The sequence below is a fragment of the Cynocephalus volans genome, chromosome 15 (genome assembly GCF_027409185.1).
Source record: "Cynocephalus volans isolate mCynVol1 chromosome 15, mCynVol1.pri, whole genome shotgun sequence".
In the NCBI taxonomy this organism is placed as follows: Eukaryota; Metazoa; Chordata; class Mammalia; order Dermoptera; family Cynocephalidae; genus Cynocephalus; species Cynocephalus volans.
The window spans coordinates 25,748,034-25,892,212 of record NC_084474.1 but is presented as its reverse complement, the minus strand read 5'-3'; positions in this window follow the sequence as shown (position 1 = coordinate 25,892,212).

The window sequence follows — 144,179 nt, the reverse complement described above, 5'->3', positions numbered from 1 at the left end:
TATAATTTCATATCTATGAGATCTTGGGAAAATGTGGCATGTGTGGTAAATTCCAACTTCTGACAATCAGGTCCAAACCTCACACCTCACTGCTTGTGCATAGTAGAAAGAATGAGGGAAGAGTGGGACAGGGGTGTGTGGGGGGGGGGGAGCCACTGTCCTACAGCATCAATAAAGAGAATATTTTACTCACTAATCAACTAAGTACAACATTGGGCAAGCTTAAAAGTAATCAAACTATATTTCCAATCTAGCTAAGTAGACACTTCATCTAAGTGATTCCCGAGTCATCACAGTCTTTAACTTTTGGGTCAAGTTTGCTACAGGAACTGTTTTCTTAGAAATATTGCTTTCCTTTTGCTTTGCTTTTTTCCTCAGTACTGTCCCAATTTCAGGATCCCCTTTTCGTCATGTTGCCTCGGTTTCTCAGACTCTTCCAATTGTGAAGGACCCGAGCAAAACTAATCTCTTAGGCTCCAAACTTACCGATCCCTTTCTGTCATAAAAACCTACCTGTTATGATCCAGTCCCTCAAACTCTGGCTTCTTCTCTATCAACTTAATCTGATGACTGATTCTGTCTTGATATTGGCTACTGATAATGGCCTAATTCTTATCCCTTTTCCATTGTATGTGCTATTTAACAGTGACTCAGTGCCTAAATACAGATTTGCAAATAAGTAGTAACTGTATGGCTCTTGGCACGTTCTATGAAAGACAGTTTGGGCACTGGGAAATATGAGTTTTAGTCCTGCCCTGTCTATGTTACCTAGGACAAATCACAAGATCTTTTGGAACCTCTGTATACTTATGTAAAACTAAGTAAGTACTACTTACTTAACAGAAGGGTTAGCAAGTACAAGGTGAAAAGTCTCAGGAAATGTGAAATTCAGAGACCATTAGTATATGAAGTGCTAAATAATTAAAAAGTGCTATACAAACATGTGACATCATGACTACTATCATTCTAGTTAATTTTACATGTCTCCCCAAGTAGACAAAACTCTTCAGAAGGAAAATATACTAAAAATATAACTTTTAGTAACTCCTAGATAGTTTAGGAAAACTTTCCCTACAGGAGTCCTTCTCTTAATTTTTCTTCTACTTCAAGTAAGAAATGATGACCAGATGTATAAAGCTTTATATATGAGCTAGTTAAGACTGAACAACAAATAAAATAAATACAAATTTTACAAGTGAAAAAGAAGTCAGTGAGATATTGAATATCAAATGTCTGTCTTATCTTTTCATCTTTCCTTTATGTTCATACATTTATTTAATATTCAAAAAACAAAATAAAATAGGAATTGGGAAATTCAGAATTCATAAATCATTGGTATTGCCTTTGTTAATCGTTGATCTAAAAAATTATGTATTATACTTATGAAGCTAAAAGGTCATAGTCAATACCTGCTGCTTGGTATTTTCGTAAGATTTTCTTTTGTCGGTTCATTTTTGATATATGGATTTACTTGACAAATCCAGCTTTAATCTGCACAGGCTGTATATATGCTAAGAGGCATTCCAGAACATAGAAAGAAGAGGGAGAAAGGGAAATTCCAGAAGAATGACTTGCTTATTTGGGAGAGGATAAAAATCTAAATTGAAATGTTGCCTTTACCCCACTTAAATATTCACAAAATATTCCGGAAATATCCCAAGCACAGGTTAAGCCAAAACTTTTGGAAAAGAAGTTTCCAAAAGTCTGTTATCCACCTATTAATATACAATACCCAACATGGAAAGTTAGCAAATAGAGACAGCATGTGTTAAAACTACTCTAAACGGTTTTTAACATTTTGTGGCATGCTTATATTTTTGCAGGATATGACTCAAAATTTGCTTTGAAGTATTTTGTGTTTCCTACAATAATAAAGAAAAAAGTTGTTTTGTTCCAATTTTCCTCTAATATTTTAAAGTCACAATTTTCTTCTTGATTTACTAAAATTACTATCCCAAGAAATATTACAGAAATGTGTTTTAGGGAATTTGTATCTAAAATATCATTATTCTAACATAATTAACTTTTAATCCATACTTACCTCTTACATAAAGCAGATACTATCTAGAAATTTCCTGTTTTGGGTCTTGATATTCATATTTATCCACATACTGCTTTTATTTCACCTATTTCCAATGAAGTTTAAATGGGTAATTTCACATTAAATGGAACTGCAGAATTTTCAAGAATTCAAAATCTAATGAAGGATAAATGAAAACAAACAAAATTCACCTACAACAGATTTTGGCACTGAGAAAGCACTGTGTCATCCCTGTGGAAAGAAAGCAAAAATATCTAAGAGACAGCTTGAAATCACACAGAAAAATTTGATCAAGTCTTTCTTTTTATTCTTTGGGTCACTAGGTATTATTAAGCAAGCCAGATTCTACGGACAGGATATATCTTAATTTTAGAAAATGATTACAAAAAGAATCTAATGGTATCTCTTCAGGCATGAAGGAGAATTATGGACTTGGGTGGATTCACAGCTGATAAAACAAACCTTTGCAGAAAGTGATGAATGACAAGTTATCACAACTTGAACGACATGCTTTTATCGCCATGAGATTATGGAGACATACTGAAGTTTATAAATGGCAGAACATTTCTTTAAAAAAAATAAAGTTATTGCAACCCTAGGTTATAATTCAAAAATAAAGTTTGTTCTAAGCACATTGTAGTCTCTGATATGGAACTTTATTTTGGCACCCTGGATTTAGCTGTGGCATAACTCACACTTTACAGGGGACATGGCAAGTAAGAATACATTCAGAGAAAGCATCAGAGGTTCTGAAATCTGTGGAAACTGCACAATGTAAGAACTGTTTGGAAGAACGAACAGTGTTTTTGGTCTGAAAAATGTATGTCTTAGATGGGACATGCTGATGGCTTCTACTATCTGAAGATCAGTTAAGTGGAAGAAAGAATTGATTTAATGCGATCACTCCAGGAGTAGAACCAGGACTTTTGAATCATGAAGCTACAAGAGGTTATGAAGAATGAAAGAAAATAATGAACAAATAGGAATAAACTCTTTCTAAAAGAAGTGACAAAGCACTAGAAATATCAAGAATGCACAGTAAACGAGAAATTGACTGGTGCTCGATTCCTGACCTCACTGCTCTGTTAGCTTTGAGACCTCTGTCCAGTTACTGAACTTCTCTGAGTTTCTATTTCCTCATCTATAAAATGAATGAATATCCCTGCATTCGACGGAGGAATAACAGCAGCTCAGAATGCCGAGGTAAGGGACAGGAAATCCTGAACTAGATGGTCTCCATAGTTGTATTTCTAAAGTTCTACCATTTTATAACAAGGGAAAATACTAGTATAATAATTTTTATCTGGTGGTGAGGAATTATTGGTAAACTATGTCATTCATTCAACATTTATGAATATGTATTATGGGCCTACTTAGTGTACGTACTCTTCTACAGATGCAAAAGTGAAAAAATGGACAAAAATTCTTGCCCACACAGCCCTTATATTATAGTGGAAGGAGACAGACAAATAAAACAAATAATAAATTACATAGCGTAGTAGAGGTAGTAAGTATTGTATAGAAAAATAAAAATGGGAAATGCAAAATTTTAAATAGTGTCAGGGAAACTGCAATGTGAAAGTATCTTATGAGCAAAGATACATTAATCTCATCAGTAACTTTTTAAATTAATTTCATTATAAAGTCTATTGGAAGACATGTACCCTTACCCAAATTCTATGATCCAAATAGTGTTTCAAATCATGTAATTTCATCACAGAGTATTACGGGCTGAATTGTGTCTCCCTAAAATTCGTATGTTGAAGTCCTAACCCCAGTACATCAGAATGTGTTTGGAGATAGGGTTTTTAAAGATGTAATTAAGTAAGTGAGGTTATTAGGATAGGGCCTAATCCAATATCACTGGTGACAAGAAGAGATTAGGACACAGATATGTATAAAGGGAAGAGGACGTGAAGACACAGGGGGAAGACAGTCGTATAAAACCAACCCTGCCAGCATTTTGATCTCAGACTTCTGCTTCCAGAATTGTGAGAAAATAAATTTTTGTTGTTTAGGTTACCCAGTCTGTGGTACTTTGTTATGGCAGACCTAGCAAACTAAAACAGAATATAGAAGTATATGAACCCAGATACTATGTTGAAGATAATGCAAGATTGTATTAGTCATTTTTATAGCAACTCAGAATCTTTTACAAACTTTAGATTTAGAATTTATATAGATATTTCAGGGTGGGGTGTTTTTTTTGTATTTATTCTTTTTACCTTAAATTGCATTAAAAATCTTAAACCTAATGATCTTCTTCCAATACACTCTATTGAAAAAATACAGTTTAACAAAAATAGCACAAGGACTTCACAACTAAAAATGGTATGCTTAAGTAATATGTAATTTTCAGGATATGCAAAATATTTATTTTTCTATCAAGATATGTATAGTTAAGCTTACTGAAGTTTAAGACGGCAGCTCATAATCTTTTAGCATGTTCGTGTGCACAAGCAAGTAGCTAGGAATAACAGAACTTAACTTTTTCCATCATTAAGTCTTCTTCATCAGTTGCTGAAAGAGCTTATGGTACAGCCTTGCTGTAAACCTGTAAGAAAGCTGGCACCGCTAATGCAAGTACTGTGTGCCTATGTGGGGAATGCTGTACGCACATTTAAAAATATTCTATAATTTATAGAATGCTGTTTTCTATTTCATTTCTGTTTTCCTATTAGCAATAAACATTAGTTTTAGAGATCAAAAAAATAAGTAAATGAATATACTTACAGGTCCTGTTAACTTAGATGCTTTCTCAAATTCTTCACCATCTTCCATCAGTACTTCCTCGGTCCCAGGTAAAGAATCTATTTTAATTTTTAAAAACGGATAAATTATAGTCACATATTGCTTATTAATTCTTTGATATAGGAGGGTACTCCAAAACGTTTGTGGAAAAATAGAATCAAAGGATGATATGGACCTTTCCATGAACTTTTTGAAGTACCCTCGAAGGATATTATTTGAAGGACATTAAAGTGACTGAACTGGTTGTTGAAAAATCATAGTGTTTATGAGTGAAAATAGAGTACACAATGATAGTAATTTAGCTAAAAGACAACTTATAAAAAATAAATACTTCAAAAAGTTCGTGGAAAAATAGAATTGAAAGATAATATGGATCTTTCCATGAACTTTTTGAAGTACCCTCGTATTTCTCATTTAGAAGGTCATGATGATGTCAGGAATGTGGAGAGCTGCAGTTATCTTCATCATGCAAATAAAGCTACATTTCTTTTGGCATATTCAGCTAATTGTTGGCACATATTTATATTTAATGTGCTTTTTCTGCCTCATCCTTTTGTGTTTGTTTTATCCACCAACTACCTTCTCTTGGGGCTCCACAATTTAAGTGCCATTTTTTCTGCTTTGAACGGGATGAAAAATTCTGAAAGGAGTTCAGAGAAGGGTGTATATTATTAAACAGTGGTAAGGTTTCCATGTCAATGTATCAAGCAAGAAGTTGCAATTAATTAGCCTGAAACTATTGAAGGGAGGTTGAGTAGTGACTTTCAGATATGTAAATCAAATGATGAAAACTTTTTATATGTCTACTGAGTTAAATTAATTATAAGAACAAGGATTTCTACAGGTTATAAAGCATTCTTCGATAGGGACAGACATATGAAGCGACTGGCAATAATCTATACTAGAGACTGGCAACTTTCATTAGTTGAGTTTGAACTCCTATTCAAATTAAAAAATAAGTCAAGAGGAAGGCATTTTAAACCACTGGGTTTTAAAATCAATTTCTTATGTTTATTAATATTTGAGAGAATCATATGAATCACTGAAGATTTTCCTTTAGATTCATACGCGTAAGAAGACAGATTTTTCTGTTGCATAAAATGTGTATTTTGGGAATAAAATCAGAGCATTAAACTTTTCAAACTCTTAATGACCACCAAAGACCACAGAAACAATGAAAAGCACAGCAAAAATCCCTAATTATAGCTTTTGAATCAAGGAGCTCTCTCTATCTCTGATAATTGAGAATTTTACATTAAAGAAGAAAAGTCACTAAATCCCATGGGAACATAGTTTATCTAGCTGTAAATGTAGATTTTGTTTTAGAACATGGAATGACTGCCACCATAAAACTGACTTTTTCCTCTTCTTTAAATATAGTTTTATTCACATATATTTTCCTAAAGAGCATGTTATTTAGATTTGTCTGCTTTGAGCTTTATAAAAATGATTTGCTTTTGTTCAATCAACATTATGCTTTTAAGTCTCGTTCAGTGGTAAGCTACAATCTGCTCATACCAGACTGGGAGAACCAATCACTATTTCAGGTGGGTTGCTTGAAATCAGCTACAGTGAGAGTTTTTACACCCTAGAAATCATCAGTCTCTACAAATCAGGGCTTTCTTTTTTCAGGGGAAGAGTTGTTAAACATTTACCAGCACACCACTGATTTTATACATTCTGTGTGTGTTTTTGAAATGCATTGTTTCCTACAGTGCACCAATTCCACAATTTATCCATTTCCCTGCCCATGAACAAACTAACAATGACTTCACATTTCATGGTACATGAGACATGTTTCTCTAAGATATTTACCTAGATATGAAGTTTCTAGGTTTTAGGTTACATAAGTGCTCAAGATTTTAAGATAATGGAAAACTGTTTTCCAAAATTGTTTTTACCCTACCTGTAGTGTATGAGTTTGCTTTCATCTATGTCTTTACCAGCACTTGGTTTTGCCAGGTTTCTTAATGAATGCCAAACAAAGGGTTCTAAAACAGTATCTCACTACGGTCTGATTTGCTTTTCCCTGATTACTGGGGAGGTTAAGCATTTTTCATATACTCATTGGCCTCTTCTGTGAAATGTCTATTCCTATATGTTGCTTATTTTTCTATTGGTTTGTCAATATTTTCTTTATCAAATTATAAGTGTTCTTCATATTCATCTCTGGTCATGACAAATACATTGCAAATATATTGTCCCATTTTATGGCTTTTTACTGGCATCTTTGATGAACAGGAGTTCTTAATTTTACATAGTTGAATTTTTTAATTATTTCTTTTATCTCTAGGAAATTTTGTGTTCTGTTTAAGATGTTCTTCTCTACCCTGGTGTAAGGAAGATATTTTCCTATTGTTTTTCTTCTATCTCTGCTTAATGTATCGGCTGCATCCTGCTAGAACACTGACTGACAAATAAGTGATGTGCCTTAGATGTCACTGGAGTGGCATGACATGTACTTATTTGGAAAACATTTTGAAGTGGTTTGACATTAACTTTGTATGCAAGTTAAGAAGTCTGAATTGTGTACTATAGAAAATGGGAATGGAATAAGCACCTTTATTTTTAGAAAGACAAAGTAAAGAGTGGTGAGATCGTGCAAGGAAGGCAGAGAAACCAGATGGAGAAAGAGGAGGAAAACATAGCACAGGCACTATCAGGGAAAATAAAGAGGAGACTGATGTGGACAGGAAATTCTGAAGTGACATTGACATGATCCAACACCAATTTCACATGTGGCTGAGAGAGAGGACATGTGATATTGTCAGGTATGATATCGACATTTCTGCCCAAGAAGGCTGAATGGATTAAAGCTGTGAGAATGGGAGTAGGAGATATAGCAAGTTTCAAGGGGCAGATAATGAATTCCGTTTTCTGAAGAGCCAGCAGACACAGAGTTCTAAAACCAAGTTGGAATCAGTAATGTAATTTTGAGAGTAGCCAGTATACCGTTGATCTGTTTGGACCTTAAACAGGACAGGCATTAAGAGGCTGCATGCACGGCAGAATCCACACTTCTTGCCTCCTTTCCTCCTTTGCCCTTAACACACACAACCCGAAGGAGTTTGCTGGTGGGAAATGTGAGACCTGCAGCTATGGTGATTTGGTGCAGGGGAAGATGGTTGGTTTAATTTCTTTCTTTCTTTCTTTTTTTCTTTGAGTGCCACATGATCTACGATATATACTGTCAGATTTAAAACTTACCCAAAGAATTTGGGATTATTTCATCTGGAGAGTGAAGTGTTTGTAACATCTCTTCTGTCCTTTCTGCCAGGTTGTCTCCTTGAAGCCTAAATAATTAAAAATAGTCATTGAAACCTTGAATAATGTTAAATTGTGAAATATAAACTCCCTACTATGAGGGACATGACTGTGAAGTTCTAGACTCTAAAGTCAGACATGCTTCTTCAAAGGAGAAATAAAAGTTTACTAAAGCCATTTAAATATAGGGTTTTTGCTTTTCTAACGTTTAAGGAAAAGTCTTCTATCTTTCCTCTTATATACATGGCAAGATTGGTCTAGGTAGAATCTGCTCTTTCTCAGCCTGATCAGAAAAAGGTTTATAAGCAAATGTCTTCACTGAAACTATGAAGGAAAATTGAGTGGAATGAAAAGAAGAGTCCAACCCAGAGTGCTCACTAACCTTTCAGGTCCTGGAGGCATGAAAAGATTTTCATGATTTCATGGAGGTTTTTCAAATACAGTTCTCCAAATCAACCAACCCAAGCTTAAAGGCTTGTGTGTCAAAGTAAGTCTCAACAGTGGAAGCAAAGATTTCTAACATGTGTGTGTCACTGCCCAGAATTGTCACAGACATTGGGCCTTCTTCAGGAGAGGAAAATTGTGTAGGTATTTTTAAGACAATACACTTCTGAGCTTCCATATCCTCATCTCTATAGTGAAAAAAGTGGACTAAAAATACCCAGTTTAACTCTGGGTTTATGTTAGATGCTGAAACAACATTATCAAAGTGGGTAGAGCTCAGCAATGCATTTTGGAACTCTGTCCTAACAACAACAGAATAAATATGATTCTGCTAATGTTGGAAGATAGTATATCAAACAATCAAGAGATTGAAAGTTTCTACCAATGTCCTTACTTTTTCCTTGTACTTAGCTAATGACAAATGCCCTCATAGGAGAGTATTAATAATTGCATACATGTGACTATTTTTTTTTAAATACAAGTACAACTTATAACTATAGTGGGCTCAAATGTTATAATTCTTAGCCCTTTATATCTTTGCTTTTATATATTTGACTTTTTCAAGCATATATACATCTCTCTCTCGTTATCTTCTGTAGAATTATAAATATTGTAAAATATACTTGCATTTTTATTTTTATAATCATATTCTACACATCTCTGTATACATTATACATTTATAACTGCATACTCATATTACCTTTTATGTATAAACCCATATTGGTCATATTGTATAAACTATTAAAGAATTCTCAAGCAGAATTTCCTGATACTTGCAACACTTTTTTGTAAGGTATGTATGGTTTTATACTTTTAACCAATTTTAAAAAATTTTGCTTTGAAAAAAAATCACATTTATTTATTATTTTTATTTATTTATTTATTTATATTTACTTATTTATTTATATTTATTTATTTATTTATATTTATTTATTTATGGTTGTTGGCCAGTATGGGGATCCAATCCTTTGACCTTGGTGTTACAACACCGTGATCTAACTAACTAAGCTAACTGGCCAGCCCCCTAAAACACCACTTTTAAATAAATTAATTAGCTATATATTTCTCACATCTTCCCTACTATTTTTTCTTTATCTTACTAAGTTCCAATAATTAGGAGAGCTACTTCAATAATTAGCAATACCAAATATTCTTTTTTGAGCTCTCTTTGACCAGGACCATTCTCTCAAAATCATCAACGTAAGGAAGTATATAGATTCATGAGATATTGAAATATGTAAGTAAATATTATTAAAAATTCACAATTAACTCTAACACATTTGGGTATCTAACATTAGGTTAAAAACCTAAAAGAGGAGCAGGCACCCAGGTGAGCACTGGTCCCACATGCTGACCCCAATACAGCCTCAGGACCAACAACACCTGCCAGAGCCCCAAAGGGGCCCATCCAGTGACTGAGCAGGAACCCAGGGGAGCACTATCTCATACACCAACACCGACACAGCCATCGGCCCACACCTGAGCCCTTGAGAGGCCCACACACCAACTGAACAGGAACTGAGGCAGCCCACTGCACATTCAACTGCACTTATGCAAGTAGAGTCACCAGCAGAGTCATCTTATCTAAAAGTAGAGAAGGAAATCTTACACCTCATAGCCCACTCAAAAATAATAGAAGAAACAAGTGTCTTACCAGATGACTAAACATCAAAAAAAAAAACAAAAACTACAACTACAAATAAACAAGAAGATATGACACCACTGAAGGAATATGGTAATTCTCAAGTACAAGTCCCCACAGAGAAAGAAACCCTTGAGATCTCCAAAAAAGAATTCCAAGCACTGAAATTAGGAAAACTAAAAGAGATAAGGGAAGAATCAATTAGAGAACACAATGAAACAAGAAAAAATATCCAGGATATGAAGGAGGAAATTTACAAAGAAACTAATACCTTAAAAAAGAATGTAACAGAACTCCTAGAACTGAAGGATTCACTCAGTGAAATACAAAACAGAACAGAAAGCTTGAGCAGCAGGCTAGAGAAAGCAGAAGAAAGAATTTAAGACCTCAATGATGGTGTTTTTGAAATAACCCAAGCAGACAAAAAAAAGGAAAAAACAATTTTTTAAAAAAGAAGAAAATCTAAGAGAGCTAGCAGACAACCTGAAGATCACAAACATCCAAATCATGAGTATTCTAGAAGTGGAGGAAAAAGGAAAAGGCATTGAAAGCCTATTCAAGGAAATAATGACAAAAAACTTCCCAGGTACAGGGAAGAGCTAGAGGCCTTCAGATCCAGGAAGCTCAAAGATCCCCAAACAGATTCAATCTAAAAAGATCCTCTCCAAGATACATTATAGTCAAACTGGCAAAACTCAAAGACAAAGAGAGAATTCTCAAAGCAGCAAGAGAAAAACATCAAGTCACCTATAAGGGAGTCCCCATCAGACTAACAGCAGAGTTCTCAACTGAAACTTTACAGGCCAGAAGAAAATGGGATGATATACTCAAAAGACTAAAAGAAAAAAATTGCCAGCCAAGAATTCTATAGGCACCAAGGTTTTTGTCAGAAATGTGGAAGAAATAGTGTATTTCCCAGACAAACAAAAATTATGGGAGCTCATTACCACATGACGAGCCCTGCAAGAAATTCTCAAAAGTTTCTTGCATCTGGAATCTGAAAAATGATAACACCTATCACAGATTTATAAGAAAGAGCAAAACCCACCATTAAAACCAAAATGCAAATGAGAAAGAAAAAAAAGCTAAATCAAGTCATCTCAAAAATCCAACTAACATTGAAGATGACAAATAAAAGAGGAAGAAAGGGCAAATGATATTTAAAACATCTAAACAAAAAGCAATATAATGATAGGAGTAAAGCAATACTTGTCAATAACAACCCTAAATGTAAATGGATTAAATTCCCTATTCAAAGACACAGACTGATTAATTGTATTAAAAAGTGAGACCTAACTATATGCTGTCATCAAGAGACCCACCTCACCTGTAGAGATGCACACAGTCTAAAAATGAAAATATGGAAAAAGATATACCATGTAAATTGAAACCAAAATGAGCAGTAGTAGCTATTTTTATATCAGATAAAATAGATTTCAAACCAAAAACCATAATAACAGACAAAGATGGCCATTATATAATAATAAAGGGATAGATCCAGTGAGAAGTCATAACAATCATAAATATGTATGCACCCAACACTGGAGCACCCAGAAAGGTAAAGAAAATACTCTTAGACCTAAAAAAAATGATAGACCCTAATATGATAATAGAAAGTGACCTGAATGCTTCTCTGTTAGCAGTGGACAGATCTTCCAGACAACAAATCAGAAAAGAAACACATGACTTAAACTGAACCTTAGACCAGTTGGACCTGGCAGACATCTACACAACATTTCATCCAACAAGTACAGAATACACATTCTTCTCATCAGCATATGCAACATTCTCCAGGATAGAGCACATGTTAGGTCACAAACCAAGTCTCAGCAAATTTTAAAAAACTGAAATCATTCCAAGTATCTTTTCAACCATAATGAATTAAAACTGGAAATCAATGACAAGCAAAATTCTGGAAAGCACTCAAGTGCATGGAAACTAAACAACAGACTCCTGAATGACCCATGGACCCAAGAAAAAATCAAACAGGAAATCAAAAAATTTCTTGAAACTAATAAAAATAAAGATACATCATACTAAAACCTGTGGGATAATGCAAAAGCAGTATTAAAAGGGAAATTTATTGCAACAAATGCTTACATCAAAAGAATGGAAAGACTTCAAATAAACAACCTAACAATAAACTGAAAGCACTAGACAAACAACAATCCAATCCTAAAAGTAGTAGACAGAAAGAAATAATTAAGATTAGGGCAGAACTAAATGGAATAGAGAACTAAATGGAAAGTTGGGTTTTTTTGGAAAAGATAAATGAAATAGAAAAACCATTAGCTGAATTAACAAAAAAGAGAGAAAACCCAAATAACAAAAATCAGAAATGAAAAGGGAGACATTACAACCATTACCACAGAAATACAAAGGATCATTAGAGATTGTAATAAACAACTGTACACCAACAAATATGAAGACTTGGAGAAAATGGATAAATTTCTGGACACATACAAACCACCAAAACTGAACCAAGAAGAAATACAAAACCTGAACAGACCAATAACTAGCAAAGATATTGAACCAGTAATCAGCAATCTCCCAACAAAGAAAAGCCAAGGACCAGATGGCTTTAGAGCTGAATTCTATCAAACATTTAAAGAACAGTTAATACCACTTCTCTTCAAACTTTTCAAAAAAATTGAGACAGAAGCCATTCTCCCAAACTCATTCTATGAGGCCAGCATCACCCTGACACCAAAACCAGATAAAGAAACAACAAAAAAGAAAATTACAGACCAATATCCTTGATAACATAGATGTAAAAATCCTCAACAAAATATTAGAAATCAGAACACAGCAACACAACAACAAATTATAGACCATGATTGAGTGGGATTCATTCCAGGGATAAAAGGATGTTTCAACATATGCAAGTCAATAAATATGATACATCACATCAACAAAACAAAGGACAAAAACCATATGATTATCTCAATAGATGTGGGAAAAGCATTTGACAAAATTCAACATCACTTCATGATAAAGACTCTCAGCAAATTAGATGTAGAAGGAAATTATCTCAACACAATAAAAGCCATTTACAGCAAACCAATCACCAATATCATCCTGAACGGGGAAAAACCGAAAGCTTTTCCCTTAAGAACAGGAGCAAGACAAGGACACCCACTCCCACCACTCCTATTTAGCATAGTATTGGAAGTACTAGCCAAAGCAATCAAGCAAGAGAAAGAAATAAAGGGAAACTAGATTGGAAAGGATGAAGTCAAAGTGTCCTTGTTTGCAGATGACATGATTTCATATGTAGAAAAACCTATAGACTCTACCAAAAAACTCTTAGAGCTGATTAACAATTTCAGTAATGTTGCAGAATACAAAATCAACACCCCCAAATCAGTAGTATTTTTATATTCCAGCAATGAACTAACAGAAAAGGAAATCAAGAAAGCAAGCCCACTTACAATAGTCACCAAAAAAAGAAAAAAAAGGAAAATCTAGGAATCAGTTTAACAAAGGAGGTAAAAGAGCTCTACAATGAGAACTACAAAACACTACTGAAGGACATTACAGAGGACAATAAATGGTGGGAAGACATATCATGCTCTTGGATGGGAAGAATTAACATCGTGAAAATGTCCACTCTACCAAAACAGTCTACAAATTCAATGCAATCCCCATTACAATACCAATGAATTTCTTCACTGAAATAGAAAAAGAAATACTAATTCATATGGAACAACAAAAGACCCTGAATAACGAAAGTAATCTTGAGGAAAAAAAAAAAAAGTAAAGCCAGAGGTATAACACTAACTAACTTCAAATTATATTGCAAAGCTATTGTAACCCAAACAGCATGGTACAGGCATAAAAACAGACACTCAGAACAATGGAACAGAATAAAAAACCTGGGAATCAACCCACATTATTACAGTCAACTGATCTTTGACAAAGGCAACAAGAGTATACCTTGGGGAAAAGACCGCCTCTTCAATAAATGATGCTGGGAAAATTGGACATCCATATGCAGAAGAATGAAACTGGACCTGCACCTTTCACCACATACCAAAATCAACTCAAAATGGATTAAAGACTTAAATATAAGACCCAAAACCATAAAATTACTAAAGGAAAACATAGAAGACACATTCCAGGAAGCAGGACTGGGCAAAGACTTTATGAATAAGTCTTCCAAACCACAAGCAACAAAGCAAAAAATAAATAAGTGGTATTACATCAAACTAAAAAACTTTTGCACAGCAAAGGAAACAATCAACAGGACAGGAAGACCACCTATGGAACAGGAGAAAATATTTGCAAAGTATACATCTGATGAAGGATTAATATCTCAAAGAACTCAAGAAACTATACAGTAGAAAAACCAAATAATCCAATTAAAAAATGGGCAAAGGAGATCAATAGACATTTTTCAAAGGAAGAAATACAAATGGCCAATGAAAAAATGCTCAGCATCACTAGTTATCAGAGAAATGCAAATCAAAATCACATTGAGATATCACCTCACCCCAATTAGACTGACCATCATTAAAAAGACTGAAAATAACAAATGCTGGTGAGGATACAGGGAAACGGGAACTCTTCTGCACTGTTGGTGGGACTGTAAATGAATGCAGCCATTGTGGAAAAATGTATGGAGGTTCCTCAAACAACTACAGATAGAAGTATTATATGATTTGTAATCCCACTACTGAGTATATACCTAAAAGAATGGAAATCATCACATTGAAGGGACACCTGCACTCCCATGTTCATTAAAGCTCTGTTTACAATAGCCAAAATATGGAACCAACCTAAGTGTCCATCAACGGATGACTGGATGAGGAAAATGTGGTATATATATATACAATGTAATAATACTCAGCCATAAAAAAAGAGGAATGAACTTCTGCCATTTGCAGCAACATAGATGTGTTGGAGAAAATTATGTTAAGTGAAATAAGCCAGACAATTACAGAGAAATGAAAGGAAGATAAAGAGAGAAAGGAAGGAAGGGAGGGAGGGAGGGAGGGAGGGAGGGAGGGAGGAAGGAAGGAAGGAAGGAAGGAAGGAAGGAAGGAAGGAAGGAAGGAAGGAAGGAAGGAAGGAAGGAAGGAAGGAAGGAAGGAAGGAAGGAAGGAAGGAAGGAAGGGAGACCACAATACATTGAACTTTCAGAAGAGAGAACAAACCTAAGGACATTAGAGATGGCTGGGGAGGGGTTTGGGGAGTGATGTCAGGTAAAGGGCATAAAGAAAAATCATGATGTGTAATAATATGCTAATAATAAATAATATTTTTTTTAGAGAAAAGCCGACTGGTATATTAGTGCTCTCAACCACAGGGCAAGTTTTGCCAGCCCTTGCTACAGACAATGAAGCCTTCCCCCAAAGCTTAAAAAAAAAACAAAAAAGAAAACCTAAAAGGAAAATAAATCTCCAAGACAGAAAGAAGCAAGACATAAGAACTATGCTGTAGTATGTTTTGACAATTGCATGCATCAATAAAACAAAATATTTATTTAGCATTTATTAATATGCTCAGTCATAAGCTAAATGTTGTAGAGATGCAAAGAAATTATAACTGTTCTTGATTTCAGAGAGTTTTCAATCTAGCTGAGTTGAAAAGATAAATGGCCATGAATAAAAACCCAAGAAATTAGGTGGCCTTAAAGCTGGCTCATCTTTGTTCTAACACCGCCCTCCAGATACCTTAAGAGTTGAGTTCACCGTGACTTGGCACTGATTCTATTGTGGAATGCTTCAGAGCCCTGCTATCCTTGAGTGCTTTGTCAATGTTCCCCAAGCTATAACCCACACAGCACTACTTCTGTAAGAGGTTAGTAGGTGCTATGCAAACAAGGGTTGTGTGGGCAAGTCTGGGAAATATAGTCTTAATAAAAGTTAACTTGTTTTTGCTTTTTTTACCACAGAGTTTTACTCATACTCCCAAACATTTTCTCTTTGCTTTCTAAAACCCCTCTTCCATATTAAACAAACTCCCTTATATTTTCAGTCCCTAAACAGAATGTTCTCTGCTCCTCTTTGTCATAACTGAAACTCTTTTCTCTTCTAAGATATTACATTCTTTTCTCAAGAATGTTACAGTATCCCCCCTCCAACAGAGGTTGACTTCTTGACCTCAGATAACAGGATTATGTATATTAATCTTTCTTCTCTGTGCCTGTAAAGACTTTGCTCAAGCCCAGAGTTTTCCTCTTCAAGTGTCACTGTTATCCTGAGTGATTTCAGTGTTCATGTCAAAGTCTCTAGACCTCATCAGATCTGAAGATCTTCCCTTCCACTTCACCTTCCTTAACCCAAAGAGAGTCAACTCAGAACTGATCTCTGTTGGAAATCTATAAATCCTATGTTCTGTCCTTTTATAACATACTCGCCTCCTTTGGGCTCTTTCACAATCTCACTCTCCTCAGCACTTTCTCTTCAACCAAATATGCACCTCCATTGCCCTCTATTTCCTCCCAGGTATCTGGCTCCTTCTGATCCCCTTCCTTCCCTACTTAGTGGGGGCTCACCATCTCCTCAGCTCCTTTGCACCCCTGTCCTGTCACTTCTGCTCAATCAGACCCCAACACTGTATCAATCTGCCATTTTCCTGTCTATGTGCTGCTGAACAATTCTGGAGAAAATCATGACCTTCTAGGACTGGTGAGTACAAATCAGTGGTCTCCAACTTTAAACATGTGCTTCTTAGTTGTCTTCCTTTCTTCTATCCCTTTCAAAGTCTTTTAAAAAATATTTCCTCTCTTCTATATCACCTAGAAAAATTATGTAATCAGGAATAAAGACTTTCAACTCCCCCTCACAGAGTTCTCTTCATGCTGGCCCATATTCTGTGGAGGATACTAACATTAATAAAGCAAATGTATTTCACAGAGACTAGATTCTAAGGCCCTGTAGTTTCAGGTATAGCCTAACTTTTAAAAATTACACATAGAAATGTTAAGCTTGTGAAAGACAGGAAAATTTCCCCAGGCTAAAGTCTTTGTTGTAGATAAAGAATTGTAACATTGCAAAATTGCTGGTTCTAAAGGCAGATGTCCTTGGTGCAGCCAAACCTAATGATTATTGCCATGACAATTATCTTACTGTTCTTTTGTAACCACCTATGTTCCTTTTCTGTAACTTTCTGGCCTGGAGAATAAATACTGAGAGAAGACTCCAGTTCAGTGTCAATTTTCTGAGAAATGCCTCTCTCTTGAGGGTTTGTGGGAAATTAACCCCTTTGGAGCTTCTCACTGCTCAGAAGCAATGGGCTTCGAGTAATCCTTTGTGTCTCCATCACCCTGTGGGAGAGGTGACAGTATTCACTGCCTTTGCAGTTCACAGAATGTGAGAGGCCCTATCTCCTGTGTGAGGCTTAGACCATCCACTAGGCTTGGGATTTGTATTCCATTGTCTCATCTCTCTCAGACCTCAGTCTATTCTATTTACCACCACCCCACTGCCACAATCCATTCTGTTTATCTCCACTATCATTTCCCACATCATATAAACAACCTCACTTCTCTTTCAGCCTCATATATAAAATCCCTCCTATACTTATCTCAAACATCTAGGTTGCAGAAGACAAGCAATGACAGCCTCAAGAATGAGCAGGTGTTTATTTAAAAAATCAAATAGAGACAAGGTCTGAAAAGTTTCTGTTGTATATGGTGATTAGAAGATCAGGCAGTCTTATTATAAGCAGCTTTCTCAGAGCAGTAGAGGCACAAACCAAAATAAAACAGGTTTAGTAGTGAATGAAAACTGCAAACTATACATCCAACATGGGATTAATATCCAGAATATACAAGGAACTCAAACAATAGTAAATAAAAAAATCCAATTATAAATGGGCAAAGAAGCTGAATAGACATTTCCCCAAAGAAGACATACAAATGGCCAAGAACTATATGAAAAAATGCTCAACATCACTAATCATCAGGGAAATGCAAATTAAAACCACATCGAGATATCATTTCAACCCAGTTAGACTGGATATTATAAAAAAAAAAAAAAAGACAGGGAATAAGAAGTACTGGCAAGGATGTGGAGAAAAGGGAACTCTCCTACACCACTGGTGGGACTGTAAATTAGTGCATATATTATGGAAAACAGTATGGAAGTTACTCAAACAATTATAAATAGAACTACCATATGTCCTAGCCATCCCACTGCTGGGTATATAACCAAAGGAATGGAAATCATCATGTCAAAGGGATACCTGCACTCCCATGTTTATCACAGCTCTGTTTATAGTAGCCAAGATATGGAATCAACCTAAATGCCCATCAACAGATGACTGGATAAGGAAAATATGGTATATATACACAATGGAATACTACTCAGCCATGAAAGAATGAAATCCTGCTATTTACAGCTACATGGATGAGCTTGGAGAAAATTACGTTAAGTGAAACAAGCCAGGCACAGAAAGAGAAATACCACATATCCTCACTCATAAGTGAGAGTGAAAGAGAGAAAGGAAGGAAGGAAAGAAGGAAAGAAGGACAGTCACAATAATGCATTGAACTTTCAGAAGAGGAGAACAGACCTATGGTTACTAGAGCTGGGAAAGGGGGAGGGGGAAAGGGTCTAGAGAGAAATTGGTTAATGGACACGAGAAATGATTATGTTTTGTATTGATGAATATGCTAATTATTCTGATTTGATCATCTTACATTGCACACAGGCATTGATATTGAAATCTATATCCCAGAAATATGTTTAATCAATTACAAAAAAAAAATTGCAGAAGGAAAAGCATTGAATGATGAATATTTTTGAAGTTTGGCTCAAAGAAAAATGAGCAAGAAAAGGCAACATGTCCAAAAGCAAAGTCATCTTCATTACCACCCCACCTCTCACTACACATGGCTAACCAATCCCAGATCAAATCCCTTGCCGATTTTACTTCCTACAGAGATTTTTTTGCATCCATCACTTCTTTATACTATTGCTGTAATATTACCGTTCATCTGGATTTGCCTGGAACGTTGTTTAATTTCCTCACAGATACCCACAGTCAGAACCAGCCTTCCAAAAATCCATTTTCCATATGGCTACCAGAATGTTCAAAACACAAATCTAACCATATTACTCTAATGCTTTAAATATTTTAGTGCAAGATTTTAACATGAGTATTCTTCGTGTATCCATGGACAAGCTTTAGGGGAATCACAATAATTCACAATAAATGAAATGAAGAGTTTTGGGTGGATGTGATCTTTTCTGAAGAGATAATAATTTTAACGAGTTTCTCAAAATAATCCTTGTACTGGCTTCTCTCCTTTCATGTTTGACTTCCATGATCCTCATTCCTCCCTCCTGGATCATACAAGGATGAGTTGTTGAGTCAGCCCCTGTATAGGTGGCTGCTGCTCCATCCTTCAAGAACTTCTGAGGAGTCCAAAGATGTCCACTTGAAGGATAAAAGGATAAAGCATCTATCCATAGGCTCCTGGTCAAGGTTGGCCCATGAGCATTAATATCCCTGAACGTTTGAGTTGCACATACATTAGTATTGAATGATTCCCACTAACTTTCCCAGGGCAGGAACTAAGATCTAAAAGGTACCAGCATGAGGTGAGATGCTGAAGGTTGCACCTGCAAAAGCTGGTTGCCACAGCTTAAAGCATGTGCAGAAATAGTAGTCAAGAAGAGGTGAGGCAGAGAGTATTTGAAGTAGGGTACAAGTGGGGTTGATAAAGGGAGTAAATGCATTTGAGTTTAAAATGAATGAATCAGATTTAATTTTATACTAGCCAGTGAGACGTGACTAGACAAAATGCTGTTATAAATATTAGCAAATTCTATCTTAAAGTTTGTGAGTCATTAATCACCCTCCATCAATTCCATCTTATTAGTGAATAAGCCAATGAAAGATTGCCTCTGCAGAGATTATTGTGCCTGTCACAAAGCTAATCATAGTACCTGGCACATGTTCACGATCAATAAATATTTGTTAAATAAATGTTGCAGAAAAGTTCCTGAATCGTACAAAATAGACTTAAGGAAAGATGAACCACTCAATAGAAAAGAAGTCAGGGCTAATTCAGGGGATTGGTAGCCATAGCAGTAGTTAAAACTGTGCTTTCTTGGTGATGTTTTGAGATCCAACTGATCCTGATGTTTCATTATGTTAAAAAAAAAAAAAAAAAAAGCAAAGAATATGAACATAAGGCCAAGTAGCAGCCACGTACTGGTCCAAAAAGATCAATAAAAGCACTCTATCAACAGCCATATTTATTCTAAGGAGAGAGTTTTGAATACCATAAGCAGTGGGAGAATAGTGAAGGTGATTTGTGCTGTTTGTTTTTATATTTTTTAAAAAAAATCCAAAACAGAGAGAAGATTCAAATAAGCGAATTTTAAATTTTTTCATGTTGGACTAGAAGACACTCAGATTCCAGATTCATGAGCAGTCATCTTTCTGTATTTTATGATGAAAGAATATATATACATATATAAAATATATTTTTAATCTTTCCTGAATACTTCTTTCTGGAATAAAACAGTATCTAACTACAGAGTAGACATTCATCAGATGTTTTTCTGAATGAAATTGAATACAGTATGGTATATGCGAAATTAAATACCAAACTAACAGTTCTAACTTATATGGAAATTTGCAAGAGATGATTTAAAAATTTTGAATTAATTGGATAAACTTTAATGGAGTAGGTAGTACTTGAACTAGACTTTAAAATAATCCTAAAATTTGATTTGGTGGTAAAAAAGTGAATGGGCGTTCCAGGGAAAGAGCAGCAAAATAATACACTACACTCAGGATGGAAAAAGAAACCTCCCTGGGGAAAATGTAATAAAAGAAAAAGAAAAAAAAAGGAAAAGAAAAGAAAGAGAATACCAAGCCTATCAAAAACTGATAACTTCAGTGAAAGAAGTATGTTGAGAGCAGCCAGCAAGATATCTAAGATGATAAATTCATATGGGATCTTGCAAACCAGACAAGAGTATTTAGACAATGTAGCAGGAAGCTTTGATAGTTTTGGATTACATGCCAATATGATAAAAAAAAAAAAAAAAAGCTCTGCTAAAAAATAATATTCATCTTTGGGTTGGTGGGATCTAGAAGGCAATTGGGGGACCTTTTGCAATAATCCAGAAATAAAAGAGCAAGAACACAGAGTAAGCAAGGGTCTGTGGAGAGGTGCTGTTCCAGGTGCTGGGTAGAGAGAGCAGTGAATAAATCTGACCAAATTCCCAGCCTCACAGAGCTCACATCACACTGATGGAGATAAAGAAGCAAGCAAAATACATAGAATCAGTTGCTGATAAGAAATCTAGTCAAAATTAAAGGAAGAAAAAGTAAAGCATAGAAGGCATATAGGAAGGGTCTGGCAAAGAGGTAGTAGGCGACTTTATATAGTATGTCCAGGCAAGGACTTCCTTGAAGGTAACCTTTGAGCCAAAACTGGGAGAAGTGGAGAAGTCAGTGATCTAGATCCCTAGGAAAGAGCATTACAGGAAGAGGGAATAGCAAATAAAAATATCTGAGGCCAACGAGTGGAGTACATTGAAAGGGGATGAATCAGAGGATATGTTGTCAGAGAGGTTGCTGGTGCTGGATCAAGTAGGACATGCTACAACATCGTCTATGTAGTTGATGATGAAACATCTAGTCTTCTTCGCTGATGAAAATGGGAAACCACTGGAGAGTTTTGAAACAGAGGAGTGACAGCATCAGACTTTTGCTTTAAAAAAGATCAGGCTACCTGCTATGTTGAGGAAAGACAATAGAGGGGTAAGCACAAAAGCTGGGAGACACTTTAGGAGGTTGTTGGACCGATCTCGGTAGGACGTGAGTGTGGCTTGTACAGAGTAGCCGTGATGGAGGTGGTGGAAAGTAGACCAATGCTGGATAAATTCTGGAGCTGAAGCCAACAGTATGTCTGATAAATTAGAATTGGAGTATCTGAGAAAGAGAAAGGAAAAATGTCAACAACATTTTTGGCCAGAGCAACTGAATTGATCATGTTGCCATTTGCCAAGATAAGGAAAACTGAGAGAAAACGGGTGGGTATTAAGTAGAATTTAGTTTGAGACATGATACATTTAAAATGCATTTTAGACGTGTAGGTAGAGATGTAGAGAGGCAGGTGGATACCCGTGTGGAGATGTTTGAAGTTCTGGGAGAAGTTTGCTGTTTTGGGGTTCCGAAATCTCTACAAAGAACTTCATAATATAATATACTACTATTTAATTCAGCTATTTAGAATAGTATAATATTCTGTTTCACTGCAAAATAAATAGTATATCCTGATAAATTAGGTCAGGGGAACCACATTAAACAGTTTAGGTTTTAACAAATTTTGAACCATTTTCTTCATCAGGTTGCAAAATTAACTTATCTTTCTCCTCAAAGTCTGCTTTTAATTCACAAAGCCTCTTTCATAACAACAGGCATCAAGTTACTTCTAAGTCCCTTTTTCATGTTAATTTTCCATTTTAGGATTTCGGTATGTTTCTTCAGATTTACTTTTTGAGGGAAATTCTAACAACTCAATTTTTAAGTCTTAAAAAGCTCAAAATTGTCATTAATATAAAAAATTTATTGGGAACCTATGAAGGCAAAACCCGACCTTGAGCCCGGCACATACCATAATCCGGCATGTAGACCTGTGTGTATTTGCATGATCTCCCCAATTATTCTGCAAGCTTCCCGAAGTCAGAGTCCAGGTCTGATGTTCTCCACACCATCAGGACTTGCATATTAATTTACATGTGTGGTCTCCAGAATAACTATCTAATTCATATGATGTCTATCTGAATTCACTCAGCATTTTAATGGTTTTTTTCCTATCTTAGAAAAAAAGTCACTGTTGCCCTGTGAATTGCCTCCTGCCTCTCCAAGTCCCAGTTCTTCAAGAAATTACCTGGATGCTCTTCCTCCCACTAATTTCCAAACCCACTTACTCCCTCTCGCTGTTCTCTTTTATCCTTGACCATTCCAGTTTGACCCTTTGGTGAATGTCTGCTTACTTTGATTCTGGCTCTTTGACAGATCCCCTCTCAGATCCCCTGGGCAGCATTCCCTGCACCCCAGACACAGCTCTATCCCCCAGGACCTCCTTTGCCAAGAAACAATTTCCAACAGTACCTAGATTTTCTTTCCTGTTTTAGTGTATTCCTTTAACAATCTTCCTTCTGGCATTCATCTGTAGGCACCATTGGCGTTGCTTGATTCTTGCTCTTGACGTTACAGGAGGTTAAGTAACCACACATCAAGATGAAGCACCTTTTTACTGAGAGCAGAATGCAATAGAATAACATCCTCCCCAACAGAGAGCTTTCTTTAAATTCTGCTTATTAAATTCACTCCCTCATTCACAAGAAACCCTGAACATTAACCTCTAGAATAATAATGATTGATGGTGGTATAGAGATAAAAAACCATGCTCTTTCCTGTTAAATTTTCCTTTTAACTTGCTTTCTCCCACAAGTGAGATATGGGACTGCAAAATAGCTGTAACTCTCTAATCAAATTTATAGTCCTCTCATATATACATGATGGCAGACATGCAGTTGCCATAGGTGGCCTCTTATCTGGGCTGCTAATTACCTTCCTGGCAGAGGCTTAAGAATTTTAAAACCAAGTCTAGGGCAAGTACACACGGAGAATAGATATGTCTTGTTTTTGTCTCTTCTGTTTTAGCTCAATTCAAATGTAAAAATGTCAACCCCAAATGAGGTGGAGAGGGTGAGGCATTGGAGTGGGATGGATTCTCAGCATACTTGGGAACTACAAAGCAAGATTTCCCAGCCAGATATGACCAAGAATGTGGGCCACTGACTCATACACTTTAGCCAGATTATCACACTCACAAGGGCAACCCTAGAGACATTCCAACCTTCTTGAAATCTGAGGCAGCTACTAGAAGGAATTAGGCTTCAATTGCCAGACTGCTCTGGACCTAAGGAAACGCCAGAAGAAAGCAGCCAAACATGAAATATCTGAGCTGGAGGCAGCTCTGGGCACTGGAATCAGCACAGTTCCTCAGAACAATTGTGCATGCTCAGTTTTGACCAGATTTCATGTCTATAAAAGGATCTGGTGAAGTGCGGGTGTACTTTCATCCTACCATCATCCCTAGAGTAGACCCTTCTAACTGGAAAATAGGCAGTTAAGGTCTTTCTTTGACACTGTAGACAAGTGTTTCTCAAAGTTTAGTGTGCCTTGGGATCTCCTAGAGGGTTTCTTAAAACCTAGATTGCTGGGCCTCACCTATAGAATTTCTGATTCAGAAAGGCTGGGGTAGAGCCTGAGAATTTGTGTTTCTAACAAGCTTCCAGATGATGCTGGTACTGCTAGGGAACCACCGTCTGCAGTGCCTGCTTTTTATAGCTGGGGAAGGACATAAACTTCATCTTCCCTCCTCACCATGGTGGTACTACTACACCCCGTGCAGAATGTCAAAAACAGAGAATACCAGGGGATGTTGGTGTTTTTCTTTCTCTAAATTGCAGGGTATTGACTCTTAGCTGAATGCTAAATTTTATTCCCAAATATGTTATGACTCAGTCTTACTGAGGTTTAATGTCTCAGAGTTCAGGATGCTGCATACTTACCTAACACAGAGGAGAGGTTTGTCAGCAGACACCAAGTTCAGAGCAGCTGTGAGGAGTCTTCTGAAGTGCTGATTTCTAGCAGGTTGAAAATTGGATCGTGTGGGGAGCCAAAACACCCTATTGAAAAATTGCCAAAACTTTTGTTCTTTCCTTCGTTCATTCCTTCCTTTAATCAGAGACCCTCTTGTTCATGGTATGAAACTGAGGGCTGCTTCACATATGTACGCAATGGAAGACCACCCCCTCTTTTGAGACCCTTGGAAGCATCTGTCGGATAGCTGACTTCTCCAGTGTGCAGGCCATCTCTCTCCCTCTCTCTGGTGGTTAAAGGCAAACTCAACACTTTCAGAATTTTCCACACTGATAGCACTGGATATGATAATATGTTGTGCTGCCTTAGTTAAATAGTTTAAGTTCCTTTCTTGCTTTTTTCCATTTCACAGGATTTACAGTAATTGATACTAAATTATCATAACTAGTAGAATTAGGTAGTATACAGAAATTTCCAAACTCCCAGTAATATTACTTTGTACCAGAGAAAGGTGAGATTTTAGTGGGGTTCTACCTGCCCACAGATGACAATTGAGAGAATATTACAGTGACATGGAATATCACAAACTGAAAAATTGCTACTAGGTATAGAACCAGCATGAAGAAATGAATCAGGGGCAGCCTCAAAGCAGTCCTCCTTCAGTAAGTTGTCCATTGCTGGGGAGAGTAAATAGAAGTCTCAGAAAACCCCACCAAGTCCCTTTGATTAAGAAGGCTGGAGGATAGACAGGAAAAATCTGAGAAGATTCCCTTAGAATGCCTGAAACAGCTGTGTTGTGAGGTTGCAGCCTAATACCCAGTGTGGGACAAAAACCTATCTACCGACTAAAAGAGACATATCCAACATAGAGTTATAACAAAAGTTAAAAGTCAAAGGATGGAGACAATATGTCATGAAAATGCAAAGGAAAATTTAGCCATAGTGTAATACTAATATTAAGAAAAACAGAATTTTTTAAAAAGCATTCGCTGGGGTAGAGATATTTATTGATGAGGAGGGTAATGAACTGTGCACTTGGGAATCCCCTCCCCCATCTTCACCTGGTCAGTCCCACCCATCTTTTTAACCTATTTGTCATTTCATCTCTAGTCTAGGTCAGCACATTATCACAATGGTATTTACATAATTCAGGTAGAGAGTAATGATTCCTTTTTTTGTCTATTTTCCCACAGAATGCAATCTTTAAAAGGGCAGCAATTATACCTGGTCCATAATTGCTTTTCACACCCTACAGTTTGAATTAATTATTCAATTGATTAATAGTAATGGATTTCTATTAACTGAATTGTATAGCACTAAAATATACAATAAGCAAATTATAACTACGGGAAATTTGATAAAAAGTAAATGACATAAAACTTTTTCACCTACCAGCTTGGTAAAGATTTAAAAATATGATTTGGAGACAAATGAGAACTTGTGAAATGATGATGGAAGAGAACATGTGCCACAATCCTAAAGGGTAATTTGTCTACAACTACAGAAATAAATTTACATGTAAATAGATATTACTTTATTAGATTTTATATCTTTTTTGAATCATGAAGTCCTTAAGAAAAGTACATCTTTACAAGATAATTTAGCAAAGTCAGAAAGATGTTCATTACTGTGTTGTTTAAAAAACTAAATATAAAGAGTAAGGGACTAGTTAAAAAAATAATGGAGGTATACACGTAATAGTGTCTTAAACAATGAGAAAATACAATGCAGATAAATATGCCAGACAGGTCACATCAAGTTAAATGAAAAGGCAAGTGGCAAAAGAGCATATACAAGCATGTATGATCTCGCTTTTACAGAATAGAAATAGAAATAGATAGAAAAAATACAGAAGAACTTATACTGGATTCAATGCAAAATATTTCTCCCAAACTCATGAAAAATATAATAATTCTGATCCCAGACAACATGGCAGCAATATGTACCTATTTTCCAAATGCTCAGTTCTATATGACACTCCCCATATTCTAACTGACCAGAGTAGAATGTCAGAAATTTATGCATACAGTCATAATTTAGTCTTCTTTTCCACCATGCTTTATTGTAGCACTGATGTACCCATAATAGGCAACAAATAGTTGCTAATTAAGTTTTACTTTAGCACTATCGTCCAGCTTGATGTACTTTTTGGTTTTAATTCTGTTGTAGGGCAGGAAGCTTGGCTTGTCTAAGTTTGAATTTAACACAACCCTGAGTAACAAATGCAAACTTAGATAATAGTTTTTAAGTGACTCAATATTAAATTGCCTTGTTTGTTAGTATTTGGACAGCATACTGAAATTTGCTGATAAGCAAGTTGGTGATCTGGAAAACAAGACGGGTTTAGAAAATGTTAAGTATGTGGAGTCCCTTGAGGAGGTTATAACGACAAAGATAAACACTTTCTTTTATTCTATTAACAGTGCTTTTAAAATTCTTAAGAGGACAACACTGAATACAAATGTCTGCATAATTGCAAAAGCCAATCAGGCAGAGACATATTAGGATGATTCATCTTTTGGCATAATATTCTAGAGGAAGAAATATATACACTGACTTACCAGGGAACAAAAATACTGCTTTGCTAAATTTTAATTACCTTAGCCGAGACTTTTTTTTTTTTTTTTTTTTTTGATGTGTACATCAATTGGTCTCCTGAAAATAATCACAGAATTTGTTTACAATGAAACTTTTTTCTCTCTGCCTTCTACTTTGGGAAAAATGTTTTACACCAGTAACCAGACACAGCCCATAATTCAAAGTTTTCCAATGGGTTTTAAATATTTCTGAATTTTATTTATTTTTATATAATTATCATATCTCAACTCATAACTTATTATTTCCCAAATTTCATCTATTTTTCTGACTTACATATGGCATAATTTAGGTGTTATAGAACTTCTGATTTTAAGTGAGATAATAATTATATTTAAAATTCTGAAAAAAATTATTAATAAAAGATAAGCTCCAATGACCTCCCCTGAAAATACAGAGCTATTGAAACATAATGTGTGATGACATTGATATCAAAGTTATTTGCTTTTCTTTTTTGGTATTTCATACTCCATTTTAAGCACTAATTTTTGTGATTGAAAATAAGTACATACTCTGACAATTCTGGTTATCATTCTGAAATACAATAAGAAAATTCAAAATTTAATGACATAATATTCTTTAATACTAATAATATCTCCAGCCTGGTTTGATTATAAAATATTTCTTTATACTAGTAAGGCTAATTATTTACCAATTATGATTGTATCAGGCAAGACAGGATGTCTACTTTTGATACAATCTTGGTTAATCATTAAGGCCTAACTATAATGGTAAAACAAAGTTAGTTCTATAGTTTATACGTGAGTATGGGGAGGTTACTATGTTTACATTAATAGAAAACATACATACAGAAATAAATAAAATATTTTGTTTGATAGAGCTTATGAAGGCAATTTAGGGGCTGTGAGTCAATTATAAAGGTAATAACCCAAAGAAGTAATTGAAAGTAATTTAATTTCAATTTTACTACAAAGCGTACCCGGGAAATCCAGAAAGTAAAGCAAGTGAATAAATAAGAAAACTCTAGATGTGTGTTAAGTAGTAAAATATTATCTTTCACAATTTGCTCCTATTTCTCACATAATATATCCAGTCTTATGCCAGTAGGAAAATTAAAATGGAAAAAAAAAAAAAGTCATTTAAATCAATATTCTCATATTATGACAATAAAATAAAGTCCAATAGTAATATTACCATTACATTGTTACAAAGATTTTTAAGCAAGAAAAGAGCACTTTAAGAAATTTATTTAAGAAATTAGAACACTTTCAAAAATTATTTTTACATCATGATTGATATTCTTGATATTATATATAAATATGCACAAAACTAAGGAACTCACACTTTTCTGTCATGGCGACTTCTATGATTATTTTATCCATAGAAATAGCATATAAAGCAAAAATCCTTTCTCAACCAAATTGTCGTCATTTCCCAAGTCAGTTAAACAACATGTGTTTATTGTTTCAGTGTCATTCTGTCAAACACTTTATTTTAATATTCCCAAAGGGAAAAAAAATGCCAAATGCATTTAAAGCCTATTGTTTTCATTTCCCCAAGATTTTTTAAAGGCAGCCTGTATTTCTGGATAATTCATTCACTTAGAGACCAATCACCCTCCTATTTCTAAAAGTATAGCTCTTAGAAAATATTTAAATATTATTTATTTAAGCATAGCTTTAGAAAATATTTCAATACAGAGGTATAGAGAAAAGGGCTTATAAAAGTTAAATTTTCAGGGGCATCTAAGCTGAAAATAAGTAGATATTTGGGAATATACCTTGTATTGATGGAGATTATTCATTTTAAAAAAAAATAAAAACAGCAGCTGGTACATTGCAGCATTCGTCCACTCTTTCTTGTGGTACTTCTTCCCTGTTTACACCTCCTTCTTCAGTTATTATTGAAAGTCATCCACAACAGATGGAGCTGCGACATGTCCAGTGCTTACTTTGTACCAGGCAGTGGGAGAGTAAACAACCTGCCCAAGGACCTTGGCCACAACGTGGCAGGATGAGGACACTGTCAGACACTGAAACTCAAGTGCTCAACCATCCTGCTGTAACTGTTTACACAGGCTCAAATGGTGAAACGAAAACATTCTGCTGGATCTATTATCAAGTCATAGTACTTCAATATGAAAATAAGTTGCAGTTATCAAACCAGTGCCTGCATATTTATTTTCAGTCCTCAGCATGATTAAATTCTCTGTGCATGACACTGTTTGCCCTTTTCCTACTCCAGGAAAGCCTTTTGCTCTTATTCTTTCTGATACTCTTCTGTCACACGTGCAATGAACTTTCATATCTACCTATTTCACTTAATCCTCACAAGAATCATTCTCAGATTTAAAAAAAAAAACAAACAAACTGAGATTAAGAGCAGTCAAGAGATTATCCCAATGTTGCATAGAGAGTAAGCAGTAAATCAGAATGCAAATATATGTCTTTTGACTTTAGGTCTACCAAATCCTTTTATTGTATCACCTCTGCTGGGACCTACCAACAAAATTCTCCCAGGTATTGTCTCTTAGTCGCTTTCCACTGTGACCACCCAAGTCACCACAACAACAGTACCCTTGATGCTGAGGTCCACCGCTTTCCCTAATAGCCTGATGCTTCTTCAAAACAGCAGGCACTTAGTCATTTACAGATCAAGATTTCATAGTCAGAAATTTAGAAAGGACAATTCATACATTTTTGGAAAATCTGGGACTACAAGAAATGGAAAAATAATCACAATCTCCATACTATTATTATTATCATTCTCTTTGACTTGGGGAAGTTGAGCTCATTTATTTAGGTAAGGTTTTTAGGTAAGGTATTTATATAGGATTCCTCCTTATCTCTTTCTGGGTGCCTGACTCAGTTCAACTTCTAGTTTGAAGCTATTTGTTATTATTATATTATAAAGCATGGTAGAATATGCCACCCCAAAATATGCCACTTTGGTATATAGATTATTTTGAGCTAAAGACACCTAAGAAAACAGCAGGTGCAGAATGTTCTGACCCCTTTCCTCTTCTTCCTGAAAGCAGAGGCTAAAACTCTCATATGGAAGATGTCCTTCCTATACTAAAAGGAAATTATACTCTTATGATCAATAATGGGAACGTGAGACAGAGAATTCTGCACAAGCAGATCTAATTAAGCTAATTAGTATCTTCCTTTAGCCTCCCCACATAGTTTAGTTATTTTTCCATAATTGCCTCTATTTTTCCAACCTAATACAAAAGCATTTAGGTTTTCTAACTTCTTTGAGTCTCTTCTGCCAGAAGGAGTCGTCTATGGGGAAAGGGGCCCTCACCAGAAATGAATCTGGGGTGCCTTGATCTTGGGCTTCCCAGCCTCTAGAACTGTGAGAAATAAATTTCTGTTGTTCAGGTACATGAAAAAATGCTCAACATCACTAGTCATCAGAGAAGTGCAAATTAAAACCACATTGAGATATCACCTCGCCTCAGTTAGACTGTCTATAATCAAAAAGACGATGAATAACAAATGCTGGTGAGGGTGTGGAGAGAAGGGAATGCTCCTACACTGTTGGTGGGACTGTAAATTAGTACAACCACTATGGAAAATGGTATGGAGGTTTCTCAAACAACTACAGATAGATCTTCCATATGATCCAGCAATCCCACTTCTGAGTATATACCCAGAGAAATGGAAATCATCATGTCAAAGGGATACCTGCACTCCTATGATTATTGCAGCTCTGTTTACAATAGCCAAGATATGGAACCAACCTAAATGTCCATTTATAGATGACTGGATAAGGAAAGTGTAGTATATACACACCATGGAATACTACTCTGCCATAAAAAAGAATGAAATACTCCCATTTGCAACAACATGGATGAGCCTGGAGAAACTTATGTTGAGTGAAATAAGCAAAGCACAGAGGGATAAATACTGCATGTGTTCACTCATAAGTGGGAGCTAAGAGAGAAAGAAGGAAGGAAAGACCACAGTGTTGTGTTGGACTTGCAGAGGGAGAGAGCATACCTAGGGATACAAAGTGGAGTGGGTGGGAAAGGAGGAGGGGGAGGGAGGCTGGGGCTAATTGGGTGGGGGACATGGGGTACAAATGCTATTTGTGGTAATGAGTATGCTGCCAGCATGAATCTGGCTTTCACATCTTGGGCCCGAGGGGTGACGATCAGCTTTGTATATCATGAATATTCATAAACAATAAAATAAATAAATAAATAAATTTCTTATTTATTTGTTAATGAATTATCCAGTCTAAGTTATTTTGTTACAGCAGCCCAAATGAACCAAGAAACATGTAAAACTTACATTAAATAAAGTTTTATACTTTTCTCCTACTAATCTCTCTTCTGTCAGTTTAATTCTCAGGTCTAGCTGGAAAATCCTAAGAGGACAGAGGTAAATAGAATTTTGCCTCCCACAATAGCTTTCCAATTTCTAGTGTATTATCTAGACTATAAAACACATACCAAGACAGAATAAGAACTATAAAAACAGAATAATTATTTCATCCCAATAACATAAATAATGCATTTGTTTGCTTCATCTGAACTTTTATAGCCTGACACATGTTTTTAATTTCTTATAAATAACAGGCCTGGCCTCACCATATTAGCCCTTTATCCCAAAAATGGTTTAGGCATTACAATAAGTGATTTGGAAAACGTGTCAAATTCTAAAATAAGACCAGCAATCTGACTGCTTTAAACTAGGAGGGAGCATTGCACAGTAGCAAGAATTGGGGCTTTGAAGTCAGACAAAGTAGCGTTCAAATTCCACCTATGGAAATTCATACCTCAATTCCAATTTCAGCACTTTGCAGACATATGATTTTTGAGTCTTTGTTGTTCAATAAATGTTGATTCGGGCTCTGAATTTCTGCATCATTTTTCTCCCCCTCTCCATTTTTTTTTTTTTTTTTATCATTTCACTTTGAGAATTTAAAAGGCTATTGAATTTAATCTACTTTTTATGTCTCTGAATGCTATGGTTAACTCTGATGAAAGTGGAAGAGGAACTCTGACTGTCAAAACAGAATAAATGATAGAGAAAGAGGTAAGTTTCAGCCAACAACAGGTTCAAGCCTTAAACATATATCGAACTCACCCTGAGTTCCTTCATCACTTCCATCATCATAGATCACTTTTTACTTCCAGAGAAGCATTTACTTTGTTGCTTATATCAGTGCCTTAGTTTGAAAGTGTTATAATGATAAAATGATTGTTGCAAATACCTCTTTTCTTGAAATTTACTAAAACAGAATATTTGAAATTTGCATAATTATTTATGTAAAGATTATATTCTCATTTTATCAGTTGTATATTAATAAAATATAATTAATATAATAAAATAAAACAGTAATTATTCTAAATTCTTATCACTTATATCACTAAATTCAACACTCACTCTGTTTCTTTTACCAAACAAAATTCTTAACGTTATTTTTTTTTATAAGTAGTCCATCATCTTTCTTTTTTCTTTAATTCTTCTAGAAAGCTATGCTGGGGCTCAGAGGCTGTTACCCCAAAACATAGTGCTTTGACATGCTGGATAAAAGAAGCCGCCTGAAGGTCTCTCTGACCTTCCTCCCCATCTCCTGTCTCTCAATTCTCGGTCACTCTCCAAAGCACAGGATGAAAATATTCCCCTCTCTTCCTGAAGTCCGGACCCACCAAAGAAGAAAACGATTACTTTTGATTCTTCCCTAAGGTTTCATTAACTTAACTCATACCACAGGAAGAAAAACTGAAGTTTGTCAGCACACCTATAAACTTCTGTCATGGACCATTGTCTTCTATTTTGGTCACATTCAGTATTTTGAAGAGAATCATTTACCAGTCATTGCTGCTCTGTTGGCCAAACAGACTTTGTTTCAGGCCATTGTATGTTCTCCAGGCCCATTGGGTCCTCCTAAAAATCATTTACTTCTATACCTCCCATCTCCATTTTGCCTATAAAGAGGGGTAAATAAACATCTGTATCCCTTTGGGATGTTGGGCAGTCATTGTGCAATTCCCCCATGCTATGCATATTAAAATAAAATTTGTTATGCTTTTTCTTCATAAAAGTCTGAACTTGTCAATTTTTATTAAAGAACCTTCGGGGTGAAGAGTAAGTTTTCCCTTGGCCCCTAAGTTATATGGAACTACATGAGCATCTTAAAGAAGCAAACATGTTTATTACATGTTTATTAGCGTGATTCCTATTACTATTGGTTATAAAATATTAAAGGCTAAATATTACTCTAATTTTTAAGTTATTCTCAGAAATCACGCACAAAATGTCAGAAATTAAAGTCAGGCAATTAATCAATCAGAATCAGTTATACATTGTCAAGCCTTTGTTAGGAAAATTTAGAAAGATGTAATGACAATTAGGGACTTTGGAGAAAAGAGAATGGTTAGCTATCTAAATGGCTTAATTGCCATAGAGCAATCTGTTCACTCCAGAATTTATGAATATTCCTTACAACTGGAATTTGTTGTGATCTCAACGTTTACCCAAGCTGGATCCTAAACCCTAAAATCTGATGCTTGTTAAAGATTTTCTTTCTGTGATGTGGAGCCATCTTATGTAGAAGGCACTTATGTACTGTCCAGTTTTCTTTCTCTTCTGGATTGGGGATCTTGTGTATTACTTTTTCCCTGAAGCAGACATATCCCAGGCCTATAGTGACACACACTGCGTCTCACAAAATGCCCCAGCACACTCTGTATTTTTGTAAGTACACTAAACATCTTAAAATAAACAGGGTCACATGGGGTTTCATTCAAATGGTGAAGAAAAGGGAAGTAGAAAAAATGAAATACAGTAGATGAAAGAAAGACAAAAAGAAATAAGCAAACTTGACCTCCTTTGGATGTTACATATAATACCTATTATTTTTATGGGTTTTTCATTTTAAAACATTAGCCAGTCTTCAGGATGGTTTTGAAGGCAAGCACAATGGAGCCCCTTGTTTGCTGTCACCATCTGGGAGTTACACTTAATGCAAACAGTCAGCTGGTTGCTGGCTTGTGCAAGTGGGGTCTGCCTGCTTCTGACTCTTACGACTATTTTCCTAGTTTGAATGCAAAAACTATCCCCCAAAGCCAGATATCAAAAAATAATAAATGTAACATTTTTTATTGTTTAGCTACCACCTATTTTTTTCATATTATTGTTGGAAAGACTATGAATAGATTTTGATATCTCACTATAATGAATGCTTAAAAGCTATTGAGAAATGTTTTTCTTTTTGAAACCTAGACCTCTTTTCAGACTGATCAAGTTTGTCATTTTCATTCTACCCATGTTTTAAACTTGTATATATCACAGTTATTTCTTTATTTATTTTCTGTTTGGTATCAAGAGGATCAAAGCAAAACAAAACAGACGACATCCCCCACCAGCCCTTCATGCCACTCTTTCTCTGAGCACTTGAGAAATAGGTAGTTGTTAGAGAAACAGATCAATACTTCCTGCTAAGTCAAAATGGGAGGTCTCTGTTTCTCTTAATGTGAATCGATTTTAAGTTCCTTACAACTAGTAGAGCCTGATTACTAGTTCCATGTCTAAAGCTTTAACAGCGAGTAAGACTGATACTCTTAAATCAATTCTAAGCCATAATTTTGTCTGAATCTTATAAATATCCTTTTAAACTAAATCCGAGTTCCCAAAATGATATTCTACATGGCTTAAGTAAAATAATTTGACAACAGTCAATGAAATGAGCCTTAGGGTCCTGAGTTCTCACCGCTCTCATTATTCTCAGATTCAACTATAAATCATCTCATTTCTTTCTATCCAATATTACTGAATTAAAACATGTACTCAGATCCAAAAATCAGTGTTAAATGTCAACAGTCACACTTGGCAGTCAGTCAGCCTTCCTGGCACTTGGCTACAATGAGTCTGTAAGATGTAGCATCTCCAGAAGTGTCCTTCCAAGTACAGCTGCACAAAGCTTCTTTCCCCGCTAAAAACTCAATGAAAATGTAATAGTTTGCCTTCCAGTTTGGAAAGCATAAATAAGATTTGAAATTTCATGAAGCTACTGTAAAATTTCTTTATTCAGAAAGTACTGTGGATATTTCTATGGTCTAAAACCTAATTTTTTAAATTTCCAAATTAACACCTAGGTGCAAATTGATTTAATTCAACAACTGCTATGGATTAGAGACCAGAATATATCACCCTGAAATATGACTGCAGGAGACCAGAATATGCCACCCCCAAAATATACCTTTTTAGCATAAGGTTTATTTTGAGAAACTGTAGACACAAGTGAAGCTCTGAAAACAGAGTAGAAGCTGCCCTTTTATAAGAGAAATTTTCATCTATAAAGGAAAAAAAAAAGATACCAACTTAGATCTGCATAAAAAATCTTACCCTGTTTACTGTGCTTTTCCTGGTGACCTTCCAGTAACCAGCCTTACCCATACCCTTCTTTCTTTCCTTCAACAGAAGATGGTATTTAAGACTAAATTTAAAGCCATATCTTTGTGATTTACTCATTTCTTTCGGCATTTCCCATATGCAATATACATATACATATACATATATATGTATGTGTGTGTGTGTGTGTGTATATATATATATATATGATGTACATGTTAATAAATTTGTTTTTCTTTATTCTGTTGTTAATCTGTCTTTTGTTACAGAGGGTCCCTGCTAAGAACCCAGAAAGGAAAGAGAGAACATAATTTTTTCAATAAATGACAATGACATACTGCATCTAGCACAGTGATTCTGTCTACTGAATGCACTAATCTAACTAGTGGAATCTCAAACCTCATTAAACCATTTTAAAAAGAAAATAATGCTCCAGAAGCCCAGTATTAACTTAAATTACTTTTAATGTTTAATAAGAAATAAACCGTATTGTTATAAATAAATTCCTTAGACCACTCTTACCCAATTATAAAACTTAATTTCAAATTAAATAAAATCAACATTATAAAATTAGAAAAATTTAAATTTTGAGCAATAATATAGCACTGTAGATGTGGGTTTGGCTGAAACTAAACTGTTAAGGTATATGTGGTGCTAACAATTACAGTGTGGGCACTTCTGGACTCCACATTGTAGAGGGCTAAAATCTTGATTCTCGTTTGATTTTTAGTAGATTGTTTTTAGGTAATGCATGTGTGGGACAAAAGCCCTTGGTTAAGGGGCAACAGCCCACAGCTAGCAGGCAATGGCCCCTCTAATCAACTCTAATCACTGTTTAAGTATGGGATTGTGTACTTTAACGATTTTAGAGCTAACAGGTGGTTGACATAACGATCCTGTTAAGAGATTTTAAAGAATTGCTGTAGGGAAAAATGTGAAAAAATATTTGCTATCAGCAAGCTGTCTGTTGGTAGAAACTTTGGAGACACTTACATTTTGATTTAATCATAAGAATGTAACTCTTGCTTCAATCATTTAAGGAGAGGTTATATTTTAGATTAGATAATGATCACAGTTTGATCAACTTAGCTCTTCACAAATTGTACTTTGGAACGTCACATTGTTAATTTAAATGATGTTGCTAGTTTCCACTGTTTAAGCTATACTTAGCCATAGGTAACTTTTGTCACATTGCCCATGTCTTTGTGTCCTTTTGAAATGATTGAATCAACTATTTTTCTTCGGAAAATTCCTTGTCTTTACAATAAAAAACAGCAGCTAACTTTGAATCGGGGCTGTACCCAGTTTTCTCCTCCTAACAGAGGAGTTGCTGAGGTGCAGTCCCTTCGGGCTTCGCATTCATGTTGCTTTGAGTCATCCTTTTTTGCGACTCCATTACACAGTGAGAAGTGTAACATGCATGACTATGCTATCATGTGTGTTCTTACATGTCCTTCCATTTTTCTTCATTTGAACTATTGACTCAGTTCTTAGGATAAACCAAGACTTTGGGTGGCCTTTACTTAGCTCCCACATGTCATTGAAGTATTGGATATAGCCAATTTTCTTCTCAATGACTTGCAACTAAGTGGCACCAGCACAACTATAATGTGGGCACTGAAATCAAGTAATAGCTTTCAGTGGCCATATGGGCATCCATATAATCCAGAATATGCTCATAGTTTTTAGTTCACCTTCAAAGTGAAAATACAGATTTTTTTTAATTTCTAGAGAAAATGTGTGATTTCAAAAAGTAAAATTTAGGGCCGGCCCCATGGCTCACTCAGGAGAGTGCAGTGCTGGCAGCGCTGTGGCTGCAGGTTTGGATCCTATATAGGGATGGCCAGTGCGCTCACTGGCTGAGTGTGGTGCAGACAACACTGTACCGAGGGTTGAAATCCCCTTACCGGTCAGGAAAAAAAAAAAAAGGTAAAATTTAGTTTGAAAAATACTGGATTAATCCATGAAATCTCAATGGCTGTCATATTTTCCTCCTTAACTCATTACTTCTCATGATTTTAGAGGTGGAACCAACTGTGACCTTAGAATGGTAATTCAACTTTGGAAAGAGGCAGTGCAATTATCTGGTTAGTTATTTAAAACATTGAGCGCATGGTATGTGCATTATGGTTGTGCTAGATATGGAGGATATGAGAGATTTGGTCTAATTTTTACATGGATTCATTCTCCAAAAAGAGGAGAAAAAACAGATAACTAAATCACACAATTGCAATTTTTATAAGAGCTATAAGAAGCCTTAGTGCCAAGTCACCTAATATAACTGGGGGTCCTAACCGAGTCAGGAAATTGTGAAGACAAGGCAGAAAGGAGAGCTGCTGACCAGGGAGGAGAGCAGCACGAGTCCATGTAGAAGCTCCATCATCATGAATGGAGCCAAGGAACTGAGCTCAAACCCTGTGTCGGGGAAGCCTGACTGCTGAGTGAACACACAGGTTATTAAGCTAATATCACCGTCCTCAACAATGAAAAGCATCTTTCTCAATTCTTTAGGAAACCAGAAACTCATTCCAGAGTTGGAAAAGGACAGTGCTTTGAGATAAAAATCCACCTTGATTTAAAGCTCCAACACTCCAACTGGCTGTTGAATCTCTTCCTGAGAACTCTAAAAGATCCTGTTGCTAACACTAAGGAATCCAACTGGTTGGATTGGAAGAACCAGACCAGCAAATGATAGATGTATGAATGCACCTGTCAGTTCAGAGCTTTATTCATAGCCCAGAAAGGTGCATGGAATAGTAATGTGAGCATTAAAATAACTTAGTTTCTGAAGCAGCTAGCATCAAGCCCAACATTTTAGTTTTCCTAAGAATTTCCCATGTGTTCACCTCATGAAATTTTTACACTGCAAGAAAATAACATTCCTGTGAGCCATCTCACCTTTTTGGAATAGAGTAGGGTGTAAAGAAGAAATTGAGTACATAAAAATATGTGAATATGTAGTGACTAATAGCAAGTTAGACCTCATTCTTGCTTAACCATTTTTGTTCTTATTAAGGAATATAACTTTTTTAATACTTTATTATTTTTAGAGCAGCTTTAGGCTCATAGCAAAATTGAGAGGAAGGTACAGAGATTTCCCATACACCTTCTTCTCTCCCCCTCCCCCCCGAATGCATTTCCTCTTCCACATCCCCTGCCAGAGTGGTACATTTGTCATAATTAATGAGCCTTCATTGCCATCATCATCACTTAAAGCAGGATAGAATTTTTAAATTTTAATGTTTACGTGGATATTTCAGGTAAGGTATTTTATTAGTTTTCTAAAATTACCACAAATTTGATGGCTTCAAACAACACTAATTTATTATCTCATTGCTCTGTAAGTGAAAACTGCAGGAGAACTCAGTTAGGTTCTCTTCTCAAGGTCTCACAAGGCCAAAAATCAAGGTGCTGGCTGGGCTGGGGTCTTACCTGGAGGATTTGATGAAGAATCTCCTTCCAAGCTCAATGAAGTTATTGGATGAATCCAGTTCCTGCTGTTTAGAGGTCTGAGGGCCCCTTCACTTGCTGGCTGTCAGCCAAGAGCTGCTTACTGTTCCCAGAAACTGCCTGCATGCCTTCTCACAGGCCCCTCTTCATCTCCAAATCCAGCAATGGTGCATCAAGCACTTCTCTGCCTTCCTCTTCTGCCATAAACAGGAGAAAGTTCTGTGCTTTTAAGCCTCATGGATTAAGTCTGGCTCATCAGAATACTCTATCTTACTATCATCTTACTAGCATATTTTGGGGAAACCCTTTGAAAAGTTCTGACCACCAGGTCATCTTGTCCAATTTCTTACTCAACACACTCTCCATCAGAGAGTTACTTATCATCTGATTGAACACTTCAAATAATAGAGTGCTCACAGAGTTTCTGGGACTTGTCGCTTTCCATTTTTTTACCGTGTCAGCCCACTGTCTTTTCTTATGTTGAAGTAAGGCCTGTGTATCCTTTACTTCAATGCCAGTACTGCTTTTTGGAGCAACAAAAATAAGTACATTTTTTCTTTCATGGGATTGCCCTTCAAATATGCACAGCTCCATTTATTCTTTCCCAGTATAAACTCCCAAAATCTTCCTATTTTCTTGAACCATTGAGCTAAGGAAAATTTTATATTTCTCCTGTGTTAGGCAACTTGGTGCTTAGACCCAAAGGAAATTTTAAATGGAGATTCAAATGAAAAAATAATAATGCATCTTTAAAGCTAAATATAGTAGCTATGGATTGACACTTACTGAAGAACTAGATGTGTCTTTTATAATAATTTGTACTTTACCTTAAAAGAGTTTTCCTTCGTTGTTTAATAGCTATATTATTTTCTAGAATTTCTGAGCTCTCAATTAATTACATTACTAAATATTTGTCACCTAAAACTTTCTGCTCTGCATTGCCAGATGTTTCACAGGAGCATTTTCTTTTCTCTTGTTTTATTTTACTGAATTAAAGCTTTCAGAAAGTGATCCAATTTCATATTTTATAAAAATCACTTTCAAAGTGTGCTGATCAGTTGTAATGGAGAACTCAGTTTCCTTCATCCTAAGCAGAAGCATTTACCCTGGGCAGTTTCATTTTTAGTCACTTGATTAACCCTCTAGAGACTAGAAAATTGGCTTAAATACAAGCACCAATTCACTTGTTAGGACAACTGACTAAAATATTGCTGTAAAATGCTTTGCAGTAATAATGAAAATGAGTTGAAATGGGCCTAGAACACAAAAGATTAAGTCAGTTTTTTAATCACAGTCACTAAGGTATTTATCACATCCAGCCTATGGGACTACAGCCTAAATGAGATATTATATTTTCTTTTGCCCTGAATTAATACCTCAGCTCCTTGCACAAGGTAGGCATTCAAAAAATATTGATTGAATTTAACCAAATTGCTCTAACAACAACAGCTGCTGCTGCACTGAGCTAGAAAATCTTGTATAGAAGATAAATAAATCTACAACCATTGAGATAATAACTGAACAGTTGACATTAATCTTCTGTTTAACAAGTTACTTCCTAAAACTGAAATTCAGGGTTTGGAAATCAGGGAAGAGGATGTCTAATTTGGTAATCTTTGATTCTTGTTTGGTTTTATTCATTATATGAAGAGAAGGTAAAAAATATCTCCATGAAGTTGTTTTTACTCTTCAGGCGTTAAGGCATTTGGTAAACATTAAGTAATGTACACATTTTGATGGACCAAAGGGATATAAATTCTTTGGCTTTATTATTTTATTCTATATGTATTTATTAAGGCTTTAAACAAGTAGGGAGTTTCCTTTTATTTTATTTATTTGCAAAAAAATTAATTATATTTTGATTCTGAAAGGCTTTTTATAGCCTGTGATAATGATCACTGTGAGTTTTGTGAGCTCTCTCCTTTCAGTTAGAATTATTCTTTCTACCTGTTAAAGCTAACATTAAATGAGCAAAAAGTTAACATATTATAATGACATAGTAACCCATTCCATAAATAATATGTGTATTTTGTTTTATTTTGCTTTATCATGCAAGATTGTATTAGTCCATTTATGTTGCTTGTAACAAAATACCTGAAACTGGGTGTTTTATGAAGAAACACGAAATTTATTGCTTACAGTTTCTGATGCTGGGAAGTCCAAAGTCCTTCTGGTGGTGGTGACAGTGACCCAGGGATCTCACATGGCAAGATGGTGGAAGCAGAGAGAGCAAAGAGAGAGAGAGACAGACAGACAGACTCTCCTCTTCTTAAAGCCCTCAGAACCACACCCCTGACCACCATTTTTTTTTTTTTTTTTTTTAATTTTATTTTGTCGATATACATTGTAGCTGATTAATGCTCCCCATCACCAAAACCTCCCTCCCTTCTCCCTCCCCCCCTCCCCCCCAACCATGTCCTTTCTGTTTGTTTGTTGTATCAACTTCAAATAATTGTGGTTGTTATATCTTCTTCCCCCCCCCCCCGGTTTGTGTGTGTATGTGTGTATGTGTGTGTGTGAATTTATATATTAATTTTTAGCTCCCACCAATAAGTGAGAACATGTGGTATTTCTCTTTCTGTGCCTGACTTGTTTCACTTAATATAATTCTCTCGAGGTCCATCCATGTTGTTGCAAATGGCAGTATTTCATTCGTTTTTATAGCTGAGTAGTATTCCATTGTGTAGATGTACCACATTTTCCGTATCCACTCATCTGATGATGGGCATTTGGGCTGGTTCCAACTCTTGGCTATTGTAAAGAGTGCTGCGATGAACATTGGGGAACAGGTATACCTTCGACTTGATGATTTCCATTCCTCTGGGTATATTCCCAACAGTGGGATGGCTGGGTCCTGACCACCATTTTTAATCCATTCACTACTGCATGTTCCTACAATCCAATCACCTCTTCAAGGCTCCAGCTTTCAATTACCATAATAGGATTTTCCACCCTCTTAACAGTCACAGTAGGGGCTAAATTTCTAATACATAAAACTTGGGAGACACAATTCAAGCTTCAGGGAGTTTTGTGGGGACATAATTCAATCCACTACAAAGATGATAAGAAAATATTAATGAGGATGAAGAATGGCATTTTCTTGACCCAAATTTTAAGAACTTTGAAGGCACCCATCCTATTAAATCCAAGAGAAGCACTAATTAATTTATTTTTTCTAAACTTGTTTCTATGATATATGACCCAAAATATAATTTGGGATACACCTACACAAAAATAACATGTGCAAGTAAATTTTACTGCAAATCTACAAGATACAAATACAATTCTGCAGTAGGATCAATTTGTTATCATTTCCTAGCCAACTCATGAGAGGCAGACCCATTGCCTTATGAATTTTTGCTACCAACACAATGTGTGTAGCACAGTGAATTTGAAGATCCAAATGTATTTTGTTTTGTTTTTCATATATGCATCCTTCTTTAAAGCATTTACAGTGAAATAGTTAGTTGGTTGGAAGAATTTCAGGCTTTTTAATAAGTCTGAAGTTCCCTTCATTCCACTTTAAACGATGCTGCTCATTTAGATTGTACACTCCAAAAGGGCTAGCACCAGGGCAGGCAAACAATGTCAGTAAATTCAATCTTACTGATTGTTCATCATAATAATGAGAAAGTCACGGGACTCTTTATTTTAGAAAATTCAGCTAATTATGCTAATTCTGAAAGCCAAGTGCCACAAAGCCACATTATCCTTACCCCTTCCCACCCTCCCCTACACCTATCTCCCCCATCATCATTGTTAGTGGTAGGGAAAGAGCCCCTACTCTGGAGCAAGACTTCCTGGTTAAATTCCCTGCTCTGCTACTTACAGATTGTGTGACATTGGGTACCCAAACTCTCTAATGCTGTCAGAATTAAATGAGTTAATACATATAAGGTGTTTAGCAGAATACCTGACATGGAACACACTCAATAAGAATTAGCTGTTATTCCTACTTTTAATAAGTAATGTACCCCACACATTCACCACCAATTTATTCAATCATTCAATAACTATATATGTCCCAGCTATTGTCCTTGGTGCTGGGATTATAACTAAACAAAACAGTCAAGATCCCTGATCTCCTAGAGCTGGTATTCTAGCAAGGGAGACATAGGAGAACTTAGTGAAATAAATAATAAGCAACGATACTTTCAGAAACAAGTCAGGTAAGAAGAGAGAGTGTGATAGGGTTGGGATCAACAAAGGCCTCTCTGAGGAGGTGACATTTGAAATGAAGAAGCAACCATGCAAAGGTCTGCAGGGAGCTCACATCAGTCAGGGGAAATAGTGAGTACTAAAGAAAAGCAAGACTGGAATAGACCTGACACTCACAGAAAGAGCCCAAAGGCCATTGTGATTGCTGGTTGGGAGCAAGGGGAGAAAGGTACAAAATGATCTGAGAGAAGAAGATGGAAAGCCCCAGCACCCTACAGTCAGTTAAGCAGGATTCAGTGCTCCTGGCAAGTGTAGGAAGGGGTCCTCGATTGCAGCACATCTCACCCAGCTGCCTTTACTCAACAGCAAAGAAGTGGCAGCTTGAGGTGAGGTTGGTTGGGGAAAAGAAATTTGCACACAGTAGAGAGTCTAGTAATCATCCTATGAATTCCCTTAGGGAAGGTAATAAAATAGGGTGGTTGAATCTAAAGAAAAATAGGCCCTCACACACACACAATAGCTATTTTTCTAAAATGCCCAGGTGATTGGGTTTACTCACTGCTGCACATTGCCTGTGTGCACAATATAAAGATGCCCTTCTTATTGCCATCTGTATTTTAAATCAAAATTGATCAATTGTGACATACCATAAATATCTCTACATTAACTCACTCAAAGGAGTGGACTATTCATTACACAAATGTGAATTTCATCTTGGCAATGATTTTTCTCCCGACCTTCTGACATCATTAAATTAAACCCAGATTCTCCTGGCTGAATCTATGGCAGTAGAGAATTAACTTTTACAACATGGCCTGTTCCTTGAGTATCATTTTATCGGATGATGTTTTTATAAATTTATCTAAGTTCTAGATATTCTCACCACGTAAAAACCATGGGATATTCTAAGATCTACATCAGAAAGTCTCTAATTCTAATTTTGCCTAAGTGATACAAAATGTGAATTGTGTCCCATCATATAATACTCCCATGGCACAGGCATTATGAATCATAGTGAAATACAAATCTACCAGGGCAGCAGCTACTCTGCCACCAGCACATCCCCTCGTGGATGCAGCAGGACTTGCCCTGCTGTGGATACCCTGGTGCTTTCTCCAGGGCTGGACTAAGGAACACTAATGCATTCAAGCTGCAGAAAGAAAGAAAGGGCATCTGATTAAACTTATTACAAATGAACAGAAGATTATTAACAAACAGTAATATAATACTTTCATTTCTGTTAAACAAAGAAGTTCTAAAAACTCTAGGTCACTAGATTTAGAACTCCAAGTACCAGCTCTCACAAGGTGCTCATGAGGCTCCTGACACCTAAGTATCCTTGTTGCATACAAAATATTAAGGCTCCCTGGTTCTAGAAGATTATACCAGGGATTGGTGCCTGACTCTAAGTCAAGGGATTGATGTCAAGGGGTTATAAAATAAGAACTCTGCTCCTCAAGTTCAGACATGATATTAAATGGTAAGTAGTCAATTCCATTGGATTTCCTATCTGGGAACTTTTTGATAAGGCTTAATGGGATACCAAGATATGTACGAGGAGAAAAATAATTTTCTCCTTCACCCTCCAATGAGTTCTTACCTAGGACTCCCTTAACAAAACAAAAATTAACAAGAGTAAAATAAACAGAAATTTAATAACATGATATGGCCTGTATACATGGGAGATAACCCAGAGAAATGAATAAATCACTAAAGTAGATCTCAAAGAGTTGCCTTAGACTTCATCCTTCTCTGGAATAAAAAAAGAAGAGTATGGGGAAATACCCAGTTAAGATGAGACAGCCAGGAAAACGAGGGTATGGTTTATTATTTCTTTTCTCTTAAGAGTCTCTAGTATTTTTAAAAACAGTTTTATACATAAGCCAGCCTTGAAGATAAACACAAAATTTACCAATTTACATTTTATTTTAAACCACAATGATTCAAGAACTCACTCTGTGCATAGCACTACTCTAGGTGCAGTAAAAGGGAATCTTAAACTTAGAAACATGATTTCACTTTCTGGAACTATATAATCTCCTTTTCCAGAGAGTAAAAATAATTAAAAATTTGTGATGAAATTTAAAAGTCAGGCAGTTTTCCATGCTGGGTAGCATAACATGGAAAACTGCACAACTTTCAGATTTCATCACAAATTTTTATTTTTTTCTGCCCTTAACCTGGGCATGACACCCCCCTCCCCAACCCCCCTTCATTAACCACTTAGGTAATGTGGCAAGAATGACAGTCATTGGGTCAGATTTCAACATATCCACTGTAAACTGCTGGAATTCCGAATCGGATACGAATGAGTTAATACATATGTTGCATGTTGCTGTCTTTTCATCTAAAAGAGCTAAGAAAGTAACAACTAATGAGATAATGAGTTCACTAACAAGGGCAGAAGAGAGATAAAGATTTTTTCTAAATGAACTTGAAAAACAAAAGAAGCAATTGCTTTCAGTTTAAAAGTACTGAGAGAACTGTCTTAGTCCATTAAGGCTGCGATAGCAAAATACCTTAGATTGGGTAATTTATAAACAATAGAATGTATTATATTCTATTTCTGAATATGATTCTGGAGCGTGGGAAGTCCAAGATCAAGGTGCCAGCAGATGTGGTGTCTGGGAGCACCTGTTCCATATAAACAGTGCCTCACATGGCAGAAGGGGCAAACAAGCTCCCTTTTATTTTTTTATTTTTATTTATGTATATACTTATATATTTTTAATCAAGTGACCACCAAATGACAGATTCTTTTAATATATGATTTAATTTAATTTTCACAACAAGCCTGTGAATTAGCTGTTGGTTTTCTGTCAGGTTTCTTAAATTATTATTATTTTTTATTTTTATTGTAGTAAAATATATGTAACATAAGGTATTCCATTTTAAGCATTTTAAACATGAAATTTTGTGGAATTAATTACATTCACAATGCTTTGTGACCACTACCTCTATCCATTTCCAAAACGTTTTCATCATTCTAAATATAAACTCTGTACCCACTAAGAAATAATTTCTCATTATTCCTTCCCTCTAGTTTCCAGTAACCACTAATCTACTCCTGCCTCTGAAATTTTTTTCTCTTTTATTTTTTCTTAGTTGACCCGTGTTAACTGCATATATGTATGGAGTACAATATGATATTTGGGTATATTTAAACAGTGTGCAATGATTATATCAGGATAATTAGCCCACACTTCACCTCAAACTTTTGTCACTTTGTGTTCGGAACATTCAACACCTCTCAACTAGCTACTAGAAGTCATACAGATTTTTGTTGTTGATGTAGTCTCCCTGTATTGCGATAGAATACTAGCTCTTACTCTTCCTATGTCTCTACAGTTTTGTATCCATTGACCACCTTTCCCCATTCCCCCCTTCCCCCTCCCCTGACCAGTCTCTAGTTATTACTATTCTACTCTCTACTTCTATGAGATCAACAATTTTAGCTTCCACATATGAATGAGAAGACGTGGTATTTCTCCTTCTGTGCCTGCCTTATTTCATTTAACATAATTTTCTCCTCAGGTCTCTTTTATAAGGGCACCCATCCCACTCACCAGGGCTCCACCCTCATGACCTAATTACCTCTTAAAGGCCCTATCTGTTAATACTAACACATTGGGAATTAGATTTCAACACATGAATTTTGGAGGTACACAAACGTTTAGACCATAAGAAGAATTTTATAGGGAAGGAAGCAAATATGAGTTGTGCTTGAAAAGTGAGTATTTAAATATGTGGGGTTGTAAGGAAAAAGTCCTTTTATACAGCGTGAAGTGAGACCATTTCAAAAAAAAAAAAAAAAGGAACATGGAGCATATGGGGATATTCACAGGAACTTTATGGGGAAAAGAGAGAAGCTCAGTTTAGCTAGGGTTTAGGCAGAAGACAAGAAATAAAACTATATAAGGACAAAAATTATCAACACATGCATATTCTCAAGCTGTTCTCCCATACCCACCTTTTACCCCCAGCAACAAATCCAAGACAGTATTCCACTTTTCAGGACTTATGCTGATTGGGTAAATTATGGAAAGAACAGCAGGAATGAATGAATCCAGAATCACAGTAGAAGAATTCTTACATCAAAAAGGGAGGAAACTACTTGGAGTGGAGATTGGATCCAGGAAGGCAGAGGGATCCAGGGCTTTCAGGGACTGGGTTGGAGTAAGGGGTGGGGCATTGTGAGAGGAGGAAAAAAGGTGTTACCAAGGTAGCCATGGGGTGGTAACTCACATGTTTGTTGGGTGCAAGACTGGGACCTATAAGGAAAGCCCCAGGCTTACAGGTAACACATTAGTGGAAAGAAAATCATAAAGGACTTTTAATCCTAAGGCAGATAATTGAAGACTTATAAATGATACCGAGTTTCAAGTGATTTATAAAGGCAGTGTGCTATGGCTGAAAAACACTGAATCTTGATCAGAAGCACTAAATTCATGCCTACCACACCCATTTATTAGCTGTGTGTAGAAGTTTAAGTTATCTGAGTGGAGTTTCTTCATTTGTGCAGTTGATATGGAAAATATGAGGATTGGATTTACATAAAACAATGTCTGTGAAAGCACTTTCAATACTTTAAAGCTCTCTATATAAAAATTTTATTTATTTTATTTTATTGTTATGAACATGCTATCATTTTGTCTGTGTTAAACCTCTTTTGGCAAATGCTTCTCACCAACTTGTGATTCTGGTGAAATTGTCAGGAAAGGGTGTCTTTGCCCTAATATAGGGGTCATAGTAGTAAGTCCACTAGGTTAATAGGAACTCTCATCACTAACACAGGGGTCATAAAGGTAAGTCCACAAAGGTTAATTAGAGATCTCATCACTCCTATGCAGTGCCTGATCTCTGGTTGGCATTTGACCTGGAGAAAGATTAGGAGCATCTTCTTAAAGATTATCATGAACCCTGGGAGAGAAGGAGCCTAAGCTCTAATGATAGCACAAACTGCAGTGTCCAAAAGCCAGGGGCCTATCTTTCCTACCACATGGAACACCCAAGCAGAAAGTAGAATCTGGAAATGAAGATGGAGTTGTAGATAGAAAGCCAAAGAATCAAAGGAAAAAAGAGAGAGAGAGAGATTCCAGTTGGTATTCCTCTAATTTTTTATTCATCCAGTATTTAATAAATATCCCACATTCACTTATCTTGAGTGCTATTTCCAGAGAAGGAGCTCCTTTACAGAGTGTGCACAAGATGGACTTCTCTAAGTTGTACAGAGCTGTCCAGCTGCCCTCATCAATAAGTCAATCTTTGTGGGTTCAGAGAAACCACCAATCAAAGCAGATGCATTGGGATTGTGGGGAAGTCTTTTAAGGTAGGTGTAGCTATGGTTTCTCAGGTTGTACCTGCAGGACGTCAATGCAGCTAGAGACTTCAAGGAAGCTGTGGAGCCATGAGGCAGGTGACCCTTCAGCATGACCCTGCCGGAATTAATTTTTTCAAACCAATACTTCTATTTCACTTCTAGCAGTTTTAAGTTCCAAAAGAGCAATTTAACTTTAGGTTAATAAGAAAAATTTACAAGCCAAGGATTTGAAAAGCAGCTTGGATTTAAAGTAGAGGGACCTAAGGCTGGGCTTTTTGCATAATTTCCAATGACTAGATTCTAACAAGGTAGAAGTAAGATGAATACCTTCCTCCCTACAATTTGGTAAGCACTGAGTTTTAAGACTTCTTGTTGTGGGCTTTTCCCCCTCCATATATTCAAAATCACAAATTTTATATTAAATGTCTTCTAATTTACAATAGGAAAAAAATAAATTCTATAAGGAAACTGGATTATTTATTGGCTTACTTTAATTTTAAAGTGATTATATCTTTTACTTTGTAGTAACTGGTATGGTTATTACTGAATTAATTCTAGGAATTTGGGGCTTGTCGTTTGATCCCATGCAGGAGCTTAGATATCTGCACTAAAATTAAACATAAAAATAAAGCTTTCTGTAAATATCATGTAAAACATGATTTTTTAATGAAATGTATTGAAACTAAAATGTGTACACCAGTGTATTATACAAATGCTTCTAGAAAATCCAGATAATTTGGAAATGGAGTATTTGGAAAATTGTTCATGTAAACATGGGGTACAATCTAAAAATATCATAAGTTGATACATTTTCCCATTATTTTTCAAAAAGTAATTGTATTCTAGTTTATAAATTCGGTTTATATAATGTATTGTATAACATTCTTAATCGACATTAAGATACTTGAATTTATATTTACTTTATGAAATAAAGTGTGAATTTCAACCCAGGAGTCAAAAGAATTTTTCAGGTAAAACTGCAAGTGCTTCAATGCATTTTGTTGTTTTGTTACTTATATAAAAATGTAGAAATCAAAGTATTTCCTTTTCATCTTCTTGTGAGAAAATAGGAGGATCTGATATGCACTGGGAAAAAAACTGAAAAAAAAACCCATTTGGATTGAATATATATACATAAGTCAATGAATTAGATTGTAGTATAAGATGTATTTGTATATCAAAAAAAGACATAAATTATACATTTTGATGATCACATCAGGATTCAGTATAGTTAAAAACTGTACTGAATATGTAAAGCATAGTAACTCTAAGTTACTAGAAATTAAATAATAATATGAATAATAATATGAAACAGAATTGTTTTATTCAGGCAAAGTCATGTATATGAGTCTCACAGAAGAAATATGTACTAAAACATTGTGGATGGACAAGATGGTGGTGAAATATAACCATGGTACATAATTTTAGAGTGTTTTTCCATCATCTCTATTTAAAATTGGACCCTTCTCTTTCCGTTAGTAGTTGAAAGTATGCACCAAGAGAAGATGAGCATCTGTTATGGACTGAATGTGTCCCCCCAAAATTCATAAGTTGAGAACTAATTCCCAGTGTGGTGGTATGAAGAGGTGGGGTCTTGGGGGGGGGAGGGTTATGTCATGAAGGTGAAGCCCTCATGAATGGGATTAGTGTCCTTACAAGAAAAGGCCAGAGGGCCAGTTAGCAATCTCTCCACCATATGAGGGTATAACAAGAAGCCAGCTGTCTACCACCTGAAAGAGGGCCTCGCCACGACCAGACCATGCTGGCACCCTGATCTCTGACTTCCAGCTACTAGAACTGTGAGAAACAAATTTCTGTTGTCTATAAGCCACCCAGTCTATGATACTTTGTTATAATATCCAGATAGACTAAGATAGTAGCTGAAAGCAGAAGCTTTCCAGGATATTAGAATGTTTAGCAATGGTCTCAAATTGATGGTGAATGAAACAACAGAACCAATTATTCATCTGATAACTGTGGAAAATATATTGCTACACAGTGTAAGGTATTGTGAATGACTCTATAAACTTAAACAACTAACTTGACTGCAAATCTTTGGTATAATCAATATAATTTAAAAAGAAAAGGAATCACATAGAATTTAAAAAATTAATTCAGTAGTTTTATTGTTTGCATAATTTTATATAAGGTATTCCAAAAGTCTTACTGCATTTTTAAACTTTAATAGCCTTAAACTGTACTAAGAATTTTGGGACACCCTATGTTTTACTGTGACCTATTTTCCTAAGTTGTCAGTAAAGCAAATAAATAATGTACATTTTGTCAGAAATAAAGATTATCACCATATATATAAAAAAGTATTTTCTATTATAGAACAAGAATTTAAGTAGGAACACAATACTATTATAATTATATTGGAAATATCAATATAAGTTCATGCTCTACAAACATATTTATTTAATAAAGCACATTTTTGCCCTAATCTTTTTCACTAAAATATCCAAAAAACAATGTCATTCCCACAATGCACCCTAGTGATCAGATTCTATCCTGTACCATAAATTTTCAGCTAAAACAAACTAAGGATCCTTGGAGAAATGGCTGATGCCAAGTCTGGTGCTAGAAGACCTAAGATAAGCTTGAAATCCCTTATAAGATTAAAGTAGTTTCCAAAAATGATAACAAGAAAATTCAATATAGAAGGAATAATATTTTCAACAAACTGTGGTGGGACAACTGGATATTCACATGCAAAAAAATAAAATTGGATCCCCTTCTTACATGACATGTAAAAATTAAGTCAAAATAGATCATAGATATGAATAAAAGTGCTGAAACGATAAAACTCTTAGAGATAACATAGGCATAAATCTTTGGGAACTTGAATCAGGCAATTATTTCTTAGATATGACACCATATGCTTAAGTGACAACAGAAAACATAGATAACTTGGACTTGATAAAAATTTAAAAATTTTGTGTTTGAAAGGACACCATATTTAAAAAGTGGAAATACAACCCTGGATTGGGAAAAAATATTTGCAAAACATATATCTGATAAGGGTCTAGTATCCATAAAATATAAAGAACTCATAACTCAATGATAAAGAGACAAATAACCCAATTTAAAAATGAGTAGGGAATTGAAATAGATATTTCTCCAAAGAAGATATATACATGGCCAATATGCATAACTTATAACAGTACAAAGGTAGAAACAACCCAAATGTCCATCAACTAACAAAAGAGTAGGAATAAAGTACTGGCCCCTCTCTTGGTTCAGGCATCTTACTGAAGGATATATTGGGCAAAGGAGGCATGGAAAAGCAACAACAACTTTCTCTGTTCCTGGATTTTCCAATATGGTTACTTCTCATTGTCTGTGCTGTCCTATTGTGTCTATGACGATGCAGGGATGCCTGTTCATAGCACCCCATTGGAAGGTCAGGACTCTTCACCCACCTAAAAATTAACAGCATAAACTTTCTTAGTACACTATTCCCATTCCCTAACTGTGAGGCGCTTATTCTCTGAGCAGTCTTGGACTTTTCTATGAATGTCTCTTCCACAAATCACAAAATCACAAAATTTCTCTCTCTAAGGCCCAGAAAGCCTAGAAAGGAGAAGGAGGTTATCCTGAGCAAAGACCACAGCAAGGTCTTGAGGAACTAAATGGAGACACAGAAAAAATAACCTCAGATCACTATAAAACCAGTGGGATGGCACTAACTGTAGAATTCATGAACAGTCTTCTCCTGATGTTGTTTGAAGTTGCTGCTGCTTAGCAAAGTCAACCATCTTTCTCTCCCTCTCACACACCATTTTCATCAAGTTACTCTTCATCACAATATTGGCAAAGGAGTTTATGAGATAAATACATAGATAGATAGGTAGATAGTTAAATAGATTTGTATATCCACACAGATAGAATGGTAAGCAAATCAGCCGTTTCATAATCAAAATACCTTTATTTAGTTAGCTAAAAGTCAACCAGAATCACCCTTAACAGTTTATTATCTTAAATAACCCTCATGAACTTTTCATAGACCTTCAATTTAATATTTGTTTTGTTTTGCCTAGCACATAGTGTGACTTCCTTGGATTTCAAATGTGTATTTGCTTTCTTTTGAAATGTACATGATCTTTTTTTTCCCCTTGAAATAGACTTTTTTTTTCCCAGAGTAGATTCCATGCTAGAAACTGAGGTAGCCACTCCACTTCACTACAACCCCATAGGCAGAATGTTACCCCCACATTCAAGTAGGAATTTGAGGGCCAATCCCGTGGCTCACTCGGGAGAGTGTGGCGCTGGGACCGCAGTGGCGCTCCCGCTGCGGGTTCGGATCCTATATAGGGATGGCCAGTGCGCTCACTGGCTGAGTGTGGTGTGGGCGACACCAGGCCGAGGGTTGCGATCCCCTTACCGGTCACAAAAAAGAAAAAAAAAAAGCAAAAACAAATCAAATAGGAATTTGAGGTTTACAGAGATTAAATGATTTCCAAAAGTTGTACAGTCGCTAAACCACGATTTATCTCTTGCTTTAAAGCCCCAGTTCTCCATCATATAGCAAGAAAACAGTTTCTTAGATTCTGTGAGTGCAAGCATATGTGTAAATGAGGTCTTTCCTCCCATATATATCATGAAACAGTTGCTGGAAGGAGTGAGGTTAGCAAGGATCATGCATTGACTTATAAGTCAAAAACCAAGTAACCCAATTAAAAAATGAGCAAGGGAGCTGAATAGACATTTCTCAAAAGAAGTCATGCAAATAGCCAACAGGTATATAAAAAATACTCAACATCACTAGTTATCAGGGAAATGCAAATCAAACCACAGTGAGATATCATCTCACCTCAGTTAGACTGTCTATTATTAAAAATACAGAAAACAAAAAATGCTGGCAAGGATGTAGAGAAAGAGGAACACTTATACATTGTTGACAGGACCGTAAATTAGCACAGCCATTTTGGAAAACAGTATGAGGACTTCTCAAACAACTACAGATAGAAATACCATATGACTCAGCAACCCTACTATTGGGTATATCCCCAAAAGAATGGAAATCATCATGTCAAAAGGGTATTTGCACATGCATGTTTATCACAGCTCTAGTTACAATAACCAACATATGGAATTGATCTAAATGTCCATTGACAGATGATTGCATAAAATGTGGCATATATGCACAATGGAATACTATTCAGCCACAGAAAAGAATGAAATTCTGCCTTTTGCAGCAACATGGATGTGCTTGGAGAAAATTACGTTAACTGAAAGAAGACAGGCACAGAAAAAAAATACTTCATGTACTCACTCACATGTGGGAGCTAAAAGAAAGAACATAACAAAACAAAACAAATAAATAATAATAAGTTGAACGGTTAAATGGAGAGGGAAGAACTGTGGTTACTCGGGGCAGGGAGTGGAGGCGGGAGGAGGGGAGGGTAAGAGGTTGGTTAATGGACACAAAATCACAGCTGGATGGGAAAAATAATCCCTGTTGGTGTTTAGTCAACCCAGGAATCTATAATTAACATTGATTTACTACATGTTACAAAACAACTAGAAGAGAGGGGATCAAATGTGCACATCACACAGAAACGAGTGGGTTTTGCAAGAATGAATATGCTGATGGCCCTGAGTGGATCCTCACATATTGTATACATGTATTGAGATATAATTCTGTTCCCCATTAATATGTACAATCAATATGTTTCAATAAAAAATTTTGTGGAAAAAAAAAGAAAAGCTATGAAATTGATTTGTTAAGAACTGAGGTGAGGTGGTTCCCAGCTTCCAGCTGGTGTTTGTTGCTCTCATTTCTACTTTCTTGTAGATCTTGAGTGAACAATGAAAGCCATATACCAATATTTCCAAGGGTGTGGACTTTTTTCCCACAGCAACAGCCCCCATAAAATTGTAAGCAACCACTTCTGGCATAACCTAGCCTCCTCACCGTGCTTTATTTATTTTTTTCCATAGCACTATCACCATCCTGATATTTCAGGTTGCATTTATTTGTTAGCAAATCTGTTTCCAGATTGAATATAAATTCCTAGTGGTCAGGGGTGCTAATTTTTATTTCTAGAGTGTATAATAACAGTGCCTGACACAGAGCCCATGCTAGATAAATGCATTTTGATTCACATTAAATATTTCTGTCATGTAAAACATAGCAGTAGGTGATGTATTGCACACATGTTTCAAATGGAATCCTTTATTTCAATAGGTCTTGGAAGTCAATTTTATTTAAAAAATTTGAAATTTAAACAAGAGACAGGAATCCCTTTTTGTCCTTATCCATTTTCCTTCATTCCTATTTTGTTCACCATTTCTTCCAAAGGGAAATTGGTGAATTTCTACTTTATAAATATAGTTAGGAAAAAAGAAAAAATGTATATAAAAATGACACGAAATAATTGTGTAGGTTTTCTCAAGTCAACTAGTAAATCCTAATGTGGGCAGTTTGAAATGACTTCACATTGACAAGGTTTGACATTCTTCTTTTCTTCAGCATGCTATCAGCAATAATGACCTATTTCTGCTTTATCAAATCAACATACTCCTAGATTCAATATTTTGATGCCATGATATTTAGGAGAAATGATGGCAATTTTTTGGTTGAATGGCATGAGACAAATCAGTTAAAAATCAGCAGGCGATTTGTGAACAAATTTCTCCTAGGATTCACATGCTGTAGTTTCTGAGCCAGTATCACTGTATGTTCTCTATAATCCAATTTCTTTTAAAATAGCTTTCAGCTCCTTTTTTTGTGCACTATTGATGTTAAGCATGAAGGAATGCAAACACTTGCACCATCAAAAGCAAATAGTATCTTACCACCCGGAATGCCCTGGCATGAGTCCACAAAAACAAGACTTAATTCCTAAGAATGGCAGTGGGTAGACATAATTAATGGGTGGTCTTTCCAGAAAAATGGCTTATAAACTTCACTGAAATAGTAATTTGGTGTCTTGGTACCAGCATTTGTCTGCTTGTTATTGGTATCTTAACTGTTATATTAAAATGAAAATTCTAGACATTTAATAGAGAATTTTAATGTGAAACTTTGCAAACCATTATTTTTTAAAACCACTAAAGTTTTGTTGATAATTACTGATAATTTGCAATATTAGTTGGTATGACTTAGTGTGACTCCTAGGCAACAAATGAAACTTGTTTTGCACACACTATTGAAGGATTTGTTAACTGTTTTGGTGGAATCTTTTAAAAGTCAAGTCAAGACATTCAATGACTATATTAAAAATAAACCTTGTAACAAATAAAATCACCTATTGTAAGGACATTGCTATATCCTATGTAGACAATGCTGTATTACTTAAAACAGTTGTTTTGTAATATCTTCTTTCCCTCAAGACCTGAGGGGGGAAAAATGAGATATTCTAGATTAAAATCTTTATACATCTACTAGCCATGCATTTTTCCACTTGCCAAAGGATGTGGTCTCTTTGTCTAAATCACACAAACTGCCATAATGTTCACACCAGACTAAGGCCACCAAGAGATATGAGAGTAACACTAGCTAGGATAATTTCCAGCTTGAAAACACAAGCCATCTTCCATTTGTACTTTTCCAACTATATGTGTAATATTTATGCGAAAATAACCCTGTAATTTTTTTATTTCTTGTAACTATGCTAAGCAACAAATTTTTTTTGTTCTTGAACTTTCAGTTACTTTGTTGCACATAAAACTTTACAGAGTAATTTAATGTAGGCTGAATTCTTCTTTTCCTGGTGTCTTGAAAGTAAAAATTCCTCCCATGATCACGTACCTCTCAAATCCCTCAATCATTCCTAGTCTAATGTCTCAGCCTCATAACTGATCATATCTTCCAGTCAAGTTCTGAATGCAAGAGATCTGTGCAGATAGCTCTTCTGCATGATGATTTCAGTTCCTCTGAAAATATACCCACAAGTGGGATTACTAGAAGGTAAGGTATTATTTTTTAGTTTTCTGAGGAACTTCCATACTGTTTTCCGTAATAGCTGTATTAACTTACATTCCCACCAATGGTGTACAAGTGTTCCCATTCCTCCACATCTTCTCCAATACTTATCTTCCATCTTTTTTGATAATAGCCATTCTAACAGGTGTGAGATATCTCTTTGTGGTTTTAATTTGCATTCTCCTGATGATTAATGATGATGAGAATTTTAAAAATATATCTGTTGGCCATTTGTATATCTTCTTCTGATAAATGTCTATTTAGGTCCTTTGCCCACTTTTTAATTGAGTTTTCTGTTTCTTTGATATTGAGTTGTTTTAGTTCCTTGTGTATTTTGGATATTAGCCCCTTATCAGACGTATGGTTTGCAAATATTTTCTGCCACTCTGTGGTTTGCCTCTTGACTCTATTAACTGCTTCCTTGGCTGTGCAGAATCTTTGGAGTTGAAAACAGTATGTCTAAGAGATATCTGCACTTCCATGTTTATCATAGTATTATTCACAATAGCCAAGATATGATTCAACCTGAGTGTTCATCAATGGATGAACAGATAAAGAAAATGTGGTATGTATGCACAATGGAATACTATTTAGCCTTAAAAAAGAAGGAAATTCTATCTTTTGCAACAACATGGATGGAACTGGAGGACAATATACTAAATTAAATAAGCCAGGCACAGAAAGACAAATATCACATGGTCTTACTTATCCATAGAATCTAAAAGACTCTGACTCGTAGAAGGAGAGAGTAGAATGATGATTACCAGATCCTGGAGGAGAGGGTAAGTGGGGAAAACAGAGATGCTGATCCCAGGGTACAAAATTCCAGTTAGACAGGAGAAATAAGTTTTAGTGATCTCTTGCACAAAATGGTGACTATGATACATAATAATGCATTCTAAATTTCAAAATTACTAAAAGAGTAATTTTAAATGTCTTCCTCACAAAAAAAAAATGATAAATATGATTGGTAAAGAATTTGCAATTATCTACATTTACATGTAGAATTATCTATATCACATGTAGAATTTAATCATTCTACAATGTAAACATATCAAAACATTACATTGTACTCCATTAAATCTACAATATATACAATTATCATTTGTCTTTTAAAGATAAAATTTTAAAAATTAAATTAAATTATGTATAAAAAAGAAAAGTTCTGTGGCCTGCAGATGGATGCCCTGAGCTTGATAACAGCAATAAGGTTCTGGACATATCATATGCAAACTCACTTCCAGACACTGTGACCCCATAGGGACAGGAAGGTGTGATACTTTTTCTCAGCCATCATAAGAGTCACAACCAACACTCCTATAGCTGAAGACAGGTTAACAAGAGAAAGGCATAATAAATTTGTTTACCAAAAGTTTTACATGACTTAGGAGGCTTCAGAAATAAAGATGCGAAGATCCAGGAAGAGGAATCCTAGTTTCTATGACTTGCTTTAGGGTAGAGAGAGGAGACACAGGAGGACAAGAGAAGGTCAGAAAGACTCTGCTTCTGAAATCCTTCCAATCTCCTCCAGTTCAAAATACACAGGATGCCAAAGCACCGCACTTTTGGATATCATGATCTGAGCCCCAACAACTCGTAAGTAGCTCACTAGTGGTAGAATATTTGAAAAATAAATTGAAGAAATAAAAATCTAAAGTGTAGGCTCTCCACCTTACACTAACTTGATCATTGATGGGTTCCTTGTGGGAAATCTGAACATCACTTGAGTGGTTCTATATAGAGGTAGTTGATAATATCTTGGGGTTATAGTATTATTTCAAGGTCACCATACATCCATTAAGCTCACTTATGACATTTTGCCTCCACATTTCTATGTGAAAAATTATTTCTTAAGCTTGAAATGCTAAGAAACAGCAAACAACCAAAAAAAAAAAGTTGCCACCCTACCCCGTTTTATTGAACACAGAAATCTTGGAAGATGGACCATAGTTTTCTCTCCTGGCTAGTTGGAAATAAAAGGCAGGGAGAAGATTTCTCAATGTCAGGAAAATGAGGCTCTTTTTTCTTCACTATTTTAGCACTTTAAAGAAGACCTCTCAAAAAAATTGGAGAAAAACTCAAAGCATTTTAAACTGCTCAAATATTTACAGGATAATTATTTCAGTGAGTGAGAGACCAAGAATAAAAAACCCTGCTCCTGGAGAACCCAGCTGTGTGAGTGCTCTGCTAGCTGCCTTTGCATAATTTATGCAAATTGGCCTCAGTGACCCTGCAGGTCACCTCCAGGGTTGTATGAACTCCATTTCACAGATAAGGGACCAAATTTTCTGAATATTTGCATGTTTTTTCCCAGAATAACACACTAGGCAATATAAAGTGTTGATGTTAGCCTCCTTTTGTCAGACTTCAAAGCAAAGTTCTTTCTATTCTACCTTTGCCTTAAAGTCATAAAAGGTGCCAGTAAGTAAAGTGATATAATTTAACATTAATTACCCTAAACTTTCTTAGCCATCAGCATCACACTCTCTCCAATCCAGTGAGATTTCTAACTCTGACCCTAAGCCCCAAATCCAATGTCTGGACTTCCTCTATGAAGTCTGCATTATCCTGTCATGTGTCCCTTCCTGTCTGGATTCTAATGAAGCAATCATTTTTCTCCATGTTGGTCTAGTCTGCAGCACTGGATTTATTACTGGTTCATTCTGTCTGAGTTCTGAGTGGTTACTTGGTCCCTTGAAAACTGCAGACTGCTTGCCTTAAATCTCTGCACATAACCTGACACCCTGAGACAATGGAATCTTGTCTGCTTCTTCTTGGCACTGGATCCTTCTCCCAGTGGCCTGGCCAGATTCTTTCACCCGTATCTTTCCAGTCCTAATTCACTGCTTATTCTTGAAGTTCCAGCTGAAGTTCAGGATATGCCACCCCAAAATATCCCATTTTGGTATATTGATTACTTTGAGCTGAAGGCACTTGAAAGGGGGCAGCTGGCGAGAAAAACAGAAGTGCACGAAGCATGACTGCTTAGCCTAAGGCTGTAGAGGGGAAGCAGCTACTGTGAACCATTTTGAAATATAGGATCAGCATTATAAGCTATATAGATTTTTAAGAAAAGATAGAAATCCCTATTTTTTAAACATGAAATTAGTAAGTAATTGCTAAGGTCTGAATGTTTGTGCTCCCCACCCCACCCCCCATCCATGTTGAAACTTAACCCCCAATTTGATGATATTAAGGGGCAGGTCTTTGGGAGTTGATTAGGTCATGAGGGTAGAACCTTCACAGTTGGGATTAATGCCCTACATAAAAGACCCCAGAGAGCTAGCTCATCCTTCAGCCATGTGAGCTTACAGTGAGAAGACAGCAGTCTATGAGGAAGCAGAGCCTTGTTAGACACCAGCTCTGCCAGTACCATGACCTTGGACGTCTCGGTCTCCAGACTGTGAGAAACAAATGTTTGTTGTTTATCACCCAGCCCAGTTTATGGGATTTTTGTTATGGCAGCTCAAATGGACTAAAACATTAATCCAATGGTATTCTTAAACATCATGTGGACACACAAAACAATTGTATACTACCCATAGTCCTCCAGTTTATCACTTCTGCCTCAGATAATTGTGTAGCCCTGGCTTAAAAAGTACAATTCTCACAGTCATAAATGCCTTACTTGCAACTAAGAGAGGTGAGGCAACAATGTAAACTAGTGTTGGGGAATTAATTATGAAAAACTTTGATAACAACATGAGTGCATTTCAAAAGTAACCCACCCTAAGTAGTATTGAAAGACAAGCTTATATGAGTATCCCATGTTTACAGACATTGACGGCCTTTGTTTCAGACAATCTCTTCAAAGATGTTTGTGTAACAGAGTCTTGGAAGACAGATATTGGGAAACTAGAATAATTTAATCAGGCCCCTTCACCTTAGGTCTGGTTGGGGGTGGTGTGGCACATTCTTTGTAAGCAAGTTGTGTGTGGGTGGAGTGAGTGCACATGCACGGCACCACCACCTGGCTGGCATTTACTGCCTCAGGCACCCACCCAGTGCAGCCATGCTCTCAAACCTACGGCTCCAAGGACCATTTTTGCTGGTTACCTAACTCATAGATCTACATTTGAGGGTTCTGGTGACCCAGCCTGGAGTGTGAGGGGTCTAGGGACCCAGCCTGGCATGTGAAGGGTTTGTGACCCAGTCTGGACAATGGGCTTGAGGGGTCTGTGAGCTCCAGACCCAGCCTTAGCTTGACAATTGGCATAGTCGTAGCAGGATTCTGAGCAAGTAAGTACAGGAGCCAAAATCCCTTGGATGAAGGAGGAAATGTGGCTACTCTTGAATGTGCTGTGCCCTATGGCCACTTTCCTGTTGGCCAGGATCTGGTTCTGCTCACTGTATTGCAAGGCAGCATAGACCAGGCACTATGAGAGAAAACCCCTTGGGAAGGGGAGGAAATGTAGATATCCTTGAGCAGGTGGTGCCCAGTGGCCAATTTTCTGCTGGCCAGAGCCTGTCTACTGCTCGCCATGCTGCAAACTGATTGAGATTTGTGGCAGAAAGCAAAGTTGTTGGAAGCAAGGATGATTATTCTGCAGGATGATGTGCAGTGACTGGCCACTCCTGCTTCTCACACCAGGGAGGACAACAAACCCAGTGATGAGTTGAGGGAGACCGTGCGTCTCCAGGCATGACCTGTTTTGCACAAGAAATTGAGACATGAGCAGCCTATGGGACCAGATGGACAACCGGTGGGTCATCTACATGTGACCCAGTTCACCACCTATGTCCCACATACCCAGGATGAACTGGTTGACTTGGGAACACAGTTCATGCAGAAACATGGGGAACCCTTGGCTGCTTGGCTGTTGCGGTTATGGGACCTAGGGGTGGATAGTGTGATGTGCTCTGGTGAGGGGGTGAAGAAGTTGGCCTCTATTACCATACACCCATCCCTGAGGCAGCAGCTACAAAATAGCCACAGATATGCACAAGGGCCAAGTAATCACTCCTTAATGGAATGGGTGAGTGCAGCTGCCCAAACCATGTGGGTGAATGCTGGAGAACTGCCCAAGATTGTTAGTAAATGGCAAACATATACTGAGTTGGTCCAAATCATTCGCGAGCTGGGGATGCGGCAATCCATGTTTAATGTGAACACTCATGGCCCGGATGATGGAAATTTTACAGGCAGCATGAGAGACATAGAGCTGCAAAATGCCCGGTCAATGTCCTTTGGGTCACCGATGGCCATACTGGCCCCATACATTGGTCATCCTATACATGAGGTAATGACCATGATAGCCAGCTTGGGTGAAGTAGAGGAGAGAAGACAAGCAAAAGGGTCTGAAAGGTGGCTAAGACCAAATCTCCAAGAAATACTCAGGATTTTACCCCAAAGAGACCAAGCAAGACCAGCCATAAGCAGATGTGGCTTGACTTGCTTGCAGCAGGGGTTGATAAAAAGAAAACTGACCAGCAGCCAAATGCAGTCCTGTTTGCTTTGCGGTAGCAATTGCGCCCTGAACAGCGTTTCTTCACTAAACGTCCAGAAACAGGTAGCAAGGTACACTCAGTGGATTTAAAAGATTTTCTTGGTTGCTCTTGAAGAGGCAGATGAACTGTTCCATTTTGACTAGACAGTAGGCCAAGGTGCTCATCTTTTGGGGACAGGTGAGGACTGGAGGCCTCATGTTGAATTGGCAATATATTGGTCGAGGACAAATGTGCAGCATGCTTTGGCATTGGTGGATACAGGTGCAGAATGTAGCCTGACATATGGCAATTCAAATAAATTTCCAGGGGCTACAGTTTGTATAGATGGCTATAGAGGACATACGACTGAGGTCAAAGCTGTGTCATTACCATTGGGCATAGGAAAATTACCTCCTCTTGTATATACTGTATATATATCCCCCATAGCTGACTACATCTTGGGTGTGGATGTACTTTATGGTTTGTACCTGCAAACAGTTGGAGAATTTCAGCTGCGAATAGGGACAGTAAAGCCTGTGTTACAAGGATATGCTAAACATGACCCACAGGTGTTACCAAGTCAAGATGTGTTGTTAATGTAAAGTATTATCACCTACCAGGAGGACATGCAGAGATAAGTGCCACTATATTGGAATTAGAAAAAGTTGGCATTATTCATCCGGCTCATAGCCCATTTAATGCTCCAGTATGGCCAGTGAAAAAGCCTGATGGTACCTGGTGAATGACTGTAGATTATCAAGAACTGAACAAAGTAGTGCCGCCTTTGCCTGCAGCTGTGCCTTCAGTTCATGACTTGATGGATCACCTAACAACTCAGCTGGGGACTTAGCATTATGTATTGGATCTTGCAAATGCTTTTTTCTCTATTCTAATCTCAGCTGATAGCCAAGATCAGTTCACCTTCACCTGGGAAGGAAGACAGTGGACCTTTCAAGTATTGCCCCAAGGTTATCTGCATAGCCCAACCATCTATTATGGTTTGGTGGCTGGGGACCTAGCCAAGTGGACTAGGCCCAGCACAGTTACAATGTTTCACTACATTGATTACGTGTTACTAACCTCTGATTCTCTTGCAGATTTAATCCAGGCAGCTCCAGTGCTGCTAAGTCAATTGGAACAATGTGGATGGGCCGTGAACACAGCCAAAGTGCAAGGACCTGGGCTGTCAGTCAAATTCGTGGGAGTGGTCTGGTTGGGTAAGACAAGAGTCATCCCAGAAGCTATTCAGATAATCTACTGGTACCAATAACCCTTCTGTCTTTTTGCCCATAGTGCTCTGGCTGCAGGCACTGCACCAGTTGCATGATTCATATGTTGGTCTACTAAATGTGCATTGAACTTCCCATCAGAACAATTGCAGTATTCCCATGGAGAATCACACCAGTGCTGACTGCTAACCAAATATATGTGGCTAAGAGTTAAAAGGACAGAACTACAAGCCTTATGGCATATTGAACAGACAATAGGTTATGTAAATGTTAGGGTCATTTATCCTTGCTAAGAGAACATCGCAGAAGATTCTGAACACATAGATTGTACGGCAAGGGACCCTGAAGGGGTGGATTATTGGGAAAATCATCAGGCCCCCCTTACCTTAGGTCCAGTTGGGGTGCTGCATCACATTTATGTAAGCAAGTTATGTGTGGGTGGAGTTAGTATGCATGCATGGCACTGCCACCTGGCTGGCATTTACTGCTTCAGGCGTCTGCCCCACATGGCCATGCTCTTGAACCTACGGCTCCAAGGACCTTTTTTGCCAGTCACCTAGCTCATAGACCTGTGTGTGAGGGGCTTGGGGACCCAGCCTGGCATGTGAAGGGTTTGTGACCCAGTCTGGACAACAGGCTTGAGGGGTCCTTGAGCTCCAGATCCATCCTTAGCTTGACAACAGATATGGAGTCTCCCTCCAGAGCAACAGCCAGTCATGATAACTTCCCATTGTAAAACATTCAGGTTTTCTAAGCTTGGGGTTCCTCTTATGTAATACAATCTAATGCCCTATTTGTGTCATTCTGTGAGAATTGTGGCTCAGGGAATCAGCGAAAATGCTAATATTCTGGTTGCCATTATTGCTGTGAGTAATAAAATCCTGCTCTCTGACCCGGGAGTTTTGTATCTTCTGCTGGCATGCATGAAACAATGGCAGACTAACATATTAGGTTGTGAATACATTGGTCCCCCTTTATCCATAATTTCACTTTCCATGATTTATGTTACCCATCACCAATGGGGGTCCAGAAATATTAAACAGAAAATTCCAGAAATAAACAATTCATAAGTTTCAAATTGTGCGCTATTCTGAGTATAGTGATGAAAATCTCTTGCCTTCTTGCTTCATCCAGCCCAGGACATGAATCGTCCCTTTGTCCAGTGTACCCATGCTGTATATACTACCCACTCAGTAGCTGTCTTGGTTATAAATCAATTGTCATGATATTGCACTGCTTGTGTTCAAGTAACCCTAATTTTACTTAATAATGGCCTAAAAATGCAAAAGCACTGTCTAATTATAAAATTAAATTTTATCATAGGTATGTAAGCATATTTAGGGTTTAGTACCATATGTGGTTTTAGGGATCCCCTGGGGATCCTGGAACATATCCCCCATGGATAAGGGGGAGACTACTGTACAGTAAGTTCTCAGATTCTTCATAGTTCTTGACAGCTAATATTAGTTTTTTTTCTTCTACTCCAAACTCTAGCTATAGTAGCTACTCTAAAATGAATAGCCTAGAATCTTCTTCCACACCATTTCCCACATTTTGCTGAGCCAATATATCTCTATTTTGCTTTTGAAAGTACAGCACTGCCATATTCTCCATCAAAACAATCAGGGGCTTCCATCATTTCAAACTCCCAAATCTCTATCTCATTGCTTTTACCTATTGTGGGTGTCCATCTTTGCCTTCAGAAAATAGTTTGGTGCTTAGCAATAAAACAAAATGACTAAGCAGGCAGACTGTCAAGCTATTCTGCCTGGGTTTGAAACTGTTTTGTCACCTACTGGCTGTGTTATTTTAGACACATTATTTTTCCAACTCATACCTCAGTTTCCTTATCTATAAAATGGGAATGGTAATAATAGTAATGAACTCTCAGCTTATTTGAGAATTAAATGAATTTACACATTTAACGTGCTTAGAATTATATGTGTTACACAGTGAGAATATAACAAATACAACCAATTATTATTTGGTTGAAAATTTATTGAATAAATTCAGTTAATGGCTCACTTTAAATACACGTTGCTTGTGATTTACAATCTAACTCTGTCATTGGAAAGCTGAATGATAACTTAGGGCTACTTATGTACTTGATGCTTTCCCAATTCAAATCCTAAGTAGTTTAGTAAAACATTATTTTCATAGGCTTTCTCTTTTGAAGAAACAAACACCTCACATCTCAGTCTTCTACAAATGGTATGAAGGCCCATACATCAACTCCTCTACAGTCAAACTGTAAATGTATAAATATACTATAAATTTTAAAACAAAATGCTAATAACTCTTCCATAGATAACTTGTTACACACAGGATGCCAAATATTATGACAAAAATATTAGTTTTCTTCACAGCGCGAATAAAAAAGTCAATTTGCCCAAATATTACTTGTCTGAAGCAATGTTTCCATTCGTGTTTTCATTGTGCTATAGCATTTCTCTTAATGGCCTCAAGTAACTTCCTCTGATTTTCTAAGAAATGTCTTTTCTATTTTTCTTAGCCTGTGACAATTAAAATAAATATTCCAAAAGGGTGGCAGAAGAGGAAAAGCTACAAAAATCTGATTTTTCTTATACTTTCCCCCTCACTACTTCCAAGCAGCTAATCCCCTCTCAAACAGTACAATAGAACAGCTAGACATAAAGAAAAGGAGATAAAATTGGCCAGTCAGTACATTGTTCTTGCTAATCTGAGCCATTTACATAAGGGTTAGAAGGCTTGTTTTATCATTTAAACAGGCTTAAAAACCTCTTTGCAAATGAGATTTAGTTTCTACAAAAGAATGAATTCTAGCTATTTGGTGAGTTTCTGCTAGACCAGCACTGGGAGCTGACTTGGCAGTAACTAGAAGCTACTTCTTTGGCCACATACAATATATGTAAAGATTGCTTCCAGCTGCCAAAACTGAAAAGCATCAAGCTGATTAAATTCTTTCCAGGAGCTGAACAGGATGAGGGGCAGGTTAAAGGCCAATAATGTCAGATCTTAAACTGTACCTGGGCAAACTCTTCTTTTATGCAGGTGCTTTGAAAGTGGCTTTGAATGTTCAGAGCCCTTTGAATCTTCCTTTGAAAGGGAATATAGAAGGGCAGACAGCAAATGAAATTCAGAGACAGAAAGAATTTAAAGAGTCTCAAGCTGTGAAGAGAAGACAATCTAAACTCTTTGATTCATTGTTGGTCTGAGTGGCAGTGGGCACAGGATAAATTGCTCCCTTGATAACTAACTCCCTGGCTGATATTAACATAAAAGATAACTAGGAGGAAAAGGCTTTCTTGACACAGAGGAGTGCACTCTTTGCATCAAAATTTTAGATTTTAAAAATGAAGATCATGTTCACATATACTGATTATATGTTTTACCTGGCACACCTTGAACAGATGTTCAGTGTGACCTTGGCCTGAGGCTCAGCAGGGTGAGTAGGACGGCCTTGGTTAAATTTGCTCCCAGAAGGTACCAGTGTTGTTACTCCTTCCATTCTTAAATCATCAAGATCCTCTGTAACAACACAAACAATTACAGAGAAAAAATTAACTCTAGCAGAATTAAGGAGAAAAGTCCATGTTTTCAGGTATTTGTCAGTAGTTTGTAAAGCAAAACATTATTGTGTATTTTTCCTTTGCAAAAATCTAACCTTATGCATGAATTATTTTTTAAATCATTTCTAGCTGTAGGTGGAGACAAATTATACCAGAAGATTTACAAGAGACCAAATAGGAAGAGACTGAATATGCCAACAGCGAGCAGAACATCGATGACCATAGAACACTAAGGCACACCCTCTCCTGTAACCTTGGGGGAACATTCATAACCTCTGAAACAATCAGCCCAAAACAGTCAGCACTTGCTCAATGACTGTCAGATTCCCTATTTTTTGCCTTTGCTTTCAACTCGGAACCAACCAAACAAAGCTAAATATGGTCCAAAACCAATTACATAAATCTCTGCTTCTAATGAGGCTGCTTCCAACTTCCCCTTCCAATAAACTCCATTCAGAATATGAGAGTACTTCAAAAGTTTCATTTAAAAATAGAAGTAAAAGATAATACCAGAATTTCCATGAATTTTTTGAAGACCCATTGTATACCTGAAGCCTTCCCTATTTTCACTCTCAGTTTTTCATTTTTGCCTTCTCCTGGTGAGTTCAACCATGTACCTGGGTAGTCATGCCCCAAAGGTTCACTGAAGCCCCCTCCTATTTTTCTCAATCAAGTCTGAAAAAATCTGAATTTCTCTTGTGATTCATTCTGTGAATTCGTATTGTGATACAATACGGACATGATCTCCTGCTTTGTTCAGAGAACAAGGAAGCTTATGAAAAGGATTCCAAATACTTGCTCTCAGCCTTAGCAAAAAAATGAACGTAAAGTTTCAAAAGATAAATTGTAATTTTGCCAAAACATAATCCATTATGAGGGCATAATCTATACAAGGGGTCTTCAAGAAGTTCATGAAAGGATTTGTATTATCTGTCGATTCAATTTTTCCATTAACTTTTGGAAGTGCCCTTATATAAGGGGGGCAATTACTCTCTATTGATAAATTAAAGACTATAAAAATATAGACCCCTTTTTTGCCACTCTCCTGTCCCTTCCAGAAGAAGGTAATCTCACAATTTTCTTATCTCTGTTAGGGAATAATAGATCTGCAACATAACCAGCACCATTTTAGATAAGCCCAAGTACAAAATGGCGCTGTCCACTTCCTCCCCTCCCCTCCCCTGTTCTTTTTTACAAGAAACTTCATGGTTTTGGAGAAAACAAAACTTTTGGCATTTCCAAATGCACTCTCCATTCTCATGACCTAACTCAATGCCCACCCTGGAATTACATCGCCCAGCTCTTGGTGCCAACATACCAATATAAGCTCCCACCATCCTAGGTTAGCCACTGTCCCGCATTTTCAGGGCAGCCCCTGGCTATCCTCCATTTTGAGTACAGCCCAGCGGATTTCTTTCTTTAATAAAGCTTGACCAGTACTTGGCGTTTTGGCTCACTTTCTTTCATTATGGTGCTGAAACCCAGGAAGGGTCTTGGCTGGACTGTTGGCCAATCCCCTTTCTTGGCTTGATTGGCTCCCGGATGCACTTCCCAGACCTGCTGAAACTGGGTACCTCAGGACTCTCTCCTTTTGCTGTTTCAGACCAACGCATCCAACACCGGCTTCAATTCAGGGTGAGTCAGTGGGTCTGTCCTGCCTACTTTTACGGGTTCCCCCGACTATTCTCTACAACTCTGGTCTCTATGAAGCTCAGGCGCCTGGCTGAGGGAAACTCTTCTCATGCCCCCCAGCTAGAGGATGCTCCTCTAGCCAATCAGTGGTCTTTCTCTCAAAAAGAAGGTGGGCACTGAAGGGGATGCCCTTTGCTGGCATTCTTCTTCTACCAGGACTGACTGCTCTTTCTCACCCTCTACATGGGATCCTCATGATCCAAACCTCCATGCTCTCTGCCCTTGGGCTGTCTCCTGGCCAATTTCTTGGCCTCCAGGGAGACATTAAACCTAAACATATTGTTTTCTACCATACTCCACGCTCTATGCCTCTGGGCTGTCTCCTGGCCAATTTCTCAGCCTCCAGGGAGACATTAAAACTCAAACCCTTGTTACAATGGATCCCAGTGGCCATAAGATGGCACTCAATTTAGATACTCACCAAAACGGCAAAAGCTGTAGAGATTCCTTTATGTTTGAGCCTTCTCCTATCTCTGAACGTGTTCTTCTCTCTGTCAAAACTGTCCTGTGTCTCAAATTATCCTAGCTCATGCTCGACCTCTCCTTCCAGACTCAGATCAATCTTCTGATAAGTCAGCCCTCCATATTTCTCTCTCTTCCCTCTACCTGGCCTGAAGATGCTCTTCCTGAGCCACTCAACCCCTCTCCTTCTCTCCCTTCATCAGGTAACAACCCTGCCTCAGCTCTGGCTTTTTATAACCCTTCCATGAAGTGGCTAGGATGGAAGGAATTGTCTGAGTCCATGTACAGGGAGCAGGTCTGGATGGCGGCTAAGGTACATGCTCAAAATAATAGGTGGCCTGTGGGAGCCATTGCTGTTTCTTGCAGAGACCCAAATTGGGACTACCAGGCCAGCCATGGGGATCGGGATCTCCAGGACAGTATGACCACACACCTACTTTATGGCCTCCAAAAGGCTACCCACAAATCAATCAGTTATGACAAGCTTAGAGAGATCACACAGAGATCCACTGAAAATCCCAACGAGTTTCTAACACGCCTCTCTGAGGCTTTACATGAATACACATGTATAGGCCCAAACTCCCCTGCAGGCATGGCCCTCTTAAACTCTCACTTCATTACCCAATCAGCCCCTGATATTCAAAAAAACTATAAAAGAGATCAGGAATTACCAGCTCCTGGCTAATGCCATCCAAGGCTCATATACTCCAAAACCAGCTGCCTCTAGGGATAAGCCACCTGGAAACTGCTTCAAATGTGGTCAACTGGGCCACTCGGCATGGGCCTGTCATAACTCCAGGCCCCCTAACCAGGCCCTGTCCTAACTGCAAACAGCCAGGTCACTGGGGGATTGACTGTGCCACTAGCCTGAGAGGGAGTGGCCTAGTCCCCTACCTACAGCCTTTGGCTTCATGGCCATCTCTACTGGAGCTTCTCAGCTTTTGCCCAGGAGCAGGACTGATGATGTCCAGGGCTTGTGGCCCTCATGGAGATCACCATGAGTGAGCCCACAGTAACTCGCCTCGTAGTAGGTAAGCTGATCTCTTTTGTCATTGATACGGGGGCCATTTACTCTACTCTTCCTGAGTATGCAGGACCAACAACCCCATCCTCTATCACAATAGTAGGGGTCACAGGATCAGAATACCACCCATGGATCACTCAACCCCTTTCTAATACCCTATAACACACCCAATTCACACACAAATTTTTAATAATGCCTCAATGCCCAGCCCCCTTACTGGGATGAGACATCCTTTCCAAAGTCAAAGCTACTCTTACCCTAAATGCTTTAATTCCAGCTACAATACTCCTGCTACAGGCCACCCCAGACCTCGCCCCTGAGGCTTCCACTTTCCCCTCCCCCTCAGAAAAGGTCAATCCCTAGTATGGGACGCTTCTTCTCCTTCACTTGCTACACACCATTCCCCTTTCCTTGTTAAATCGCAGAACTCCTCCTTGTTCCCTGATGTCCCACAGTACCCCATCGCTAACAAACACCTATTAGGCTTAAAACCAGTCATACACAAACTCCTTTCTTCTGATCTCTTCCAGGCTACCCATTCACCTTTCAATACACCCATCCTTCCAGTTATAAAGCCTAACGGCTCATACCATTTAGTGCAGGACTAACCCTGACATGTGTTGTTCATACCGTTTAGTACAGGACTGATCCTGACACGTGCCATTCCCAACAACTTACTTGGACAGTTTTGCCCCAGGGGTTTTTGGATAGCTCCCACTTTTCCAGCCAGGCCTTAGCTCAAGACTTATCTGAACTTCCCCCAACCTCTAGCACTTTAATACAATATATGAATGACCTCCACCTTTGTAGCCCCTCCTATGAGGATTCACAGGCCCACACTGCTGCTCTCCTTAATTTCCTGGCCTCTAGGGGATATTGAGTGTCCCCCAGCAGGGCCCAAATTTCTTCTTCAGTTCGAGAGTCTAATTTCTGAACTCCCTACTCCTACCACAAAGGGTGAAATCCTTTCTTTCTCGGAATTTGCAGGGTATCTTCGCCTATGGATTCCTAACTTTGGTGTGCTGGCAAAACCACTTTATGAGGCGCCCAAAGGGGATTGTGTCATTCTTTTAGATCCCACAAAGCCCATTCATTCTCCCTTCCAGAGATTATAAGTCACTCTCCTCGCAGCCCCAGCTCTACCGCTCCCAAACCTATCTCATCTTTTTATCCTATACATCACCAAAACCCAAGGATTGGCAGTTGGGGTTTGGGGACAAAAGGCAAGCGGTATTTTCACCCTAGTTACGTACCTCTCTAAACAACTAGACACCACAGCTTGAGAATGGGCTCCCTGTTTACAGGCCTTGGCGGCAGCCACCCTTTTACCAGAAGAAAGCTCTAAACTAACTTTTGGACAACAAACAATCAAAACCTTCTTAGCCATAAGGAAAATTCCCAGTTCTCCTTTAAACCTTGCTCTCCTTTAAATCCAGCCACTCTCATCCCAAAACACTCATGACCCTTAGAACACAATTGCATGGAGGCTTTAGACCTCTTTCTCAACCCCTTTCCACACATCTCCCCACATCCCATTACGTGGCCCCAACATACCTGATTCATAGATGGGAGCACCACTTCTATGCCAGCACCCCCAGGCAGGTTATACCATAGTAACTCTAACACAAGCTATTGAGTCTATACAACTCCCAAAGGAGGTTGGGGTTATACACTGCAGAGGACACCAAACCTCCATCAACCCCATAGCCCAGGGAAACAAACTGGCAGATCTAACCACAAAACAGGCTGTTCAATCACCAGGCCCCCACTGTTCCTCTCCTGCTCATGTCCTTCTTATGGTCCTTATGCCCTTATCCCAATACACACTCCAAGAAATACAACACCTCCAACAGTTGGGGGCACAGAGAAAGGACAACTGGTATACTCTCTCTGGTCGCTATGTCCTCCCTACACAGGCTGAGCAAATCCTTCTAGATTCCTATAATTCAGTTCATATAGGCTATGAACCCCTACTATGTTTTCCTCAGCTCTTATATTACTCTCCCCACAAAAGGACACGCTATCTTCTAACCTTAGTAGATACATTTTCAGGTTGGATTGAGGCTTTTCCCTGCACTTCAGAGGATGCTACAGCAGTAACACATGCTCTCACCTCAGAAATCATTCCTGGTTTTGGCCTACCTTCCAGTCACTCATTCGCTTATGAGCTGCTCCCCTCAAGCCCACAGGCCTCAGACCCCTCAAACTTATGTATGGTAGACCCTTTACGCTCACACCTCTCCCTTCCAGCTCATCGCCTTTAGGCCAGTATCTCCCTACTCTTTCGCTCATTAGGGATCTTCTTTGGGAACAGGCCAACCTTCTATTACCTCACCCTTTCCCCACCACCCCCTCAGACTTTAAACTGAGCCTGGGACAGCAAGTGTATATTAAAACCCGAATCCCAAAGCCTCTCTCACCATGTTGGGAAGGGTCTTATACAGTACTTCTCACCACGCCCACGGCAGTAAAAGTACTAGGAAAGACCCTTTGGTATCACTTATCCTTGGTAAAACTAGCACCTGAGACTGTACCCAAAGAATCTGTTAACACCAAGCCAGAGGGGTCCCTCTACTCAACCCCCAACCCAACACCTCCTTACACCTCATCCATTCTAGGACCCACAAAACTAAAAATCTCTAGGACCTCCACTCTTCCTCAGTCCCAGAAAAAGGATGATCTTTCCCCTGGTGATTATCCTCTCACTCTTGCAGACCCGCTTCACATCCTTTGCACAAGAGCTACTATTATACTATCTGTTCTAATACTTGCTACAGGATTGGCAGCAGCTGCCCCAAAAGAGTATAGGAAGATTTCTCCTGGCACTCCTTTACCTCCTATCAGTAGGATGCTTCTTAGCAATTTCACTGTGGCTGTGCCCTTTAAATTCTTTGGGCTCCCTAACCCTTCGCATCCTTCCTGTGTTTTTCCTCCTATCTCAATGCTTCCCCTTACCTGGAACATGGAGATTCCAGGTCTGGAGGGACGATGCAGTCCTCAGCAAATCAGACTGGTCTCCAAGTGATTCATCTATCTCCCACTTCACGAGAAGATTTTTGTGGTCACCCCCCCTCCCTGTCGATGCAGCCCATAATGTTTCCACAAATGTCTCTTCACTTTCCTCTAATCTCACCTCAGAGGGGACTGTCTGCATTATGCGGGGCCTGCCCACACTCTGCCTCACTAACAACAAACACTACCACTCACTCACCCCCTCCTCATCCATACCCTAAAACTGGAATATATTTCCTTTGTCAAACTACATTATCCTGCTGCCTGCCCCCCTAACATGATTTCTTACATATTCTTTTGGCTCATCCCTGACATCATCCTCCAGACAGATGGAGGGATGGAGATGGGACTGGGACCAACTTTGGCCCACCCCTCTCAGGAAGTGCCCATGCTCCCGTAGGGCACAAATTGTACCCTTTTAATTGGGGCAGGGATCCTTCCTGCAACTGGAGCTGGCATAGTGGGCCTTGCTACTGCCTCTCAATTCTATCTAAAACTCTCAGAAGAACTAAGCATAGATAGCATCTCCTCCCTCCAGTGACAGGTCACCTCACTCGCGACAGTAGCTTTACAGAACCATTGGGCCCTTTACTACCTCATAGCTGAGAAGGAAGTCATGTGCCTCTTCTTGGGGGAGGAATGCTGTTATTACGTAAACGAGTCTGGGGTGATCCAAAACAACTTAAGCCATTTCACTGAACCCTTGGATACCCTGGCTTATTCCCCTACTAGGACCCCTAACTGTGCTGGGACTCATCCTACTTTTTGGTCCCTGTATCTTTTTGTTTTTCTCTAATTTTCTTGCAGGAATGAATGCAGGCTTTCAACAATCAAAAGGTCACCGAATCGTTCCTGCAAGGAGGACATCAGCCCCTCAGAATCAACGACACTTCCCCAGAAGAATACAGCCTCCCCACATGAAACCAATACCCTGCCACCTAATTGTTTTGCCCACCAACATATATCTTTTATTTTTTCCATATCTTTGCCCATCTCCAGCAGGAAGTAGCTTCACAAGAAGGAGACCTTCACCCTTTTTCCCTTTTTCCTACACTTAAAAGGCAGGAATAATAGATCTGCAACATAACCACCTCCATTTCAGACAAGCCCAAGTACAAAATGGCACTGTCCACCTCCTCCCCACCCCTCCCCCATTCTCTTTTACGAGAAGCCTTGTGGTTTTGGAGAAAACGAAACTTTCGGTGTTTCGCATGTGCAGAACTCTCCATTCCCTTGACCTAACTCAATCCCCACCCCAGAATTACATCACCCAGCTCTTGGCACCAACATACCAGTATAAGCTCCCACCACCCTAGGTTAGCCGCTGTCCCCCATTTTCAGCGCAGCCCTGGGCTGTCCTCCATTTTGAGTACAGCCCAGTAGATTTCTTTCTTTAATAAAGCTTTATCAGTACCCGGCATTTTGGCTCACTTTCTTTCAGGGAACTTTCTGTACTTCACTCAGTTCTTTTAAAGACTCCTATTAACAATCCTGAGATGATGATATTTATTGATGGACCATACTTCAAAACTTGAAACTGGAAGTTATCAAGCAGGATATACTATCAGTAATTTAATCTGTCTGTAGAATATAGTCCTCTACCTGAGGTATGTTGGGGCTCAGAAAATGATACCCCAAAATAGTCCACTTTGGACTTCAAACTGAGAACACTGGGAAGCAGCAAATGCAGGGAAGGGCTTTCTCTGATCCTCCCTTATCTGCCTAAGGGAAGTTTCTATGGAAGGAATGCAGTAATAACCATTAACTCACAGGAAAAGAGTCTAACGGTCTGACAGCTCACTCAGAGAGACTTTTACCACAGGTTACCATCTATCTGGAGGGCTGCCACCTGAGAGACTATCTGTGTAATAAGACAGCCTTTGTTCACAGAACACATCTTCCCCTCACCCTCCCATAGTTTGCAGGGACAACTCATTGCTCCCCCACCCCCAGAAGCCCCAAGCCCCTACTTTTTTCTGTAGCTGAAAATACTACTTAAGCTTCAACCATCTGGCCCTTCTTTGAGTCTCATAGTTTCTGTAGCTCCCGTGCACATATACATGTAATAACTTTGTATGTCTTTCCCCTGTTAATCTGTCTTCTGTCCAGTTTATTCCAGAGACTCAATTTATTGAGCCTTCAGAGGGGTGAAAGAAAGTTCCATTTACCTACAGGTAAAACCAGCCCAGATGGCAGAGCTACTGCACATACCTGAGCATGTTGACTGGCCAAAGACCTCAGAGTAAATATACGTACAGGTTTTTTTTTTTAAATATAATTTTTGGATGCTTTGGAAGCAAAGAGTTTTTCAACCCTCCTAGAACCTCCATCAAAAATAGACAAGATGTTTAAGACACTTCAGATATACTCCTACTTCATAAAAATGTGGCTATTATAAAGATTGAGGCCCATGAAAAAAGAAATAATATAGAAGCGTAAGGAAATGCAGTAGCACATCATTTTGTCAAATAAGCAGCCTTAACCAAAGTTATGAGTCTATCTAAACTCCTAAAGGATAAATCCCTGGAGGAATTCAAAGACATCATTTAAAAATATCAACATTTAGGCCCTGATTCTGAAAGTAAAAATGGTTTAAAAAAAAAAAATATGGTTGTAGTTTCACTCAGATAATTTCTGGCATTCTTGGTGGCACCAGATGGCTTCATATGGATATTAGCTAAATTTCTCCATATAATTACTCATCGTGCTACAAACTGCTTACTATCTTAAATCAACATAGCTGGAAATACTTTTTAAAAAGATGGCTGAGGTCATTTTTGAGTCATGTGTCACTTGTCAACAACATAGTTCTGGAAAAACTGTAAAGGTAAGACACGGCCAGAAACCAAAGCTTCAAGAACTTTTCAAACACCTTCCAATGAATTTTATATATCTTCCACCCTCCAAGGGACTCGATTATGTCCTAGTTATTTTATGTCTATTTTCAGGATGGGTTGAAATACCTCTTTGCCAAAAAGCTGTAGTCTTTACAGTCTTAAAAATAAAAATTTTAAAACACTGCTTGATTTTGTGTTGCCAGCCTTGGGAATACAAACTTTATATCAAGTGATCAAGGCACACACTTCACAAGAAACATGAAAGAACATTACCCCTTACTCAGAAACTATGCTGCCCTTATCACCTACATCCTTCTTGAAAAGTGAAAATAATCGATGACGTCCTTGAAATAAAATTAACGAAACTTTCAGAAACTCTGAGTTTCCTTGGTCCCTGCCCTTAAGGTAGTATAGCCCACTCTCTTGGGCATACACTGTTTATTCCCCTATGAACTGGTAACTGGAAGGCCTATGTACTTCAGGATTTTACCTAAGATACTATACTCTGCCCTGCTGCACACAGACATGGCAAAATATTGCAATAGACTCATGTACTATACCCAATCCTACCACCAATATATTAAATTTGCATTTCCAACACACTCAGCTTCTACATAATATTCAACCATGAGATTTTATCTATTGGAAGATGCATCAGAATAAACTGTTCTTGAACCTCACTGAAGGGAGCCTTATCAGGTACTGTTATCAACAAATACAGAAGTAAAATTCCCTGGAGTAAATCCTTGATTTCACATTTCACGACTAAAGAAGCAATCCAGAATCAACAAAATTATGAGGCTACTTTAATAGCAGACCTAAAGTTGAGAATTCTCAGAGATTCTCTAGAAACAGCTGATTTTCAGAGTAAACAGCTAATCCAAGATTTTCATAACAAGCTGATGACCTCAGATAGAGGACAGCTTCTGTCAAAAATTTTGGATCTAGACCTTTACTAAATTCTTATTTTGTTTTTTATCTACTTAATTATAATCATTATTCTCATTTTCTATAGACCCCCAATCATTGCCCACTCAAAATGGCCTTTTTCTCTTTTATTCCATTCTTATTAAAATTGTTACATCAGAACATAATCGTTTTCTAACATCAGTCTCAGACCATCCCAAATAGAAGCCCTTAAGCTTACTGATTGCTGGTCATACCATCTCTTGCTAGGTCCTCATGATAAAAAACCTTTGGGAAGGTCTAATCTCATCAAATGAGACCATAATGAATTACAGCCAATGGCATTTCCACTTTCACCTATATGGACAAATGGCCTTAAACAAGTTGACCTGTGATTTTGCTAGTGTTCTTCTCTCACATAAAAAGAATTAATTATTATGACCTACTAATTAGATTCTCAGTAATTTCAAATTTGAATTCAACAACCTTCATAGGATCATGAGCCAATTACTTACCACCTGGGAGAGACTTAAATGGGAGTGATTTAAATGTGTAACCCAGTCAATGAAAGGCCTTTGTTCCAACTTCACGTCATAAACAAACCTTTTTTTCTGATATGCTTGTGTTCCCACCAGATACTACTTCCTTTACAGCCAGAATGGTTAGTACTGCTTACCTCATACTAATATCTCATGAACTTTAGAAATAATATTACAAATCATATCTGTACGCAGACACCCTAATTCTATAGATCATCAAGGCTGGAAATTTCAACTCAGATGCAAGTTCCAAAATGAGGCCACCCTTAATTATTCAGGCAATCTTCTTAAAGGAGTTACTTATTTATGCAAACAATCAGAACACTAGAAAGTATAAAAAACAAGACTGTAAGACATGTGTCACTAACTCTGGCAGAAATTACAAATGATACACTCTACCCTAGGTGGAATACAGATTCGTCTCAATTTGTTTCCAAGAGTTGTGACGAACAACTGCATTGTCCTAGATTTCTTGTCCATTAGTCATGGTGGCATCTGTGCCATTGATAATACTTCTTGCTGTACTTGGATCAATAAAACAGGTTAGGTAGAAAAGTCTATATGTGGCCTTAAGGAAAAAGCTACGTGGCTGTCTATGTTTGGTCCTCATAACCTGTGAGATTTGTTCTTTTGGCCTGGGTTCAAGAATTTAGGTTCTTAGTTCTGAAGCATCTTAAATAGACGGTTAATTGTTTGTGTTTTTGTCATAATGGTCATGATGCTGGTACACTAAATTCTATCCAGAGTCTTAAATGCTTCTATGAAGCCACTCTCTCATCAAATGATCACAAAGATGATACTACAAAAAAAGGTTAAGAAGATCTTGCAATATAATTGACTATAGGGACAAGTGAATACCATCAAGCAGTGAAGATCTGGACCTCTAGCCCTACCTTTTGGCCAACATCCCACAAAAGAGAGAATGACCAAAAGAGGGGACAGAGAGACTGAATATACAGACAGACAATGGGTAGTTTGCAGGGACCAAGAGGGAAAGCTTCTGCTTTGTCCTCTAAAGGTTCACTGAAAATGAACCGAGGCAGATTAATATGAGAAAAAGGCATACAAATTTATATAACATGCATGAGCATTGGGGAACCACAGGAGAATGATTACCCAATAACCCAGTGAGGTCCAGATGCTATAACAAGTTCTGAATAAATGCTTGTTCTCATTTGGGTGGTGTTTATTTATTTCCACAATGGCAACCTTCAAATATAGAAAGGTTATAAAAAGGTTTGTCATACAGAAGACAAACTAGCGTTCCCTCTGTGGCTCCAGAGAAAGAATGAGTCTAAGGAGAAAGAAGCACATTTCTGGGTCAATATACTAGCCTTCTAACATTTATAGTTGTTCAAAGGTATATTGCACAGTGCCGCATAGGGAATGTGACCACTCTATCCCTGGAAATGTTTGAAGCAGAGGCTGAATAATTATTTATGGGGGATCATTTAGAATTTTGCAGAAGCATTGTACTAAACAGTTTGATCCAAATCTAAGCTTCTGATACATTCTCATTATAATTTTATGATGGCTTTAGAGTATACCTGATACTGTTAAAAAGAGGAAATTGAATGTGTAAAAGAAGATTATTTCAATAAAACAACAATCTTTTGGAAGCTATATTGTTCTGAAACCCAGTGGCTTATTGATGAAGTAAGTCTTGAGTTATGCTCCGTAAAAATATAAAGAAATGATGTGGTTCATTCTGGGCTAAGGAGTCCAAGCATGATGGCCATTCAATGCCTTTGAGGACATGTTCAGAATCCAAAACCATCAACTACCTACTTGCCTCTATACCATTTCTCTACTAATAAGATACAGAACACTGGTATGGAGCTTCAAGATAATTATCTAAGCATTTTTAGATTGCTTGACATATGCTGAGAAAGTAATAAGATGTGAATTTTATGACTACATTTTGATGAAGAGCAGAACTCCTTGCCCGAACTCCCCTTTCGTGTATAAATTTAAGGCGTATATTCAATGAGACTTTTTGAAGTATCCCTAGCCACTTCGTAACCCCACCTGGGTATCTCCTCTTTTTTATTTTTTTCAGCTCAAAATAATTATCACATTGTGGGAGAAAAGAGAATCCTACAGTAAGAAGCCTTCTAGAATTCATTTCCTGGCTCACTGGAGACTTCAGAGTGTCGCAAACTGAAACCACTTCAGCAATGGCTATGGCCTTGGAAGTGTCAGATACAACTGTGGTGATGGCAGTGGAACAGGCTCTTGCAGACTTAGAGAGGCTTCACTCTGAGAAATTTTCATTCATTCTTTATGTATCAACATTTATTCTTTCAAGAAAGGTCACAAGCTCCTAATAACTACTGAGTACTTACCAAGCTCTACAGGGTGGTACAACTATAAAGAATACAGTTTAGTTACGAGAGGATACTAATAATCTATGTTTTGTTTACAAAGAACAAAACTAAAATAAAATACAAACGTAGGTCTCACTAGTTCCATTTCCTTAACAGCTTTATTAAAGAGAGCAGGTGTTTAGGATTAAATAACCAAGAGAAATGCGTAAACTTAGGCAATTTTGGAAACTGCATAAATTGAAAAAGAGGAAGAAAAACAAATGAAAGAATTTGAGTAAGATTCTAAGGACTTTTCAATACTAGAAAAGTCAAAGAAGGAAATGCCAAAAGTATTTTTTAAATATAGAAAATGTGGAATCTTTGAACATCAATGGTATTTTGAAGGAGTTAAACATATGCCATTTTGGCATATTGACTATTTTGAGAAAAAGGCACTTTCAGCAGGTACAAAAAGATCACTCTGACCTTCATCCTGTTTCTTAAAGGCAGGGGATGAAATTTGAATATGAACGATGCCCTCCCTATACTAGAGAAAAGCGCTATTCTCAAGGGCAGGAAGTTGAGACTGAGACAATTCTGTACAGACCTTGTTAACATAACTTATCTTTTAAGCTTTCACATAAAATTTAGTTGATTCTTTAAAAGTTTATTATTTGTCCAGTTCAGTATATAACTGATTGACTCTGTTTCTGAGGTCTTCATTTCCTTATGAGGGCTCCCATGCCACATAAAACATATTAAATAAAGTAGTATACTTTCCTCCTGTCAATCTGTCTTATGTCAATTTAATTCTCAGGCTGAGGCCAAAAATGAATAAATAACCTGAAAGGGAATTTTCACCATTTTTACAGTATCATAGCCTTTCTTTCTTCTTTCCTTCTTTCTTTTCCTTTCTTCCTTCTTTTATTTTTTCCTTTTTTGGGGTCCTTTTTCCTGAGTAAAATATTCTCCAAGATATTTCCAACAATATCCAGCCCAGTGTTGTAGATATAGCAGACATCGTATGCCATCTTCGATTGCAGTAAATACAAATTCAGTATATTAAGGAGAGATTTTGGCCAGCTCAAAATTTCTTAGAAGCAATTAGGAATACTTGTTTCAACAAAGAATCTCATGATCCTGAAAATAACAGTGGTAGAGAAGGATTACATAAAAATCAACTGATGGGAATTTTAAAAAATATACTTGCCCTATTTTGATACTTTGAAATTGAACTGCCTAGTAAATGGGAGAAGAATGTTAAGAAGATTGATAACTATAACATAATGTGATCAGCCCTATCTCAGAAAAAAATAAAATAAAATAAATGTTTTAAATGTTACAAGAAATGAATGAGAAAGCAATTAACTGAGGTTTAAAAAAAAAAAAAAAAAAAAAAAGCTGCCGGATATTGACTCTTGGCATTCGGCACTGTTTTTACTTCCCTTCTCTGTTCTCCTGTGCTGGAGAGGCTAGAAGACTGAGAACTGCATTGTTTATACTCTCTCACTATCTAGTTTTCCAAGGGTTTAGTTTCATCAATGAGCTGCCCTTATTAGAAGATTTATAGGGTAGAATAAAGGTAGAGCCATTCATTTTTCTCTAGTAGCAGTCCCAGTTGGGTGGGCTTCAATAGATATGAAGGTTGCTGGTTTGTCGATTATTTTTTGAATCTCTATATTCCTCTGAAGCCATCATATTTCTGCTACAGAGGACATATGACATCTGAAGCTGTTTCCTGCAGTTTTCTAACTTCTGGGTGGTAATAGCCAATTACAGACTCGCTGAACCACGGGCTGTAGAAAATAACTGAAAGTTGGTGATGGCTCTGTTGATTGTCAACCCTCCAGCCCAAGCATCTAATTTTCTGAATTAAATGCCTTTCTACTTCACTTGCATAAAATACTTTCAATTTTCTGAATAAAACCTGCCTGGTAAAGGAATTACTAGAAAGTTGAATAAATTAGGTGACAGATAAGTATACAAACCAGACCATGTGGTGAAGGACTTTTCAGAGGGATAAAAGAATATGAAAAAGCATAGATATATAAAAGCACATGGTACTTTTGGAAATTTCATGCAGCTAATATGACCGCAAACTGAGATGTATAAGAACAGCAGAATACAGTGTTAGAAAAGAGTTTAGTCTCAGATTATAAAGAGGAATAATGTGACCACTTCTGTGTTTCAGAAAGATAACTGTAGGTGTATTTACCAAATGAACAATTTTCTAAATTTATAAAAATTAATATTAGAAATATTCTGTTTGAAGATAGTCACTATCATAAACAATAAAACCTCTATAAAATATTACTCATTGAAATAAATATATTCAACTAATATACTCAGTGAATGAGTTTATAAATATATTACTCATAGCTATAGATGCATTTCTCATGAATATATGTTTTACTTAAGAACACACAATTATACATTCAACTAAATATCAAGAATATATTTATTATAGTCAGCATACTCAATATATTGTGGAACTGCACTGTCCAATTTATTAGTCGCTAACCACATGTTATTACTGAGCACATGAAATAGTCTAGTCTGAATTGAGATATGCTGAAAGAGTAAAATACACACAATTTAGAAGACTTACTACAAAGAGAATAGTGCAAAGTATCTAAATCATAACTTTTGCATTGATTATATGTTGAAATAATAATATTATGGATATACTGGGTAAAATTAAATGTATCATTAAAATTAATTCTACCTGTTTCTTTTACCTTTTTTTTAAGTGACTATTAGAAAATTTAAAATTACTATGTTGCTCCAGTTTGTGGCTCATATTATATTTCTATTGGCCAATGCTGTTCTAGAACATACAAGAGTACGTCAAAAAGTTCATGAAAAGATTCACATTATCTTTTAATTTTATTTTTCCACTACCTTTTTGAAGTCATATGTTTTATGAATATATTAATAAAAATTGGACCACTATTTTAAAACAAGCTATACTATGTTCTATGAATTTAGACTAACTAAACATTTCTCAAGCTGATGCAATAAAAATATTTGTGAGGTAAACATATTCATATTAATTGATTCTATTCAAAAGAATATTTGCTTTAATTACTTGTTATCCTTCTATCCACCTTTACTTTTTTACTAAACCCTTTATCATTACCTAACTTTATACACACATGTACACACATACTTAAAGATAAACACACATGTATATAATATACATAGGTTTTCAAAAAGTTCATAAAAATGCATATTATGAAAATCTATGCATGAATTTAAAAAATTTTTTGCACCAAAATAAGCTCATACTAACTTGTTGTAACATGTTTGAATAGGATTTAGTTCGAGGCACCAAGAAAGATGACATCAGTTTGAAAACATCCCTATCAGAGCAACATGAATTCTGCTTAAGTTGAAGCAGGAACAAACATCAAATTTATGGTAAATCACGGGTGGAAGAATGATGAAATCATTAATGCTTTATACAAAGTTTATGGGGACAATGACCCAAAGAAGTCAGCAGTTCACAAATGGATAACTTATTTTAAGAAGAGAAGAGACAAAGTTGAAGATGAACCCTGCAGTGACAGACCATTCACATCAATTTGCCAGGAAAAAAAATTAAATCTTATTTGTGCCCTAATTGAAGATAATAGCAGAAACAATAGCCAACACCAAAGACATCTCAATTGGTTTAGCTTACACAATAATGACTGAAAAATTAAATTTGAGCAAACATTTTTACTTTCGCTGAAATGAAATAATATTTCATTTTATTCAAATCTAATCCATGAAATAATTTAAAGCTGCTTGAACTAGGAGATGTAGCAAATGAGTAAATTTATATTTACCTCATAAATATTTTTCTTGAATATATTCAACAAATGTATTCTCCTCTGCATCAGTGTAAGAAATGTTTATTTAGTCTAAATCCTTAGAACATGGATGGGTACCAAAACTATTGAACCCAGATCAGTTGCAAACAAGAGCAGAGCTTTCCATGGAAATTTTAATCAAGTGGGATTGAGATCCTGAAGCATTTCTTCAAAGAACTGTAACAGGAGATGAAACACGGTTTTACCAATATGACCCCGAAGACAAAGTTCAATCAAAGCCATGGCTATCCAGAGGTGGAAGTGGTCCAGTTAAAGCACAAATGGACAGGTCAAGAGCAAAGGTCATGCCAAGATTTTTTTGAGATGCTCAAGGCATGTTGCTTGTTGACTTTCTGAAGGGCCAAAGAATGATAACATCTGCTTGTTCTGAGAGTGTTCTGAGATAGTTAGTCAAAGCTTTAGCAGAAAATTGCCTGGGAAAGCTTCACCAGAGAGTCCTTCTGCACCAGAGCCCTGCTCATTCCTCTCATCAAACAATCGCAATTTTGTGAATTTCAATATCATTAGGGATCCACATTATAGACCTGATTTGGCTCCTTCTGACTTATTTTCATTTCCTAATCTTAAAAAATATTTAAAGAGCACCCAATTTTCTTTAGTTAATAGTGTAAAAAAGACATCGTTAAATTCCCAGGATCCTCAGTTCTTTAAGGATGAACTAAATGGCTGGTATCATCACTTATAAAAGTGTCTTGAACTCAATAAAGCTTATGTTGAGAAATAAAGCCTTAAAATTTTTTTGTTTTAATTCCATTGTTTCTGCAAGCTTTTTGAAGTCCCCTTGTACACACACAAACATATACAAACACACACACACACCTGTTATTCATTTATTTTTAAAAATCTATCTCTTTTTTGACATCTCAGAATAGAAACTCCTTCTTTCTCATTTACTGTTGTAATCTCAGTGCCTTAGAAATGTGTCTAGAACAGAGTATGCATTCATTGATATTTATTGACCATAAGACTTTGTATAATTTGATAATTTGACATTGATAAATTGATTTGTATGTGGAACTTACTTTTGGAAAATTGGGTTTTAAAGAAATACTTTGCTTGCACTTACCTACGCCACTGGAAAAAATAAAAAACTGGAAACAGAGAAGGGGCAGAAAGAAGCCTGTATCAATAGCTCATGTATAAGCTTTCGAGGGCCTGGAAGAAGGAAGTAACAGCAAGAAGGGAAAGAAATGTATTGGAAGGCAGTTTCAGAGAAAGATTCGATAGAGTAGAGTGAATGATTGAATGTGAAATCTGAGCAGGTTTCTCCACATTACCACTTTTAGGGAATACAGGAAGAGACAATAGCGTTGGTGTCACAAATTCTGAGATGGAGCTCACTTTAAGATATGCATATGGATGTTTGGTAGCCAGTAAGAGGGACATGTCTGGGGCTGGTGAAGTAGTTTGGAATGAAGTTATAGACCATCTGGCTGAGAAAACCTGATACAATTATCATTCCAGTAGTTAAAGTCAAGCAGTGACACTTTTTGCACCTAACTTTCTTTACAAGAAAAATGTGTGTGTTATATAAATTTTATATTTCAAAACTTATAAAGAAGAAAGTACTACAACTTTTTTCTTTTCCTCAATAGAAAGCCCCGAGCAGTAATTTACTTTTAAAGGTAGCCTATAAAATTGCGACACAGGAAGGAACTCTTCTGAGTCACAGGAAGGAACACTATCAAGAAAAATGGACTAATTTATGACTAAAGACATGTGATCACCTTATCTTTATATAATGGCAAATACCCAAGAACTAATCAAGCAGAAAAGTGTTTTGATTTAATTTAAGGAAATAACAGCTGCCTAGATGAAATAATCCCAGGACTTTCATTTTATTCAAATCTAATCCATGAAATTCTTTACAGCTGTTTGAACTAGAAAATGTGGGAGATGAGTGAATTTTCACATCTGTTTCAAGAAACTTTAAAACAAAAATTAAAAGCTTTTCAAACATAAGTCCCTTCACAATGATTCAGTGATGGGTTACACAGGAATGAAGTGGCAATTTTCCTCACATTACAATTGGTTTGTTGATTTACATCAATAAAGCTGATTTGGTCAAATGTTTTAAGCAGATGTTATATATTCTGAGTGAATTATTAAAAACAAAGTAAATGTTAAAACAACATATCAGAAATTAGACAAGTTTAAATAAAACATGTATAAAAACTTTCTTGTTATGTGAGACAGCTAAATTTCCTGAAAGGGGGGAAAGAAAGAAAGGAGAATAAAACATAATTCATTTTGCTGGGACATATTCTGGTTGAAAGTTGGAAGGAAGATGTTAAGGCTGTGCTTCTATTGTTTCTGCAGTTTTACAATCATGCCTTAAATGTGAGTTCAGCATTTTTTCTTAGTGCATCAGAATAGTACAAATTCAAGTTCACCAAATAATAAAGTTCCTAAAGAATTAATCAAGTTTGTAGAAAATAAGAAAAAACTAGTAGATATCAGAAATCATAGGCTTTAATTTTTTAGATTAACCATAGTTAAAAATGTTTAAGCTAGAATTGCATTTGAAAAATGGCTTGTGGGATTTAAATGTTATGTTGAAGTTTCCCATTTTAATTACATAAGAGAGAGTATGTTATAGAATATTTACTTTCTTTGACTACAGGAGATCAGTAACAAAGAAAGTAACTAGACCAGTAAGTTAGGGAAAATATTTATATAAATTTAAATTTACATATATTCCGTATCTTCTGTGGTTAACTGAAAGGAGGAGTAGACTTCCTGAGATAATCCTTGTTACTTCCAGTTTGTATTTAATTCCTTGGAATGTTATTATCAATAGACAAACACATGATGACCACAAACTTTCATAAAAATTTATAGCTAGAATTTGTTCGCTTAGATTGCAAATGAATCAAAAGACTCGAACTAATCGAACACATCATTATATAAATTGTAAAGCCTCTACCTTTAGAAAAATAAGACATTTGGCAGTGGTTTTCTTCTTCCAGTATGGAAGAAAATACCAGCACTTTTAGCAAATTCAAATCCAAATACTACCAAAAGCCTGGTGTCTATATCAGAGTACATTTTCATTTTTCTTAATTTTCACCCACTACAAATTCAAGGGATAATATTGCATACACTAAAAAAAATGACTTTTGTTTCTTAAAACTTTTGTTACTCTCTGAAGGTTTGACATATACAGATTTGAGATTGTGAGCAACTCTCTTTCATAAAAATAGCTGAAATTCCAGGCATTTGGATTCATGTCAGGGTAGGGTTTTATAAGCAGAAAGACCTGTATAACTAAGAGCCCAATTACAGCCCTAAATGAAGTGATGACACATTGTGACCAATACAGAAATCTAGAGACAATATCAGAGGAGTAGTTTCAGGGACCAGATTTTAAGGATGGTAGAGGGAGGCCAGAGACAGAAGATCAGCAGGAAGCTTGGGAGTAGAAGTGTTCAGGAATACAACTGACAAACAGAGAGTGAGAAAAACCAGCAAAAATGTTCAGAGTATAGACATGAGCAAGGCAAGGATGCAATTTAGGTAGTCATGAGGAAAGGGTTCATCTAAAAGGTGGGGATTAGGTAAATTATTAAGTTTTGAAGGGTGATGGGAAAAATGTGTAATATTTTCAAATATGAAAATCACTGTAAAATCTTGCAAAATCTCATCATTTCAAATACCACTTTAAAGTGCATTTATACCATTTTGATTCCCCCAGGATATGTCCTGGCTAAAGAACTCATATAATGAATATCTCTCAATAGTTAATTCACTGTTTTTGAGAAAGCTTTTCTCACCCCAGTGGTGTGGTTATGTAATGATCACTAGCTCTATTAGGTACCATTACGTTACAGAAAACATGATTTCAGCACTACAGGTGACATATCTACCTTATATTTATTCTAAACAAATTGTTGTCCCCATTTAATATAATTTCCATATTCCCACAGGCTCTGAGTTAAATAAATAAGGTCCTATGTTGAGAAGTTCCTATGTACACTCTATATTTATAGATTGCTAATGAACTTTGACCATAAACCTAATAATTTTACCTTGTACCATATTTGATGTTATTCTGATTCTAGATCCAAACCACAAGTATTAATTAAGATCATTTTGATGAATGTCTCTGCATTAGATTACATAATATGCGAACTTAAAAAAGTCCTTTGGACACAGTATGATAAATTCATGTACTAACTGCCACAGTTCTGATGCTAACAGTTAAGTTTTCTGTATTCACGCTCTAAAATTATCTTCAGTAGAGTTTACTCTGCCTGAAATCAGTTTACTTTATATATGCAGCACAAATACACAAAACTAAATTGACATGATATTAGTGGATTTAAACTCAGGATTTATTGTTTATTTTTTCCTTGGGTTTCAAGTGTTAACAGGACTTGTATGGTTGACTTCTTCCCCTACCCCATTTCTCTTTCTTTTCTTGTACTCTGTCTTTATATTTGCTTAAGTCCTAAGCTTTGATGTTACTCTTCTTCCTCTAAACCCTTGACTTTGTAGATTTCTTTTGCTTCAACTGATCTCTGTTTTACTTCCTTTGTACCTACCTCACTACCTTCCCCTCTTTCATCTCCACAAGGATTTAAAAATACTGATCCCTTATGAGAAATTTAAGCTAGTATTTGTAAACATATACTTGAACTCTGTGCTACTGATTTTGAGATTTCAACCCATCATGCAATATTCTCAGTGAAGCAAATTATCACCACATATAAAGTAAAAAGAAACAGAAGAAAGGAAGAATGGAAGGAAGGAAAGAAGAGGGGGAGGGAGGAAGGGAGAGAGAAAGAAAAAGTACAACATCATGCATCATGCTAGTCCCATTTGTTGGGATTCTAAGTCCAATATGGTTAATCTAAAAATGACGAGAAGTACAAACTCCCTTTATTTCTGTGTTATGTTCAGCCCTTTGTTAAATTTGGAGGAAACTTAGAAAGAAAAAGATCATGGCTTGCTGTGTGCTGAACTTGCTGCTGATGTCTTTTCAGCTGTGGTTGCCGACTCACTCTCCCTTGTGGTGTGCCACAGGCGAGAAGCAGGCACATGACATACCTTTCCCATCACTGAGATGCAAGCCACATGCCACAAGATGTTGCCACCCTGTCTGACACATTAAAAATGCATTTTCCATTCTGTGCTTCTTTGTTGGAATTCACAGGCTGTTCTCATCCTTTACACTTCGAGCCACCAAACATTGCCACCCAAGTGAATTTTACAAGACCATGTTCAATTTTGTTCTATTTTTTTGGATAGTTGCCTCAATGGAACTGTTCCTTAATAACATGTCATGAGGCATAATATCACCTAAGAACTTCAATTCACTTCCTACATTACATTTTTAGATACATTTTTAGAGTTTCCTCTAAACTCTTATTGGTATATTAATCCATTTCTGTTACTTATAACAAAATACATTGCACTGGGGGTTTTATAACGAAAACGAAATATATTGCTTACAATTTCGTTGGCTAGGAAGTCCAATGTCCAGAGAACACAGCTGGTAAAGGCCTTGGTGGTGTCTACAGTGATGGCAGAGAATCACATCATCCAAATAGTGGAGCAGAAAGAGAGACTAACCTACTCATTCACTCTCTTTTTAAAGCCCTCAGAACCATGCCCATGACCACCATTTTTAATCCATTTGCTACAGCACAGTCCTACAATCTAATCACCTCTTCAAGGCTCCACTTTTCAATCTCCATAATAGGATTTCCCACCCTCTTAACAGTCATAGTGGGGTCAAAGTTTCTAATACATAAAACTTGGGGGACACAATTCAATCTTCAATGAGTTTGGGGGGGACATTCAATCCACTATATTTGGCATAAGAAAAAAATATAAAAACATAAAAATGTATATTAGCTATCCAATATACTTTCTTTATGCAGCAACCCTAGCCTCTTTCTGTACCTTGAGCAAGCCAAGACTATTTGTGTTTTCAGGTCTCTGCACTTGCTCTGTCCTCAACTTAAGAACCCTCTTCCTCCAGATATTCCGTATGGTGCTCTCTGCCTTCATTCAAGCCTCTGTTCTCCTTTAAGAGGGGATTTCCTTGATTATTCTATCTAAGAGATCATTCCTCTATGATTCTTTATCCTTTTATCCTTCTTTATCTCCATAAAATTTATTATCTCCTGGAATTACATTATATATTTATTGTTCATCATTTATATCCTTTACTAATAAATTCCAGGAGGGCAGGGACTGTCTCACATTCACTGCTATATCTCTATTCCCTGAAACTGTCCCTGGAACACAGATCCTCACTAGTTATATATTGAATGAATCAGTGAATAAACCATCTCAACACGAAGATATACATGCCATGATTATCTCCATTTTATAGATAAGGTCTATTATAGATAAGGTTCCTTAGAAAGTATAAAGGATTGCCCCAAGGCACATAAGTATTAATTGGAAGAGACAGGAATCAAAGCTTGATTTGTCTGACTTTAGAGGTGAGGACTGGCTTTTATATATGCACACAAACACCTTCAAAGAATCATTTCTCAAATTAGTAGTTATACAAATTAACATAATATTATGTGTCCTCTGTGTTTCAATAAGCTTATGTTTAGTTAACTCCATGTGTAAGATACTGTTCTTCAATGTTAAAGTTTTAGAGGAAAACTATCATTTGTTCTTTAAAACATATTAGACACTCAACAAATGATAAGTGCCCTCCCCAAACCCCCCAAATTCATATGTTGAAATCCTAACCCTCAATGGGATGGTATTAGAAGGTGGAGCCTCTGAGAACAATTAGGGCATGAAGGTAGAGCCCTCATGAATACGATTAGTGCCCTTATAAAAGACACCCCAGAGAGCTCCTTCAACCACATTCTACCATATGAGGATATAAAGAGAAGACGGCAGTCTGCAACCCAGGAGATGGCCCTCACCAGGACCCAGTTCAGCTGGGACTCTCATCCCAGACTTGCAGCTTCCTAAACTGTGAGAAATATATTTCTGTTGTTTATAAGCCACCCACTCTATGGTATATTGTTATAGCAGCTCAACAAACTAAGACATGTGGTTTCTGATGTTATTACTTTATTTTGTCTAACACAACATGTCAATCATGAGTAGTTCTTTTCCTTCCTTCACGAGAAGGGGACATTGGGATAATATCTGAAGACAGTTTTTGCCACAATAACTGTGGGTGAAGGTGGGGAGTACTACTGGGATCTAGTTGGTAGAGGCCAGTCCCCCACAACTAAGAATTATCTAGTCTAAAACGTTAATAGTGCTGAAGAAGAGAATCACTGCTGTAAGGGTGGTTGGATCCTCCAATTGCCTGCATTACAGACAGGCACTGTATACGAACAGGGTAGGAAAGAAAATAGAAAGTGTTAGCTGGGGATTGGGCAGTTTTTGAAGGGGTTTAATGTGTGACCCAAACAGTGCAGGTCAAGTTCTTCCTGTGGGATCTGACATTTGAGCCAGACAGTTTAGTTTAATCATGTCACACAGCTAGTGTGTGGTGCAGATGTGTTCACTAAGGCCATGTTTTTCCCACTATAGCTCAAAACAGTCTATTCACACTACATTGCAGATTAACTCCACCTTACACAAAGACGACTTAGTCTGCTAGGGCTGCTCTGCTTTTACCTTAACACCAATCTCAGTATTGCACACCAAATGGTATTTAACTAATGGAAATTTTCCTGGAAAATTTATGACACTGTGACAGAAATAGTTAAAGCAAACTTTGCATAGCAAAATTTCCCCCAAGTCCCCTTTAAACATCTTGGCTCTTTCACCAATTGTTGCTCCCTGTGGCTGCTCCATAGCTTATATCGCATCTTTGCTGATTCTACCACCTTTCCTCACTACAGCCTCATCTCCAGTCCTTTTGATGTACAATTGAACTCAGTCCGTTTGCATTGCCACTAAACACTATGATTAACAAAACAAAGATCCCACCTGAAGATTTATCTTCCTTATGAAATATTTTTTGCCATGCCCACTTATTCAATGCTTTTGATATTATGAAAGTCTCAAGCTTATAGCCATACCATCAACCTCCCACCCTGCTGTATAAGCAACACAAAAAGCACATATGTTCTGGTTTCTTTCCTCCTCACAGCTTCTTTATTTCTTTGCCCTTCAGGAGCATCATATATGAGAAAGAAAAACAAGAGGAAGAGATAAGTAAATATGCATATGCTGAACACATCCGTGTTGGCTCTAAGATGGTCCCATGATCCCTGCTTTCTGATATTCATGCTGATGTGTAATTCTCTCCCACTGAAGGTTGTGTGGACATGGTGATTGGCTTCTAGCTAGTAAAATGCAGCACAGTTGATTGGACTTCACTTCCATGATTAGGGTATGAGAAACTACGACTTTCATCCTGCTAGCACACTTTCTCTACCACTCTCTTGGCTTACACACTTGCACGAAACAAGTTGCTATGTGGGGGAGGCCCACATGACAAGGAACTGAAAGCAGCCTCCAGTGAATACCCAGCAAGGAACTGAGGCCCACAGTCCAACAACCCTTGAGGAACTGAATTCTGCCAACAACCACGTGAACTTGGAGACAGATGCTTCTCCAGTCGAGCTTCAGAAGAGACACCACAAGTCCTGGCTGACACCTTGATTACAACCATGTGAAAGGCTAAGCTGTGCCTAGATTCCCACACCCACAAAAACTATGAGAGAATAAATGTGTGTAATCTGCTAAGTATACAGTAATTTGGTACATGGCTATAGATAACAAATGTTACATTCAAGTATTTTTTCTTTTCTCCAAATTATTTAAAATAAAATTCTTAATGAAGTTTTGAAGAATTACATCAGTGAGTAGTTTTACATTGAATGACATGAGTTGAAGATCATTTGAGATTTACCAATATAAATAAAAGACAAACAATTAAAAATTTATACCACCTTATTTTAAGACATCTGGCCATTCAAATTATTTCTTAAAATACTTTCTCTGGTTTCAAAACGGCAAGAAAAAATATGAATTAAAGATTAATTGTTATCAAAGCTTAACATTTGGCCAAATTTATGATATTGCCAAGTTGTCTGTAGAATATTTTACATATAAAGTTTATGATTTTGATGTTTTAAATTATTCATAAAGGTTTGTAGTCAGTAAATTTTTCCCTTTGTGTCACAGTGTTGATTACAGCTATGATTTATCTGACGCTGTGTCTTAAATTCAAACCACAATTATAACATCATTTGGGCAGGAAAAATATGACCCAGTTTGTGATTCTCAAATCCAGTATGTGGTTTTCACAAATGCATTCTGACAAAAAGTGGAGTCAGCCTGGAGCAGCATTTCACAGAACACACACACACGCACACACATACACACACACTGCTAGAACACCAAAGCATGACGTGACCCGCTTTGTTCCCCAGTGGCCTAGCTCAGCATCTGCAGGTGACAGTAGCCATGGCTTAGATAAAGCCACTGCTGAGGAACACTCATCCAACATTTCTTCTGGGGTTCATCTTCTGGAACTTTTGAAATTATAAAGAGCGCTTTTTCATATAAATCATACTGAATACATTTCCAGATCCAACTTCAATATATTGGTGTTCCCACATCCAGACAAATATTTATATATTTCTATCTCTAGGGATCACTATTTCCTAACACAAACTCATGGCCTCTCAAACAGTTGCAGAGTGCCCCAAAACTAACTACAATTGGGTGAAAAATGAAGTAGTCTTTGTTTTCTATAAATGATACGACTTTTCTGTCAAAACTCCATCCCATTGGGTAATGAAAAAAAAACAAAATGAGATGAAACAAACAATAATAATAAATCCTTAAATTTGCCATTAAACTTATGTTATTTTCCTCCGGCCTAAACTTTTTCTTTCAGCAGTTAGTCTCTTTTTGACATAGACACAGTCAAATTTAGGCTCAACGTCCCTAGAAGGACTGCTTTTCACCTTTCAGGTTTCACTTTCTTCCCTTGCTACTCAGGGGGGCCTCTGGATGTAAGAGGAGGCCCCACAGTCTGCGTGGGTTCTAAGGCTCTATCTTTCTTTTGAGTTCCTTGCTGGACGCTAAGGAGAAGATGGCTCTTACCTCTTCCCCAGCCTAGTGACTGGACACGGCTTGTCCTCATCGAGGTCAGGAGCCTGGTGGGCCATCCTCTCCTTCATTCTCAGCTCTTCTGAGTCCCAGCCCCAGTCTTGTCCTCAACTCTGGCCTAGGCTGGGACACCACATCCTCTGCTGTGGGGTCACTTTGCCCTGCACTAGGACAGTCCCGTTATTCTCATTTCCCGGCTATCTTCCTAGTCCCTCACAGGGCACGCAGGAGCTGCTGGACCCACTGGACCCCACCCCTACCCCCACGCCATGTCACTCAGGAGCTCAGGAAACCCTGGAGTGCTGTCCCAGGCCCACGTGCTGGCCTCTCCACCCTTCCCATTCTACACGCCGCGCTGCCTGGATGCAGAATGAAAATCAGTAGCCCAAGAGCTCCCGTATTTCACATCCACCAATCTGAGGTTTTTGATTAAAGATTCTGTTACCTTCCTCTTCACGCCTTATCCATCTGGGAATTTCTACACCCTACACAACCAGGATTTTTACCCTAAGGGTAAACAAGGACATTGGTCTTTGACCTCTTAATTTTGTCTTTCTACTTCTTTACCTGCTATCCAGGGTAGTAGGGGCTTTTCTCTGTCATTCTTTGTCAGCTGGATATTTTCCTCACATCCCTAATTTTCACTCTGACTGTGATCCATGAGTAAACCTCTGAGGAGCTTTGCTTTAGAGATGTAAAGAGGGAGCTTTTGGAATTTAGAAAATAGTTTTCTCTCTTCACGGGTCTTTATTTATTTATTCATTCATTCATTCATTCATTATTTATTTATTTATTTATTTATTTTTGAAGCTGGCCAAAAGAGGGATCTGAACCCTTGACCATGGTGTTATCAGCACCGTGCTCTAACCAGGTGAGCTAACTGGCCAGCCCACAGGTCTCTCTTTGTTCTCAAAGAAGTTAGCTTTGAAACATAAAGCTAATCAGTAAGAAACTTTTTTATTTTAGGTGATACCTCTTTTTCCTGTGGGTGACAATTTCATTGTGGTCAAAAGCAGCAGTGAGACATAATGTAAAATTAAAGCATAATTTAAAATAAAAAATTACATTGGATCAAGGGTAAAATGTTATCTGTATTTTTCATGATAACCTTATTCCCTACATGCCATGTTACTGTAGCCTACATGTCCTCATTCAGGTTTTCCTCTCATCTGCAAAGCCCTCTCATGATTTCTCCAACAGCAAAAATCCAATCTCTCCTTCAAGGTTTAACTCAAACATCATCCCTTCATGAAGACTTTCTCATTACCCTGGTGTCTGGCTAGGCTAAGGCCTGGAATTCTCACAGCACCAATTGTCTAGCTACACGACCACACCAGTTGTTGGACTTCTTACCTGCCAGTAATCCTGCCGACTGGGCCAATTGTTGAGCTAGGGCTGGATCTGGAGCTCCCAGAACCCTCAAGCCCATTCACAGACTGGGCCACAAACCCTTCTCATGCCAGGCTGGGTCACCAGACACCTTCATGCAGGTCTATGAGCTAGGTAACCAGCCAAAAGGGCCTTGGAAGCCATAGGTTGGAAAGCATGGCTGTGCAGGTCAGACCCCAAGGCAAATGCCCACCTGCCTGCTTCACTAAAACTCCCTCTCTCTTCTCTTTCTCTCTACCTTTCTCTCTCTGAAGAATGCAATAGCAACAAAAGTAAAAAGATACATTGGTGCTCATGTGCACTAACTCCACACACACACACACACACACACACACACACACTAACTCCACACATACACACACACACACACACACACACACACTAACTCCACACACACACGCACACACACACAATTTGCTTACAAAGGATGCTGAACCACATCCAGCTGGACCCGAGGCGAGGGCCCCAACGAAACTATTCTATTTTCTCAACACCTAGATCTCAGTACTTATTTATTTCCATGGAATTTCAGTGACACATTATCCATGTTTTAAGAGTATACTGCTTTGTATCAATATCTAATTTTAGATATTTGTGTACTCGTTCATTAACTTATACATCTGTTATTGAGAGCTGACACATATGGGTAGATTATTTTTTGTCTCTTTCCCACCATGTCCATTCAACTCTCACAGCTTGATAAAAAGCCTTCAAGCTATAGGTTGACTTCACAGTTCTTAATTTCATCCACATTATTTTGACATTTTAAATAAAGTATTAGATGTTCGACCTTTGGCAAAGGTAAAAAACTATATTTGGACTATATCTAGATAAAGAAATGGAAAAGAGAAAAAGGGAAAGGCAAAAAATCTAACAAACAAACAAACTGCATCCTTAAAGTGGAATTAAGGGCCTGAGATATTTGTCGGTGGCATAATTACAAGCATTCTCTTCTACAATTTTATTTTTAAAAGGAGAGAGAGAAAAAGCATGAGTTTAAACATCCCTCACAATTATTTTGAGAAAATCAATATTCATTTGAGGCATTCAAGGCAACAAGATTACTGTAAGTTTTGAAGACTGATTTTTAGATTGGTAATAGAAAATATACAAAGTGAGTGGTTCAAATAAGAAAACGGCATAGAAAAAGGCACAAAAACTGGAATCAATCATAAAAGTGTTCTTCTGCACAAGAAAAATTCAGGCCAGAGGGCAAGAATTCCTACAATATCTCCTCTTGTGTCTTCAAGTTTGATTCCAACAACATACACCATTCCTACTGATGGAGTTTGGATGTGTTGTCCCCACCATAACTCATCTGGAAATCTGATCCCCAATGTGGCAGTGCTGCAAGCTGTTTGAGTCATGGGGGTGGAGCCCTCATGAATGGATTAATGCTCTCCCTAGGTGGGAAGAGTAATGAGTGAGTTCTCGCTCTATTAGTTTACACGAGAGATGGTTGTTTAAAAGACCCTGGCACCTCCTCTCTCTGTCTCTTGCTTCCTCTCGCCATGTGATCTGCTTGTACCCACTGGCTGCCTGAGTAGAAGCAGCCTGAGGCTTGTGCCAGATGCAGCTGTTCCAGAATCGTAAGCCAAATAAACTTCTGTTCTTTATAAATTACCCAATCTCAGGTGTTGTGTTATAGCAACACAAAATGGACTAATATACATACTTTCCTTCAATCTCAGTTCGAAGTCAATTATTCCACCAGTGATTTGAATCCCATTTATAATGGAGAGACTAAGGTGCACTGCACATATCTGGAAGCAAATATAAATATTTTCAATGTTGCCATACGAGAAAATAGTCATACTTTGTACACTACAAAATCTGGTGCTAGAAACAAACTGAGCTAATTGTGGCCTGGTCAATACCTTATGAGACAGCTAGAAATTTGAATTTTTCTACACGTGGGCATTTTATCCTGGATATTCATTTATTAATTCAAACATATCTATAAGATCCACAGGAAGGAGCATGTTAACAAAAAGTCCAGAGACATGCAAACAGAAAGAAATTAGCAGAAGTTATGAGATAGAGAAAGGAATAATATAATTACTATATATGTCAGCGTTCTCACTAATTTTTAAGTTCATAAAAATCAGTAATCATAACATATTTGTATCCCTGGTACCATGCATAGTTCTCTGTATATAACAGATACTTAATAAATGTTCATTGAATACATTAATAAATAAAAGGTCCTGATGGGAAATACAATTGGATGAGTAAAGTCATATTTAACTATAAAAGGCCTTGAATGGCAATATAGGTTGAAATGATCTAACAAATAGAAGGATTTTGTCATGCCAGGGCATGACATTATTTCTATAGTATTTCAGAACACTGGAGAGCTGATATGGTTTGGTGGTTCAGACTGTCACCTCTGGAGCTAGGCTTCTGACATTCAAATTCTGATTATGTCACAATTCCTTGAACTTGTTAAGACAAGTGAACAGATATGATGTAGGGGCAGGGAGGGGAGATAGGGAGGAGGTAAAGAGGAACAGGTAAAGGGTCACGAAAATCAACTACAATGTATATTGAGAAGTTAAAATTTAAAAAAATAAATTAAATAATAACCAAATTCTGATTATGCTTCTTACTAGCTCTGTGATTTGGGGCCAGTTGTTTAACATCTCAGAGCCTCAGCTTCCCCATAAGTGAAATGAGGAAAGGTAGTGGCTACCTCATTAAGATTGTTAAATGAGCATAGGAAGTGCGAAATGGTGTCTGGCACACAGGTAGCAGTCAATACACGTTTGCTACTGTTGTTGTTAGTTTGGGAGGTGATAAAAATGGCTTAGAAATGCAGGCAGTGCAGGTAATGACATCAGATGATTGTCTTATCTCCCTAAAGCCATGGGGAAGAACATTCCATCCTCCAGGTATTCATTTCACAAGTACAACTGCCCAGAATGTTTCACTTCCAAAGCAGCCCTCCACAAGTTTGATTTTCTGAACTGTTCCAGCAAAAGGTGGCAAACATTCAACTTGACAATATGGCATTTGACAACAAAGCTGCATTAATCTGAAGTTAATATGATAAGCAAAGCTTTTCTCTTCTGACTCACTGACGTTCAAGATTCCGTTGTTGGCGTTCTCAGTCTTGGGGCCTCTCCTTGTTACTGTTTGTTATTTGCAAAGCTCATGGACAATTGAAGTTAAAAATTAACTAACATGCATTTTCACTTTACTCTTTAACCAATAAATTGTTAGCAGATTTGAAATCTACAAAGAGTGGGTACCAAGTAACAATCCATCTCTGAAGTGCAGATTTCGATAAATTACTTGATACTAACTTTTCATTTGGTAGTTCATGTCACTACCAAATGAAACCTTGTAAAACTTGAGGAAATAAAGCATAATCTTTCAGTTTAATATTAAAGATTAACAACTGCAAGTAGTAGATTTTCTTTCAATCTGACTTGAATAGTGCTGTATATTGACCTCTATAATATGAGTAGTTTTGTTTAAAACCTTGATTGACTCTAAAGGTTTAAAGATATTTACTTATAAAATGCATTCATTTGTTGTAACCTCAGCTAACAATCCCAGAGGGGACCTCCTGAGATCTCAAGGCACTTTACCCCAGACTTAGGAGTTCTTTGATTTCCTCTAAAGGAAAGGCAGCTGAAATGAAATGGCAACTAACAAGAACTAATTTAGTAGTCAGTTCTATCTTTCCTGTAAACAACTCATCCGTTTCCTTTTCTCTACCTAAACACGACTTGTTTGTCTCCACACCTTAGCTCAAGCATTGCTCCACATAATTAGTTTCATAGATTATGCTCTTCCTGCCCATTTCCCTTCCTCACGTATCCATTCTCTTAGAACTCCAGAGACAGTAAATGAAATAAATGAAATGTATACCAAAAACTCTTATAAAAATTTATGTTGAGGCTTATTTTCTGTGAATTAAAAAATTCTGAACTGCATATATATCAAGCAGTAAATAATTAACGGCATGGAGACACTGGAAATTCACATGTGAAGTTGGTCTTCAATTTCATATTTGTTACTTTTTCTGAATGAATGTGAGAAATCACAGTGTTCTTGATCCATGCTTATCCTTTATCTATCCCTAACTGCATTTGGAAGAATTCTGGGAAGAGCAAAAATTCCCTTTTGTTCCACATTTTTTTGCATCAACATTCTTTATCTCCATCTGGCTCCACAGCCTGTTTTGTTGTGTTTAATCTTGTCAGCTCCCACATTCCAGGAAACTAGTGGTTGAACCATAACTGGCACTTATCCGGCTTCCTTTACCCTTGAGGCCTACAATCCTCCAAAGCTGAGGAAGGACATCAATTGCACAAGGACAACTTAAGCATTTTCCCTGCAAGGGCCATCCAGAATATCCAAGGGATATTCTGACATTTTCTTACCCACCATTAATTTTCTTATCTACTGCAAACTGGATACTGTTACTACCACACCACTGTCCTCAATATAGCCAGTGATTTCCCAATGTCAAACCCAATGAGATTTCTCAGTTTCCATCTCAGTTTGACACCAATGACCACCAACTTTTCTTGAAACTCTTCACACCCCTGGCTTCTGTGACCGTGCCAATTACTGTTTTTTTTTGTTGTTTTTTTTCTTATAGCTGTTTGTTAACTGTTTCTTTTGTGGCCTTCATTTTGGGATTCTTCAAGTTTACATGCTTAGATTTCTCTTCTTCTTAGTTTCTGTTCTCTCTTAGAAGATCATTTTCATTCCTATGAGTTTCAACTATCACATGCATTCTAATAACTCCTAGGAACACTTCCAGTGAGCTTATCCCCATATAGTCATTGTACACTTGAATTTCTAACACAGAAATCACCATCCTTGTTGACTCTTATGCCCCCCTCAACCCCCCTCTCCTTTACTTCCCACCTATCAGGTCTTCTAATCTTACATCCTAAGTATTTCTTACATTCACGTGTTTCCTCCATCCTTACTATTGATGCCTTGGGTTAAAGCACTCATCCTTCCCCTATTGGATTGTTGCAAAAGGCTTCAACTCTTCACCCTACTTCTTATCCCATACCCCTCAGATCTGTCTTAAACTCAGCTGCCACATGGTCTAGGAACGTGCACATCTGATCACGTCATACCCAGACCTCCCTTGCCTACAGAACACACCTCAGTTTCTGTCAGTGTCACAGGAAGCACTGAATGATGTCACACCCTGCCTGCTTCTCCATTTATTTTCCTGCTCCTGACCATGATCTAGCATCACTGAATGGCTGCTTCCAATTTCCATTCATACATCATGCTGTTTCTTAGCACGTACCTTTGCTCACATTGTTCCCTCCACATTGGGAACCTCTTTCCAGCCCCTTGTCATGTACATCCTCTTCACCAGAGAAATTCTATCCATAGTTTAAGACTCTTCACCCCTCTCTTCATAGATCTAGAGTGGTTTGGCTGGCTTTTCTCAATGTTCTTATACTCCTCTCTCTACCACATGGTATGATAATTTTTACTTGGTATGTTTTTTCTGTCCCACATAGTGCAAAACTTGAGGGCAAAGGCCATGTTTTATTATTCTTTCTGCATTCAGTGTCTCCCTCACTGCCCTGCACATAGTAGAGGTTTGTTGAATGAAGGAGAGAATGAATAGATTTACAAATGGCTAATATATTATTTCCTACCATGTGTTGCTCATCTTCTTGACCAGAAAGTTTTCTTCACTTCCCTTTTAGGAACTTCACTGGCCTCTCTGACTGCACAGACTTGCAAAGTTGATCTATAATTCAACTTCATTAGCCTTGTTGAACATCTCAACCATATCCTTTTGAACTTATCTTAGCCATGATCTTCGCCAAACCATGATCAAGATGACACACGTGTGCTACCCTGTGCATGACATTACTCATTGCTCTCTTTGATGCCAAAACCTTTAAGTAAAAAGTAATGCAACATAAATTCTCCAGATCTTGGTATTCAACAAACATTTACTCTGCACCAAGAAAAATCTTAACGTTCCAATAAAATCTGGATTTTGAGGCCTCAAAGTGAAGGTTAAGTAGGTGTTACGGGCTATAGTTCGTCCACCCAAAATTCAAAAGCTGAAGTCCAAACTCCCTGTGACTGTATCTCAGAATGTGACTGTATTTGGGGATAGGATCTTTAAAGAAGTAATGAAGTTAAAATGAGGTATTAGGGTGGGCCCTAACACTATATAACTGGTGTTCTTATAGGAAGAAGAAATTTGAACACAAACATGTGCAGAGGGAATATGACGTGAAAATGCAGGGAAAAGATGGCCATCTGTGAGCCAAGGAGAGAGGCCTCAAGAGAAACCAGCCCCACCAACACCTTGAACTTGAATGTCTATCCTCCAGAACTTTTGTTTAAGCCACGTAGTCTATGCTACATTGTTATGGCAGCCCTAGTGAACTAATACAGTAGGTAACAATGTTACATTTGAATATTTTATTATAATAAAGAAGATTTAACACAGGGAAGCATAAATCTCACTGCCAATGAAGCAAGGAAGAAAAGAATTAATCTCTTTTCTTCTTTGACTTTTTTTTTTTTTCAATGAACAAACCCTAAGGAATAGCCTGAAAATACCTTCAGCTGTTGGTGATACACTCTGATTGAGAGTAAGAAACACAGATGGTCATTTTCATTTTTTAAAACACTCACAGATGGTAAACATCTGGGGACGCACAGTGTGTGGGTGAATGTTTCCCAAGAGATGCCACTGTGCAAAATTATACTTCTCTGTCCAGAAGTCCTTTAAGGGTAGACACATGGAGACTTAAACTAGTTCCACTAGTTTATTTGCATTTCAAAATATTCAAGAAACAAGTAAAATTCAACCCAAAATCAGTCTTAATACCAGAAATCAATTAAACACTATGGCACCAGAGAATTTTTAGTTTAACAGACCGCATGCATGATCCTGAATTATGACTTCCTCTACCCCATTCCCCTCCATCATCCTGCAAAAAAATCCAATGACCATTGCCTTTCCATTATAACATTTTTCCAACAAATAGTAAAGATTGGAAGGCAGGATATCATATTATCTGTGCTGATTTAGCTACAGATTTATTGGATGACATTAATCTCACTAGATCCAAACTAAATACCAACAAATACAATTTGGCTCCCTTCAAAAGTTTGCAATCTGAGGTTATATATGAGACCAAAGCTCTTAAAATACATCAACTTTGAATTATTAAAAAACTAGTTAATGAACTGTAAAATCCTTCATTTTAATCCTCTCCCTATATTTTATGGCCCACGTTTTATCCATAAATATTTTGTTTATTTATGATTTTTGGTCAGAATATATTAGAGTATCTTCTCCATCAACAAACATTTTTTGGATGAATTATTCCAGGCACTGGAATATAAAATAGAGTAAGACACAAGCCCTACATCCAGTTCATAAAGTTATTTTTCTTCAAAATATTTATATAAGTCACATTACCAAATATTTATTAATTGCAATAGTTTATTTCCTAAATTTTCCTTAATAGATAACTGAATTAACTCCGGATAATCATGACTTGGTTTTCCTCAGTCTGTTAGTTACGTTTCATACTGCATTGTTGAAAGTTACAGAAAATATAGTACTTTTTCTTTATTCCTGACTTTATGAGAAATTCCATATATATTTTTAATAGAATTTATTTTTAGAACAGTTTTAGGTTTATAGCAAATTGAGCAAAAGGTGCAGAGATTTCCTGTGTACCTTCTGTCCCACATATGTGTGGCATCCCCCACAGTCAACATCCTCCAACAGAGTCATTTGTTACAACTGATGAACCTACACAGACACATTATCACCCAAAGTCCATAGTTTACATTAGGGTTCACTCTTGCTGTTTTACATTCTATGGGTTTGGGAAAATGAATAATGACATGTATCTACCATTATAGCAGCAAACAGAATAATTTCACTGCCCTAAAAATCCTCGGAGCTCCAGCTATTCATCCCTCCTTCCCCCCAACCCCTAAAAAACACTGATACTTTCACTGTCTTCATAGTTTTTCTTTTTCCAGAATGTTATTTAGTTGGAATCATACAGTATGTAGTTTTTTCATTCTGGCTTCTTTCACTTAAGTAATATGCATTTAAGGTTCCTCTATGTCTTTTCATGGCTTGTTATTTTATTTCTTTTGAGTGCTGAATAATATTCCATTGTCTGGATATACTACAGTTTATTTATCCATTCACCTTCTGAAGGACATTGTGGTTGCTTCTAAATTTTGATAATTATCAGTAAAATTGTTATAAACATCTACATGTAGGTTTTTGTGTGGACATAAGTTTTTAGTACATTTGGGTAAATATCAAGGACTGCAATTGCTGGATCACATGTTAAGAGTATGTTTAGCTTTGTAACAAACCACCAAACTTCCTTCCAAAGAGATTGGACCATTTTGCATTCCCACCAGCAATTAATGAGAGTTCCTATTGCTCCACATCCTCATCAGTATTTGGTGTTGTCCGTGTTTTGGATTCTGGCCTTTCTAATAGGTGTGCAGTGTATCTTACTGTCATTTAAATTTGAAATTCCCTGATGATACATGATGTGAAGCAAATTGTCAAATAGTTCTTTCCCAACTTTATATCATTTTTGGTGAGGTGCCTTTGGTCCATTTTTTAATTGGATTCTTTGTTTTCTTATTGTTGAATTTTAAGAGTTCTTTGTATATTTTGGAGAATAGTCCTTTATCAGATATCTTTTGCAAATATCTTCACCCAGTCTGTGACTTTTCATTTTCTTGACAGTGGTTTTCACAAAGCAGAAATGTTTAATTTTAATAAAGTCTAGCTTATCAATTCTTTTTTTCATGGATTGTGCCTTTAGAATTTTATTAAAAAGTCATCACCTAAACAAAGACCACCTAGATTTTCTTCTGTGTTATAGCTTTGCATTTTACATTTTGGTCTGTGATCCATTTTGAGTTTATTTTTCTAAGGGTGTAAAGTCTGTGTCCAGATTCCTTTTTTTTTTAAAGAAGTGGATGTCCAGTTGTTCCAGCACATTTTGTTGAAAGACTATTGTTGTATCTTTGTCAGAAAAAAGTTCACAATGTTGGTCAATTTATCTATCAATTTATCTATGTTGGTCAACTAATTTATATTTTTAAACACAGAAAAATTGTTTTAATTAAAAAGATTTACATTGATTGTCATAATTGATAGTCATACTGATTTTTATTTTTATTTTTGGCTCACAAACAAGTCTTAATACATATAAAAAGACTAAGATCATAGAAAATATGTCCTCTGACCACAATAACAAAAGGAAATTTAGAAAATTCATAAACATACGGAATTTAACAACTGTCTCCTAAAGAAACCAATGGGTAATTAGAAAAACCAAAGAGAAATTAGAGAGTATTTTGAGATAAAAATAAAAGCACAACATATCAAAATTTATAGGATGCAGGTCTCATGCAGTGCTTAGAGAAAAATTTATACTTGTAAACTCCTATATCTGAAATAAGAACAATATCAAATCAGTAATATAAACTTCTTCTATCTTAATAGAAAAAGAAGAGCAAACTGAACCAAAACCAAATATAAGCAGGAAATTGTTAAGATTACAAAGGAAATATATGACATGAAGAACTAAAAAACAATAGAGAAAAACAACAAAATTTAAAGTCAATTATTTAAAAAGATTAACAAATTTTGCAAACCTTCATCTAGACTGACCAAGAAAAAAGGAGAGAAGACTGAAATTACCAAAATCAGACATAAAGCAGGGCGTTATTACACCATCATTATGGATTTTTGTGGTGGTAAGATTTAGTTTCATTCTCTTTCTCATTTGCATTTTGTTCTACCACTATATTTTATTATTTCTTGTGTATCTGTGAAAGCAATTATCATTTTTCATTTCCAGATGCAGGACTTCCTTGAGGATTTCTTGCAGGGCTAGTCATGTGGTGGTGAACTCCCACTGTTTTGTCTGGAAAATACACTATTTTTCCCTCATTTCTGAAGGATACCCAAGATGGGTACAACATTCTTAGCTGGCAGCTTTTTTCTTTTAGTATTTTGAATATATCATCCCATTTTCTTCTGGCCTATAGAGTTTCTGTTGAGAAGTCTGCTGTAGTCTGGTAGGGACTCCCTTATAGGTGACTTGGTGCTTTTCTCTTGCTTAAGATTCTCTCTTTGTCTTTGAGCTTTTTCAGTTTGACTATAATGTGTTTTGGAAAGGATCTTTTTGGGTTGAATCTGTTTGGGGATCTTTGAGCCTCCTGAATCTGAAGGTCCATGTCTCTCCCTATACCTGGAAAGTTTTCCATTATTATTTCATTGAGTACGTTTTCCATGCCTTTTCCTTTTTCCTCTCTTTCTGGAACACCCATGATTCAAATGTTTGTGTGCCTAAGGTTGTCTGCTAACTCTCTTAGATTTTCTTCATATTTTAAATTTCTTTTTCCTTTTTTATTGTCTGCCTGGGTTATTTCAAAAAGACTATCTTCAAGATCAGAAATCCTTTCTTCTGCTTGATCTAGCCAGTCATTTAAGCTCTTGGTTGTACTTTTTATTTCATTGAGTGAATCTTTTAGGTCCATGAGCTCTGCTACATTCTTTTTTAAGGGATTAATCTCTGTAAATTTCCTCCTTCATATCCTAGATTTTTTTTCTCATTTCATTACGTTGTCTAGCTGAGTCTTCTCATATCTCAGTGAGTTTCCTTGAGACCATTGCTTTTCAGGCATTTCAAGGGTTTCCTGATCTATAGGGTCTGGTATTTGAGAATTACTGTATTCTTTTGGTGGTGTCACATTTTCTTGGGTTTTTGTACATCTAGTCTCTACCTTGTCTGGTCATCTGGCAGAGCAGTTGTTTCTTCTCTTACTCTGGCATGGGCTTTGAGGAGAGAGATGTCCTCCTTTTTCTGGTCCCTGTTGGTGACTTTCCTTGTGTCGTTGCAGTCAAGTATCTAGCGGGCTGCCTGCATGATGGCTGTGGCTATTGCTATGTCATTGAGCTGCTTTTGAAGCAGCCATGTCAGTGGCAATGGCTTTAGTGAGCCACCCCCACAAAAGTGGTGTTTTCAGTGTGCTTTCTTGTCTGCTTCTTGGTAAAGGGGGCTGCCCTTTTGTCCTGCCTAGGATCCCGTCTTGCCTGCTTCCAGGCAGAGGAGGTGGCTGCCCTTGGCTCATGCCTGGGACCCCTTGATTAGTTCTTAATCTAGAACTTGTTTGTTCTTTGTTTTTACTTATATTTTCTAACAGAGTGATTTGCTGTCTATCTCTTGCTAATAACCTAAGTATTCTTTATCTTTTACTATTGAAAACCTTTATTCCTAAATATTTTTTTTAATGTTATTAAAATTTGCCTGTTGGCTTTTTAAAAATCTCATGGTATACAGGGAGCCCATTAGGTCTGAAGATTATTCAAGCATTCTGGGGTCTTTGGTTTTTTGTTTTGTTTTGTTTTTTTCTCATTGAAACATAATTGACTTTATATATCTGTGGTGTACAATGTTGAATATCAATTCCTATGTTAAATATGTGATGCTCAAATCAGGATAATTAGTATATTCAACAGATTATTCCAGCACCTTGGATCTTTGATTTTTCTCTTCCATTTGTTTCTGGTCTCTCCATCATGATTCATATCCTTTATCTTTAGTTCATATATAATATCATCTCTTTCATCATGTTCAGTTCTTTATTCATTTCCTCTGCATTTTGTAAAAAGCTTCTAAAGAGTGCCTTCCATATAATAATTGAATTTCCATTATTTTTTTTACCTTATTTATTTCCAACACAAATTGTAATTCTATAGATTTATGTTTTTGCTTTCTTAAATTCTTTTCAATTCCATTTTCTGCCTTATAATTTATTTTAGTCAGGAGAATGGAGAGATCCCCCACCCCCAAATCTTAGAACATGTGTATTATTATTTTGCATCTTCTCTTATTGAGGTTAAATTTACATGTAGTGAAATGCACTGATCTTTAGTGTAATTTTTTAAGTTTGGCAATTTATTCTCTAGCCAAAAGTCCAATGAAAGTATAAAACTTTTCTATCACGCAAGAAACTTTCTTCTTGCCCCTCCAACTAGCACCTACTCTCCCACACCCATTCTGATTTTTTCCTCTGTAAATTAGCTTTGCCCCTTTTTGAAATTCATGTAAATGAAATTATACAGTACGTTTTTGCCATCTGGCTTATTTCACTTAGTATTTTGAGGTTCATCCATATTGTGGTATGAAAAAATAATTAGATCTTTTTTAAAAATTGCTGAGTAGTATTCCATTTATGAATATATCACAATTTGTTCTTTGTTCTTTTTCTTTTTCTTTTCATGGATATCTGGTCTGTTTCCAGTTTGGAACACTTATACGTAAATATATTATGAACATAAGCAGAAACATATATTTTATTTCTTTTGGGCATGTACCTAGGAGAGAAATAGCTATGGTGAATGTATTTTTAATTGCCAAGGTGATCGAGTAAGTATATATTTAATTTATGAGACACTATTAAGGCTTTCTTCCAATGTTGTTATACCATTTTACACTTTTAGCAGTAATCATGAGACTTCCAGTTCTAGGCATGTTGGAGTAGCTGCAGTCTTCCCAAGTGCTCCCTCTTGCAACTAAAAAACCCTGAACATAACACAATGAACAAACACAGGGAGGCCTTGAAAGGTGGAAAGAAGAGAGTGGACTGATCAAGGACCTCAGGAATTGAGTACTGACATAGCAGTGAGTTTCCTTGGTTTCCTTGCTGCCTACCATATATGCTGGACTGAGTGTTGCAGAGGCTTTGAACCCAGAACTGCCAACAGGTAGAAATAAAATAAGCTCCAAGGAAAGCTTGTTTTCTCTAACCAAAGGTACAGAAAAAAGATGGCCTAGTGAAACAGAAAAACTTTTTGGTAATACTTGTCCTACCCTAGCTCAAAGCCAACAGAAAAGCTGACCCTCCCTTCATGGTTTTAGTAGGGCCAAGGAGGAAATGATCTTCCATTTCCCATTCAGAGCAATGTCAGTGGTCTGGTGGTGATCTAAGTCTCCACCCCCACCCAATGCGACTTAACAATGAGACTTAACAAGGTGGTATGAGACAGGACTAGCCACCACTTTGCTTTGCTCCCTGCCGATGGTGTCAGCAGGGCCCAGCAGAAAATTGAACCTCTACCTCCATTCTGCATCAATGACTAGAAGGCGATGATAGGTGGGGTAAGTCAGAACTTCACTTTCTCCCTTCCCTCCCCATGATGTTAGCAACACACAGCTGTGAATTAGCCACTGCTCCCGTCAATTAGCAGCAAGGCTTTTTAAGTCTTCCTTCTGCTTCTCCCCTTCATGGTGTCAGTGAGCCCAATGGGGAGCTGAGCTTACACCCAGACTTGGAGGCAATGAGGAAATGTGAGTCAGTGCCCCAGTCTCACCAAGAAGCTGTCAGTAGGGCCAAGGGGGGAGCTAAACCCCCATCCTCTTATCTGCCATGAGGCAGTGTGACAAAAAGGTGCTCTACTTTTCTCCAGGGCCCATTGGGAAGTGGAACATATACACCCACCTGGACCTTCTGTTATATCTCAACAGGGAGTCTGCCTGCTAGATAAAGAAGATAAAATTGGATTCAGAATCCAATGATCTTAGGGTTACAATTTGCATTTTTGATGACTACATTGACTACATTTTTATGTCTTCATTGCCTATTGGCCCTGGATGCATTTTCTTTTGTGAAGTGTCTTAGTTTTTCCCATTTTTGTGGGTTCTTTATGTTTTGATTATTGAGTAAAGTTCTCTACACATTTTTTTACATATAGGTGTGTGCATGTGTGTATATATATGTATATATGCACACATACATATATTTTTCTTTTGACTTTTCATTTTCTTAAAGGTGACTTTTGATAAGAAATGCTTTTTAATTTTGATGGTGCTCAATATTTCACTTTTTTAAGATTGGTGTGTTTCATGTCCTTTCTAAGAAATATTTGTTTCTCCCAAGGCCATGAATATGTTATGCTATAACTGAATCTAGAAGTTTTATAGTTTTAGCTTTTATACTTATGGGTATAATACCTCTTGAATTAATTCTTGTGCATTGTGTGAGGGAAGAGTCCAACTTCATTTTTATCAAGCAGAATTCATTTATAAGACTTTTCTTTCAGACTATATATGCAAAGGTCCCTTTCTAGTTTCTCTTATTTTCCATTGACCATTTTTTTGTTCTTAGTCCAATACAACACTCTCTTGATTACTGTAGCTTATAAGATATTAATTCAAGTAATATGAGTCCTTCACTTTATTCCTCTTTTACAAGATTGTTTTTTAGCTGTCTAGGATTTTTATGTTTTCTTACAAATTTTAGAAACAGCTTGTCAATTTCTATAGAAGTGTGTTGGGATTTTCATTGGGATTGCATTATAACTGTATTGACATCTTAACAAGATTGCTTTATCAAATGCATGAGCATGATGTATATTTCCAATTATTTAGGTCTTCTTTAATGTCTCACAGAAATGTATGTTTAGCATTCAGTATAGACTTACAATTTTGTTAAATTTATTTTTAAATATTTTATGACTTTAATGTTATCTTAAGTGGTTTATTTGGATTTTTTTTTTTTTGCAGCCAGTATACAAAAGAAGATTGAGTTTTGTATACTGACCTAACCTTGTTTAACCTTCATTTCAGTTTTTTCTTTTTTCTCCTCCAAATTCATTTAAATCTCACCATACTGTATTTTTATATTCTCTTTTACCTCTGGTTTTATAAACTCTGTATTTTCTCCATGTTGACAATACAATGCAAGCGTCTGAAATTTATCTATATCTTATATGGCAAATCCTGTGAGCTCATCAGCAGAAAATCCTCCTCCTTATTCTCTGTATCTTCTATTTTATGATCTACAACATTTTTTTTTCTTTAGGTTAATTTTAAGGAGGTTTTCCATTTAGATCTAATGTTTTATTGAAAGAGAACTCTTAGGTTTTCATGAGTATCTTTATTCTCCACTTAATTAATATTAGAATCTGAAAAGGAAGATCTTACAGATGAAATTTTCTATAATCTACTCAATATACCAGTGTTCTTAGAATTGGGAGGGAGATGGAGCCACAGGTAGTCATAAGAGAGGAATTTATTCCTCTTCTGGTTTCTTAGTTCTTTCTTTTGCTTGCTGATACCCTAAGCCATGATTCACCTTTCTGCATCCATTTCAGTAAGGTTCACTGTGCTGCGGCCTCTCCCCCCTGGTGCTCTTTGCTGTTCGAGGAATCAGCTTTACCACACCAGGCATAACATGTAAACCTTGGGTCCCCAAGAACCCTTGGTATCCATGGCTTTTGATCTTCAGTAGCAAAAGTAATCTCAAATGTTATGTTACTAGAATACTATACATCTCACATGCCCTTTAGACATTTGGGGGATATTAATGAGATAGTGTATTACTACTGTGGAAAGTTGAAGCTGATCTGTAGAGTTTTTGTATCTGTTGAACTATTTCTAGTATAAATGCTTCAAGAATTATAGAAATTGTTGGCTGTCTTCCTTCACTGCCAAGAGTAATTCACTGTTTATTTTGATTGGTACGGGTAAGACCGAGGAAGGAGGAAGTTATCCAATATGTTCAAGAAGTCACCTTAGCTTAAAATTGCTTTTTAATTTTTAAAAACAATGATTAACGTTATTTTGAATTTTTAAAATTATCACAGTTTTGTGAATATATTAATTTTCTTGAATGTAGTAAAAAAAAAAAGGGAAGATCATGATTCAAAAGTACTTAAATCTAACTAGTTGTAAGAAGAAAAAACTTTCTAGTTTTAAAATAAAGTATTTGTCACCTTCATCTTTTTTTTATCAGTATAAAAAAAAGTTAGAACTAACATATATGTGCTACTGGCTGTCAGACTGTGAGAAGAAACAGGAATAAAGTTACTCTTTCCTAGTAGTTATGTTACTTTAAAGCTTAAAGTAGGTTTAAAAGTATTATCTGAAACATGAGAAAAATTGTTCTTACAGTATCAATTTTCTAGCAAAAAGAGTTCCTTTGGGGTTCTTCCTTGGTTGCCAGAATAATGAGGGAAAGAATCCATTTAAGTTTCCTCCATCAGTGTACACACACACACACACACACACACACACACGCTGATTTGGCATATGTATTACCTGAACTGCAGGACGAATCTATTTAAGTTCTTCTCATTTCCTAGGATTTGTACTTAGAAAAATAGACAGATGCGTTTTCAATGTAAAGTTCACGCCCTTATTATGTAACCACTCTTCCAAAGCAACATGGATGAGGTCCTTTGTTTTGAAGATGAAGATATACTCTATAAGATCATTTTTTAAAAAAAGTACCCTCTTATTTCATACACATAAAAATATTCCAGCCATAAGAACACAGTCAGAAAGCCACTCTGTAGGCCACAGGAGAGTGCACACGTGACCAGAGCTCACATGGGAGACCCAGGCCCTGCCGCTCGACTGACACAGTGCTTCCTTTTGTGTCCTCCTCGCTGATCGTACCACGGGGCATTCCGACCTCAGGAGCATACTCCCGAGAAGAGGTTCACCCGAAATCCTGTTCAGGGAAATCATCTAACATCTCTGAAGTTCTGAGATTAGCGTTCTAATTTGAGAGCTTTCCTCTGAGTTTCATTTAAGGTTTTGTACTTTTTGAAAAGCAAAATTCTCTTGGAAATGATTAAGATTTCATTCATCTTTGGTTTTGTAAATAATGACCGAGTTCTTCAGTGTGTTACTTATAGGCTTATTGTATGTTTTGTGGAGGATGCTGGTCCAGTTAAGAATACCTAGCAAAGCCATGAACGTCTTCCTACTGTCATGTGAAGTGTGGCTTTGAAAGTGTGTGTGTTTCCAAAGGCAGTACAACGGTAATAACATTATTTTAGTTAAAAAAAAAAAAATTCAACCCTTAGCTAAAACATCGAAAATCTTAAAGGCTTAAATGATTTATAAGAACTAAATGTATATTGAGGATCCATAACTACACATACTTTGCGAAGTTCTTTAAGTTCATTATTAAAATAGTTTCTCCACTCATATTAGGAAACAGTTGGCCATAGGTTTCTTGTGTTTCTGCATGCCTTGATAGACTTTTGTTCTGGACTCTTTTCAGGTATGTTTGTATAGTGAATAGCCTTGGAACATACAGAGAGGATCTCACTAAGGTGCAGGATTGTCTGGAGATAATGTCTCCCTCCAGGACAAAAGCTGGTCAGGTTTGCTTGTAGCCCCTTGTAAAAGACTGTGCTTTCCTAGGCTTAGGGTTAATTTCTTACACACAACCCACATGGCCTCATCATGTCACCTGCAGGAATTGAGCTATGAGGAACCAGCATAAAAAAAAATGCTGATATTCTGGCTACTGCTATTGCTGTGAGTAATAAAATTGGCCTTTTTCTGTAATACACGAGTCTCAAGTATTCTGCCAGTGTCCCTGAAGTTGTACAGTCTCTTATTAGCTTGCAAGGAAGGAAAAATCGCAGACCTTTCTTAGTTCTTGATACCCATGCATACATTTTATGATAACATGTATTACTTTCTTAAAGTAAATGTGTCCAGAGTAAGGGCCATAATATTTAAACATAACATGAAGGAGATCCTAGAAAATGAAGTATCTGAGGAATATGATTATCCAATGTGGATAGGAGAGAAAGGGAAGTAGTTGAGTTCATGTTGTAACACCAGAGGTTCTCTATCCCACCTCCATCCCTGACTCCCTAAACTTTCCTGGAGATGGGTATGAGGTTTTTGCCCCTTTGCCCAGGTATCCATCAAGTAAGCAAAAAGGAATATACACTGAAAGGGAAATAAATCTTATGGTATTTAAGGAGCATAATGAATGCCTTCAAAGAGATAAAGGGCAATACTGAAAACATGTAGAAAAACAGGTAGTTACAAGAAAAAACATCATTTGAAGCTATTGAATACGAAATCAAACATGGAGTATTTGAAATAATTGAAGTAAAACATAAGCATTCTGGAAAATTATTTGAAGGATTTCTTCCCAAATATTTCAGGGAGGAATGAAAATATTAAACAAATAAGAAATCAAGAAATATGAAGAATATCAGCAAATGTATCAATTTCTGTAGGATGGAAATCTCAGTTGAAGAGAAAACAATAAGGAAGAAAGTCAATATCTGAAGAAATAATGCCTGAAATTTCCCTTGAATGTGCAAGTTCTCAGATTCAAATGATTTATCAAAGGAATATCTAAAGAAAAGACAAAGGGAAGGAATTTTCACACACATAGAAACATTATAGGGAAATGTAAGAATCCTAAAGACAAAGAAAATTCTGAAAACTTTGAAACAAAAAATAGGTTATCTACAAGAAACAATCAAAACAATATCAGACTTCTCAACAGCAATAATATTTACATATCGTTAAAGAAAAACATTTCAAACTAGAATTTTATCCATCACTGATTTAATGTAAGGACAAAATTTTTAAAAATTATATTTTAAGACATACAAGCCTTTATAATTTATCAACCAAAGATCATCTTTGGAAGGACTATTAGAGAAAATACCCTACAAAGTGAGAAATGAATGAAAGAGGGTGCTAAAAGTATTTTGGAGGTAAGTGAATTACTTATGAAAGTTTATTATTGTAAACAAACAAAATTTTTACAATTTTTAACTGTAAAAATCCAGAACTAAATAAAGCTAGATGATACCAGCCAATGAGAGAAGTTGGGAGCTCAGAGCAAAATGAAAGCAAGCAAACACATTTGTCTTAGCTCAAAAACTGGTAGGGAAAGATAAAAAATATGCACTGATCATAAAAAAGTAGGAGGAAACATCATAAGGTAAAAACAAAACATATAAATTGTAACCCAGCAGGAATAAAATTGATCTATCCCATTGAAGACATGAAAGTAGAAATAAATAAATAAATAAATAAAGCAATGCCCACCGGAAAATTTAGCACAAAGTAGCAGAAATATTCCCTGATGAAAGAATAATTCCTGTGAAGGTATGTGGGCTCAATTTACTGCTCAAAATTTCAAGACTTTCAGGTTGAATTTTTTTAAATCCAGAATTATAATAGCTAAAAATAGAAATATAAAACAGAAAAGTGCAGGAAGGTAGAATATAGAACTATAAAAATGAGGAACAAAGAAGATATAAGCAATGAATTCTATAGTACCCAATTTAATATTTTTATACAAAGGAGGATTTAATGTAGAAAAAAATCATGAAGAAAGAGAGAATCATATTTAAATAAAGGGAGCACTAGATCTATGAGATATAATCACCATCCCCACATTCAGATCTAATATTGTCTTTAAAGATGTAAGGCAACATCCAACAGAATTATAGAAAGACACCCATGGGTCAAGAGGACAAAGAGAAAGCAGAATAGTTGAGAGCACATTTACTACATTCAACATACAGATATACAGAACTTTACGCCACCAAGCAGAGAATAGGCACATTTTAAACATTCTAAAACATCTTCCAAGGCCACAAGACATTCGATAAATACCAGTGAAAAAATACTGAGACTATGCCTCAAAAAAAGAATAACTAAAAGAAAAGGAAAAAATTTGAAACATCCTTTTGTCTGCAATCAAAATGAATCACTAAGAAATAACCCTTAGCTTAGAAAAAACATTTTAGGGAAATTAAACAATAGCTAGAACTAAATTAAAATGAAAATATTATATGTCAAAATGTGTGGGCATGACAAAATCAGCACTTAAGAAATATTAGGAAGTTGAATGTACTTATTAAAAAAGAAAAAAAAAAAAGAGGAAAGAACTGAGACTCCTAAAATTAGAGGATAACAAACCTGAGGATAAGAGAAGAAATAAAATGATAAAGGTTAGGTCAGAAATCAGCCAAACAAAAAAATAAATAAATAAACAGCAATAAAAAAGAAATGATGAATAAAACTAAAAGACACATCTTTGAAAAGACTAATAGATGAATAATTATTTGGCAAGATAAAAGAAAGAATAAAGAAAAGTTGCAATGAGCAAAATACAAAATGTAAACAGTAAAATATAAAAATACCGGAGGTTTTTAAACAACTATACACCACCAGCAAAAACATTTTAAAAAGTAAAATTAGTAGAAGAAAAAAAATTTTACTAGATTAATAAGTACTAAAGAGATTGAAAATAATAATAATAATAATAATAATCTCTCTTCACCCTAAGGAAAAAAAAAATCCCCAGGCTAAGAAAGTTTTACCAGTGGTTCCACCAAATTTCAATGGAACCAACACATAACTCTATGTTACAGAGCTGTCTCCAAGAATAGAAGAGAAAAATTTTCCATTTCATTTTAAGATTAGTACATAAAGACAGTGCTGAATTTGCAACCTAATACCACATAAAGACAGTTATAAAAAGTGTAAATATGAGTCAATTGATTATAATTGTGTACTAAGATAATAATAAATACATGATCAAATAAGGTTAAATTTCAAACTCTAACACCGCAAAGATGTATCAGTGAAATTTATGACATGAATAGACCAATGGGAGAAAATCACCTGATCACAGGGCAGCCCCCTCTGCCCAGAAACAGGCAAGGCAGTAATGCTGAGGTCCTAGGCAAGAGCTGAGTGCAGCCCCTCTGCCCGGAAGCAGGCAAGAGAGCATGCCAAAAACACCACTTCCGTGCAGGTAGCCCACCACAACCATCATCACAGCCATGGCTGCTGAAAAAGCAACTTGACACCACATCAGTAGCCATAGCCATATGCAGGTGGTCCACCAGACATTTGACTGCATTGACAAGTCACCAGTGGAGACTAGAAAAATGCCATATAGGAAACAAGTCACGTACAATGAAACATGAAAAAAAGGAATGCATTGATTGATAGGTAGATAGATATGTAATATGTATATAATTAGCTGTTGTTACACCTACTTGATTTTGAAGGAAGCCTAGGAAATATTCTGTAGTTCATCCTCACAATCCATGGTCAGTGTGATTGATAGTAGGCACATGTTCGTGTTTGGCCACTTGCAGATTATAGCCTTGTGGAAGCCTAGTCCGGGGGTCAGCAAACTATGTATGGCCTGTAGGCCAAAACTAACCTGTTGCCCGTTTTTGCACATAAAGTATTTTTGAAGCACATTCAAATTTTTTGTATATCACCAGCCCTATAAAATAAGTAAATAAATGTCTGTGGCTGAGTTACAATAAAACTTTATTTACAAAAACTGACAAAGAGCTGGATTTGGCCCTTGGACCATAGTTTGCTGACCACCAATCTACATGGTATATGCCTACTCCTTTGATCATTAAAGCAACATAATAGACATAATATTATAAATAATAGTCTTGACAAACTCTTTAGCCTTAAAATAGATTTCATAAGGTACAGAAGAAAATATTAAGCCTGCTACTTTTTTCCAAAAAACAAATCAATCTTTATTTTAGTTACAGATTGACACTGGTGCTCTCACTTTATATCTTGTGGTCACATTTCAGGGAAAGCATGTGAGGTACCTCGAGGTTGAGTAGGATTTCCACCAAGCAGAGCAATTGACAGTGTGCCTTTGTTCATCTGGGCTCAGTGAGTTGCTAAGTATTACAATTACTCTGTACTGATTAAATACATTTTATTATCCAGTGTTAACAAACTAGCTTTCACAAAGTAGAGATGGCTTAAAAGATTGTGAATAGAAATTACAGATCAAAGATCATATAATAACAAAAATATAAGCAAACAACAAGAAAATGGCAGAAGTGGTCCTTCATATGGTACAAGATCTTTGTCAATCACATTGAGCAGTAAAAAAAAAAAAGTCATGGCTAACAATCAGTGCAGATTTTGATATGTGCATATTTTTCCTTGAGATATTAATGATAATAAAGGGTGTAATTTGTAGTACATATTAAATAAATATGCATGTATTGATGCTCTTTTCCCTCTTCTACTGAGGATAGGTGCATAATCAAAATCAGCTGCAGACCATATCGTCCTTGTGAAATCTTTTCTCTCCTTTTTACGTATATGAGTATGTACTTAGAATCGAAATCTCATCCATCTTTAGTTATTAGTACTGTGTTTTGTATTACTATTCGTGGTAGCCTGCTTCCAGGATGGTCCCTAAATATCCCACCTCCTAGAATTCACACCTTCACATAGTCCCTTCCCACAATGGATTAGGGATGAGGGTTGGACTTGGTGACTAATAGCATATGGCAGAAATGATGGTGTGTTACTTCTGAGCCTAGCTCATAAAAGACACTGTGGCTCCTGCTTGGGTCTGTTTGCCTCTCTCTCTCTTCCTCTCTCTCCCTCTTCCTGATTACTTGTTCTGGAAGAGTTAGCGGCCATGTAATGGAGACACCTCAGCAGCTTTATGGAGAGGCCTGTGCAGGGAGGAACTAAGGCCTCTTGCCAACAGCCATGTGACTGAGCCTTGTTGGAGATAGACTCTCAAGCCCTATCAAGCCAGGCTGACACACTGACTGCAACCTCCTAAGAGACCCTGAGCCAAGACCACCCAGCCAGGGTGCTCCCAAATTCCTGAACCACCAAAACTATGAAATACTAAATGTTTATTTTTTTTAGGGTTATTTGTTAGGCAGAGAAGATAACTAATATAATATTGTAACTTCTGGCATCATCCATAACTTCCAAGAAGCTATGCTAAACATTGTGGTTTTCTTTCTCTCTTTCATTTATAGATGTACTCACTGCACTCCAATTTTTTTTCTTTCACATTTTACTCAATAAATTAAAATGTAAGCATCCTAGGGACAATTTAAGTTCACTTCCCAGGCTCTCAAATTTCTTCATACTGCCCAATGCTGAACATCAAGCTCAATGACAGAAATTTACAATAATAATAGTAATAATAATAATAATAAAAAAACAACCTTAGTTCAGAGGTCAATATTTGAGGTCTAGTGAGAGTAAGTAACTTCGCCAAGCCCACGCAGTGGTAGGCCTGCATTAGATTCCAGGAATTCTATTTTTCCACCTAGTCATACTTCCATATCTCCACTTTAATACAACAAAATGATGTTGGTAGGAGAGTTAAGAGGCCATGGATCCAAAGGAAAAAGTGTTATTATACCTAAGTCCATGTTCTTTATGGAATCCTTAAAGTCCCATCAAAGCTCAATTCATGTTTATTATTTTTATCATGCCAAATATTCCATTTTTATGCAATAAGAACCAGGTTTTAAAAAAAAAAAAAGAAGAAAACCAAGACCAGAGGAAGTTACAGTCATGATTTATTTTTTAAGACCCATGTTTTAAACAATGTTTCTCTTTCCAGATTTTTGGACAATTTTGTCAGAGGGAACACTCCACCTGCCGGGTTTTTCCCCTTGATCCTGGCTATGATTATGACTAATGATTCCCAGATGTTCTCTTTGTGGTGCATTTGCTCTTTCCGTGCCTTTGGTGCTTACAAGATAGGACTTGAAGGTATGGACATGTATATATATTTATATATTCCAAATATACATAAGGAAATGGGTCTTTATCTGCACATATGTAGGATTTCCATAGAAAGGTATATATGTCAGTTGCTGGGACAAAACAGCTCACCTCCTGAGGAGAGTGGATACCCATATGGAACACTGTTTTGTTCATCTCTCTTTATTTGCATTTATTCTTTGATCAAGTTTTATACAATGATTTTTCTTACGGAGAATTCTATCAGAATGGAAGGCTTTTTGCAACAATCTGAATGGAGCTTAGGGGGAAAAGTGGAGCAGATCTGTCTGAAGGTATCATTTAAGAATTAAGGACAGATTTTCTAATTCTACCAATGAAATGTGTTACAAACTGGCACATAATAGTAAATATTTGAATAAAAAGAATTAATGCACCAACTGATAACTTATAAATCCACAGTTACAGAGAAGTTGTCCCCAAAATTCTACATCAGCAATTTTCAAACATTTTTTTTCTTCTGTGATAAAAATGTCATCTTCACATGACAGATAACATACATATAGGTATCTCCAGAATTTTTTGAAAATTTTTGTGATTAAGTAACATACTTTAAGATTCATAACCATCAATAAAAGCCACTCACACTGAGCACGGGATTGGTTAAATAGATGGCAGTGTGTTATGTAGCATTCCCAGGACGCCCATTTTATCACTCCCTCTCAAGAATACAAATCAAAATGAAAATGAGGTAACATTGTTTTAGAAAAATTTTGAATTTGTTCTAATCTGAAATAAGGGATTTATTATCTTTTGTCCTTTAAATAGCTGTAGGTACAAATTACCAAAGTCTTCACGGCTGTTGATGACATAAGAATGTAGATTTATAACTTTGGTAAGTACCATTTACCTACATGACCTATTACTTTTAAAGAAATGGAATCAGATTAATACATTGAATAATATCACTGTGGGGATTTGGAAATTGTTATAATTTAAATAGATATCTGGGTCATTACTTACCTGAAGAATTCACTGAGGTTAGCACCATGTAGTGAATAAGAAATAAGTTTTAGATTAACAGAGAATTGAGTTCAAATATTAAATATTTACTCCATCATTTACTAGTTATGTGAAGTTGGACAAGTTCTTTAAATTCTCTAAGCTTCAATACGAGTGGGGATAATAAGGAAATATTTGCTAGAAATATTAAATTAAATAATTTAAATAAATCCCTTTGCAATTTCTCAGGCATGATAGGCTTCCGACACGTACTACTTCTTGCAAGTCATTCCTTTCCTTCCATGTGTTTTGGTTATTGTCTGTTTCTGTGGTCGGAGATAAGAATAGGCTCTCCTAAATATGCTTCTATAACACAAGGATTATTTTGAGTTGATTATGAAAACAGCATAAGTTACCCTTCTGTAAGGGAAATTTACATCTATGAATTTACATTTGTAAGGGTGTTTCCCTCTCTATACCAGGAAGAGAAGGATGACTAAATAAAAAGAGACTGTTGTCAATGCAGTTTTAGCTATAGTTGAAGGTGCTGCATAAGTTTTAGGCCACCTCTTTGGGATGTACTCATTCCCCTAGGTGTCTCCCACATATGTATTACATACAAATGTTTGTTTTTCTCTTGTTAATCTGTCTTTTGTTACAGGGCCCCCAGCAGAGAATGTAGAAGTGTTAGAGGGAAATGACTTTTTCCTCCCCTATACTGCTCAACATCCATTCCAATCCTTTTTTATGCTTTCCCAAATTTCATAGGGTTGGAAGACTGAGAACTACTTTACCGAGACTCTCATGCAACCAGGATTCTGGGTGAAATTTGGCTCTGCCAACAAGATGAACTGGCAAGAAATTTGGAAGGTGGGAAGATGATAAAGGCTATTTGCCCTCTGGCAGTAGAAATGCCTGAAAAACAGCTTTCAGGAATGTCAATATTTTTGCAATTCCTGGCCTCCACTCCTGCACTGTACTGCCAGTTACCAGCTTTGAGACTGCAGGACAGTTCTTGCCTGGCAGTAGTTTCATGAAGCTTCCTGATATCTAGGTGGTAACAGAAGCTTCAGAAACTCTGCATCCCAACAGTGTAAGTGAAAATATGGCAACTGAAACCCTCACTTTTGTTCCTGTGTCTTTTCCAATAATTTTATTAGCACTTGATGGAGTTCAAAACACACTTCCTCAAAATATGGCACCTTGGCATTTGAGTAAACAGCAGAAGCAGAAAAGTTACTCCCACCTTCTTCTCACCCTTCTCCCCAGAAGCAGGTCATAAGACTCTCATTCAAGAGGTGCCCTCCCTCCACCTAGAGGAAAGGAACATCCTTATCTCTGAGGACACAGGACACAGAGATGATTCTGAACAAACAGGCCTCTCATTCAAGAGGTGCCCTCCCTCCACCTAGAGGAAAGGAACATCCTTATCTCTGAGGACACAGGACACAGAGATGATTCTGAACAAACAGGCCTCACTAAGCTCTCCCCAGCTTATTGTTATTAGATCATAGTTTTTTATCCAATCATATCTCTCCATAATGATCCACTTCTTCATCAAAACTTGCATAAGAAATACACAGGTCTGCCAGTTTCCCTGGTTATTCATTTCCTTATGAACGCCCCTGGGTCACATAAAACTTGCTAAATAAATGCATATGCTTTTCTTCTGTTCATCTGTCTTTGTCAATTTTCCTTTCAGACTCAGTCAAGGGCTCTAAGAGGGCTAAGAAAAGTCTTTTCCTTCCTTACACATCTAATTCCCTGTGTGAAATCACTCTGCACTTGAGATAGCTAGGGAGTTTTCTGCACTGTACCTTGGGTAATTTACCATGTTAGGTTCCAAACATGTTCTAGACACTGGGAGTTTAAAGTAAGAAAAGATTTTCTTCCTGATCTCAACAATGTAAAACCTAGGGAATAAGCAACTCCATCATTAGAAAAATCGGAATCTTTCCATTATTTCCAAGAAAAGCTATCACTGGGGAATATTGCACTTTATGTTAAATTAATATCTTTGATACTAATTCTTTAATTTCTCATTTTCTCAGGAGTAATTAAGCTTATCCTCTCATGATTTTTTAGTATTAGGCACTGATTATACTGGTAGATGTACACTGACATCTGAAATTTTCTGCCACTTAACATTCTCATGACCTCTGTTCTCTTCTGAATCTAATTGTTAAAGCTAGAAACATGCTAAACTTGAATCAACCTGATCAGGGACATAACTATAATGTTACAATTGAATTGATAGCATTTACCATAAAACTTCCTGATTCTTTTTATTACTTCCAATTAAATAAGTTTAAAAAACCCAAGTCTAATGATTAAACATCAGTGTAATATAATATAAATAACTATAACTCTTAATAAGTCAAATAGGCCTTTTAGGTCTTCCTTTGTTCCATCTTTCCTTCCTTCCTTCTCTTTCTTTTCTCCCTCCTTCTTTTTCCTCTTCTTTTTTAAAAAAAAATAAATTTAAAAGGCAGGGCTCAGGTGTTTTCATGTATCCCTTAAAGCTCTGCCATTCTGTTTCTCTATTTAAAAAAAAAAACAATAAGCTCTTGCTCTGCCAGGACTTTGTCCAAAATTACCTTACAGTTCTTGGAATGAATAATCCTCTCTCATCCACTATATACACGTAACCTCTTGTTACTTGTTACATATTTGCTCTAGTTTCTGTACTTATTAGGAATTTACATTGTAATACCCCTATGTGCAGCCATTTATAAAGTAATTTCTTTGTCTTAGATTTCTCTAAAGGTGAACAAAATTAATAACCTAAGTCTGGATGGCTTAGATAAGGTATAATGTATAGATTTAATCTGAATCTATGTTAGGGACTACTTGGAGTACTGGGTTGAGAATTTGACTCAGGAAAAGCCTGGGATCAAGAGGAAAAAGTGCCATGGTCATTTAGTGATAACTGTTATAACCACAGGTTGCAGTAGAGGAAAGTAGTAGCACATGTGCCATATATTTGCATCCTTGGTCTAAAATTCATGAATTCAGTCATCCTTGCCCTCAAAGGAAACTCTCAGCTGGGCATAGCATTCAGATGGCAAATGCAAATAGGATGCAGGTGTGCAGTTCTAGCAAGCTCCCAGGTGATGCTGCTGCTAATCTGCAGTGCACACTCGGTATGGAAAGGTAGAGGAAGCATTATTTAATAACAAAGAAAAAGAAAGTTTAATGTGCAACTTTTCTTTACAGGAATAAGGTAAACCATCAGACTGATTCTTGAAGGCAATAAAGGACAAGATAATAGTCAAAGTTCAGTTGGCCAAGAAACTTTTGGTATTGTCTAGGAAGGAACAAAGCTAAAAGGAATGACTTTAAAGAAGTACTAGGTCCTTTGGAATTAACATATCTTTGTATTACAGTAGGAAAAATTAAGGTAGGTCGAAGTACATCTGCTCAGTGTTTCTATTTGCATTTTGAAGAATAGAAACGCTTTAGAAAAAGTGAATTTTTAGATTCTGCTTCCCTCAATTATTTTCTTCGTATGTTCCAAGAGAATTTGATAGAAGTTGTTTACTAATATCACCTTCTCTCACTTAGGTCAAGGTGAATTAAGGAAAAGCAGTTTCTGTACCTGGGAGCAGAGGGTAATGTGTACAGTTATGGCCATAAAAAATAGTGTCAGAATCTTATGGGGACAAGAATCTTACATGGACTTAAATGGGTGTCACTTAATTCTCATTTGGGCATTAAGAAAAATTATTTTCTGCACAATCTTGGAAAACGTCCTGTGTTGTTTTAATGAGGGAGGCTTATGCTTTGTGAACATCTGAAGTGTTCCTCCCCTTAACAAAGAAAGAGCCTTGATTATTTTACAAGTGTAATAACTGAGGACTGATACTGGCAAACACTCCAAACAGGAAAGTAAAAGTAGTATGGTTAGGAAATGTGGTTGGTTGTTTAACTCTTAATAAAGTATGGTTTTTGTCTAAGAAAGATCCTATGCCGTAATTAGACGAGCAATAGATCAAGCTTTGATTAGAAATGCAACTGTTTGAAATTCAAATATACTAGTGACACAATGACGCAAACTGAGGCACAACCTGCTAACTAGTTAAATTCTTCAGACTGTAGGTCAGTATTGGAGTACAGATACTCATGTATATTTACATTATAATATTTTATCTACAATGAACTATAGGTATCTTTCATTAAATATTTTGCTGTAGTTGTTTTGTTTTGTTTTCCTCCTGGGCCTAAATTACTTACAGCATGTTAATGATGCTTCTTAAGAAATCCACCTCTACAGGCCATCAAGTTTGCTGTAAATGCAGTAAGGCAACCACATTAACGGTACCTCCTGATTTAGAAGTAGCATATCCTGTCAGAGCAACACATTTGTAGTACTTTAGGTTTAGTTTCAACCAGTAAGAAGTTTCTGCTGAAATAATGTCTGCTGTTATACTGATGTAGGCAGGAATCTGAAATGAAGACATGCTACTTTCCTTGTAGACTCATATGTACTACACAAAGTTACTGCAAATATTGTTTAATCCTAGTCACAACACTTCACATACTTTGTTTCTTTTGTCCTAAATATGTTTAAATAATTTGTGTCTCAAGTAAAATTTACATATTAGCCCCAAAATATCTTAGCAAATAAGTGCTAAATCTGTTTCTCTCTAATTCTTCCTTCCTTCCTTCCTTTCTCCGTCCTTTATTAAGTTTTTAAAAAACTGGTTATAAATGAAATTTCCCATGAACATGGTGGAAAACTTAATGGAAAAGTATACAGAAGAGGATAATAATCTTATAATGCTAGTCTCATCAAAGAACCACTGTTCACATTTCTGTATATATTTTTCAATGTTGGTACACTAAATCTTTTCTTTGAATTTTTCAGAAAGTTCAAAGTAACAGTAGAAATATGAAGGTTTTTTAAACTATTCTTTTTACCCAAAGTCATTCACCTAACAAATTCAACTCACAACCCAGGTTTCCATTTTAATAGTCTACATCATATTTTCCTGTGTGGGGTTTATTATATGTTAAACATATTCATTCTTTTCTTTTCGAAAACAATTTCATCTAGATTTAATTTTTTGAAATTGCAAATCAAAACCATTAGCACCCCCTTGTGGTATAACAAATTTTAAGCAGACAGTAGTGCTATCTGTAAATGACTCAATTTTTCTCTCATTCATTCCCTTTTTAATAATGCATATCATAATTTAAAATCTCCTATTTGTAACACATAATTTCGAATATATTCTGGTCATTTCCAAGTGCAAATGGGTAACATAAAGCAATTCAAAAATGTTAAATGTAATATACTAATTTTTAAAGAGAGCTTTAATACTTTGTTACATATTCATGATACTAGCACTCTGTATGATATATTTCTCTGCCCATCTTATGATAATAACAGCATATGTTTAAATCATTTAAATTGATTTTTTAAAGTTAATAGAACTCATCAAATGTGCATATGAATTAGCTATGATTTTAATAAAACACAAATTCTGATTTAATAGGTTTGTGTGGGGTCTGAGATTCTATATTTCTAATACAGTCCTTGAAGCTACTGGTATTACTGAATCAGATAGCACACTTTGAGTACTATGTACACAGAAAAAGTATTTAAATTTTTTGTCTAAATCATTTTAAAGTATTTATAAATACTATGGTACTTCAAAAAGTTTTCGGAAAGATTCACATTATCTTTTAATTCTGTTTTTCCACAAATGTTTTGAAATACCCTGGTAAACCATATGACCAGCTAACTAATAAATATAAAGATATAATCCTTTGGGAAATAATTGCACTTTAAAAAGAGAAATACTTTAGTAAATTAATTGACTTGTGTGCATTTTAATATGCTATTTTATATTAATAAGTTCACAGAAAATTCTCAAGTTGTATTTGTGGGTTTCTGCTATGCATTTTTGATTCATAAATGTGAAACAAAAAGTTATTTTGATATATGTTTTACTTAACAATGTTTCTTACCTATCAAATTTTCACAGAAATTTTTGCTTGAGTTAAAAATGAATTAGAAGAATGACTTTTGACCATAGAACTTTCATCAGCATCAAATATCAAAGGAACAATGATGCATTTAGCACAGTGCTTGGCACACAGTAAGAACTCTGTAAATTTTATCTATTATATTACTCCATCAAATACAATATTCACACAAAGCTTCTAACGATAACAGATTTATTAACAATTTTGCAGACAGTTATATTAAAAGGATTGTGGCTAAGAGAAAGTAACTAACAAGTGGTGCTTCCTTCTGCTAAGGGGCACTCTGCCTATTACCTATGACATTAAACAGCCATTTTAAACACTCCTGGTTTGAATAACTTTCCATCCCTAATTTTGCACCATATTTAGAAGAAGGAACAATCTCCTTAAATGTTAGCTGAATATATTTACTACTTGTGTTTTATTCTTTACCACAGAATATTTATAGCATTAAATCCTCAGGGAAATGTTACTATTTCCTTTTAAATACATCCATATAATTATAATGTTATCCTGATAATCATTATTTCAAGAGAAGCAGGTAGATAATATACAGAGTAATGTGTGTGTGTAAAAAGAACATTTAATTGATGATAAGCAAATGACCTAACATCTTGAATCTTGAGATGGAAATAAAACCAAGATTATTGTACAGATCCTTGGAGTCTTTGAGAATCATGGCCATGACATCCAAATAACACAATTTTATTTAAAAATAAATATAAAATTTAAAAACCTACTAGCTTATGTCAGTCCATCATACAAAAAAAAAATAAGCATGTATTATCATCCAATGTGTCCAAATTAGAGATCAAAGTTTAAAGAGGTAGATAACTTACTTTGTCAACAGGAGCCAATGATAACACTTGACTAACTTCCAACAAAAATGGTATGCTCCTGAAGACCAGGAACTATGGCTCTTTAATGCACGTAGATCCTTTAAGGCACACAACATACAGAAGAATTATCATATTGCCTCTGCTCACACTTAAAATGGGACTCCATTAAAAGGCCATACAATATTGGGTGGTCAGGGACCACAGCAAGGGCTGTGCATTTCAGCCTCGAGACAGACTTAGGACGAGTCATCATTGTGTATGAGCTCTAGAGATTACACACCTCTATTCTGACAAAATATCTTTCTTTGTTTCTATTTCAACTATTTTGTAAGATGAAAAATGAGTCTCCATCTCTAATGTCAATTTCAAACTCTTGTCCAATGTACCACACAGTTTGAAACACATATGGAATTGAGAAATGAGTAGGCAAGTAATACAACACAAGAACTTCAGGAAGTGAAGGTATGAAGGATTAGAAAACCGCACTGTTTATAGTGCCAAAAGTAGCAACATAAACCGAAGAGTGACAGCCCAACAAAAAGAGTGATTAGGACATAGCTGTTATAAAGTACTTTTAGCTTTAGATATTTATTTTATACTGACTTAGGTGTATAACCATTTTATTGGCATTTTAGTATAATCACCAAGAATATAAATGCATCACATTAACTAAGTACAAGGCATATTTATAAGTGAAAAATTGTAAACTTATGTCACTCTTGTGCTTTTCTCCTAATGACATTTCCAACTTTTAATGGTTTGTATTTCTTCCTTTGCAGACATAGAATAATTAATATAGAAATGTCACTTTGAGTTCATATTTTACAAAAACTTACTCTTTTACTTGGAATAGTTTCCAGCTGTGGAGTGAATCGTTATTCAAATTTCTATTCTAAATATTCTATTTCTATTTCGTTATTCTAAAGTAAGGTGTTTACTCCCTATTTTCTTTCTTTCTTTCTTTTTTGAAGAAATATTTCACAGAAAACCTTCCAATGTGGACTCTTTTGGACTATTTTCTACTTTGAAGACATCACCACTGCTGTCAGATTATTTACAAATAAAACCATAAAATTTGGTAGAATTTTAAATAAGATCACCATCAGTTAAAACGGTAGCCTCTTATACATGTATTTTGAGTTTAGATGAAATAAAAGACAAATGCATGCATTAAGTTATTACATGCAAGACAAAAACAGTACTGGTGGTGTTACTCTGACTTCCACTACAGGTAAGATACTACCTAATGAATTCTATGTAATCTATAAAAAGTATTGTCTACCCTACTCTTCAGTTTCAAAATTTTTAAAGCACAATGAAATACAATAGTGCTATACACTAGGTAAAAAAAAAAAAAATGGGGGAAATATTCTGATTTCAAGACACTGGATAATATTCTTATTCTAATTTTATGAGCAAAATGAAATAGCATAGGATGAATGATATGTCAGGTAGGTTGAATAATTTCTGATTGAACACTGATATTCAGAGAATATTACATAATCATGGGACAGATAATAAGCTGGGGTAAAATCTCTAATAGCTTGTCATAATACTCTCTTTTCACCATTTTTCTCAATATGTTGGATGAAGATAAATATCTCACCTATCAAATACTTCACAGATTTACACAGATGTTGAAATGGGAGCTAACATTATTGGAAAACTGAATCAACATGAAAAATATTTAATAGACTAAGTTAACAATTCACCAAATATGTTAAGCAGAACACCAGCTGTTTGGTATATCACTAGAATTACTCAGAAAATAATTCATAGTCAAATAAATTTGGGAAATGTTGGGTAAATAAAGTTTAAATTGCTTTCTTCATTGTAGAATTTTTCAGAACTTTTGACCATCTAGAGCTCATTGAAAATCTGCAAGACAGGAATATAGAATAATTTTCGCACATTTATTTGATCATAGACTTTTTTTTCTTAAGGATTATCACATAGGACTAATTTTGACAAGATGCACTTTTAATGGATTAAGAGATGTGGCCAAGTGACTCAACTGAAGCTTAATGGAGATCAACGTAAAATACATATTTAGAGTATAATCAAAAAGGTCAACCAGATGAGGAAAAGACAAGGAGATCTCCCATAGCAGTTCTGTATGAGCCAAGAACGTTTGTAACTTGAGCATAGAAAAAGCCAAATGCAATACTAAACAACATACGAGATGTGTATTCCACAACACTGCAGCACTGAACAATTCCAGGGGACAAGATTCACTTCATTGTATTCTATGTGGAAGTATGCGCTGGGACGTTATGCAAATAGGGTTATGCAATACTTAGACATAAATATCCAAAAGAAAAGAGGGCTACATTTGTCAGGGCATCACATTTTTTCCTGGACACCACTTTTTGTTTGCTTATTTGTTTGCTTTAAATGTTAAAAAGAGGTTGCAACAGATGACTTTATTAGCTTTCCAGATTTTCTTTACACATGCCATGAACACATGGTATTTAATAAATATTAGTTATGCAATAATATTGTAACAATTTTTTCCTAAGGAATCGGAACTAACTTCAACAGAAAACAAGCAGCATAAGAGAAAAAGAGAGTAAGATAGGTATGAAATAAGAAACCAGACTTTGGGGGAATTTTACCATTAGGCACATAAGTACAGATTTACTTAATATTCCATTCAATGGTGACTTTATGCAATTTTGTAATTAATCCAATTAACCAACTCAAATGAGGCTAGAACACCTTTCGGTCTACAAGGAGATATTATCCATAGAGACATGAGTTAAGTAGGAAAATAAAATTATGTCTCTGATATGAAAAAAGAGTGTCCCTCTCATCTCCTCAAATCTGGTATAAATAGACTCTTTTTTTTTTTTCCTAATTTTATTTTGTCGATAAACATTTTGGCTGATTATTGCTCCCCATCACCAAAACCTCCCTCCCTCCTCCCTCCCCCCTCCCCCCCCAACAATGTCCTTTCTGTTTGCTCGTCGTATCAACTTCAAGTAATTGTGGTTGTTATATCTTCTTCCCCCACCCCCCCCGATCTTGTGTGTGTGTGTGTGAATTTATATATTAATTTTTAGTTCCCACCAATAAGTGAGAGCATGTGGTATTTCTCTTTCTGTGCCTGACTTGTTTCACTTAATATAATTCTCTCGAGGTCCATCCATGTTGCAAATGGCAGTATTTCATTCGTTTTTATAGCTGAGTAGTATTCCATTGTGTAGATGTACCACATTTTCCGTATCCACTCATCTGATGATGGGCATTTGGGCTGGTTCCAGCTCTTGGCTATTGTAAAGAGTGCTGCGATGAACATTGGGGAACAGGTATACCTTCGACTTGATGATTTCCATTCCTCTGGGTATATTCCCAACAGTGGGATAGCTGGGTCGTATGGTAGATCTATCTGCAATTGTTTGAGGAACCTCCATACCATTTTCCATAGAGGCTGCACCATTTTGCAGTCCCACCAACAATGTATGAGAGTTCCCTTTTCTCCGCAACCTCGCCAGCATTTATCGTTCATAGTCTTTTGGATTTTAGCCATCCTAACTGGGGTTAGATGGTATCTCAATGTGGTTTTGATTTGCATTTCCCGGATGCTGAGTGATGTTGAGCATTTTTTCATATGTCTGTTGGCCATTTGGATATCTTCCTTAGAGAAATGCCTACATAGCTCTTTTGCCCATTTTTTAATTGGGTTGCTTGTTTTCTTCTTGTAAAGTTGTTTGAGTTCCTTATATATTCTGGATATTAATCCTTTGTCAGATGTATATTTTGCAAATATTTTCTCCCACTCTGTTGGTTGTCTTTTAACTCTGTTAATTGTTTCTTTTGCTGTGCAGAAGGTTTTTAGTTTGATATAATCCCATTTGTTTATTTTTCCTTTGGTTGCCTGTGCTTTTGGGGTCGTATTCATGAAGTCTGTGTCCAGTCCTATTTCCTGAAGTGTTTATCCTATGTTTTCTTTAAGAAGTTTTATTGTTTCAGGGTGTATATTTAAATCCTTAATCCATTTTGAGTTGATTTTAGTATACGGTGAGAGGTATGGATCTAGTTTCATTCTCCTGCATATGGATATCCAGTTATCCCAGCACCATTTGCTGAAGAGGCAGTCCCTTCCCCAGTGAATAGGCTTGGTGCCTTTGTCAAAGATCAGATGGCAGCAAGTGTGTGGGTTGATTTCTGGATTCTCTATTCTATTCCATTGGTCAGTGTGTCTGTTTTTATGCCAGTACCATACTGTTTTGGTTATTATAGCTTTGTAGTATAGCTTAAAGTCAGGTAGTGTTATGCCTCCAGCTTTATTTTTTTTGCTCAGCATTGCTTTGGCTATGCATGGTCTTTTATTGTTCCATATAAATGACTGGATAGTTTTTTCCATTTGTGAGAAAAATGTCTTTGGAATTTTGATGGGGATTGCATTGAATTTGTATATCACTTTGGGTAGTATGGACATTTTCACTATGTTGATTCTTCCAATCCAAGAGCATGGGATATCTTTCCATCTTCTTGTATCCTCTCTAATTTCTCTCAGCAGTGGTTTGTAGTTCTCATTATAGAGATTTTTCACCTCCTTGGTTAACTCAATTCCTAAGTATTTTATTTTTTGGTGGCTATCATAAATGGGCAGGCTTTCTTGATTTCTCGTTCTGCATGTTCACTATTGGAGAAAAGAAATGCTACTGATTTTTGCGTGTTGATTTTGTATCCTGCTACTGTGCTGAAATCATTTATCAATTCCAACAGTTTTTTTATAGAGGTTTTAGGCTGTTCGATATATAGGATCATGTCATCTGCAAACAGGGACAGTTTGACTTCATCTTTTCCAATCTGGATGCCCTTTATTTCCTTCTCTTCTCTGATTACTCTGGCTAGTACTCCCAACACTATGTTGAATAGGAGTGGTGAGAGTGGGCATCCTTGTCTAGTGCCTGTTCTTAAAGGAAAAGCTTTCAGCTTTTCCCCATTCAGGATGATATTGGCAGTGGGTTTATCATATATGGCTTTAATTATGTTGAGATACTTTCCCTCTATACCTAACTTATAGAGGGTCTTTGTCATGAATGAGTGCTGAACTTTATCAAATGCTTTTTCAGCATCTATAGATATGATCATATGGTCCTTGTGTTTGAGTTTATTAATATGGTGTATCACATTTATTGATTTGCATATGTTGAACCAACCTTGCATCCCTGGGATGAATCCCACTTGATCGTGATGAATAATTTTACGTATGTGTTGCTGTATTCTGTTTGCTAGTATTTTAGTGAGGATTTTTGCATCTATATTCATCAAGGATATCGGCCTGTAGTTTTCTTTTTGGGTTATATCTTTACCTGGTTTTGGTATCAGGATGATGTTTGCTTCATAGAATGAGTTTGGGAGATTTGCGTCCGTTTCAATCTTTTGGAATAGTTTGTAAAAATCGGTGTCAATTCCTCTTTGAATGTTTGGTAAAATTCTGCTGTGAATCCATCTGGTCCTGGGCTTTTCTTTGTTGGGAGCCTTCTGATAACAGCTTCAATCTCCTTTATTGTTATTGGTCTGTTCAAATTTTCTACGTCTTCATGGTTCAGTTTTGGGAGCTTGTGTGTGTCCAGAAATTTATCCATTTCCTCCAGATTTTCAAATTTGTTGCCGTATAGTTGTTTATAGTAGTCTCAAATGATTCCTTGTATTTCAGATGAATCAGTTATAATATCGCCTTTTTCATTTCTAATTTGGTTATTTGAGTCTTTTCTTTTTTTTGTTAGCCATGCTAATGGTTTGTCAATTTTATTTATCTTTTCAAAAAACCAACTTTTTGATTCGTTGATCTTTTGAATTGTTTTTTGGTTTTCAATTTCATTCAGTTCTGCTCTGATCTTAATGATTTCTTTCCGTCTGCTAACTTTAGGTTTGGATTGTTCTTGTTTTTCTAGTTCTTTAAGGTGAAGTGTTAGGTTGTTCACTTGACATCTTTCCATTCTTCTGAAGTGAGCATTTAATGCAATAAATTTCCCCCTCAATACTGCTTTTGCAGTATCCCACAGGTTTTGGTATGATGTATCATTGTTTTCATTAGTTTCAATAAATTTTTTGATTTCCTGCTTGATTTCTTCTTGGACCCATATGTCATTGAGTAGAAAGCTGTTTAATTTCCATGTATTTGTATAGTTTCCAGAGTTTCGTTTGTTATTAATTTCTAGTTTTAATCCATTGTGGTCTGAGAAGATACATGGGATAATTCCATTTTTTTTGAATTTATTGAGACTTGATTTGTGACCTAATATGTGATCTATCCTGGAGAATGATCCATGTGCTGATGAGAAGAATGAATATTCTGAGGTTGTTGGGTGGAATGTTCTGTAGATATCTGCCAATTCCAATTGGTCTAGAGTCTTGTTTACATCTTGTGTTTCTCTACTAATTCTTTGCCTAGATGGTCTCTCTAATATTGACAGTGGGGTGTTCAGGTCCCCTGCTATTATGGTAGTGTCTTTTTCCTTCTTTAGGTCTAATAGAGTTTGTTTTGTAAATCTGGCTGCTCCAACATTGGGTGCGTACATATTTATGATTGTTATGTCTTCTTGATGGATCAGTCCTTTTATCATTAAGTAGTGTCCCTCATTGTCTCTTTTTATGGTTTTTAGTTTAAAGTCTATTTTGTCAGATATAAGAATAGCTACTCCAGCTCATTTTTCTTTTTTGTTTGCATGGTAAATCTTTTTCCATCCTTTCACTCTTAGTCTGTGTGAATCTTTATGGGTGAGGAGGGTCTCTTGTAGGCAGCATATAGTTGGGTCCTCCTTTTTGATCCAGACAGCCAGTCTGTGTCTTTTGATTGGGGAATTTAAGCCTTTTACATTAAGGGTTGTTATTGAAAGGTGTTGATTTATTCCTAGCATTTTATTGGTTGTTTGCTTGTCTTAGGTGTCTTTTGTTCCTTGCTTTCTGATTGACTGTTTGGTTTCTGTGTTTGTTGGTTCCTTAGGTTGTAGATAGCGTTTTTGTTTGCTTGTTTTCTCTTCATGAATGCCATTTTTATTATACTAGTGGGTATTGATTTTTCTTGGGTTTTTATGGCAGTGGTAGTTATTTTTCAGGAACCAAACCCAGTACTCCCTTAAGGATTTCTTGTAAGGGTGGTCGTGTGGTAGTGAACTCCTGCAGTTTTGTTTGTCTGAGAAATATACTATTTGCCCCTCATTTCGGAAGGATAGCCTTGCAGGGTAGAGTATTCTTGGCTGGCAATCTTTGTCTTTTAGTATTTTGAAAATATCATCCCATTCCTTTCTAGCTTTTAGGGTTTGTGATGAAAAGTCTGATGTTAGCCTGATTGGGGCTCCCTTATAGGTGATTTGACGCTTCTCTCTTGAAGCTTTTAAGATTCTCTCTTTGTCTCTGAGTTTTGCCAGTTTGACTATGACATGTCTTGGAGAAGGCCTTTTTGGGTTGAATACGTTTGGAGATCGTTGAGCTTCCTTGATCTGAAGATCTGTGACTTTTCCTATACCTGGGAAGTTTTCTGCCACTATTTTGTTGAATATGTTTTCAATGGAATCTCCATTTTCCTCCCCTTCTGGAATACCCATGACTCGGATATTTGAGCACTTAAGGTTGTCTGATATCTCTCTCATATTTTCTTCAATGTCCTTGATTCTTTTTTCTTTCTTTTTGTCTGCTTGTGTTATTTCAAACAGCCCATCTTCAAGTTCAGAGGTTCTCTCTTCAACTTCGACAAGCCTGCTGGTTAAACTCTCCGTTGTGTTTTTTATTTCGCTGAATAACTTCTTCAGTTCAGCAAGTTCTGCTACATTTTTTTTCAGGACATTGATTTCCTTGTACATTTCCTCTTTCAGATCCTGTATACTTTTCCTCATTTCCTCATGATGTCTAGCTGTGTTTTCTTGTGTCTCATTCAGTTTCCTTAGAATTATCACTCGAAATTCCTTGTCAGTCATTTCAAGGGCTTCTTGTTCTATGGGATCTAGAGTTTGAGATTTATTAACTTTTGGTGGTGTACTTTCTTGATTTTTTGTATTTCTGGTATCTTTTTTTTTATGTTTATTCATTGTGGCAGGGGGTTTCACAGTCCACCGGTTTGAGACTAATGACTAACTAGGATGTTGCTGTGGTTGCCAATTTGGTATGGCTCCTGCCGTGACTGCTCAGTTGGCCTCTAGTGCCTTGTGTGTGTGGTTGCCTCAGGTCTTGGGCTTCTCCGGGGAGCCACCTTTCTGGTCAGCTTGGACTCTGCTGGGCTGGTGGATCACGTACCACAGGGTGTGTGATCGCTGTTGAGCTTTCACTTCCTGTGCAGGACTTCTCCCTGTTCCGTGTGCTCTGGCCCAGGCTGTTGGATCGTGCAGTGGCGACCCCTCAGGGTGTGTGGTTTCTGTCGAGTCTCCGCCTCCCTGGCCGCATGTCTCCCCACTCTGTGCGCACTGTGCTGGGCTGGGGTGTGTCTTCTGCAACTCTCGTCTATCAGCTGGGCCTTCAAGACCCTGCTCGGCACCGCCTCGCCCAGGAAGTCTACCAGGTTTCTGCTAGGCGCAGACGACCGGTCGCTCTGGGTGCCTTTGTAGCACTGTGTAGATCTTTCTCGGGACTTGTTCACCTTTGTATTCCCCCGGTATAAACCGAGTCTAGCGCCCGCCTGCAGCCAGCTCTCCAGCAGGTTCAAGCGGACCTGGGAACTCTCCTACCACACTATTCCCAACTAGAAATTGGTTAGGCTTTTTTCCGAACTGGTGGCCACAGAGATGGTAACTGCCTCCCAGTAACAGGAAGTTTACCGGGGCCGGAGTCCAGGGTGTGGTGGAGTGACAGTCGGCCCGCCCGTACTTCCTTGCCCTCCCGACACTGGCTGGGGACGCCCCCTGCCACCAGCCCCACCAGAGAACCGCGGAGGGAGTGGGAGGGGAGGCCAGCCCACAGGGTCCGGAAAGCCCCGGGCCGGGCCAAGCAAGTGGGAAGGCTCAGTGACGGCCGAGCTGGGCGGAGCTGTGAGCACCTGGGAAAATGGAGGTAGCCCCGGGGTGGTGAGTGACCCGGTGATGCAGTCGGGAGCTGGGTGGGCGTCAGGCCCCCAAACAGGGCTGGTCCAGGGGTCACTCACAGGGTTGTGCCAGGTTGGGCTCTCACTCTCTGCCTCTGGTTTGCCGCCTTCCCCGTTCTCGGCCTCTGCCACCTCAGGCGGTTATGCGGTGCAGCTTGGGCGCTCCCAGGAATCTTCTTTAATGCCGGCCTGAAACCTCGAATCCTGAATAGGGCAGCTGGCTGCCTTCAGCGCGGCCCCGGCCTCCGGGATCCTGTCTGCATCCACAGCAGCCTGGCGCCGTGTTCCCTGTTTAGAGACTCGCTTTTGCAGCTAAGAAACAGTTCTTTTCCTGCTCCACACTTCAAAGCTGTTGCCTGTAAATGAGGCAGCCTCTCCTGCCTAGGGTAAAGGGGCGGTCACACCCCACGACCAGCCACCAGCAGCGGTCCTCCCTTAAGAGATGGCAAGAGGAAGGTCCACAAGTTTCCCAGCTGCCTGAGGCCCAGTGGCCGCCTTTTCCATCTCAGCTACTCCGCGCCAGCTGCCGCAGCCACCGCCATCTTGAAACGCCCACCTAAATAGACTCTTATTACTACTTGCCAAAATGGCAAGATTGCTTTGTTTGGGTTTACATTTTGTTTCATTTTGTTTTTTCCTTCCTTTAGACATACAGTTCTGAATCATAAGACTATATAGGCCTCTATATATAAATAACAAAAGCTTAGTCCCTTCTTATGTGTACCATGAGATGAAGGATGTTTCTTTGGCAGATTGAAACAGCTGATGTCAACTACCTCTTGTGAAAACTGTCACGTTCCACCTCTCAAGTGGACACCACTTTTAACTAGAGCAGGCCTGTAGCAGTTAGCTACTGTTCTTAACAACCAACCACAAAATCTTACTTGCACACAAGAATAAATGTTTCTTTCTCATGCAACTGCAGGTCAGTTGAGATAACTCTGCTGATCTCAGAGGGGCACAGCTGGGAGCCTGGCTCCAAGCTGCAAACTGGATCTGGGCTGGCTCCATTTATTTCTCATTCTTCCTTGGAACAGCACTCTAGCTCGTACACATTCTGCTTATGGGGATGCAGAGACACAAGAGGGGAGTGGAAACATGGTGGCTTCCAAAGGCCTAATCTCACAACTGGCACTCTGTCATTTCCACCTACATTGCTGACTAAAGCACATGACAAGACACAGCTTAAATTCAAGTGTTGGGGGGACACTATATGCCACATTTAGTAGGAGGAGCTACACAATTATACAGTTGAGGGTGTAGATACAGCAGGGGTAAAGAACCAAACCCAATATTCAATATAATTCAACATTATACTAGAGTAGATCATGAAGAGAGGCCTGAGATAAAGCCCTAAAAACTAGGGCACTGTGGGGCAGTTGAAGAAAATGAGAATGTCTAGCAGAAGGAAAGAGGACTTGGGAGAGCCATGATAACTCTACTCACACATAGGAAGAGCTAAGGATAAAAGACAGCACAGAATGACTGAGGGTTGCCTTGAAGACTGGAAGAATAGAAAGGCAAATTCCAGTCCTAAAACAGAAAACCGGCCATGCATTATCATTATCGACATTATTTTGAAACACACAAAGTCTGTCAGATTCAAAGCAATGATGATCACATTGCAATCCTGTTAAGCTTAGCACTTTCAGGAACCAGACAGCAGGTATAAAGCCCAAACATGTAGTTTATGGTGCACTAAAGCATAGTCATCAAATTTGGGCAAATAGGAGTAAAATACATTTAAGAGTACCCCTAAGTAATCATGTGCAATATTTGTGTAACCTGAGAAGAAACAAAAAATCACACAAACTGATCAAAAAAAATGAAATGGAATTTCTTTCTGGATCATCAGTGATAGTCTTACATATATATGTGTGAATATATATTTTTTTCTGGGAATTACATTATAAATTATATTAAAAGATATATATACTGGAAATAGTGATTACAATAACACTGCAACACAGCTCCAAAAATCTCTGTGTGCCCATGGGGTGGAAATGTCAGATGGGCACTATAACAGGCATAGCTAGCACAGTTTTAATGGTATCTTCAAATAGAAAACATCAAAGTGACAAATGATCTGAGCTGGGAAGATCAATTATCACTGAAAAGTATTTTTTAACAATTTTTTTGAAATACTATATATATAAAAATATAATTTTACATGTATCATTATCATTAGTATTCAAAAATCCACATTTGCTTTTCATGGCAGATATTCAAAAATCCACGTTTGCTTTTCATTTCAGTCAATCAATATACTGAAATCTGTGTCAGCAGTATAAGTGAACACCTCTCCGTCCTTGGCATTAAAATGTAAAAGGAAGGCTAGTTTGCAATTTCTCTATGCTTCTTCCTACAGTTATGTAAGCACCACTTATTTAGGAGCCACAATATATAAACTTCTACATCCAAAGCATTTTTCCTTATCTCTTTTTATACTTATTCACAGGCACATGGACATCTACCTACATTAAACTCACCCACCTCCAACACAATTAGCACAGCAGGCTTAAGAACAACTTTTAAAGTCTCTTACAGACCCTGAGGGCTTAATACCTATTTTCAGATGAAAGGAATGAATGATAGTATCCTTTCCCACAGTCTTCAACTTCAGGGCAAGAAGACTGAAATGGAATCCTCTTTGACCACAAAGGTCCCCCAAAGGAATTCTCTTCTTGGGATTTACTTTTGAACAAATTAAGCAGGCTTCTCACAGAACACCTCACTGTGCAGGAAGCAGATATGTCAACAAATAAACGTGGGTCTGGTCTAGGTGTAGCCAAAGGCACACGGCACTGCCTCTACTTGGAGGAAGGGGCTTCACGGGCACAGCTTTCTTGAGACCCCTGAGGCTGGCCACAAAAATGCTTTATTCCCAAGAGTACAGGGTTCTACTCTTCTCTGTGGGATAGTATCATTTTTCAATGATTCCCTTGAAGAGTCAAAGCTTCTTTCATCAGCCTTCATGATCAGTTAGAGAGCAGCAAAAGTACCCATTCCACACTCTTTAGCAGAGGGAACTCCTTTTGCCCTAGGCTTCTGTGTCAGACATTTATCATGCGTCATCTCCCTTAACACTTTTGACTATTTGTATATTTTATTATGATTTCCAATTTAATGAGAAAACTCCAAGAGTTAAGTCAGTGCTTCTCATACCTTAATGTGCACAGGTATGACAAAGGGACCTTGTTAAATGCATGTTAGGATTCAGCAGTTCTGGGGATAGGACTGAGATTCCACATTGCTTGCAAGCTCCAGATGATGGCTATGCTGCTGGTTCAGGAACAACTTTGAGTAGCAAGAAGTCAATAGCTTATTTCACAGAGCTTATACTTAGCAGGGGAAAAATTTGGACCAATGTGCTGGTTAGGAAATCTGTGCCACTTACAGTAGGCCAAGGTATATTTCAAGCTGTGCAGACATTAGGTGAGAACGGCAACTAACATTGCATGTTTTGAAAACATTCACAGTGAGGTTGGTTTGGATTTTTTTATTAGCATGAGGATTTCCCTCCTAACCACACGAGAGCATTAAGGCTATGTTGCTGAATATGGACAATCACTGCATTACTCCATCTGCGTGCGACAGAAGTCTCCCATCATTGTTCCCGTGGTTGAGTGCATTTGCACTTTAACTAGATTCATGAGGATAGGTTGGGAAGAACACATTTGAAGGGAAGCTTTCTAAGGATAAGCAAGTGACAGAAAATGCAAAAAGCACTCGTATACATAAGGAAACTAAGGTAAACCACGAAGATAATCCCAAAACTTAAATCTTCTTAAGCCAGAGTCAGCTTCAGAACTAGAACGTCCACCAGCTAGTGACTCTACGTTCAAGTCATGTTTGGATTTGCCCTCTGGGATTCATTCTGATAATTTGAAGAGAAAAAATTGTCTACAATACAGAAAAATGTGGGCTTCCAGCCAATTATTTTGAGCATATTAGGAAATATGAGAGAATGGAACAGGAGGGCGTGAGCGATGAGAAGCGGTGCAGTCTGGGAAGACTGGCAGGAAAGAGCAGGCTTTGGTGCTGGTGGCTTCACTGACGAGCTCACCTCTTCTTTTCTTGAAGTTCACTCAGTTATTCAGATAGGAATGTAGGTGCTGTACAGAGGCAGCTTCGAATATACCAAAGTCAGCAGTATTTGTCCTCAGGCTTTTTTAGAAGCTGAGGTAAAGGTAGCATGTTTACACTTGATGACACTGTCTGACACGGTCCTCTGACTCCTTGGCAGACGATGCTCTAATTCAGCTACAGGGTTTGTAGTACTCTGACACTTCAGCTAAGCTGGAGCACTTTCCCCTGTTCCCTTTCCTGCAGAGCTCAGGGTTCAGAATGGCCACAAGAGAACTCAGCAGGAGATCTGGGAGAAGTAAGCAGTAGCCATGTCTAGGCTGGGGAAGTCCCACGGCCTCAGGCTCAGTTGCCTGGGGTGCGGCAGCTGGACCTGCTGTCTTTCCAGTGCCTTCCCCATGTTGGCCTTGGTGTCTGTGACTCAGGTGTGGGGAAGGGCTCTGGCTTCTTCTGGGAGTCCCCTGCACCACTGAAGGTGGAAGCCTAGAGGTGGGGACAGGCAAGTCCTGGAGGTTCTGGTTTGTCTTCACTCCCTCCCACTTCCTGTCCATCTTTCCTCCCTCACTTCCTGCTCTGCAGAATTCAGCCCAACACCAGACATGGAAGCAATAGCCTCACACAGACTGCTTACCCAGCTCTCATCATGTGCAGGGTCAAATCTTATACTAAATCCCATATCTTGTATCACTCTTAGCACTTTTGTTACTTTAAGCAAATTCTAAGTGATACAGAGTTAATCCCAAATTTTCTTTTCTTAGTAAGGCGAGTGTATGAAGATTGAAGATCGTGACAAAGAAATCTGTCCCTTATTTCTTTAATAGCCAATAAATCAGGTGATTATAGACTTGGAACAATAAGTGGGTGAAGGGAAGAGAAAGCAGACAGTCCACAAACAAAAGCCACAATCCAAGTCTGGCCCACTGTCTGTTTATGTACATAAAGTTTTATTGGGACATGCCTGTTTGTTTACGTATTATCTATGACTGATCTCATACTATAACAGTAGTTTTGTAGTACAAGAGAGACTATATGGCCTACAAAGACTGAAATATTTATTACCTGGTTCTTTACAGAAACAGTTTTCTGGTCCCTATTCTAGACTTTGAAGATGGTATACTTTCTACCAGGTTCAATATTAAAATATCACCATTAAAATATTCTATTTTAAGAAGCCTTATTTTGTTAGAATTTCTTATATAAAGATGCTTCAACAAACGGTTATAGAAAATTTGGGTCTTTATAAAATCTACTGATCTAGTTATAATATAAATCACTCTATTTTCATTACCTCCTTTGTGCTAAACTAGATGCAATTTACATACATTGTTTCAGTTGCTTCACACAGCAATACATTGTACAGGTTAATAACCAAAAGCCTAAAGAGTCTATTGAACTTCCTAGTATCTCACAACTAGAGTGCCAAGCTGTGGCGCCACTGCTAATGTCTGAAATCCTGTCGACATAGCCAATTGTAATGCTCTTAATCCTGTCCGTGACGCCAATTGTCTAGCTACACAACTTCACCAGTTATCGGGCTCTTCTACCTGTTGGTAATCCTGCCAACTGGGCTGATTATTGAGCTAGGGCTGGGTCTGGAGTTCCCAGATCCCTCAAGCCTATTCAGAGACTGGGTCACAAACCCTTCATATGCCAGGCTGGGTCACCAGACCCCTTCACGCACGTCTATGAGCTAGGTAACCAGCCAAAAGGTCCTTGGAGCCATAGGTTCGAAAGCATGACAGCGCCAGGTGGATGCCTGAGGCAGATGCCCGCCCGCCTGCTTCACTAAAACTCCTCTCCTCTCTCTCTCTCTCTCTCTCTCGAACACAAGAATAGCAACAAAACTAAAAAGACACATTGGCGCACATGTGCACTAACTCCACACACACACACACACACACACACACACACACACACACGCACACACAATTTGCTTACAAAGAATACTGGACCACACCCAACGTGACCCGAGGTGAGGGCCCTGACCAAACTATTCTATTTTCCCAACACAGGCCAATATTAAAACCCAAATCCATAGTCTAACCTTTAATCTTGAAGTCTCCTAAGCAATATTTATATTAAATATTTAGTAGATTCTTACTACTAATTAAATTTCAATAAGCTAATGCTTCATAAAAATAGAAATAAATAGTATCTGATATAATTATATGCAAAATTAAAAACACAATTTTACAAATAACTATGGATATGAAATTGTAAATGTCTTTGAAATGCTTAACAGAGAAAATAAAAACATAGTAGAAAGAAAGAAGACACTTAAGAAGTTTTTATGAGAGTGGTTCTGGTGATGGAAATGGAAGTGCCAGGCCCCTTACCCTAGACCCAGCTCCACGAGCATGTGCACAGCAGAGTCAGCTTCCTCCTCCAGTGGTGAGCAGAGAGATGACATACCGGTCTGTTCCTTTGCATATGTGTTTCTCAATGTATCTACTAAAAACCTAGAACTAACTAGAACTTGATTCTCTCTCTCTGTCTGTTTCCGAAAGAATAATGTAATCCTGCCGATTCCATTCAATCTAAACGCTCTGCTTAATTTTTGTAACTTGCATGGAATTGACTTCCACTGACAAACCTCTCTGTTTTTTTCTTCTCTCTTTCACCCTCTGCCTCTGCTCTGGTGGCTGCCGATCATAGACCAGCAGAGTGGACCAATGACAGAATCAGGCTTAGGAAGAAGGGCAAGTCAGGTGGTTGGAAGTTGCTGCCACACGAGACCTGTGCCCTGTTTTGGTAGAAATCTTCCAAAAAGCAGCAACGTGATTCAGGGTAGGACTCCTGCGTCTCAGCCACACAAGGATCAGGATCAAAGAAGTTTATACAAGAAGGATTCATTACCAACTCTCCATCATATAAATTCACACATTTCAGGGTTGAATAGAGAAACAAATGTAAACTAACTCAAAACTACTTGCCAATGAAGTGACTAAGTGTATATACCAACCCCAACTTGAAAATGCTTCTCAGCCTTGCTCTCCCATCTCTTTAACCATGTTTGTCAGTCTTGCAAGAATCTGGCAATATAGTAAAAAATTCAACTTAAAAGTCTTGAAGAAGATAAAGGATAGGGTGAATGCTAAAAATGGACTAGAGAACACCAGGAATCCTATGCTTAGTCACTGAGAAATGAGGATCAAGTTAAGTTGGATCAGTTAACTGAAAAAGAAAAGACAGAAATGATGAGATCATAGGGGCTTTAGAAGAGCATTTGAATATTGAGGGATATAGAGAGAACCTTGGAAAAATTATTGAAGCCCTCAAATAATTTTCCAAAACTGACCATTTCTATGAAAGAACTGAAAAATTAAATGTGGGATAAAGGCTGTGGTATTATGCTATTCTACAGTGAACATGGCCCCCAAAAGTCAACACAACTCATTTCTTTATTCTAAGAATCTGAAATCTCTTTATCCTAAGAATGAGTACATAATGGAATAGCAACCTAAACTTTATAAGTAAAATACAGTATAATTTAAAAAATAATTGTTCGTTTAATTTTTTAGGAAACACTCTAGTCAAACCTTTCTCCAATATTAACTATGAAATTGCGCACTCCGTTTAAAATTATTTTAAGTGATCTTTTTCTGGGGCCAATCTTCCTCCTCTGCTGAGAAAGAACCTTAGGGATCCCTACTCCCACTCTCTCATGTTAAAGAGAAGGAAACCAGAGCTCACAGGATGAGGTGACTTCTTAAAGTCGAGGGGACCCAAGTCAAGGCAGAGCTAGCTTTCAACTTATTGGCACAATACACCCCACTTCAAACTGTGCTGCCCCTATTTCCAGCCTAGGCCCATGTCTACATTTGGGGCTAACCTATCAAATATGTAAAAAGCAAAAGGCGACTTTCCTTAAAAACTTGTTATACTTCCCAGGGTGAATCCTGAGTCAGCAGACTCTACAGCATCTTTTGGAATTGCTTGTAATTTCAAATGTATCATTCCAGGGTGGAAAGATTTAAAAAATGTAATCAAAATATTTTTTTCAATGGGCTGCTGAAGTTACAACCATCAGCTATATTTTATTTCATTTTCGTTGTTTTAAAATAGTCACTTTTTCAGAGAAATGTGTTGTTTGCAAATGCCATTTTGCAATGTTTATGTAAACCAGAGGTTTTGGTCATTTGTAAAAATAAAAAACTTCAGAAGTAAAAACAACGTACATGGCATTTTTGTCACACTAACAAAACGTAGGGCATAAAGATGTTTCCTTATTAAGAAACTATTAGTATAATCTCCTTAAGGATATGCAGACTATGAATTATGTAACATTGCATTTTTAATTTTGAAATTTGAAAGAAGTACAGATATTTCTTTGATAGATATCCTTCTGTTTTCATCTAGGCAATACTAAATATTGTGCAAAAGCTCCTAGCAGATTTTCTAAAGCTAAATTGTGTTCAGGAATTCCCTTTCCTCCACCTGTCTGTCTGTGTTTCAGACAAGGTCATTTGGCTCCTTCCTATATTTCCCCTAGAAATTTGCACATGCTATGTCATATCACTCATCAGTATTGTAATTATTCAATTATATATCAGTTTCCTCACTAATCTGTAAAGGTTTTAAGGATAGAAACTTTATTTAATTAATTACCAACGCAACAGAATATAATATCAGACACACACCGAGTGTTGGTGGAGTTAATGTCTTTTTTTTTTTTTTCTTCCCTGTAATCTTTCTCAAGCAAATAATCCCAAACCTGAAACATGAGCCCTCCAGAATCTCCTACTTGGCTTTCATTTTAGCTCTCTCTGTCCCTTTGTGGCCCTGGGATCTGTAGGTCACTCCACTTGAGGAAAAAGAAAACACTTTTGAAAAACCCTTTAAAAGTTATGCTTTTATTTTAAATTTCCACAGGCTTTTGTTAAGGTCACTGATCATTTCTTACAGTGATTCCAATAAACAGCTTTTCCATGGCGCTATGTTTTTCCTGATTTAATCTCAACTCCTCTAAATAGAGCTAGACATATATAGAGACATCACAACTGTAAAATCTGAAAGGCCAGCTTTTCAAAATATAGGGGGCTATGACCCTACGACTTTCTTCAAATATC